Raw genomic sequence first — 144,179 nt, 5'->3', positions numbered from 1 at the left:
TAGTTTGCAGCATCTAGTGTGTTATAGAGGCCTGATCCAGAGGCCACAAAAAATTATTTTGTTCCTAGTGCCATACAGTATGGGACCTGCTTTAAAATGGTTTGTAGCACAACTTCTTTGTCATACAGGCCTCATCCACACTCAGTTCTTTTTCCTGTGACTAACACTAACTCTGGAACTCTCTGCCGCAACACATCAGACTCTCACCATCAACTGAAACCTTCAAGAAGAACCTGAAGACCCACCTGTTCAGACAAGCCTACAATCTGCAATGATTCTCGGTGTACTGAACCACCGCCCGACCTTCTCTACCCTCTCCTACTGTATCCTCACCCATCCCTGTAGACTGTGAGCCCTCGCGGGCAGGGTCCCCTCTCCTTATGTACTTGTGTGTCCCTTGTCTTGCTCATGTTTATTGTACTTGTCTATATTTCCCCTTTTCACATGTAAAGCGCCATGGAATAAATGGTGCTATATAAATGCATAATAATAATAATAATAATAATAATAATAATAACACGATACAGCATGCCATATTTCAACTTTGAATTTACTGTCGCTGAAATTCAGCTGTTTCCAGAGGTGGTGCAGAGATTAAAATCTAATTTTTGGTTGCTAATACAGTGCTCCTACCACACTATCTGAGCAATATGACTGGGAAAAAGTGAGGCTGTGGTGGAAGGGCAATTAGGCTTGTTATTCAAGGTATATGTGGGGTAGGTGGTAATGTTTGTGTAAGCATTAGTGAAGCAACGTCACGTCCTATACAAAGACAACTGACAACTTATGTTACTGGACAGGCTACATCACTACCTTTCTTTGGCAGAGGCACAGCAGTATGCCTTGTCGATGATGCCCAGAAAGAGAATGTACTCGAGTGGATGGCAAGTGCACCTTCAAATGGCCTCTCTTCGTTCACCTCAACATCACACCCAGTACAGTCCACAGAGGTGGCACCCAAATTATCCTTGCTTTCCCCCGTGTCCCAACTATCCAAACGTTCATCTGACTTTATGGAACTACAAAGGGGTGAGTCTGAAGAGCTGTTCACACATTCTATACCATGTTCATCAGACGTGTATTCAAAAGCTTGGCAGAGTCAAGAGGAGGAAATCTGCACTGATGCCCAAAATATTTTTAGCTTGGATCCAGGGCAGGAAGAAGTACGGTCCCAACAGCATCCTGTCCCTCATAATCAGACGTTAACCCCTGGGGGAGGTGATCCTGATGAGACTGATGATATCTTAGGCTCACGTGGAATGTGATATCACAGAAAATGATGATGATGAGTTGTTAGATCCCAGTTAACGTGAAGATAGAGGCACACAGCTGAGTAGGTCACCTGAGGATGAAGACGAGAAGGTTACGTTGCGCCGTCCATCGCAGACAGATAGTGATGCAGCCACGACGAGCGATGCATCCTCAGCCGCAATTGTGCCTCTGACCAGAATCGTCCGTGGGTGTGCAGCTTGCCGGGGTGGCAAGAGTTGCCTAGCCTGGGCCTTTTTTGACACTGCAAACAATGAGCCAACTCACGTAATCTGCAAACTTTGCAAAAAAAAACTGAGTTGAGGTAAAAAGTACAATAATTTGACTACTACATGTATGAACCTTCACATGTGCAATCAACATGCTTTACTGTGGGAATCCCACTGTGCAAAAATGTGGACCAGTGGACCTCAACAACCATCAGCCGATCCATCAATTGCATCTGCAGCTTCTTCCTCCTTCTCTGTTACTATGCCAACTATTGAGACGCATGTCTTTGACCGCAGAACCTCGAGTTCTTTACCCTCTCCAGCCACGCTGACTGAGAGGCTGCCTTCAGCTGTAATATAAGTGGACATGTCTGCTGATAATTGACCGATCTCAGAGAACGAGCACACCAAAAGCTTCTCAATCCACAGTAACATCTACAACTGCACCTTTTTCATGGTCCAGCAGTTTGTCTGGTTCACCGTACTGTCATGATCCATGCTGGATCATGACAGATAAAATGCTCTAGTAACCTTTTTTTTTTTTTTTTCTTGCACTGTGGTGGTTTCAGTTCTAGTTTTGCCCCCGGTGGCCATTAGGATCATTGCACTCTGGCTTCTTTAGTTTAGTGCATGTGATAATAAAGCAGGTGTGATTGCTCTGGCTCTGCTATAAAAGAGTGTCAGGTGTTGCAATCACTGTTGGTGATAGCGTCTTTTTGGGATTCCAACCACGGTGAAGGGAGCAGTTGGCTGAGGTGTGAAGCCACTGCAGAAACCTGGTGAAGTTAGCAGCTGGCTTGAAGGTTGGAGCCACTGCTGAAACTGGTGTTGAACTCTGGCTGCCAGGTGTCCGCAGCAGAGTGAGATGGTGAAGGTGGCAGTTGGCTCTGAGGTGTCGAGCCACTGCGAAAAGTTAATTCGGTGATGCTCGCTGCTGCCTGGTGCTGCAGCAGAGCAAGATAAGTCTTTTTGTGTTTCCCCTGTTTGTATTTTCCCTGGTGCGTAGTAGTACAGCGGTGGGGCCAGTGCCTGCACCACCCAGCTCCCTAGCAAGGGATAGGTGTAGGGTGTGCTAGGGTGACAGGTATCCTGATCGGCGCTCGATGCGGAATCGGTATAGGGAACGTTAGGAGTGTGAGGGACACTGACACAGGGGAGTGCAGGAGGTCTCCATGTCCCTGTCCCCTATCACAGGGCCCACCGTTGTAACTGTCTTCCCTTCCCCCATGTCTTGTCATTTTAGTTACCGGCCTGCGGGTCGTGTCACACAGGACGGGTCCACGTGACACGTACTCCACCCTCTCTCAGCACTGCAGCCAGCCCACGGTTCCACAGTTGTGGTCACGTAAAAGATTTTTCCTCCTACGCATGACAAAGCTAAGAGGTTGAACTCCATCATCTCCAATTTGTTGGCCATGGAGATGCTGGCAGGGACAGATGGTTTCCGAAAGCTGATGGCCGTCACAGTTCCCAAGTACCAATTAACCAGTCACCATTACCTTTCTAAGAACGCTGTGCCTGTGCTACACCAGCATATCGCTGACATCACCTGTTCCTTGACAAAATCTCTGTCTGCCCGGGTGCATTTCACCACAGACACTTGGATGAGTAAGCATGGCCAAGGGCACTACATCTAGCTGAGTAGGCACTGGGTGACTTTTGTGGCTGTGGGGACAGGCGCTGCTCCACAAGTTGTGAAATCCCCAAGGCTTGCAGGACAAACCTCTACATTTAACACTTCCTCCACTGCTTTTGCCTCTTCTATCTCCTCTAGGGCCTCCGCCTGTGCCCTCAACCTCTGCCTTAACGAGACACATGCTCCAACAGTGCAGCTCCGACCCTCACTACCTCCATACTGCGCAGCCAGGGCTCACCACAATCAGTCATTCTTAAAATTAATATGCCTTGGAGATCTGTCATACATATTTTGGCCAAAATATCAACTAATACCTCACATTTTTTAATGTGTTTTTTTGCACTTTTTAGTCGGGGTGCAGTTTGCGGTGTCTGTTCACATGGGATGCATCTTGATAGCGCTGGGCAGCCCGCCTGATCTAATAGAAGGGCGTAACTAATAGGCTGTTAACCTGGATGCTGTGCATTGCCATAGTGTGAACAGTGCCACATACAAGTTTTCATTGTGCATTTATATACCAAGCAGCCCCCCCTCCATGGATTGGTAGGATGTGAGCGGCTGTCTCATTGGTATTTTTGCATCTGTGTTGCCGCCATCTTAACTATATGGGTCCACTGCATCCTGATAGTGCATTTGTTTGGAGGCCTTGGCAGGTAAGCATCTCTACCTTTTTGCTGTATTTTTGAATTTTTGGAGGATTTTCAAGTCCTCTTTTTGTGCTATTGCTGAAGACCAAAATCTGAAAGGGTCCAAACCCTCCCTGATGGTACTGCATTTATAATCAGTTCTAGATACTCCTGCACCATCATCTTCATTCATTCACCACGTGTAAGACTTGGACCCTGTTGTGCTGGTGCATGAGTTGGTCTAAAAAAAAGTGTCAAAGAACTCACAAAAGTGGCCCTACACTGATCCCTCACCCACCTGATATTACTATGAAGTTCAATTAAAAGCTGTAAATGCTGTCCCAGACCTCGATACCTCATGCCAGGCTGATTGCTGAAGTGCCATGCTAAAATCTGTACTGTGGGTGAATTGAGGCCACTTTCCTGGTGTCTGTCCCTCATTTGATGTGTTTTGGCAGCATTTGGGGCCATTATAAGTTGTTGTGCATGCGTTTGTATTTGCCTCCCATTGAGATGAATGGCGTTCAGTTATGTTCGGCTAATATTCAACGAATTAATAGGTGAATATTGCAAATTCGGCAAACATAATCCGAACATTAAAATATTCGCTCTTCTCTAGTGTACATGTTTATTTCATTTTTATTTTTGAAGGAGTCATTACTAGAGGTGAGATTTTGGTATTCCATTAGGCTACAGAGAGTAATGATGATTTGGCATTTTATTTCAACCTCATCAAGACTAGTGCTGAACAGAACAACCTTTTGTTGCATTACAGCTTTTAGACTTTCTGCCAGATTTACATTCTCACAAAGAAATTTAACTCATTTTTCCTTCCCTTTAGATTTGCTGAATTTGCTCAAGTTGAATGGCTGACCCTTGTGGACTGAAAGTTTTAACTGTGGATCCAGACTGTCAATTGGAATGAAAATTTGACTTTCGCTATTCACCATTTTTTTCAATTACTGAACCTCTTCTTCTTTGCTTTTGTTACATGTTGTGACTATTATCTTATTGATATATGCATGTTCCAAGCTTTCTTTTTTTACGAGACTGAAGTAGATTGACTTGCAGTGTCACTCTGCATTCTCTAAACCAATGAACTCTGTGGCCCTGATTCATCAACATTGGCATTGCTCATGCTGGTCGTGAGAAGGAAGCATGAGTCAAGAGTCAAAGAATGCCTGATTTATCAAAAGGCTCACATCTCTTAATGAATCTGTGACATCTCTTAGAGTGGACCCTCTGGGTCGTGATACCAAACCACCCCTGAGTGAGCTGACCTAGTGAGACCACCCCCTATACATGGAGCATCAGGGGCAGGCCCAGGGGGGTTGATACCACAACACCCAGTACCAGAGGGGTGGCTCGTAGGAGATGATAGGGACTAGAGTAACACGGAGGAAACCAAGAGAATGCAGGGGACTGGGAGTCAGGACGTGAAGCAAGTAGAGATGCTGTTTCCTGGGAGGGAAGGCTGTGTAAGTGGAACTGGATCCAAGGACCCGAGGTTGAGGAGACTGACCGGATCCCAAGGACCACCAGGGACCAGAGAGAGCACTTGTCCTAAAATACAACACAGGAAAGGCAAGTGAGCTCAGTCTTACTAACGGGGGATACTAAACACACAGACAACAGTGGAAGGGATAGTGAAGCAAGCTACAGGAAGGGAAGACAAATACGTGGACATCTGCAGGCTGAGCAGAGCCAGGCAACGCTACAGGCAGGGAAGCTAGGCATACAGACAGCATGGGGGACCTGAGAAACACCAGCACCAGGGCCGGTACTAGAGGGATAATCAGGCGTCTCCACAAGGAGAAAGCCGCCTGATATACCTGGCACCAGACGCAGAGGATGACGACACTTCCGGGTCAAGACTAAAGCTGTGGCATAAGGTGAACGGCGACCGTGCGGCCGAGGCTTAATGTGCACAGGGAGCATGCGCAGTCAGCAAAAATCCCGTGAGACCATAAGCAAAGAGGAGCTGCGGTGCAGTGCCATCCCACCAGCCCATCGGGACCTAGGAGCGCGGGAAGCACGGTGCTCAGAGAGGGACCGGGCGGCCACGGCTGTAACAGAATCAGGCACATCTGAAAAGTGGCATGCATCTCTGTGGCCTCGCCACTGATTTTACACCAGTCAAGGACTGGAGTATGATTTCTAGGTTAAGGCACACCACAAGTCATCATGAAGTAGATCAGATGTAGCATCAGGCCTCCGTTGTGCCCCATGTCCATCCATTTTGGTGAAGCTGGGCGAACCTCTCATGAAAATGTCAAAAATGTTTGTGCAACCTCTAGGAGTGAAAATTTTTTTGCAGCTAAGCAAAATGGTGTATTGTATGTCAGATTTGTAGCAAATCTCATTATTGTTTTTATTGCATATAAAGGGACAGAATCATTTCGGGTGATATGGTGGTGCTTTAAATTTTCAGATGCTCATCTAATATATAAAGCTCAAAGTGTGTATGTATGTATGTATGTGTGTATGTATTTGTGCATGTGTGTATGTCCGGGATAGGCATCCGCACTGTCGCAGCTACAGCCACAAAATTTGGCACAGTCGTACGTCATAACCCCGAGAGCGTCCTAAGCTATGTTGTGAGGCAAAATTTTAACCCCGCACGTTCCAGTTCACCAAACAATTTTGCCCCTATCTAAATACTGGGGAAAAAGTGTGTGCGCGTCAAGCCCCGCCCCTCATTATGATGTTATAATGCCCCTATTTGCATACTGGGGAAACAGTGTGCGTATCAAGCCCCACCCCTCATTATGATGTCACAATGGTTGCCATGGCGACGCTGATGTCATCATAGGTTGCAAGCCCTGCCGCCGCTCATTATGATGTCATAATGGTTGACTATGGGATGGAGGATGTGTGATGGGTATATGGGCACTGGACTATGGGATGGAATCATAGAATCATAGATTCTATAGTATGATGGGTATATGGGCACGGGACTATGGGATGGCGGATATGTATATGGGCGCGGGACTATGGGATGGAGGATGTGTGATGGGTATATGGGCACAGGACTATGGGATGGAGGATATGTATGATGGGTATATGGGCATGGGACTATGAGATGAAGGATGTGTGATAGGTATATGGGCACTTGTCTATGGGATGGCGAATATGTATGATGGGTATATGGGCATGGGACTATGGGATGGAGGATGTGTGATGGGTATATAGGCATGGGACTATGGGATGGCAGATATGTATGATGGGTATATGGGCACGGGACTATGGAATGGAGGATATATATGATGGATATTTGGGCATGGGACTATGAGATGGAGGATGTGTGATGGGTATATGGGCACTGGACTATGGGATGGAGGATATGTATGATGGGTATATGGGCACGGGCCTATGGGATGGAGGATATGTATGATGGGTTTTATGGGCACGGGACTATGGGATGGAGGATAATCATTATAATTTGTTATAACTAACCACAGTTAGTTACTATGCCCGGTCAGCGCCGGGCTCTTCAGCTAGTAGGATATATAAGTTCTTGGCTATATGAAGCCTGTCACGGTCACGTGTGTCTGGACGCAGCGAGTACCGCAAGGCGAACCCATGACCCTGGATACACCGCCTCCAATAGGGTGAATTTAAATAATAAAACGTGCAGCTGGATACACCGCCTCCAACTGGCGAATTTAGGTAATACACGTTATAAATACAGTAGTCTGGAAACCCCGCCTCCAGTAAGGCGAATTTAAATAATAAAGGGGAAACCTGGGTAACAATAACAATGGTGGGCCCTGCGATAGGGAATAGGGACATGGAGACCTCCTGTACTCCCCTGAGCCAGTGTACCTGCGCTCCTAAAGTTCCCTGTGCCGGTTTCGCAGCGGGCGACACACGCGTACCTCAAACCCTGACTCGCCCTGCACCTAAACCTTCACTAGGGAATTGGTCGGTGCGGAAACTAATCCCACCACTGCACTAAACACACATAAGGGAAAATTACAATACAGGGGGAACACCACTTAGCTTTGCTCTGTTGCGTACGCTCCTAGCAACAGAGCCCACCACCTGCGTGCATCTTCTCCTCCAACCGCATCCATCACCATAACCTGATCCATCACCCTAGTGCAGCCTTGGAGCAGAGTCCACCACCAGTTGCAGCTGCCCAGTAAACAGATTCCAAAGATGAGTCCAGCTTCTGCCAAAAAGTCCAGTATGCTCGAGTCCAACTTTTCTGTCAAGAAGTCAAGCATGCTTGAGTCCAGCTTTCACCAACCAAGTCCAGCATGCTGAGTGCAACTCTCACCATAGTCACCACTCCACCAAGCCATGCAAGCACTTCCCGCCGACACCATAAAATGCGACTCCACCACGCCATGCCAGCCCTTCTTGCAGACACCAACGTTGAACTCCACCAATCCATGCCAGCACTCCTTGCAGACTCCATAGCTGACTCAACCCCTCTGACTGGGATGCCCAGGACTCTCATTCAGCTCCTTCATCACCCAGGCTTGCTTCCCAAATGACGAACTATCAATATCACCAACCATCATGATACACACCTGAAACTCTTTTATAGAGCCTCACACCTGATTTGTAATACGTGCACATTAAAACTAAAGTGTAGTACCACTCACCATCACCGGGGCAATTTAGAACAAATGACGCCACATGTAATAATTCTAATGGCCACCGGGGGCAATCAACCCACTTTGGCACCAAGCCAAAGGGAAAAAAAAGTTCACTTTGTCCATTTACTTGTCAGATCCAGCTTGGATCATGACAAAGCCATTTACTGTTTTTTGTATGTCAAAAACTATTGCTTTCATTTTCTTAGAATGCTTTTTTATCTTTAGTTTCACAGCTTTCCTCTGCAGTCACAATCTAATCAGTGATACTTGAATTAAGAAGGCTTTTTAATGGCGCACAAGTAGAGGACAATTGTAGGCCAACTGAGTAAAATGTAGGCCAAGAAGAAAAATTTTCTTGTACATGTATGTAAGTTTGCACTTGGGGCTCATTCTCTTCAGTTAGCCAGGTTGCTACACTACTTCAACTGTTGCCGATGCAGACATTTATAATATATAATAAATTTACACATCCTAATCTATTTTTTATACTGTTTTTGTGTATAAACCAGTTTTTGAACACTAATTTTTTCTTAAAACTGTAAAATTTAATGCACATTTCATTAAAAGAAAATCATTAATGTATATAAAGTTTAAGGAGAAAAATGATGATATATTTAAACTTGAAAAATTTTTTTTGCTTAATAGGATTGTATCACATAAAACAATTATTTGTAGAATACAGTTGTGCAAATGTGTTTGCAGATTCGCTATATTCCTAAAGACTTGATGTCAGATGGATACTGAATTCTTTATTTTGATTTTAATTTAATTGATCAACTGTCATTTGATGTCTAGAATTTCAATACATTTATTAAACCCTATAGCATCCTAGTTAACCCTGTAACCTCTTCACCTCTGAGCCATTTTTCATCTTCCTGACCAGGCCAAATTTTACAATTCTGACTAGAGTTGAGCGACTTTTTGTTTTTTAGGGTCGTGTTTCGTTTCGTGAAACCCGACTTTTCCAAAAGTCGGGTCGAGCAAGATCGTCCGATTATAGGGAAAAGTCGGGGTCGTCCCGAAACATGAAACCCAATGTAAGTCAATGGGGAATAAAAGTCGGCAGTGAGAGGAGGACAGGAAACACACCAACAGTGCCCATTTGAATGCCAAAAGCATCAATTCTTCTTACTTAAGCTTGTCAACCTTAATTAACTTCATAATACAAGTTACGCACTGAAAAATGGGGGTTATTTGGCTACAGACTGTGGGGGGGGCGGGCTGGCTCCAGGTTTTCATGTGCCCTGGGCGAAAGAGCGCCCCTTTAACACATACCACAACTCATCATGCTCCGATACGGCAGAGAAATAGCGGTATAGTACAATGAAAAATACCTCACTTTTTACATCTCATGACGAGGCCCATCTATTTCTCCATACAGAATCATTGGTCCCATATAATGTTTGAAACAGTATATGATGAGCTCCACATAATGCTACAGTATATGTTGGTCCCCATGGCTGAAGCTCTACTGTCTTATGGGCCCAAATAATGCTCCAAACATAATGGGCCCCATTTCTAATGCTCTAGTGTATAATGGGCCCTGTAAATGCTGCTCCAGTGTCTGATGTCCACCTTTGGAATGTTCCAGTGTATGGTGGGCCCCATCTATCATTCTCAGACGGTGTTAGGCCCAGTATGGATTGCACGTGATTGCACAAAGGTGAGAAAGGGTACCGTATCCCCAGATAACATGTATGGATAGTGTACACATTCAAAATATATGTCTATACATCAGGAGGCAGGCTCAGATGGTGTTAGGCCCAGTATGGATTGCACGTGATTGCACAAAGGTTAGAAAGGGTACCGTATCCCCGGATAACATGTATGGATAGCGTACACATTCAAAATATATGTCTCAGGAGGCAGGCTCAGACGGTGTTAGGCCCAGTATGGATTGCACGTGATTGCACAAAGGTTAGAAAGGGTACCGTATCCCCGGATAACATGTATGGATAGCGTACACATTCAAAATATATGTCTCAGGAGGCAGGCTCAGACGGTGTTAGGCCCAGTATGGATTGCACGTGATTGCACAAAGGTTAGAAAGGGTACCGTATCCCCAGATAACATGTATGGATAGCGTACACATTCAAAATATATGTCTCAGGAGGCAGGCTCAGACGGTGTTAGGCCCAGTATGGATTGCACGTGATTGCACAAAGGTTAGAAAGGGTACCGTATCCCCGGATAACATGTATGGATAGCGTACACCTTCAAAATATATGTCTCAGGAGGCAGGCTCAGACGGTTTTAGGCCCAGTATGGATTGCACGTGATTGCACAAAGGTTAGAAAGGGTACCGTATCCCCAGATAACATGTATGGATAGCGTACACATTCAAAATATATGTCTCAGGAGGCAGGCTCAGACGGTGTTAGGCCCAGAATGGATTGCACGTGATTGCACAAAGGTTAGAAAGGGTACCGTATCCCCAGATAACATGTATGGATAGCGTACACATTCAAAATATATGTCTCAGGAGGCAGGCTCAGACGGTGTTAGGCCCAGTATGGATTGCACGTGATTGCACAAAGGTTAGAAAGGGTACCGTATCCCCAGATAACATGTATGGATAGCGTACACATTCAAAATATATGTCTCAGGAGGCAGGCTCAGACGGTGTTAGGCCCAGTATGGATTGCACGTGATTGCACAAAGGTTAGAAAGGGTACCGTATCCCCGGATAACATGTATGGATAGCGTACACCTTCAAAATATATGTCTCAGGAGGCAGGCTCAGACGGTTTTAGGCCCAGTATGGATTGCACGTGATTGCACAAAGGTTAGAAAGGGTACCGTATCCCCAGATAACATGTATGGATAGCGTACACATTCAAAATATATGTCTCAGGAGGCAGGCTCAGACGGTGTTAGGCCCAGAATGGATTGCACGTGATTGCACAAAGGTTAGAAAGGGTACCGTATCCCCAGATAACATGTATGGATAGCGTACACATTCAAAATATATGTCTCAGGAGGCAGGCTCAGACGGTGTTAGGCCCAGTATGGATTGCACGTGATTGCACAAAGGTTAGAAAGGGTACCGTATCCCCAGATAACATGTATGGATAGCGTACACATTCAAAATATATGTCTCAGGAGGCAGGCTCAGACGGTGTTAGGCCCAGTATGGATTGCACGTGATTGCACAAAGGTTAGAAAGGGTACCGTATCACCAGATAACATGTATGGATAGCGTACACATTCAAAATATATGTCTCAGGAGGCAGGCTCAGACGGTGTTAGGCCCAGTATGGATTGCACGTGATTGCACAAAGGTTAGAAAGGGTCCCTTTTCCCCGGATAACATATATGGATAGCGTACACATTCAAAATATATGTCTCAGGAGGCAGGCTCAGACGGTGTTAGGCCCAGTATGGATTGCACGTGATTGCACAAAGGTTAGAAAGGGTACCGTATCCCCAGATAACATGTATGGATAGCGTACACATTCAAAATATATGTCTCAGGAGGCAGGCTCAGACGGTGTTAGGCCCAGTATGGATTGCACGTGATTGCACAAAGGTTAGAAAGGGTACCGTATCCCCAGATAACATGTATGGATAGCGTACACATTCAAAATATATGTCTCAGGAGGCAGGCTCAGACGGTGTTAGGCCCAGTATGGATTGCACGTGATTGCACAAAGGTTAGAAAGGGTACCGTATCCCCAGATAACATGTATGGATAGCGTACACATTCAAAATATATGTCTCAGGAGGCAGGCTCAGAAGGTGTTAGGCCCAGTATGGATTGCACGTGATTGCACAAAGGTTAGAAAGGGTACCGTATCCCCGGATAACATGTATGGATAGCGTACACATTCAAAATATATGTCTCAGGAGGCAGGCTCAGACGGTGTTAGGCCCAGTATGGATTGCACGTGATTGCACAAAGGTTAGAAAGGGTACCGTATCACCAGATAACATGTATGGATAGCGTACACATTCAAAATATATGTCTCAGGAGGCAGGCTCAGACGGTGTTAGGCCCAGTATGGATTGCACGTGATTGCACAAAGGTTAGAAAGGGTACCGTATCCCCGGATAACATGTATGGATAGCGTACACATTCAAAATATATGTCTCAGGAGGCAGGCTAAGACGGTGTTAGGCCCAGTATGAATTGCACGTGATTGCACAAAGGTTAGAAAGGGTACCGTATCCCCAGATAACATGTATGGATAGCGTACACATTCAAAATATATGTCTCAGGAGGCAGGCTCAGACGGTGTTAGGCCCAGTATGGATTGCACGTGATTGCACAAAGGTTAGAAAGGGTCCCTTTTCCCCGGATAACATGTATGGATAGCGTACACATTCAAAATATATGTCTATACATCAGGAGGCAGGCTCAGACGGTGTCAGGCACAGTATGGATTTGGCGGCCCAGATTACACAGCGGAGGAGCAGGGAGAGGTAAAGATTGCAAATGCTGGGGCCCTGCCCAAGCAAGGGGGGCCCACTCGTGGGCGTCGGTACTGGCACTGGGCCCCTTATAGTACAGCGGTGTGTCTGACGGCGGGTGTGCACCACCACCATCAGAGACACTTGATTGCACTATGAGGGACCCTGTGCCAGTGCCCGCGCCCAAGAGTCGGCCTACCCACCTGTCCAGGGCAACGGCACTCGCACAGTGTCGTGCGCTAGGTGGTGACCCCGGCCATGGGGGGGAGGCAGCACAGTTAGGGAGTTTTAGAAAGTGGCATATGTTGATGTTGGACATTCAGCTGATGCAAAAGGCGAAATAGGTGAAGTACCAGGAAGAGGTGGACCAAAGCAAGCCATTTTTCTGTCACCCTATGTGTCATCAGGGGAAGGTGGGACAAAATCCTTGGAAACCCATGCGTGGTTCATTTTAATGAAGGTTAGATCATCCACATTTTGGGTTGACAGACGGGTCCTTTTTTCTGTCAGGATTGATCCAGCTGCTCTGAAGACTCCGATAGCACACTTGCAGCTGGGCAAGCGAGCTCCTGTAAGGCATATTGGGCCAATTCAGGCCAGGTGTCCAGTTTAGCGGCCCAATAGTCAAAGGGGAATGACCTGTGTGGGAGAACATCGATATGGGAGGAAAAGTAGTTTGTAACCATAGTTGACAACTGCTGTCTCCTGTCACTTTCCATCGATGCAGTATTACCAGTTGTGTGAGCGGTATTTGAAAAATCAGTCCACAACATTGTCATGAAACCCCTGTCTCCAACGCCACTTCTGCTGTGTGCACCACGAACACCTCTGCCAAGCTGCCCCCGGCCCGTACGGCTCGTGTGAGAACCATCACCGCTGCTGTGTGCTGGGAATGCCTCAAGCAACCGATTTACCAGAGTTGCTTGTTTATTAGCCAATATTAGGTCAAGGTTCATTTTGGCAATGCGGGGGTCCCTTTTTAGGATCCGCAAGGCATAATCTGACATGTGGGCCAATGTTCCCGGTGTCAATGATGCACTGCGAGTGCTGGGTGGAGGAGCACTTTCTGGCAAATCCACATCCCTCCAGTCACGCACAAAGCCTGTACCAGACCTTGCCACGCCAACATTTTCACTTGCCCCACGAGATGCATCCTCCTCCCCTAAGTAATCATCCCCATCATCATCCTCCTCCTCTTCTTCCTCCACCTCGTCCAGGAGAGGTCCCTGAGCAGACAATGGCTGAATGTCATCAAGGATTCCCTCCTCCTCTTCCTCCTCATCAACATTGGCTGCAGACGCCTGCTTCTTAAGGTGCGTCAAAGTTTGCATGAGCAGACGCATAAGTGGGATGCTCATGCTTAGGATGGCGTCGTCTGCGCTTACCAGCCGTGTGCATTCCTCAAAACACTGAAGGACTTTACAAAGGTCTTTCAGCTTCGACCACTGCTCACCTGTCAACTCCATGACTGCTCTCAAAGTGCCTGGCCGTGTATCCTCCCACAAATGCATTATGGCCTGCCTCTGCTCACACAGCCGCTCCACCATGTGCAGGGTGGAGTTCCACCTTGTTGCAATGTCGATAATGAGGCGGTGGTTGGGAAGGTGGAGCAATCGCTGCAGCTTCTGCATACGAACGGAGTGTACAGGCGACCGGCGGATGTGCGCGCACAGTCTTCACAACTTCTGGAGCAGGGCTGTTAACTCCGGATAATTTTTGAGGAAGCACTGCACTACCAGGTTCAAGGTGTGAGCCAAGCAAGGTATGTGGCTGAGTTTTGAAAGGGCTATGGCTGCCACAAAATTACGGCCGTTATCACTAACTACCTTGCCTGCCTCAAGATGTACACTGCCCAGCCATGACTCAGTTTGTCGCTTCAAGTACTCGGCCAGCACCTCTGCGGTGTGTCTGTCGCCCAAACACATCATCTGCAACACAGCCTGCTGACGCTTTTCACTAGCTGCTCGATAGGGGGACACATCGTGTGCAACAGTGGCAGCTGCAGATGGAGTGCTCGTACGACTGCGCTCTGTGGACGAGCTTTCGCTTCTGGAGGAGGAGGAGGAGGAGGATCGAACGCCTACAGCCAACTGTTTCCTATACCGTGGGCTAGGCAGCACTGTCCCACCACCGCTGTCCCCTGTGGACTCTGCATCCACCACATTAACCCAGTGCGCAGTGATGGACACGTAACGGCCCTGGCCATGCCGACTGGACCATGCATCAGTTGTGAGGTGCACCTTTCCGCTCACTGACTGCTTGAGTGCATGGACAATGCGGTCTTTCACATGATGGTGGAGGGCTCGGATGGCTTTGAGAGAGAAGAAGTGGCGACTGGGTAGGTCATAGCGTGGTACTGCATAGGCCATGAGTTCGCGGAAAGCTGTGCTTTCCACCAACCGAAAGGGCATCATCTCAAACGAGATTATTTTGGCAATGTGGGCGTTCAAACCCAGTGTACGCGGATGAGAGACTGAGTACTTTCTTGACCTACTCATAGTGTCTGGGAGGGTGAGCTGGACTTGAGAGCTGCATATGGTGGAAGTAGCGGTGGACAGGGCGGACTGAGAGAGGGTTGATGATGGTCATGGAGTTGGTGTTCTTTCTGATGGCCTAGAATCAGTCTTTCGTTGATATAACAGTGGGATTCCCTGACTGCTGTGGTCTTGCAACGACACCTCAACATTTGCTGCTGTGCTAACCGGTGGGCTTACAGTGGGGGAAACAATGTAGCGTTGCTGACTACCTTCGTTGTGATCAGTTGCACATGTGGCACTTGAGGTTTGGTGTTGTGTCCACGCTTGCAAGTGCATGCTGGTTAAATGTCTAAGCATGCAACTGGTATTCAAATTTTTCAGATTTTTCCCTCGGCTAAAGGTCTTTGCGCACTTCTTACAGATAACCTTGGCCTGATCATGAGGATTTTGGTCAAAAAAGTGCCACACTGCACTCTTCCTACTTTGGCAGACATTTTGCGGCCTAGCACGCTGTGATCTTTTGACCCTCTGGACAAGCTGTCCAGCAACTCTTTTGATGTTTGGAACCTGTCTTTGGAGTGCTCCGGGCCTGCCAGATAACAGCTGTTGCGATGTCGATGTCTGCTGTGGATGCTCCTCATCTGAGCTATTGGAAGCAGCACCCTCTTCCCCCAATGGATGCCAATCTGGGTCAACAACTGGGTCATCCATCACCTCCTCTTCTATGTCATGTGCACCTTCCTCTGTGTCACCGTGTATGGTGGTATAGTGTGCGGGAAGGGGCACCTGAGTCTCATCAGGGTCAGAATCTGGCTCTGTACACTGCGAGGACAATGTAGTGCTCTGAGTGAATGTACCAGCAGAATCATCCATCAGCGGCTGTGCATCAGTGCACTCCATGTCAGATTCATCTTGGCCTGGGTAATTCACCATTTCACTTGATAATCCAGGCATGGTATGTGAAAACAGCTCCATGGAGTAATCAGTAGTATGGCCTGCGTCATCCTTCAATCTTGGTTGGGGTGAAGGACACAAGGAAAGGTGTGGTTCATGAACATGAGCCTCCAATGACGACTCAGTGCTTTTACTTTTTACAACTGAAGAAGAGGAGGCGATAGAGCTGGAGGCTGAGTCAGCAATGTAAGGCAAAACTTTTTCCTGATGCTCTGGCTTTAAAAGCGGTTTGCCAACTCCTAGAAAACTAAGCGTTCGAGGCCTTATGTAGCCAGACGATGACGCAGGGTCACCACCTCCTGCATTCGGTCCTATTTTGCTCTTGCCACTACCATCAGATCCACCACCAACACCATGATTACCAGCTGCCAACCCCCGCCCAATTACACGGCCTCTTCCACCAGCCTTCCTCATTTTTGGTAGAAATGTAGACAAAATCCAACAAACTATATAGCAATGTAAAACAAGGTACAAGGTGTCTATAGGACAGGGGAGATTTTGAATTTCTGCAGACACTTGTGGACACTGGACACTTTTGGATTGTGTGAGGCCCACTGATATCTGAGCGCTATGTGACAGGCTCGATGGCACAGCTGTGACCAAAGTGACTAGAGGATAAGGGAGATTTTGAATCTCTGCACACACTTTTGGACACTGGACACTTTTGGATTGTGTGAGGCCCACTGATATCTGAGCGCTATGTCACAGGCTCGATGGCACAGCTGTGACCAAAGTGACTAGAGGATAAGGGAGATTTTGAATCTCTGCACACACTTTTGGACACTGGACACTTTTGGATTGTGTGAGGCCCACTGATATCTGAGCGCTATGTCACAGGCTCGATGGCACAGCTGTGACCAAAGTGACTAGAGGATAAGGGAAATTTTGAATCTCTGCACACACTTTTGGACACTGGACACTTTTGGATTGTGTGAGGCCCACTGATATCTGAGCGCTATGTGACAGGCTCGATGGCACAGCTGTGACCAAAGTGACTAGAGGATAAGGGAGATTTTGAATCTCTGCACACACTTTTGGACACTGGACACTTTTGGATTGTGTGAGGCCCACTGATATCTGAGCGCTATGTGACAGGCTCGATGGCACAGCTGTGACCAAAGTGACTAGAGGATAAGGGAGATTTTGAATCTCTGCACACACTTTTGGACACTGGACACTTTTGGATTGTGTGAGGCCCACTGATATCTGAGCGCTATGTCACAGGTTCGATGGCACAGCTGTGACAAAAGTGACTAGAGGATAAGGGAGATTTTGAATCTCTGCACACACTTTTGGACACTGGACACTTTTGGATTGTGTGAGGCCCAATGAATATCTGAGCGCTATGTGACAGGCTCGATGGCACAGCTGTGACAAAAGTGACTAGAGGATAAGGGAGATTGGATTGCTTTTAAAAAAGCAGTTTGCGGAGCAGTGGGTAAACAGCAATGCAGGAATGTCAGGAAGCCTTAGAAGGCAGCCCAACAACCAACACCACTGATACACCACTATATAGCCTCCCCTTGCACTGCACACACAGTGACTGGTGTGTTGTGCAGGCCAAATTGCTAGCAGCAGAAGCAGTTTTTTTTTCTTCTCAGCAGGACAAAAAAAAAAAATTGGGATTGCTTTTAAAAAAGCAGTTTGCGGAGCAGTGGGTAAACAGCAATGCAGGAATGTCAGGAAGCCTTAGAAGGCAGCCCAACAACCAACACCACTGATACACCACTATATAGCAAACCCTTGCACTTCACACACAGTAACTGGTGTGTTGTGCAGGCCAAATCGCTAGCAGCAGAAGCAGTTTTTTTGTCTTCTTCCCTGCCTAACGCTCTCCCTACAGAATCAGCAGCAACCTCTCCCTATACTAAGATCGGCAGAAGTAAGATGGCGGTCGGCGTGCACGCCCTTTTATACCCCCTGTGATGCCCACCAAAGCAAGCCAATCACTTGCATGCCCTTCTGAAAGATGGTGGTGACCCGTGCCTATGTCATCACGTTGCCCACAGTGTCCGTGGATCCTGATTGGCTGAAAAAGAGCGCAAAACAAACTTTTGAAACGCGACTTTGGCGCGTAAGTCGCCGACCTCGTGGCCGACCTCATCCTAGGGTCGGGTTTCGTTTCATGAAACCCGACTTTGCCAAAAGTCGGCGACTTTTGAATTTTTTCGACCCGTTTCGCTCTACTCTAATTCTGACCATTGTCACATTCTGATATAATTACTTTGAAACATTTCATCATATCTCAGAGATATTTGTGGTAAATGAAGGTTGATATTTTTTACATTTATTTGTGAAAATATTGTTATTTTTTATGAAAATTTTGCAATTTTCAAAACTTCAATTTTTATGCCCCTAAACCAGGTAGCCATATTATGCAAAATAGTTAATAAATAACATTTGCCACATGTCTGCTTTCATCAACATCATTTTTTAAGCATTTTTTTTGTTTGGAAGTTAGAAAGGGTTAAAAGTTTATCAGCAATTTCTCATTTTTCCAACAAAATTTACTAAAATCAATTTTTTTAGGGACCACATCAGATTTGAAGTGACTTTGAGGGGTCTATTTGGCATAAAATACCCCAAATTGATGCCATTTTAAAAACTGAACCACTCAAAGTGCTCAAAACCACATTCAAGAAGTTCAATTTCCCCCTCTCTAAATCCAGGTGCCCGCATTAGTAACTTCCTTTTCCCCCGGACACCTGAAAGCTTCCAGTGGTCATACGAAAACCCAGGGCCTGCTGGCTATTTAACGAGGAAAACTGCCGTTTCCATGCGTCATGTAGATTTAGGCACAACTTCTCAGCTTGCGGGGGAGACACCCAGCGGCAAGGTGTACTCAGCAGTCAAACAGCTCGTCTACAAGGCAAAATCCCGGTGAGTGTAACCGCGATGGGTCCAGGGCTAAACCTTTACCCTAATAAAGAAGCGGCACAGCAACTACACTCCGGCTTTACAGACTTTTTTTTATCCCTTTCAAATTCAGTAGGACACAACCCTGGCCAATAACCTATAATCCGCTCGTGAATTCCACAAAATTTTGAAGCAAAAAATTGAAAAGGAGGTTGAACTAGGTAGGATGGCGGGCCCCTTTCAATCATTACCTTATGAAAATATCAGAATATCGCTGTTGGGCATTATTCCTAAAAAAGAACTCGGAAACTTTTGTTTGATCCATCATCTATCACACCCAAAAGGTTATTCGGTTAATGACACGATTCCTCCAGATGAAGCCTCCGTGACATATGCGGCTTTTGACAAAGCGGTAGAATTAGTCCGAACAGCTGGAGCTGGCGCCCTGTTAGCAAAGTGAGATGTAGAGTCAGTATTCCGTCTTTTACCCCTGCACCCTGAATGCTTCCACCTATTAGTTGCAAGGTGGACTAGCTCTATTATTTTGATAAGTGCTTGTCGATGGGATGTTCTATTTCGTGTCACTATTTCAAGCTTTTCAGTACTTTCTTAGACTGGGTAGACCGTTACTACTTCCTGCACGAGAAAAACACGCGTCAGGGTGTGGGGAGACAGCGTTAATGGTGTCCAGGAGAACTTTTTAGGCTCAGGTAATATGTGTCTGTCCTTTTTCAATTTCTCTGCTCACCAGGATTATTCATTCATGTGAACACATAAGGATATGGCAGTATAGCCGGTGATTTGTCTATGCCAATGGATTATTATATATGGTGACATTTTTATTAATGAATTTTGGCAAGGGAAATATCTCTGATATAGCCATGTTTTTCATTTAATATCCGGGTACAAATATATCTACCCATCCCATTTAGCATGAATTTGATAGGGCACTGTCATATAGGATAAAGTAGGAATTTATTGTTTGCACAAGACATTTTTTTATTTCTCTACAAATTACTATAATATCTCTGTGGCTTAAAATTCTTTAGAGATTTTTATAAAAAAAAATTTTTGCATATCATATGTATAAACTTATTGGTTTTGCGCTTGGCACTTTATTTAACAATCTTTTGTCATGTTTGTCATGGAGGATATTCGTAGCCCTTTTAAATTATAGGTCTGTGCAAATGATCTCTACCAAATTATTAATTAATATAGTAAGGAACATAGGAATATTGTTTGTAAATTTATGTATCCTTGTGCCACTGCTGTTTTCCCTGCTTATATCTATTACTTTTTGGTTTGAGGCAATGGGTATGTATGTGTTTGTCTATTCTTGAATAAAATTGAGTCTTTTATAAGAATTTGTCTTCACTCTTGATCTATGTGCCACTGAGGAGTGACATGATCTTTGTAAAATAATAAGTTTTTTGGGGATAATGGGCTTGGGTATTGTGCTTACTAATTTTCAAGCAGCTCCTAGAAAAAAGTGGCGCTAATCCAAAGGAATGTGGGACACATTCTTTCCGAATCGGTGCAGCCACTGAAGAAGCTAGGGCAGGAGTATCGGAGGCCGAAGTGCAGAGAATGGGTCATTGAAAATCCGCACGTTTCGCCAGATATATAAGACCTGATTTGCTCAAGTAACACATTTTGTCTCTTGCAAGCCTCTATAAACCTGAAGTTTGGGTTTTAGGACATTCATATGTCTACTGTGCGGCAAAATGGGCCGAGCTTTCGCCTGGAGGAAAAAGTCTAGGCTTCCTGGGATTACAGGTTAAATGGAGAGGGATCAGAGGGCTCCAATGGCAACAGGTGTTCTTGGAGGAGAAGACAGACATCGAACATTTCACATGTTTCTTCACAAGTACGGTTTTGCTGTGGTTGGAGATAATACCACGAGACGGTTGGCGAGGAGCAAGAGATGTAAAAGCCATAGAGCACGCAAGGAGAAAAATTAACAGTTGGATGGTGAAGTTAGTGAGGGGTAAATACGGTATTGTGGTTCGTCATCACCAGCTGGAAGGCGATAACATGGCGTTATTGAGACCAGATGGAATTCACCTCACGGATATTGGCTTAGACATATTTTTATCCGGCTTGCAGGACGGAGTCGAACAGGCCCTAATGCTGATAGATGGGGGTTAGAGTCCTGAGAGTCCTGTGTAGGTCATACACATGATCCTCTGTGGTGGAAGATGTGGAGAAGAGCAAAGGTTCGTAACTGCTCATTGGCCTGCATGCCTATCGGTCGTGGACAGGGCCTTCGGCGCCCGTTGTGACATGTATTTGCCTTTCTTTGTTTATGTAATTAATAAACTGTGACCGACTTGTTTCAACCTATCTAGGCCTGGCCGTGTTTCATTACGGGATTGAGGGAGGGGAGAAGGCATTGTTTAGGACACTCGGGTCTCCACAGTCTGGCAGGCACGGTACTAAGTAAGGAACGTGCCTCTGACTGTGGATCCCATCTGGGTAAAGCTAAAAAAAATACAGTTCAGTGCCCAATTCCCCCCTCCCCCTACCCCCCATGTGATGCACTAACTGGGATGCCAAGCTGTCCAATGGGTTTAAAGGGGTAGGGTCCCACGGCCACTCCTACAGGGGTTAAGTCCAGGTGCCTGGATAAGTAACTTCTAGGCCTGGCCATGTTTCATTACAGGATTGGGAGAGGGGAGAAGGCACTGTTTTGGACACTTGGGTCTCCACAGTCTGCTGTTTTAGCCTCTAATTTTGCCTTTGTACAAGGATAACAGAAGAAAATGGACCATAAAATTTGCTGTGCAACTTCTCCTGAGTATGACTATACCCCTTATGTGGTGATAAACTACTGTTTGGGCACATGGCAGGGCTCAGAAGGGAAGGAGCGCCATTTGACTTTTGGAGCACAAAATTGGCTGGATAAGGCTGGTTTCACATTAGCGCTTTTTAAGCGCATGCACGGCCGGGGGTAGCTCCGCCCCCGAGCCGGCTCTCTGCCCGGCGTGCCCGCCCCTTGCTTGTAGCGCCGCCTCCTAGCACACAGCGGTGCCTGCGATCGGCACACCCTATCTTTAGCATAGGGTGCGCAGATCGTGCGCAGGCCGTGCGCTAGTTGCGCTTTGACCTGCGCTGCGTACTTTTGACGGTGCGCCGTGCGCGCCAAAATCCGAAAAGTTTGATTTTGGCGCGCACGGCGCACCGTCAAAAGTGCGCAGCGCAGGTCAAAGCGCAACTAGCGCACGGCCTGCGCACCCTATGCTAAAGATAGGGTGCGCCGATCGCAGGCGCCGCTGTGCACTAGGAGGCGGCGCTACAAGCAAGGGGCGGGCACGCCGGGCAGAGAGCCGGCTCGGGGGCGGAGCTACCCCCGGCCGTGCGTGCGCTTAAAAAGCGCTAATGTGAAACCAGCCTTAGATAGCGAAAGCCATGTCGTGTTTGCAAAGCCCCTGATGTGCCTAAACAATGGAAATCCCCCACAAGTGACCCCATTTTGGAAACTACACACTTTAAGAATTTATTTAGAAGTGTTATGAGCACCTTTATTTAGAGGTATTGCAGGAACATTGCTTAGCCACATAGTGAGACTCAGGAGGGATAGAGCGCTATTTGACTCATGGAACATAGATTTTCCAGAGCCTTTGTGCTACCAGTAACGTGGAAGCCCCCTATATTTCTATTGACAAATGACAGACCTGAGTGCGGTCAGGAATAATTGTTTCCTCCATGCTGAGAATCACAGGTAGATACTTATCCATTATAGAAATGGAGTTGCCAGTAGCAGATTTTGATGATTTCCATTCCTAATTGCAATCAGCATGTCAGAGCATTCCTCAGACAACCATTAATAACCTCTCTGATTCATGTGTAAATTATATATTGTTAGGCTTCAGGTTCCTGCAGCTGCACAGTGGGAGCCCAGAGCCTTGCATCTTGCGGTCTCCCATTCTTCTCCGACCGCTCAGGAGCCTGCACAGCAATCTCGGCATCGCAGGCGCTCTGCTCAGACCAGCTCTGTAGGACTGGCTGTTGCTACCACCTCGGGGTCAGCAATAGCAGCGCAGGCTGCCCTGCAGCAAGCCACTCCAGTGACTAAGTCCTCTCATCACGCTACTGGGCATGCTCACGAGACGATCTCCCATTGGAGATCGGGAGTCACGTGCTCAGGTCCTTCTCCTGATCTGATTGGTCCATCCCAGAGATCTGGAAGGTCCCGCACGGCTATTAAAGGTCTGCATGGCCGAGCGGCCATGCGCTAGTATAGGCTTTACTTGCTAGATGTGTGAATGGTGATGGATGTATGATTCTAGTGACTGACTCATTAAGATTCCCTGTTATGAATGAGTCACCGAAGGAGGAAAAAACAAAAATACAAGCTAAGTCCAGAAAACCGGAGAGGTTGGTAGCTATCGGATTGTAGACCCCTGATCCTATCCACAACAACTAACAGTAGCCGTGAGGGGTTCCTACGATGCCCTAGACCCCTCGAACACAGCCGGAGAACTAAATAGGCCTAAAGAAAGAAAGGGGAAATCTAAACTGCCCCAGAGCTGACCCCAAAGCAATAGGCAGCCCCCAACATATAATGACGGTGAAGCAAGATGAAAACACCAACACAGATAGAAAGATAGGTTGAGCAAATGATGGGGCCCAAGCAAACTAAACAGGACAGGAAAGAAAAGCTGCTGTCTGCAATCCGTAGAAAACCCTACCAAAAAATGTCCCAACCGTCTGATAGGAAAAACAGGCCCTGAAGTCGCTAGGACTTCAAAAAGACTATATCAGCACTCAGGTAAATTTTGAAGACAGAGCAAAGAGACAAACTGATCAGAGACAAAAATAGAACTCAGCACACCCCCGACCGGGGATGGCTGAACTTCAAAAAACAAGGTAAACAAAACTAAACTAATAAGTTCAATAGCAGAGCAAAAACTTATCTTTGGGAAGCAGGAATCAGACTGGTCTCCAAGAATCCAGCAGAGAAATCACCAGCGACTCAGAAGGGCGTCGGCTGCCTTATATCCAGTCAGAATTTCCTGTTACCCAGTCATCATCTACCAGATCAGGTGTTTGGTAATCAACCTCACTACCTTCCTTCACCAGAAGAGGGAGTTCATCAGACATCGACGGTGAAGGGGAAAATGAACTCACAACAATTCCCCTCCCTTTGATATTACGCATGTGGATAGGGAACTTGAGTAGCAGTCAGCGCCAGTCAGTGGCAAGCCATAGGTCACTGTGCACACTGCACCTCTACACAGTGCTAGCGTCCGGCAGTGCATCCCCTCTTGGGCACTGTCGTACAGTGGCTGGTTCAGATGCCGCGCTGCAGTCAGCAGCACTTCGGATGTCCGCAGTTGCGACGCGGCATGCATGGTCTGGGGCCCGAGTCCTGTGACCATATACCGTGCGTGCACACCGCTAAGACCTGTGAGGTAAACAGGCTCGGCATTTGTGTTTATGCCGTTAGGCGCCTCTGTGAACATAACAGAATACGCCTAGTGCACACCGGGTGACGTTCAACCCATGTGCGATATACCGCCATATTGTGTGTCTGCCATTATATAGCAGCAGTTTAACACCTACTGCACGGTGGACCCCGGGCGGCGAACGCACTTTCTATTATTTTATATTTAGTGCATTCCGCCATCCCTAACATATATACAGTATTTATTATTATTATTGTTGCTTATATAGTGCCATGATATTCTGCAGTGCTTTACAGAAATCATCACTGTCCACATTGAGGCTCATAATCTAGATGCATATAGATATCTGTAGTCCCTAATAAATTATTTAACTTATTTTTTTTACCTTTAAACTGTGTTCCAAATTATTATGCAAAAAGAGTTTAGGAGTGATAAGGTTAGAATTTTTTTGTTTGTCATTTAAACTCATTGTGTGTCAGGGCTCTTTATATCACTGAAAGCAATTGCAGATACCTGTGCAAATTAGTTTGGCAGGTGTGTCCAAATAAAGGCAAGATTACTTAAGAAGGCTGTTCCACATTATTAAGCAGCCTACATTTTTTGCCAAAATGGGAAAGAAAAAGGATGTGTCGGCTGCTGAGAAGCAACAAATTGTGGAGTATTTAGGTCAAGGCATGACTACAATCAACATTGCCAAGACACTTCATCGTGATCATCGCACAATCAAGAAGTATGTAGCTGATTCCCAGCACACACGTGTGCGTGCTGATAAGGAAAAATTGAGGACTCTTTCCAACAGGCAATTGCGTTAGGTTAAAAGAGCAGCTGCAAAAATGCCTTGTCATAGCAGCAGACAAGTTTTTGAAGCTGCTGGTGCCTCCAACGTCCCCCAAACAACAAGATGCAGGGTCCTTCAGAGGTTTGCAGCTGTGCGTAAGCCATCCTGTCGACCACCTCTATCCACTGCACACAAGCAGAAATGGCTCCAGTGGGCCAAACGATACATGGAGACTGACTTTCAAACTGTTTTGTTCACCGATGAGTGCCGTGCAACGCTCGATGGTCCAGATGGATGGAGTGGAGGATGGCTAGTTGATGGACACCCCCATGAAAACATGGCTAAGGCGCCAACAAGGAGGAGGTGGAGTAATGTTTTGGGCTGGAATCATGGGGAGAGAGATTGTCGGCCCCTTTAGGATCCCTGAAGGGGTAAAGATGAACTCCATAATCTATGTGGAGTTTCTAAAACAGCACTACTTGCCATGGTTCAAGAGGAAGAACCGTGCTTTCCGCAGCAAGATCATTTTCATGCATGATAATGCACCGTCTCATGCTGCAAATAACACATCTGCATCTCTGGCTGCTATGGGCATAAAAGAGGACAAACTTATGGTGTGGCCACCATCTTCCCCTGACCTCAACCCCATTGAGAACCTCTGGAGCATCATCAAAAGGAGTGTTTATGATGGCGGGAGGCAGTTCACATCTAAGAAACAGCTCTGGGAGGGTATTCTGTCCACATGCAAAACAATTGAAGCACAAACCATCCAAAAACTGACAAATTCAATGGACGAGAGAGTTCAGAAGCTTCTTTCAAACAAGGGGTCCTATGTGCAAATCTAACATCACCTAGAATAAAGTTTTGACTTGAAAACTGTTTGATTTCATTTTGTAATAAGCTGATAATTAGTGTTGAGCGATAACATCCGATATAGAGCAATATCGGATCGGATTGGATCGGACCGATACCCAAAAAGTAACGGGTATCGCCGATTCCGATACCGGAAGTCCCATTCAAGTCCATGGGACAGAAATATCAGAATTAAAAAAACCCTTTCTTTTCTTGCACATCCAGTTCGGGAGGAGGGAAGAGTGTGGGCGGACACTGTGCGTGTCTGTGTGTGCGGGCAGGGTCTGTGCGGGCCTCCCGGGGGTCTGTACAGGCCTGCCGTGGGCCTGTGCCAGCTGCCGGGGGTCTGTACGGGCCTGCCGGGGGCCTGTGCCGGCTGTCGGGGGTCTGTACGGGCCTGCCGGGGGCCTGTGCCGGCTGTCGGGGGTCTGTACGGGCCTACCGGGGGCCTGTGCCTGCTGTCTGGGGTCTATACGGGCCTGCCGGGGGCCTGTGCCGGCTGTCGGGGGTCTGTACGGGTCTGCTGGGGGCCTGTGCCAGCTGCCGGGGGTCAGTATGGGCCTGCCGGGGGCCTGTGCCGGCTGTCGGGGTCTGTACGGGCCTGCCGGGGGCCTGTGCTGGCTGTCGGGGGTCTGTACGGGCCTGCCTGGGGCCTGTGACGGCTGTCGGGGGTCTGTACGGGCCTGCCGAGGGCCTGTGACGGCTGTCGGGGGTATGTACGGGCCTGCCCGGGGCCTGTGCCGGCTGCCGGGGGTCTGTACGGGCCTGCCGGTGGCCTGTGCCGGCTGCCGGGGGTCTGTGCGGGCCTGCTGGGGGTCTTGTGTGTGCAGGCATCGCCCGATGTCTGCTACAATGACAGTGATTGACACATTAGCCAATGATGGGACAGTAGTAGTCCCATCATCCGGCTAATGTGTTGAATGTAAAAAAAAAAAAAAACATGCATACTACATACATACTACATATATACAACATACATACATACTACATACTACATTCATAAACATACATACATACTACATATATACAACATTCATACAACATACATGCATACTACATACTTCATATATACTACATTCATACAACATACATACATACTACATATATACTACATTCATACAACATACATACTACATACATACTACATATATACAACATTAATATATACTACATACTGCATACATACTTAATATATACTACATTCATGCAACATACATACATACTACATATATACTACATTCATACAACATACATACATACTACATACATAATACATTTATACAACATTCATACAACATACAGACATACTACATACTTCATATATACTACATTCATACAACATACATACATACTACATATATACAACATTCATACAACATACATACTTCATATATACTACATTAATACAACATACATACATACTACATATATACAACATTCATACAACATACATACATACTACATATATACAAAATTCCTACAAAATACATACATACTACATACATACTTCATATATACTACATTCATACAACATACATACATGCATACTGCATACTACATATATACTACATTCATAAAACATACAGTACATACATACTACATACATACAACATACAAACAACATGCTACAGACATAAAACATGCATACTACATACATACCACATACAATACATTCATACATTCATACAATACATACATATAGACATACAGTACATATAACAGAGTACATACTCACCATTACTTGTCACTTTGCTCCCCGAAGCCAGTGTCATCTGTGAAAAAATATAAAAATAACAAACAACCGATATACTCCCTGATCCGCAGAAATCCACGAGTGTCCCACGCTGATCTCCCGTGAAGAACAGCAGCATCAGCTAATGTGACCGCTCTCTAGGCGGCTCCAGGAATACAATGATGGGAGGTAGGTATCCTTCCGCACTGTATTCCTCCACCACTGTAAAAAAATAGTCCCTAGTCTCACTTTTGACATTGCTGTGTGAGAAAGTTCCCACGCAGCTTTTGCCATAAAGTGAGATCAGTGAACGATAGTAACCTCTCAGTGATGCAGTGCAGCAGATCATTGTGGGACTCTCGTGGATTTCTGCAGATCAGGGAGTATATCGCTTGTTTGTTATTTTCTAATTTTTTTCATAGATGACACTGGCTTCGGGGACCAAAGTGACAAGTGATGGTGAGTATGTACTCTATGTTATATGTACTGTATGTCTATATGTATGTATTGTATGAATGTAGGGATGTATTGTATGTAGTATGTATGTAGTATGTATGTTGTATGTAAGTAGTATGTATGTAGTATGTACTATGTATGTATGTTGTATGAATGTAGTATATATGTAGTATGTATGTATTGTATGAATGCATGAATGTATTGTATGTAGTATGTATGTTGTATGTCTGTAGCATGTTGTATGTATGTAGTATGTATGTAGTATGTACTATGTATGTATGTTGTATGAATGTAGTATATATGTAGTATGTACTGTATGTATTGTATGAATGTATGAATGTATTGTATGTAGTATGCATGCAGTATGTATGTAGTATGCATGTTGTATGTCTGTAGCATGTTGTATGTATGTATGTAGTTAGTATGTAGTATGTATGTATGTTGTATGAATGTAGTATATATGTATGTAGTATGTATGTATGTATGTTGTATGAATGTAGTATATATGTAGTATGTATGTTGTATGAATGTAGTATGTATGTAGTATGTATGTATGTTGTATGAATGTAGTATATATGTAGTATGTATGTAGTATGTTGTATGAATGTAGTATATATGTAGTATGTATGTAGTATGTATGTTGTATGAATGTAGTATATATGTAGTATGTATGTAGTATGTATGTATGTTGTATGAATGTAGTATATATGAAGTATGTATGTAGTATGTAATATGTATGTATGTTGTATGAATGTTGTATATATGTAGTATGTATGTTTTTTTTTTTTTACATTCAACACATTAGCCGGATGATGGGACTACTACTGTCCCATCATTGGCTAATGTTTCAATCACTGTCATTGTAGCAGGCATAGCCCGATGGGACTTGTAGTCCCATTTTACGATGCCTGCACACACACAAGACCCCCGGCAGGCCCGCACAGACCCCCGGCAGTGGCCCCCGGCAGGCCCATACAGACCCCCGGCAGCCGGCACAGGCCCGTGCAGACCCCTGACAGCCGGCACAGGCCCCCGACAGGCCCGTACTGACCCCCGGCAGCCGGCACAGGCCCCCGCCAGGCACATATAAACCCCCCGACAGCCGGCACAGGCCCCCGGCAGGCCCGTACAGACCCCCAACAGCCGGCACAGGCCCCCGGCAGGCCCGTACAGACCCCCGGCAGCCGGCACAGGCCCCAGGCAGGCCCGTATAGACCCCCGGCAGCCAGCACAGGCCCCCAGCAGGCCCCTACAGACTCCCGGCAGCCGGCACTGGCCCCCGGCAGGCCCGTACAGACCCCCGGCAGCCGGCACAGGCACCCAGCAGGCCCGTACAGACCCCCGGCAGCCGGCACAGGCCCCCGGCAGGCCCGTACAGACCCCCCACAGTCGGCACAGACCACGCATCATGATGCGCACAGACCGCGCATCATGATGACATCATTTCAGCAGCCAATCACAGCCACAACAGTGGCTCATTGCATTATGGGGACTTCCGATTCCGGTATCCGATATTGAAAAAATATCGGTATTCGGCATCGGAATTCCGATACAGCGAATATCGGCCGATACCTGATATTTGCAGTATCGGAATGCTCAACACTACTGATAATGCTTATAATTTCACAATTGACCATTTTTTTGTTCAAAATAAAAATAAAAAGGTTGAAAACTCTGCTGTGCATAATAATTTGGAACATTCATTTTGAGTGTTTATTTTTAAAAATATACTGTTTTCACAGGCAGTTTGTTCGAAAACATTGCAATTATACTAGATTATTAGACGACTGGAAAATAACAATGACTGCAATTCATGTAGGTAATTTAGAGAAAATATGAGGAAATATTTTTTGCATAATATTTGGAACACAGTGTATTTATCCCTAAAAAAAATTATTCTCTTGTCCGTATTTCAGGACACGCTGCATGTCAAGAAATGTTCACCTAATAAATGTGCCCAATTTGGAGTTAAAATCTAAGTCATGTGAAATTGACACTGGCTAAACATACAAATTCAGATTGTATGAGGGGAAAGATAGCCAAATACATAAAACATAGCTGGGAGAAATACAATTTTGTACATTGACAATTATTACATCAGTATGCCCCTCTTCAGGTGCCTATCTGCCAAGGAAACAGATGCTTGTCAAGCAAAAGTTTAAAGCAGGTGAATAAAGGCGCTCTATAAGGTACCTAGTCCACAAGCTGTTCTATATCTGAAAATAAGGGGCTTTCTTTTCAATTCCTTAGGCTAAGGCTAGGGTAACATCAGAGTATATTCTCTTATCGGAGTGAATCAGGTCAATTATGCAAATCACAATCTGAACAAAGTCTGATTTTCTTGCATGAGGAGAAAATTAGTGGAGGGCAGGATGATTGCAGCTAGGTAAGTTTTTCTCTGAACCATTCCTTCATTTATATAGGGACAGAGTAGACTAGTCCAGCGCTGCCACCTCCTGACTTGACCTCACACCACTCAGTCTTTTCACAGGTCGTTGGGACAGTTGACACATTTACTACATAAGCTTCTTCCTGCCTACAGTCACCTTTTTAGAAGTTTTTTTATGTACTTTTTTATACATTACAATATAACTTAAATATGAATGCAAGCAATATGCTTTTAAAAGAATTGTTCGATCTTAGGCTACAAGTCTGCACTCAATCTGTAACAGAAGACTGGTGAATCTTCACATCGCGTGCACTGTGTGCTGTCAGGATTCTCTGGTGTCGGGAGCAGTGAGATGTGTGACCGCAAGTATGTGATTTGGATGCGATCTCACTAAATGCTAGTGTACCGCAATGACAAGTCTAGTCTGAATGTGGCTGGAAGCAGCATTGGACTGGAGTAGTTTGGGCCCACCAGAGAAAATCATTCTTGGGGCCACCATGCCTAAGCGGTAGAGTTGAGCGACTTTTGTTTTTTTAGGGTCGAGTTTCGTTTCATGAAACCCGACTTTTCCAAAAGTCGGGTCGAGCAAAATCGACCGACTACAGGGAAAAGTCGGGGGTCCGACTGAAACACGAAACCCAATGTAAGTCAATGGGGAATTAAAGTCGGCAGTGAGAGGAGGACAGGAAACCCACCTACAGTGCCCATTTGAATGCCAAAAGCATCAATTCTTATTGCTTAAGCTTGTCAACCTTAATTTACTTCATAATACTAGTTACACACTGAAAAATGGGGGTTATTTGGCTACAGTTGTGGGGGGTAGGGCTGGCTCCAGGTTTTCGTGGGCCCAGGGACAAAGAGCGCCCCTTTAACACATATCACAACTCATGATGCTCCGATACGGCAGAGAAATAGCTGTATAGTACAATGAAAAATACTTCACTTCTTACATCTCATGACTGATATCCATTTTAAATTCTCCAATACCTCCAAAAATGGACAGTATATAACGCCATACAGTATTATGGCCAGCGCTTAGTGCGCTATACAGAGAAATGAGGCCCATATATTTCTCCATATGGAATCATTGATCCCATATAATGTTTCAAACCGTATATGATGAGCTCCACATAATGCTATAGTATATGTTGGTCCCAATGGATGAAGCTCCACTGTCTTATGGGCCCAAATAATGCTCCATATATAATGGGCCCCATTTCTACTGCTCTAGTGTATAATGGGCCCTGTAAATGCTGCTCCAGTGTCTGATGTCCACCTTTGGAATGCTCCAGTGTATGGTGGGCCCCATATATCATTCACCAGAGTATAGTGCTCCCCAAAAATTGCTGTCCCAACATTGAAAACAATGAAATAAGTCTCCTTGCTAGGGAATCCCTGCACTACTCTGAACTCCTTGTCGTCCCCATCTTCCATCTCACTGCACTTGGCTGTTTAGGCCCTCCCACCAGCAGAGACACTTTTGTGTACTATGCGGTGCCCTGTGCCAGTGCCATTGCCCATGAGTATGCCACCCCCACCTGCCCAAGGAACCTGCACTTTCATCTGCACCTTCCTCTTTGTCACCGTGTAAGGTGGTATAGTATGCGGGAAGGGGAACCTGAGTTTCCTCTGGGTCAGATTCTGGCAGTGTAGAGTGCAAGGGGAATGTAGTGGTCTGGGTCAATGTACCAGCAGCATCATCCAGCAGTGACTGGGCCTCAGTGCACTTGTGGCATCTCCAAGAGTACGGTTGCCACTGTGGCATTACCTTCCTCCTAGGGAGTGTGTTGTCAAGCTTGGGAGCAACGAAGGATCTCTCTAGCAGTGAAACCAACACACAACACATTTCCCACTCCAGGCTAGCAGGGAGACCTCTGAACCTGGTTGCTGAGGAGCTGCTCTCTGTGGTCGGTAGGAGGTAAGTTAGGGCACTCTGTGAAGGGAAAGGGAAGTGTGTGGACGTGAGAAGGGGAGCTGGAGGATGAGCAGAGTTAAGGCTCACTCCTAGCTGGAGCGCATGGTCCCGATTCCGGTCTCCGAGTTTGTAGGGACACTGATGTTCCTGCAGCAGAAACCGGGGGAAGTAGCAGCTATAAATGCTCTGTACCCAACTAAGGCCCAGAGGCCCCAGCATCGACGTGTGGGAGCCATAAGGAAAAGGCTACAGCTGTCTGCCATACAAGTAAAGTCTGAGGAACATCTGTTAGACAGGAGGCGCTTCAGTGAACCACGGTCCTGTGAGTGCTTCCCCCACAAGCGCTAGAAAGGAGAGACGTTCAGGAAGGTACATGTTGGCGGAGTGTTGGAAGGGAGCTTTCCATTTTGGTCCCGGAGGTTGGCTGAGGTCCTGACCCGGAGGACACAGCACGGAGGCAGGCATCTGTGTAACCTGCAGACTGTGAGTAAAGCTTTGGAACTGCACGCTCTGGTGTCCTACAGTTATTCCAGCACCACTACATCTGGGTACCAGCACCTACACCGCCTGTGCCTTTCCCCCATCACTACATCTACACTTCCCTGGGACTCCAGCTCCACCTGTGGGGAGCTTCACCATCTTTGTTGCACAACACCATCAGTCCCAGAGGATCTGCATGCAGCGTCGGCCTAACATTTATGTTGCCGAACACCACAGGTGGCGTCAAACTACCTATAAAAACTCTTTACCATTATACCACGCCATTTACATGGGCGCCCAGGGCCACCATCCGGGTCACCGCTGCTGTGACACATCCCACTGACAGTGGCCCGGTACCGAGTACACTACAGCCCTGGGAGGGCGACCCATATGCCGACTGCTGATCGGGCGGCGTTATTCCCACGAACCTCCAAACAGCGTCCATGACGGCAAAGTTTTTGGTTTCCGGGGGCAGTATGATTGCAAAGCTGAACCTTAAAGGAATGTCCAAAAGGGCACCACCAGGAGTGGAGCCTGTGGCTTAATTGGACTCCACCCGGGAAACCACAACCATGCCACCTAAAGAAAAGATGCACACTTTGAAAGCTTTGTCGATTCTGTGTGTGGTGTGGTATGTATGTTTGTAGTTGTGCTAGCGATTTCTCAGCTTTATTCCGTTAACAACCGAGACTCCGGCATGCCCCCGCAGTACGCGTCAAGCTTACTAGAGGGATAAGCGAGGCTCTGGCACGTGAGATCGAGCAATAACAGATCTATCGTTCCCTTACATGTCCAGGGCTGCATGCATGCTACACTGAAAGGACCAGCTTTTGTCGCTTACAGGTGCAGATAACCTGCTGAACTCCGTAAGTGATGGGGATCTGGGATTCAGATTATTCCCCGCGAACGATGATTTCCCAGTAAGTTCAGGTCAACCGCAATTCCGGAGTTAGGCCTAACCGTCATTCCTGAAAAAATTACGTGTCCAAACCACAGGTGCTGTAGCTTGCTTAACAGCTCGGCAGTAGAGTTGAGCGAAACGGGTCGAAAAATTTCAAAAGTCGCCGACTTTTGGCAAAGTCGGGTTTTATGAAACGAAACACGACCCTAGGATGAGGTCGGCCTCAAGGTCGGCGACTTATGCACCAAAGTCGTGTTTTAAAAGTTTGTTTTGCGCTCTTTTTCAGCCAATCAGGATCCACGGACACTGTGGGCAACGTGATGACATAGGCAGGGGTCACCACCATCTTTCAGAAGGGCATGCAAGTGATTGGCTTGCTTTGGTGGGCGTCACAGGGGTTATAAAAGGGCGTGCACGCCGACCGCCATCTTACTTCTGCCGATCTTAGCATAGGGAGAGGTTGCTGATTCTGTAGGGAGAGCGTTAGGCAGGGAAGAAGAAAAAAACCTGCTTCTGCTGCTAGCGATTTTGCCTGTACGACACACCAGTCACTGTGAGTGCAGTGCAAGGGGAGGCTATATTGTGGTGGATCAGCGGAGTTGGTTGTTAGGCTGCCTTCTAAGGCTTCCTGACAGCTGCATTGCTGTTTACCCACTGCTCTGCAAACTGCTTTTTTAAAAGCAATCCCAATTTTTTTTTTGTCCTGCTGAGGTACTGAGCGTGCATTTTTTCACACCATACAGCGGTGTACGCTCCTCACACAGTACCGTGTAACGGCTGTTATCACAGCCACAGTGAAGCTATCAGTGTGTCACTGTGGAAGGATAAGTGGAGGACTTGTTCCGTTCTTACAGACCTACACTCTAGGGAGATTCCTATTCTGCCCAATTCTACATACACCTTGTAGTTTGTGATACACTAGCCAATTTCTGCCTGTGACATAGCGCTCTGATATTCAGTGGGCCTCACACAATCCAAAAGTGTCCAGTGTCCACTAGTGTGTGCAGAAATTCAAAATCTACCTTATCCTGTAGTCACTTTTTTCACACCTGTGCCATCGAGCCTGTGACATAGTGCTCTGATATTCAGTGGGCCTCACACAATCCAAAAGTGTCCAGTGCCAACTAGTGTGTGCAGAAATTCAAAATCTCCCTTATCCTGTAGTCACTTTTTTCACACCTGTGCCATCGAGCCTGTGACATAGCGCTCTGATATTCAGTGGGCCTCACACAATCCAAAAGTGTCCAGTGTCCACTAGTGTGTGCAGAAATTCAAAATCTCCGTTATCCTCTAGTGACATTTTTCACACCTGTGCCATCGAGGCTGTGACATAGCGCTCTGATATTCAGTGGGCCTCACACAATCCAAAAGTGTCCAGTGTCCACTAGTGTGTGCAGAAATTCAAAATCTCCCCTATCCTGTAGTCACTTTTTTCACACCTGTGCCATCGAGCCTGTGACATAGCGCTCTGATATTCAGTGGGCCTCACACAATCCAAAAGTGTCCAGTGTCCACTAGTGTGTGCAGAAATTCAAAATCTCCGTTATCCTCTAGTGACATTTTTCACACCTGTGCCATCGAGCCTGTGACATAGCGCTCTGATATTCAGTGGGCCTCACACAATCCAAAAGTGTCCAGTGTCCACTAGTGTGTGCAGAAATTCAAAATCTCCGTTATCCTGTAGTCACTTTTTTCACACCTGTGCCATCGAGCCTGTGACATAGTGCTCTGATATTCAGTGGGCCTCACACAATCCAAAAGTGTCCAGTGTCCACTAGTGTGTGCAGAAATTCAAACTCTCCCTTATCCTGTAGTCACTTTTTTCACACCTGTGCCATCGAGCCTGTGACATAGCGCTCTGATATTCAGTGGGCCTCACACAATCCAAAAGTGTCCAGTGTCCACTAGTGTGTGCAGAAATTCAAAATCTCCCTTATCCTGTAGTCACTTTCTTCACACCTGTGCCATCAAGCCTGTGACATAGCGCTCTGATATTCAGTGGGCCTCACACAATCCAAAAGTGTCCAGTGTCCACTAGTGTGTGCAGAAATTCAAAATCTCCCTTATCCTGTAGTCACTTTTTTCACACCTGTGCCATCGAGCCTGTGACATAGCGCTCTGATATTCAGTGGGCCTCACACAATCCAAAAGTGTCCAGTGTCCACTAGTGTGTGCAGAAATTCAAAATCTCCCTTATCCTGTAGTCACTTTTTTCACACCTGTGCCATCGAGCCTGTGACATAGCGCTCTGATATTCAGTGGGCCTCACACAATCCAAAAGTGTCCAGTGTCCACTAGTGTGTGCAGAAATTCAAAATCTCCGTTATCCTCTAGTGACATTTTTCACACCTGTGCCATCGAGGCTGTGACATAGCGCTCTGATATTCAGTGGGCCTCACACAATCCAAAAGTGTCCAGTGTCCACTAGTGTGTGCAGAAATTCAAAATCTCCCCTATCCTGTAGTCACTTTTTTCACACCTGTGCCATCGAGCCTGTGACATAGCGCTCTGATATTCAGTGGGCCTCACACAATCCAAAAGTGTCCAGTGTCCACTAGTGTGTGCAGAAATTCAAAATCTCCGTTATCCTCTAGTGACATTTTTCACACCTGTGCCATCGAGCCTGTGACATAGCGCTCTGATATTCAGTGGGCCTCACACAATCCAAAAGTGTCCAGTGTCCACTAGTGTGTGCAGAAATTCAAAATCTCCGTTATCCTGTAGTCACTTTTTTCACACCTGTGCCATCGAGCCTGTGACATAGCGCTCTGATATTCAGTGGGCCTCACACAATCCAAAAGTGTCCAGTGTCCACTAGTGTGTGCAGAAATTCAAACTCTCCCTTATCCTGTAGTCACTTTTTTCACACCTGTGCCATCGAGCCTGTGACATAGCGCTCTGATATTCAGTGGGCCTCACACAATCCAAAAGTGTCCAGTGTCCACTAGTGTGTGCAGAAATTCAAAATCTCCCTTATCCTGTAGTCACTTTCTTCACACCTGTGCCATCAAGCCTGTGACATAGCGCTCTGATATTCAGTGGGCCTCACACAATCCAAAAGTGTCCAGTGTCCACTAGTGTGTGCAGAAATTCAAAATCTCCCTTATCCTGTAGTCACTTTTTTCACACCTGTGCCATCGAGCCTGTGACATAGCGCTCTGATATTCAGTGGGCCTCACACAATCCAAAAGTGTCCAGTGTCCACTAGTGTGTGCAGAAATTCAAAATCTCCCTTATCCTGTAGTCACTTTTTTCACACCTGTGCCATCGAGCCTGTGACATAGCGCTCTGATATTCAGTGGGCCTCACACAATCCAAAAGTGTCCAGTGTCCACTAGTGTGTGCAGAAATTCAAAATCTCCCTTATCCTGTAGTCACTTTTTTCACACCTGTGCCATCGAGCCTGTGACATAGCGCTCTGATATTCAGTGGGCCTCACACAATCCAAAAGTGTCCAGTGTCCACTAGTGTGTGCAGAAATTCAAAATCTCCCTTATCCTGTAGTCACTTTTTTCACACCTGTGCCATCGAGCCTGTGACATAGCGCTCTGATATTCAGTGGGCCTCACACAATCCAAAAGTGTCCAGTGTCCACTAGTGTGTGAAGAAATTCCAAATCTCCCTTATCCTGTAGTCACTTTTTTCACACCTGTGCCATCGAGCCTGTGACATAGCGCTCTGATATTCAGTGGGCCTCACACAATCCAAAAGTGTCCAGTGTCCACTAGTGTGTGCAGAAATTCAAAATCTCCGTTATCCTCTAGTGACATTTTTCACACCTGCGACATCGAGCCAGTGACATAGCGCTGTGATATTCAGTGGGCCTCACACAATCCAAAAGTGTCCAGTGTCCACAAGTGTCTGCAGAAATTCAAAATCTCCCCTGTCCTATAGACACCTTGTACCTTGTTTTACATTACTATATAGTTTGTTGGATTTTGTCTACATTTCTACCAAAAATGAGGAAGGCTGAGGAAGAGGCCGTGGAATTGGGCGGGGGTTGGCAGCTGGTAATGATGGTGTTGGTGGTGGATCTGATGGTAGTGGCAAAAGCAAAATAGGACCGAATGCAGGAGGTGTTGAGCCTGCGTCATCGTCTGGCTCCACAAGGCCTTGAAGGCTTAGTTTTCTAGGAGTTGGCAAACCGCTTTTAAAGCCAGAGCTTCAGGAAAAAGTTTTGTCTTACATTGCTGACTCAGCCTCCAGCTCTATCGCCTCCTCTTCTGAAGTTGTAAAAAATAAAAGCACTGAGTCGTCATTGGAGGCTCATGTTCATGAACCACACCTTTTTTTGTGTCCTTCACCCCAACCAAGATTGAAGGATGACGCAGGCCATACTACTGATTACTCCATGGAGCTGTTTTCACATACCATGCCTGGATTATCAAGTGAAATGGTGAATTACCCAGGCCAAGATGAATCTGACATGGAGTGCACTGATGCACAGCCACTGATTGATGATTCTGCTGGTACATTCACTCAGAGCACTACATTGTCCTCGCAGTGTACAAAGCCAGATTCTGACCCTGATGAGACTCAGGTGCCCCTTCCCGCACACTATACCACCATACACGGTGACACAGAGGAAGGTGCACATGACACTGAAGAGGAGGTGATGGATGACCCAGTTGTTGACCCAGATTGGCATCCATTGGGGCAAGAGGGTGCTGCTTCCAATAGCTCAGATGAGGAGCATCCACAGCAGACATTGACATCGCAACAGCTGTTATCTGGCAGGCCCGGAGCACTCCAAAGACAGGTTCCAAAAATCAAAAGAGTTGCTGGACAGCTTGTCCAGAGGGTCAAAACATCACAGCGTGCTAGGCCGCAAAATGTCTGCCAAAGTAGGAAGAGTGCAGTGTGGCACTTTTTTGAACAAATTCCTCATGATCAGGCCAAGGTTATCTGTAAGAAGTGCGCAAAGACCTTTAGCCGAGGAAAAATCTGAAAAATTTGAATACCAGTTGCATGCTTAGACATTTAACCAGCATGCACTTGCAAGCGTGGACACAACACCAAACCTCAAGTGCCACATGTGCAACTGATCACAAAGAAGGTAGTCAGCAACGCTACATTGTTTCCCCCACTGTAAGCCCACCGGCTAGCACAGCAGCAAATGTTGAGGTGTCGTTGCAAGGCCACAGCAGTCAGGGAATCCCACTGTTATATCAACGAAAGACTGAATCTTGGCCATCAGAAAGAACACCAACTCCATCACCATCATCAACCCTCTCTCAGTCCGCCCTGTCCACCGCTACTTCCACCATATACAGCTCTCAAGTCCAGCTCACCCTCCCAGACACTATGAGTAGGTCAAGAAAGTACTCAGTCTCTCATCCACGTACACTGGGTTTGAACGCCCACATTACCAAACTAATCTCATTTGAGATGATGCCCTATCGGTTGGTGGAAAGCGCAGCTTTCCGCGAACTCATGGCCTATGCAGTACCACACTATGACCTACCCAGTCACCACTTCTTCTCTCGCAAAGCCATCCCAGCCCTCCACCATCATGTAAAAGACCGCATTGTCCATGCACTCAAGCAGTCAGTGAGTGGAAAGGTGCACCTCACAACTGATGCATGGTCCAGTCGGCATGGCCAGAGCCGTTACGTGTCCATCACTGCGCACGGGGTTAATGTGGTGGATGCAGGGTCCACAGGGGACAGCGGTGGTGGGACAGTGCTGCCTAGCCCACGGTATAGGAAACAGTTGGCTGTAGGCGTTCCACCCTCCTCCTCCTCCTCCAGAAGCGAAAGCTCGTCAACAGAGCGCAGTCGTACGAGCACTCCATCTGCAGCTGCCACTGTTGCACACGAGGTGTCCCCCTATCAAGCAGCTAGTGGAAAGCGTCAGCAGGCTATGTTGCAGATGATGTGTTTGGGCGACAGACACACCGCCGAGGTGCTGGCCGAGTACTTGAAGCGACAAACTGAGTCATGGCTGGGCAGTGTACATCTTGAGGCAGGCAAGGTAGTTAGTGATAACGGCCGTAATTTTGTGGCAGCCATAGCCCTTTCAAAACTCAGCCACATACCTTGCTTGGCTCATACCTTGAACCTGGTGGTGCAGTGCTTCCTCAAAAATTATCCGGAGTTAACAACCCTGCTCCAGAAGGTGCGAAGACTATGCGCGCACATCCGCCGGTCGCCTGTACACTCCGTTCGTATGCAGAAGCTGCAGCGATTGCTCCACCTTCCCAACCACCGCCTCATTATCGACATTGCAACAAGGTGGAACTCCACCCTGCACATGGTGGAGCGGCTGTGCGAGCAGAGGCAGGCCATAATGCATTTGTGGGAGGATACACGGCCAGGCACTTTGAGAGCAGACATGGAGTTGACAGGTGTGCAGTGGTCGAAGCTGAAAGACCTCTGTAAAGTCCTTCAGTGTTTTGAGGAATGCACACTGCTGGTAAGCGCAGACGACGCCATCCTAAGCATGAGCATCCCACTAATGCATCTGCTCATGCAAACTTTGACGCACCTTAAGGAGCAGGCGTCTGCAGCCAATGTTGATGAGGAGGAAGAGGAGGAGGGAATCCTTGATGACATTCAGCCATTGTCTGCTCAGGGACCTCTCCTGGACGAGGTGGAGGAAGAAGAGGAGGAGGATGATGATGGGGATGATTACTTAGGGGAGGAGGATGCATCTCGTGGGGCAAGTGAAAATGTTGGCGTGGCAAGGTCTGGTACAGGCTTTGTGCGTGACTGGAGGGATGTGGATTTGCCAGAAAGTGCTCCTCCAACCAGCACTCGCAGTGCATCATTGACACCGGGAACATTGGCCCACATGTCAGATTATGCCTTGCAGATCCTAAAAAGGGACCCCCGCATTGCCAAAATGATGAACGATGACGACTACTGGTTGGCCAGCATCCTGGATCCACGCAATAAAGGCAAATTACAAAACATCATGCCACAGGAGAACCTTGACCTAATATTGGCTAATAAACAAGCAACTCTGGTAAATCGGTTGCTTGAGGCACTCAAAGCACACAGCAGCGGTGATGGTTCTCACACGAGCCGTACGGGCCGGGGGCAGCTTGGCAGAGGTGTTCATGGTGCACACAGCAGAAGTGGCGTTGGAGACAGGGGTTTCATGACAATGTTGTGGACTGATTTTTCAAGTACCGCTCACACAACTGGTAATACTGCATCGATGGAAAGTGACAGGAGACAGCAGTTGTCAACTATGGTTACAAACTACTTTTCCTCCCATATCGATGTTCTCCCACACAGGACATTCCCCTTTGACTATTGGGCCGCTAAACTGGACACCTGGCCTGAATTGGCACAACATGCCTTACAGGAGCTCGCTTGCCCAGCTGCAAGTGTGCTATCGGAAAGAGTCTTCAGTGCAGCTGGATCAATCCTGACAGAAAAAAGGACCCGTCTGTCAACCCAAAATGTGGATGATCTAACCTTCATTAAAATGAACCATGCATGGGTTTCCAAGGATTTTGTCCCACCTTCCCCTGATGACACATAGGGTGACAGAAAAATGGCTTGCTTTGGTCCACCTCTTCCTGGGACTTGACCTATTTCGCCTTTTGCAGCAGCTGAATGTCCAACATCAACATATGCCACTTTCTAAAACTCCCTAACTGTGCTGCCTCCCCCCCCATGGCCAGGGTCACCACCTAGCGCACGACACCGTGCGAGTGCCGTTGCCCTGGACAGGTGGGTAGGCCGACTCTTGGGCGTGGGCACTGGCACAGGGTCCCTCATAGTGCAATCAAGTGTCTCTGACGGTGGTGGTTCACACCTGCCATCAGACACACCGCCGTACTATGAGGGGCCCAGTGCCAGTACCGACGCCCACGAGTGGGCCCCCCTTGCTTGGGCAGGGCCCCAGCATTTGCAATCTTTACCTCTCCCTGCTCCTCCGCTGTGTAGTCTGGGCCGTCAAATCCATACTGTGCCTGACACCGTCTGAGCCTGCCTCCTGATGTATAGACATATATTTTGAATGTGTACGCTATCCATACATGTTATCCGGGGATACGGTACCCTTTCTCACCTTTGTGCAATCACGTGCAATCCATACTGGGCCTAACACCGTCTGAGCCTGCCTCCTGATGTATAGACATATATTTTGAATGTGTACGCTATCCATACATGTTATCCGGGGATACGGTACCCTTTCTCACCTTTGTGCAATCACGTGCAAGCCATACTGGGCCTAACACCGTCTGAGCCTGCCTCCTGATGTATAGACATATATTTTGAATGTGTACGCTATCCATACATGTTATCCGGGGATAGGGTACCCTTTCTCACCTTTGTGCAATCACGTGCAAGCCATACTGTGCCTGACACCGTCTGAGCCTGCCTCCTGATGTATAGACATATATTTTGAATGTGTACGCTATCCATACATGTTATCCGGGGATACGGTACCCTTTCTCACCTTTGTGCAATCACGTGCAATCCATACTGGGCCTGACACCGTCTGAGCCTGCCTCCTGATGTATAGACATATATTTTGAATGTGTACGCTATCCATACATGTTATCCGGGGATACGGTACCCTTTTTCACCTTTGTGCAATCACGTGCAAGCCATACTGGGCCTAACACCGTCTGAGCCTGCCTCCTGATGTATAGACATATATTTTGAATGTGTACGCTATCCATACATGTTATCCGGGGATACGGTACCCTTTCTCACCTTTATGCAATCACGTGCAAGCCATACTGGGCCTAACACCATCTGAGCCTGCCTCCTGATGTATAGACATATATTTTGAATGTGTACGCTATCCATACATGTTATCCGGGGATAGGGTACCCTTTCTCACCTTTGTGCAATCACGTGCAAGCCATACTGGGCCTAACACCGTCTGAGCCTGCCTCCTGATGTATAGACATATATTTTGAATGTGTACGCTATCCATACATGTTATCCGGGGATACGGTACCCTTTCTCACCTTTGTGCAATCACGTGTAATCCATACTGGGCGTGAGAACGGCTGGCGAGCTGTTAAGTAAGCTACAGCACCTGTGGTTTGCACACGTAAGTTTTTCATTTTTTCAGGAATGACGGTTAGGCCTAATTCCGGAACTGCGGTTGACCTGCACTTACTGGGAAATCATCGTTCGCGGGTAATAATTGTAATCAGTGATCCCCATCACTAACGTTGTTCAGCGGGTTATCTGCACCTGTAAGTGACAAATGCTGGCCTTTTCAGTGTAGCGCACATGCAGCCACGGACATGTAAGGGCATGACACACCAGTTATTGGCCAATCTCATGTGCCAGAGTCTCACGTGTCCCTCTAGTAAGCCGGACTCGGACCGCGGGGCATGACGGAGTCTCGTTCGTTAACAGAATTAAGCTTGCAATGTGTGCATCTGTTCTGTAGCTGGCATGGTTGAGGTTTCCCAGGTGGAGTCGAATTTATCCGTAGGCTCCACTCCTGGTGGTGCCCTTCTGGACATTCCTTTAAGGTTCAGCTTTGCAACCATTCTGCCCACGTTAAACAAACACTTTGCCTTCATGAACGCTGTTTGGAGGGTCATGACTCGTGGGAATAACGCCGCCCAATCAGTTAACCTGCTAGAGAGATCCTTTGTTGCTCCCAAGCATGACATCACACTCCCTAGGAGGAAGGTAATGCCACTGTGGCGACCGTACTCCTGGGGGCGACACAAGTGCACTGATGCCCAGCCACTGCTCGATGAAACTGCTGGTACATTGACCCAGACCACTACATTCCCCTCGCACGCTACACGGCCTGAATCTGACCCTGATGAAACTCAGGTTACCCTTCCTAAATACAGTTCCATCTTACACGGTGACAAAGAGGAAGCTGCAGATGAAAGTGCAGGTTCGGCCCACCCGCCATCAGACACACCACCGTACTATCAGGGGCCCTGTGCCAGTGCCGCCGCCAACGAGTGGGCCCCCCCTGCTTGCTCAGGATCACAGCACTTGCAAGGTTGAAATACTGTGCAGTGAAATGGAAGATGGGGACGACGAGGAGTCCAGACTAGTACAGGGATTCCCTAGCGAGGAGACTTATTTGATTGTTTTCAATGTTGGGACAGCAATTTTTGGGGAGCACTATACTCTGGAGAATGATAGATGGGGCCCACCATACACTGGAACATTCCAAAGGTGGACATCAGACACTGGAGCAGCATTTACAGGGCCCATTATACACTAGAGCATTAGAAATGGGGCCCATTATGTTTGGAGCATTATTTGGGCCCATAAGACAGTGGAGCTTCATCCATGGGGACCAACATATACTGTAGCATTATGTGGAGCTCATCATATACTGTTTCTAGCATTATATGGGACCAATGATTCTGTATGGAGAAATAGATGGGCCTCGTCATGAGATGTAAAAAGTGAAGTATTTTTCATTGTACTATACCGCTATTTCTCTGCCGTATCGGAGCATGATGAGTTGTGGTATGTGTTAAAGGGGCGCTCTTTCGCCCAGGGCACATGAAAACCTGGAGCCAGCCCTACCCCCCCACAACTTTAGCCAAATAACCCCCATTTTTCAGTGCGTAACTTGTATTATGAAGTTAATTAAGGTTGACAAGCTTAAGTAAGAAGAATTGATGCTTTTGGCATTTAAATGAGCACTGTAGGTGTGTTTCCTGTCCTCCTCTCATTGCCGACTTTTATTCCCCATTGACTTACATTGGGTTTCTTGTTTCGGGACGACCCCGACTTTTCCCTATAATCAGCCGATCTTGCTCGACCCGACTTTTGGAAAAGTCGGGTTTCACGAAACGAAACTCGACCCTAAAAAAACAAAAGTCGCTCAACTCTACTCGGCAGCCGTTCTCAGGCCCAGTATGGATTCAACAACATTGTAGAAAGTTGATAAAGGGTACAGTTTCACCGGATAACATGTATATATGTAGCCTAGTTTACACATTAAAAATATATGTCTATAGATCAGGAGGCAGACTCAGATGTTCTCAGGCCCAATATGGATTTGACCAGATTGTACAAAGTTGAGAAAGGGTACTTTATCACTGGATAGCAGGTATATATAGCATAGTTTAAACAAGTAAAATCTCTGTGTTCTCACTATGGATTACACAGCAATCTAAAAAGAGGAAAAAAGGAAATGCATTTGAAGCGTACACAACTATATACTTTTGGTGTTATTTTTAAATCTTCATATATATTTCTGTCTCAGTAATACTGTCCAGCCTCTCCGCAATAGGAAATGAGATGCATACAATTACTGACATAAAGGCTAGTGATTGCAGAAATCTAGGAATACTATTCACGGGAAAAACTTCCGTCACAATTCTCATAGGCGATGCTGACCCTCAATTAATTTGTGTGTGAGACAGTGAAAACATTTTTTTGTGAATAAAGTCTTGCTGTATCGCACTTCCGTTAATTCCATCACTGTTACTCATCTCAATCAAATTTTTATCACAGGGAGCGATGTAAACATGGTGCTCACTGGCTATCATGATCTGTCACGTAACTTTGGAGTGCAAAAGACAGAAGCCACAGGCCGTAGGCGATTCTATTTGATTGGCATGAGAGAGCACATTTTAAAATGTGCGCCGGAATGTCACACGTTTGTGAGTAGGAAACTGCATGTCATTGTGAGTCGACGTCCATAAGAAATGGAAGCCATTGATCATCTGTAGCTAGAGCCCGGCCAGCAGGACAGGGCATAGCTACATCTTAACCATCATCTTTCAGTTCAATCAATTTGTAGTGGCACTCCCAGTGAAGGATTTGACAGCCCAGACTACACAGCGGAGGAGCAGGGAGAGGTAAACATTGCAAATGCTGGGGCCCTGCCCAAGCAAGGGGGGCACACTCGTGGGCGTCGGTACTGGCACTGGGCCCCTAATAGTACGGCGGTGTGTCAGACGGCGGGTGTGCACCACCACCGTCAGAGACACTTGATTGCACTATAAGGGACCCTGTGCCAGTGCCCGCGCCCAAGAGTCGGCCTACCCACCTGTCCAGGGCAACGGCACTCGCACGGTTTCGTGCGCTAGGTGGCGACCCCGGCCATGGGGGGGGCAGCCCAGTTAGGGCGGTTTACAAAGTGACATATGTTGATGTGGGACATTTCGCTGCTGCAAAAGGCGAAATAGGTCAAGTTCGCGGAATAGGAGTAGGACCAAAAGCAAGCCATTTTTCTGGCAACCTATGAGTCATCAAGGGAAGGTGGGAGAAAATCCTTGGAAACCCATGCATGGTTCATTTTAATGAAGGTTAGATCATCCACATTTTGGGTTGACAGACGGGTCCTTTTTTCTGTCATGATTGATCCAGCTGCACTGAAGACTCTTTCCGATAGCACACTTGCAGCTGGGCAAGCGAGCTCCTGTAAGGCATATTGTGCCAATTCAGGCCAGGTGTCCAGTTTAGCGGCCCAATAGTCAAAGGGGAATGACCTGTGCGGGAGAACATCGATATGGAAGGAAAAGTAGTTTGTAACCATAGTTGACAACTGCTGTCTCCTGTCACTTTCCATCGATGCAGTATTACCAGTTGTGTGAGCGGTACTTGAAAAATCAGTCCACAACATTGTCATGAAACCCGTCGCCAACTCCACTTCTGCTGTGTGCACCACGATCACCTCTGCCAAGCTGTCCCCGGCCCGTACGGCTCGTGTGAGAACCATCACCGTTGCTGTGTGCTGGGAATGCCTCAACCAACCGGTTTACCAGAGTTGCTTGTTTATTATCCAATATTAGGTCAAGGTTCTCCTGTGGCATGATGTTTTGTAATTTGCCTTTATAGCATGGATCCAGGATGCTGGCCAACCAGTAGTCGTCATCGTTCATCATTTTGGCAATGCGGGGGTCCCTTTTTAGGATCTGCAAGGCATAATCTGACAAGTGGGCCAATGTTCCCGGTGTCAATGATGCACTGCAAGTGCTGGTTGGAGAAGCACTTTCTGGCAAATCCACATCCCTCCAGTCACGCACAAACCCTGTACCAGACCTTGCCACGCCAACATTTTCACTTGCCCCACGAGATGCATCCTCCTCCCCTAAGTAATCATCCCCATCATCATCCTCCTCCTCCTCTTCTTCCTCCACCTCGTCCAGGAGAGGTCCCTGAGCAGACAATGGCTGAATGTCATCAAGGATTCCCTCCTCCTCTTCCTCCTCGTCAACATTGGCTGCAGACGCCTGCTCCTTAAAGTGAGTCAAAGTTTGCATGAGCAGACGCATAAGTGGGATGCTCATGCTTAGGATCGCGTCATCTGCGCTTACCAGCCGTGTGCATTCCTCAAAACACTGAAAGACTTTACAGAGGTCTTTCAGCTTCGACAACTGCACACCTGTCAACTCCATGTCTGCTCTCAAAGTGCCTGGCCGTGTATCCTCCCACAAATGCATTATGGCCTGCCTCTGTTCGCACAGCCACTCAACCATGTGCAGGGTGGAATTCCACCTTATTGCAATGTTGATAATGAGGCGGTGGTTGGGAAGGTGGAGCAATCGCTGCAGCTTCTGCATACGAATGGAGTGTACAGGCGACCGGCGGATGTGCGCGCACAGTCTTCGCACCTTCTGGAGCAGGGCTGTTAACTCCGGATAATTGTTGAGGAAGCACTGCACCACCAGGTTAAAGGTGTGAGCCAAGCAAGGTATGTGGCTGAGTTTTGAAAGGGCTAAGGCTGCCACAAAATTACGGCCGTTATCACTAACTACCTTGCCTGCCTCAAGATGTATACTGCCCAGCCATGACTCAGTTTGTCGCTGAAAGTACTCGGCCAGCACCTCCGCGGTGTGTCTGTCACCCAAACACATCATCTGCAACACAGTCTGCTGACGCTTTCCACTAGCTGCTCAATAGGGGGACACCTCGTGTGCAACAGTGGCAGCTGCAGATTGAGTGCTCGTACGACTGCGCTCTGTGGACGAGCTTTCGCTTCTGGAGGAGGAGGATGGTCGAATGCCTACAGCCAACTGTTTCTTATACCGTGGGCTAGGCTGCACAGTCCTGCCACCGCTGTCCCCTGTGGACCCTGCATCCACCACATTAACCCAGTGCGCAGTGATGGACACGTAATGGCCCTGGCCATGCTGACTGGACCATGCATCTGTTGTGAGGTGCACCTTTCCACTCACTGACTGCTTGAGTGCATGGACAATGCGGTCTTTCATATGATGGTGGAGGGCTGGGATGGCTTTGCGAGAGAAGAAGTGGCGACTGGATAGGTCATAGCGTGGTACTGCATAGGCCATGAGTTCGTGGAAAGCTGTGCTTTCCACCAACCGATAGGGCATCATCTCTAACGAGATTAGTTTGGCAATGTGGGCGTTCAAACCCAGTGTACGCGGATGAGAGACTGAGTACTTTCTTGACCTACTCATAGTGTCTGGGAGGGTGAGCTGGACTTGAGAGCTGCATATGGTGGAAGTAGCGGTGGACAGGGCGGACTGAGAGAGGGTTGATGATGGTGATGGAGTTGGTGTTCTTTCTGATGGCCTAGATTCAGTCTTTCGTTGATATAACAGTGGGATTCCCTGACTGCTTTGGCCTTGCAACGACACCTCAACATTTGCTGCTGTGCTAACCGGTGGGCTTACAGTGGGGGAAACAATGTAGCGCTGCTGACTACCTTCGTTGTGGCACTTGAGGTTTGGTGTTGTGTCCACGCTTGCAAGTGTATGCTGGTTAAATGTCTAAGCATGCAACTGGTATTCAAAGTTTTCAGATTTTTCCCTCGGCTAAAGGTCTTTGCGCACTTCTTACAGATAACCTTGGCCTGATCATGAGGATTTTGTTCAAAAAAGTGCCACACTGCACTCTTCCTACTTTGGAAGACATTTTGCGGCCTAGCACGCTGTGCTATTTTGACCGTCTGGACAAGCTGTCCAGCAACTCTTTTGATTTTTGGAACCTGTCTTTGGAGTGCTCCGGGCCTGCCAAATAACAGCTGTTGTGATGTCGATGTCTGCTGTGGATGCTCCTCCTCCTCATCTGAGCTATTGGAAGCAGCACCCTCTTCCCCCAATGGATGCCAATCTGGGTCAACAACTGGGTCATCCATCACCTCCTCTTCAATGTCATGTGGACCTTCCTCTGTGTCACCGTGTATGGTGGTATAGTATGCGGGAAGGGGCACCTGAGTCTCATCAGGGTCAGAATCTGGATCATCACACTGCGAGGACAATGTAGTGCTCTGACTGAATGTACCAGCAGAATCATCTATCAGTGGCTGTGCATCAGTGCACTCCATGTCAGTTTCATCTTGGCCTGGGTAATTCACCATTTCACTTGATAACCCAGGCATGGTATGTGAAAACAGCTCCATGGAGTAATCAGTTGTATGGCCTGCGTCATCCTTCAATCTTGGTTGGGGTGAAGGACACAAGGAAACGTGTGGTTCATGAACATGACCCTCCAATGATGACTCAGTGCTTTTATTTTTTACAACTTCAGAAGAGGAGGCGATAGAGCTAGAGGCTGAGTCAGCAATGTAAGACAAAACTTTTTCCTGAAGGTCTGGCTTTAAAAGCAGTTTGCCAACTCCTAGAAAACTAAGCCTTCGAGGCCTTGTGGAGCCAGACGATGACGCAGGCTCAACACCTCCTGCATTCGGTCCTATTTTGCTTTTGCCACTACCATCAGATCCACCACCAACACCATCATTACCAGCTTGCAACCCCCGCCCAATTCCACGGCCTCTTCCACCTGCCTTCCTCATTTTTGGTAAAAATGTACACAAAATCCCACAAACTATATAGTAATGTAAAACAAGGTACAAGGTGTATATAGGACAGGGGAGAAGTAGAATTTCTGAACACACTTGTGGACACTGTTGGATTGTGTGAGGCCCAGTGAATATCACACCGCTATGTCACAGGCTCAATATCGCAGGTGTCAAAAATGTCGCTATAGGACAGGGGAGATGTAGAATTTCTGAACACACTAGTGGACACTGTTGGATTGTGTGAGGCCCAGTGAATATCACACCGCTATGTCACAGGCTCAATATCGCAGGTGTCAAAAATGTCGCTATAGGACAGGGGAGATGTAGAATTTCTGAACACACTAGTGGACACTGTTGGATTGTGTGAGGCCCAGTGAATATCACACCGCTATGTCACAGGCTCAATGTCGTAGGTGTGAAAAATGTCACTATAGGACAGGGGAGATGTAGAATTTCTGAACACACTTGTGGACACTGTTGGATTGTGTGAGGCCCAGTGAATATCACACCGCTATGTCACAGGCTCAATGTCGCAGGTGTGAAAAATGTCACTATAGGACAGGGGATATGTAGAATTTCTGAACACACTTGTGGACACTGTTGGATTGTGTGAGGCCCAGTGAATATCACACCGCTATGTCACAGTCTCAATGTAGCAGGTGTGAAAAATGTCACTATAGGACAGGGGAGATGTAGAATTTCTGAACACACTTGTGGACACTGTTGGATTGTGTGAGGCCCAGTGAATATCACACCGCTATGTCACAGGCTCAATGTCGCAGGTGTGAAAAATGTCACTATAGGACAGGGGAGATGTAGAATTTCTGAACACACTTGTGGACACTGTTGGATTGTGTGAGGCCCAGTGAATATCACACCGCTATGTCACAGTCTCAATGTAGCAGGTGTGAAAAATGTCACTATAGGACAGGGGAGATGTAGAATTTCTGAACACACTTGTGGACACTGTTGGATTGTGTGAGGCCCAGTGAATATCACACCGCTATGTCACAGGCTCAATGTCGTAGGTGTGAAAAATGTCACTATAGGACAGGGGAGATGTAGAATTTCTGAACACACTTGTGGACACTGTTGGATTGTGTGAGGCCCAGTGAATATCACACCGCTATGTCACAGGCTCAATGTCGTAGGTGTGAAAAATGTCACTATAGGACAGGGGAGATGTAGAATTTCTGAACACACTTGTGGACACTGTTGGATTGTGTGAGGCCCAGTGAATATCACACCGCTATGTCACAGGCAGAAATTGGCTAGTGTATGACAAACTACAAGGTGTATATAGAATTGGGGAAATAGGAATCTCCCTAGAGTGTAGGTCTGTAAGAACGGAACAAGTCCTCATCTTATCCTTACAGAGTCACACACAGATAGCTTCACTGTGGCCGTGATAACAGCCGTTACACGGTACTGAGAGAGGAGCGTGCACGTACACTGTTGTCCGTTGTCCGTAAAATTGTCAAGCTCCGTGTTTTTTAAGTATACGGACTGACACACGCTGTCTCTATAGTTTTGAATGTGATCAAATAGCAAATATACTTAACTGTTTGAAAACCAGACAAAACTAGAAGGTGGAGGTCTGTAAGAACAGAACATGTCCTCGACTTATCCTTACAGAGTCACACACAGATAGCTTCACTGTGGCCGTGATAACAGCCGTTACACGGTACTGAGAGAGGAGCGTGCACGTACACCGCTGTCCGGTGTCCGTAAAATTGTCAAGCTCCGTGTTTTTTAAGTATACGGACTGACACACACTGTCTCTCTATAGTTTTGAATGTGATCAAACAGCAAATATACTTAACTGTTTGAAAAGCAGACAAAACTAGAAGGTGGAGGTCTGTAAGAACGGAGCATGTCCTCGACTTATCCTTACAGAGTCACACACAGATAGCTTCACTGTGGCCGTGATAACAGCCGTTACACGGTACTGTGTGAGGAGCGTACACCGCTGTATGGTGTGAAAAAATGCACGCTCAGTACCTCACCAGGACCAAAAAAAAAATTTGGATTGCTTTTAAAAAAGCAGTTTGCAGAGCAGTGGGAAAACAGCAATGCAGCTATCAGGAAGCCTTATAAGGCAGCCTTACAACCAACACAGCTGATTCAGCAAAATATAGCCTCCACTTGCACTGCACACACAGTGACTGGTGTGTTGTACAGGCAAAATCGCTAGCAGCAGAAGCAGTTTTTGGTGTCTTCTTCCCTGCCTAACGTTCTCCCTACAGAATCAGCAGCAGCAGCAGCTCTCCCTATTCTGAGATCAGCATGAATAACATGGCGGTCGGCGTGCACGCCCTTTTATACCCCCTGTGACGCCCCCCAAAGCAAGCCAATCACTTGCATGCCCTTCTCAAAGATGGTGGTGATCCCTGCCTATGTCATCACGTTGCCCACAGTGTCCGTGGATCCTGATTGGCTGAAAAAGGGCGGAAAACAAACTTTTGAAACGCGACTTTGGCGCTAAAGTCGCTGAGCTCGTGGCCGACCTCACCCTAGGGTCGGTTTTGTTTCATGAAACCCGACTTTACCAAAAGTCGGCGACTTTTGAAATTTTTCGACCCGTTTTGCTCAACTCTACTAAGGGGTACTAGCTGCAGAGTCTTCTCTTATCTTCCATTTTGACAAGCTGATAATCTCAGGGAATTTTTTTCCAACTATATACCCGTCCAAACAATCCCCGTGACAAACCAGCAAAACGCTCGATTGTTGGGTGCAATGATTTTTATGCTCGATTTATAAACATTCTTATTGGCAGCAGAAAGTTTTGTGTAAACAAGTCAAGCGCTGCCAAGAACAATTATATTTTCTAAGCACATAAAGATTGTATTAATTAGACGTGCCACATACACACACTAAACACATGACACATACACACTAGTCACATGCTATGCACAGGACTCATACACACCAGTACTACAGTGGCATGCAAAAGTTTAGGCACCCCTGGTCAAAATTACTGTTATTATGAACAGTTAAGCAAGTTGAAGATAAAATGATCTCTAAAAGGCCTAAAGTTAAAGATGACACATTTATTTTGTATTTTAGGCTAAAAAGTAATGCACATTGTAATTTTTTCACATTTTAAAAATTACAAAAAGAAAAATGGTCCGATGCTAAAGTTTGGGCACCTTTGGAGATTTGTGTGCTCAGATAACTTTGACCAAGGTTTCAGACCTTAATTAACCTGTAAGGGATATGGCTTGTTCACCCTCAATGTTAGGAAAGGCCAGCGGATGCAGATTCCACAGGTTTAGAAACACATAGCCTCCTCTAAACTTGTGTGAAAAAGCAGCCACCATGGGATCATTTAAGCAGCTGCCTAGCACTCTGAAAATGGTGGAGGCCCACAAAGCAGGAGAAGGCTATAAGAAGATAGCAAAGCGTTTTCAAGTTGTCCTTTCCTCAGTTCAATATGTAATTCAGAAATAGCAGTTTACAGGAACAGTGGAGGTCAAGATAAGGTCTGGAAGGCCAAGCAAAATTTCAGAGAGAGCTGCTTGTAGGATTGCTAGAAAGGCATATCAGAACCCCCACTTGACTGCAAAAGACCTTCAGAAAGATTTAGCAGATTCTGGAGTTGTGGTAATTGTTCTACTGTTCAGAGACACCTTATCAAATATGGCCTTCATGGAAGAGTCATCAGAAGAAAACCTCTCCTGCACCCTCACCATAAAATTTAGCATCAGAGGTATGCAAAAGAACATCTAAACAAGCCCAATGCATTTTAGACACAAGTCCTGTGAATCGTTGAAGTTAAAATAAAACTCTTTGGTTGCAATGATCAAAGGTATGTGCAGAGAAAAAATTGCATAGAATTTCAGGAAAAGAACATCTCTCCAACCATTAAGCATGGGGATGGATCAATCATGCTTTGGAGTTGTGTTGCAGACAATGGCACAGGGAACATTTCACAGATAGAGGGAAGAATGGAGTCAATGAAATTTCAGCAAATTCTTGATGCAAACATAACACCATGTGTAAAAAAGCTGAATTTGAAAACAGGATGGCTTCTACAAATGGATAATGATCACACACATCAAAATCCACAATAGACTACCTCAAAAGGCGATAGCTAGAGGTTTTTCAATGGCCCTCGCAGTCCGCCGATTCGATCATCATTGAAAATCTGTGGCTAGTCCTCAAAATAGCAGTGCATGCAAGACGACCCAGGAATCTCACAGAAATGGAAGAATTTTCCAAGGAAGAGTGGATGAAAATCCATCAAACAAGAATTGAAAGACTCTTGGCTGGCTACTAAAAGCATTTACAAGCTGTGATATTTTAAAAGGGAGTGCTACTAGGTACTAACTATGCAGGGTGCCCAAACTTTTGCATTGGCCTATTTTCCTATTGTAATTATTAAAATGTAAAAAATGACAGTATATAATTTTTTTGGCCTAAAATACAGAGAAAATGTGTCATCTTTAACTTTAGCCCTTTTAGAGATCATTCCATCTTCAACTTGCTTAACTGGTCACAATAACAGTAATTTTGACCAGGGTTCCCAAACTTTTAAATGCCACTGTAAGAAAATATAAAAGCTGAATTGTTTAGAATGGTAAATATGGAAAATTGGAACTGCCTTACTGCCATAGAAAATAGGTAAGTTCTAGATAATGTACATATGGAATTTAGAAAAATTGGAAATGCAATATTGCTATAGGAAAATATACACACCAGTCACATGCTAAACACATGACACATGCACACCAGTCACACGCTAGACACAGGACACACGCACACAAGTCACACGCTAGACACAGGATTAGAGATGGGCAGACCTCTGTATATTCAGGTCCGGCCTGTTAGGTGCCGGGATTCTCCCACTGCACAGGGCAGATCCCAAGCCTATTCTGCCGCTGCGGCAGCTGCTCAGCAGAAACGTTGGTCCCAGCATCTTGCCCAGGCTTGTGCTGTTTGTCTGGTTACTACTAGCTCTCCAGCCAAGTCTATGGCAACCAGCGGTCCAGAAATCACCTTACTGAGCATGTCTGTGAGGTGGCACCTTCTCATTGGTGCTCGGATGTAATCTGCTCTGGTGATGTGGCAGCTCCAGATTGGCCCAGAGGCGATGTAAGTGTGAGTGTTTGGGGTGGAGCTTTGGCTTTAAAAGGCTCTCGGCGATGCCCTTGGGCGCGCTAGTGTCATTCATGCTAGGTGTGTGTGAGTGGATACACTACCACTCTGACTGCACATGTGAGTTGGTGCTCTTTATCAGCTTTGAGACAGATAGAGTTTTTGCTTGTCGCTTGGCTTCCAGCATCTGTATCCGGTCGTGTGTGCTCTTAGCACAGCTGAGTTACAGAGCAAGTCCAACCACAGAGCCTTTTTGCTCCCCTGTGAGTCTACAGGGTTTTGTTTTATTTTATTAGCGTCAGCGCAGCATTTTGCTTTTTGACTCTGCGTCTGTTTGGCCACGTGTGTGATTGGCACGGGTCGATTAAAGAGCGAGCGCAACCCTTAGCTTCTTTGCTCTGTGAATTTAACAGAGCTGTGTGCTGTGGATTCTGTTTTACACTGGGTGGAGTTAACGCAGTCGTGTCTTCTGTATGCTGGCTGTGTTTTACGCCATTATCATGTAGCAGCAGTTTTGCATCTCTGCATGGTGGACCCCAGGTGGCGATTGCACTTCATTATACATCTTTGTTTAGTGCAATCCACCAACCATAACACATCCAAATAGTTAAAAAAAAGTTTGGGTTCGGATACCAGAACAGTACCCGGACTCCATTCACTTGAATGGAGGTCCCAAACATCCAGTGTTTGCCATGCTGTCATGTTCATGACAGCGCAACAAACACTGCTTCTGAATGGCAGTAAAATCATTACTGTCAGTCAGACAGCCGTGATTCACACGCTGTCAAATGACAGCGTGAGACCGCTGCAGTGGTCGTAGGTATAAAGTTTACCTCCGGTCACTGGCGTCGGTGTTATGGAAATTTGGTTGGGATAAATCTATCCCTGTGTGTGCTGCGGCAGTTCCCAATTAAACTGAGTATTTTGAGCACTCATAGAAATGACACTCTGTACACGCTTGGTAACAGCATAGCATTCCCTCAATACTCTGAAGGTTTATTGCACATACATGGTGTTATAATTATTTATAAAAAGGAGTGGTTAGTTAATTAACATAAGGTTGAGCTTCAATGTTATTGGCTTATTTGAGTATATGGAAGATATCTAACAAAAGGGCTTATTTAGCAATATATGATTAGCTATGCCTTTTCCTGCTATTCAGCAAAAATGGAGACATCAGTTTGAACATCTGGTGTTAGTTCCTGTTTTCAATGTATATAAAATACCAAGGAGCTAGTCTGGTTTCCACTGGCTGGCTCACAGGGGTTACTAGGTCATTCTGAGAAATTGATTATAGAGTTCATGTTAACTGTGATTATATATGAGTATAATGAGATCTATATGAAATGTATATATTTCCATCACATCGGCAAATGGAACTACTGCTCCTATCAGCCTACGCCCGCTGCTGCTAATAGCGGCGAGAGCAAGAGCAGCTGATGGGAGTATTCATCAGCCTGCACTCTAAATAGACAATTAGAAAAAAAATGGCATAGATTCCTCTGTATTTTTGGTAACCAGTCTAGCAAAACTGAGAGGTGGGGGCTGCAACTGTGAACTGTCAGCATTAGCAAGCCTGGTTACCAAGAATAGAGGGGTCCCCATGCTGTTTTTTTAAATTATTTAAATAAATAATTGTAAAAAACGACAAGATCCCTCCAATGTTGACAACCAGCCTTGCCAAAGCAGACAGCTGGGGGCTGGTGTTCTCAGGCTGGTAAGGGCCATTGATATTACCCCCTCAGCCTAAAAACAGCAAGTCACAGCCACCCAGAAAAGGTGCATCTATTGCTTTGCCCGGCACTTCCCACTATCTCTGTAGTGGTGGCAAGTGGGTTTCATATCTGTGGGGTTGATGTCACTTTTGCGGTGACTAGAGATGAGCGACTTTGCCTTTTTTAGGGTCGAATCAGGTTTCATGAAACCCGACTTTCGCAAAAGTCGGGTCGAACGAAATCGGCCGACTATAGGGAAAAGTCGGAGGCCGACTGAAACACGAAACCCAATGCAAGTCAATGGGGAAGCAAAGTCGGCAGGGAGTGGAGGACAGTAAACACATCTACAGTGCCCATTTCAATGCCAAAAACTTAAATTCTTATTACTGAAACTTGTCAACCTTAATTTACTTCATAATAATAGTTACTCATTGAAAACTGAGGGTTATTTGGTTAAAGTTGTGAGGGGGTAGGGATGGCTCCAAGTTTTCGTGTGCCCTGGCCCAAAGAGTGTCAGTGCGTCCTTTTAACACATACCACAACTCATGATGCTCCGATACGGCACAGAAATATAGGTATAGTACAATGACAAATACTTCACTGCTTACATGACATGACTGATCTATTGTAAATTGTACAATAGCTCAAAAAAAGGACAGTATATTACTCCATACAGTATTATGGCCACCTCATTGTGCGCCATACAGAATAATGAGCCCCATATATTTCTCCATACAGAATAATTGGTCATGGTCACATATAATGTTTCATACAGTATATGATGAGCTCCACATAATGCTACAGTTTATGATGGTCCCCATGGACGATGCTGCAGTGTATGATGGGCCCTAATAGTGCTCCATATATAAAGGGGTCCATTTCTAATGCTCCACTATATAATGGGCCCCGTAAATGGTGCTCCAGTGTCCCATGTCCCCAATCTGGAATGCTCCAGTATATGCAGTATATGATGGGCCTCAAGGATGATGCTCCAGTGTATGATGGGCCCAAATAATGCTCCATATATAATGGGCTCCATTTCTAATGCTCCACTGTATAATGGGCCCCGTAAATGCTGCTCCAGTGTCTGATGTCCCCAATCTGGAATGCTCCAGTTTATGATGGGCCTCATGGATGATGCTCCAGTGTATGAGGGGCCCAAATAATGCTCCATATATAATGGGCCCCATTTCTAACGCTCCAATGTATAATGGGCCCTATATATGCTGCTCCAGTGTCTGATCTGCCCATTTATAATGCTCCAGTATATGATGGGCCTTATGAATGCTCCAGTGTATGATGGGCCCTAATAATGCTCCATATATAATGGGCTCCATTTCTAATGTTCCACTATATAATGGGCCCCGTAAATGCTGCTCCAGTGTCTGATGTCCGCAATCTGGAATGCTCCAGTATATGATGGGCCTCATGGATGATGCTCCAGTGTATGATGGGCCCTATTAATGCTCCATATGTAATGGGCCCCATTTCTAATGCTCAAGTGTATAATGGGCCCGGTAAATGCTGCTCCAGTGTCTGATGTCCCCCATTTGGAATGCTGGGCCCCATTTGATAGGCCCCATTGGATGGAATGATGGGAACCATTTTTAATTATCCCAGGCATGGTATGTGAAAAGAGCTCCATAGAGTAATCTGAAGTGTGTGCTGCCATAGCCTTCACATTTGGTGTGAGTGAAGGACACAAGGAAAGGGGTTGCTCCTGACCAGAAGCCTGCACTGACGACTCAGTGCTTGCATTTTTTTAAACTTCAGAAGAGGAGGCGATAGAGCTGGAGGCTGTTTCAGCAATGTAAGTCAAAAACAGTTCCAGATGCTCCGGCTTTAAAAGCAGTCTCCCTACTCCCAGAAAAGGGAGCCTTACAGGCCTTCCAGAGCTACACCATGACGCACGCTCAACACCTCCTGCCTTAGTTGCTATTGTGTTTTTGGCACTACCAGCAGATGCACCACCATCACCATCAGTACCAGGTGGCCCCCCACGCCCACGTCCGTGTCCTCTTCCACCATACTTCCTCATGTTTTGGAAAATGGATCTAAAATACCAGCAGATATATGGTACTGTATCAGAAGCGTACAGCTCTATACAGTCTAGGGATAACAGTAAATCTCCGTATATACTTCATGAGTCATGCACATATGCTCACAGGCTCAGTATGGATTACACAATAAAATAAACAGTTGAAAAAGGGTACAGTATCACCAGATACAAGGTATATATAGTATAGTGTAAACATAAGGAATCTCTGTATATATTTCAGGAGGCAGACACAAACGCTCTCAGGCCCAGTGTGGATTACACAAGAATATGAAAAGCTGTAAATGGGTAATGTAACATAAGCGAACAGCTGTATACAGTGTTGGGGTAATCTTAAAGCTCCGAATATATTTCCGGAGTAACAGACAGATGTTTAAAGGCTCATTATGGATAACATAAAAAACTAAATAGCTAAAAAGGTTACTGTATCAGAAGCGTACAGCTGTATACAGTGTTGGCCAATTTGAAATCTCAGTATATATTTCTGGAGTCACCCTCAGACGCTCACTCAGTCTGGGTTTGACCAAAAAAAAAATGTTGTAAAAAAGGTACTGGATAACAAGATAGCAAGTATATATATTATAGAGTACAATTGAAATCTCCATATACATAGTCCCGTAGTCACTCTCAGAAGCTTACTCAGTATGGATTTGACTGTAATACTAAATGTTGAACAAAGGTACTGTATAACAAGATACAAGCTGTATCGAGTATAGGGTAAAAATTGGTATCTCCGATTCACCGTATATATAGAAGGCGTAAACAACACACGCTCACTCACTATGAATGATACCGTAATAAAAAATTTTGAACAAAGGTACTGTATCAGCACATACCCGGTGTATCCAGTCTAGGGGTAATTGTAAATTTCCGTCTATACTTCCGGAGTCAGACACAGACACTCACAGGCTCACTATGTATTACACCAGAATTTAAAAGTAGAAAAAGGGAAAGGTATTCGAAGCATACAACAGTATATAGTGTTGTGGTACTTTTAAATCTTTGTATATATTTCAATCTCAGTAAGCCAGTCCAGACTCCGCTACTGGAAATTACATGGATACAAGTATAGACGGAAAGTCGAGTGTTAGCCAAAATGTGGGAATTACTCATCGCGGGAAAACCTCCCGGTAGATGTTGCAGAGGCGATGCAGACCCTCAATTACTGTGTCTGTGGAGACAGCGAAAATGGTTCTTTGTGAAGAAAGGATTGCTTTATCGCAGTAGCGTGGATCACAGCACCGTTACTCGTCTCCATAAAATTGTGATCACAGGGAGAGATGTAGACATGGTTCTCACTGCCTAACATGATGTGTCTGGTCATTTTGGAGTGCAAAAGACAGAAGCCACAGGTCGTATGCGATTCTATTGGATTGGAATGAGAGGAGACATTGAAAAATGGTGGCAGGAATCATAACTGTGAAAGGTGATCATAAAGCACCACTGCCTCTGCTTGTAAGTTGACGTCCATTACAAATGGTGGCCATTGATCATCTGAAGGTAGAGGCCAGCAGGACAGGCCATAGCTACATCTTAACCATCATGGATCAATACACCAAATTTCTAGTGGCCGTCCCTGTGAAGGATTTAACTGGCCAGACTACACAGCGGTGGAGCAGGGAGAGATAAGTATTGCTACTTGCAAGTGCTGTGGCCATGACCAAGCAGGGGGGGCACACTTGTGGGCGATGGTACTGGCACAGAGACCGTCATAGTACGCTGGTGTGTTTGATGGCAAGTGGGTCCCCCCACCATCAGACACTGTATTGTACTATGAGGGGCCCTGTGCCAGTGCCGTCGGACATCAGTGGGCCCATTCACCTGTTCAGAGCAATGGCACTTGCCCGGGTGCGCCACGTGTTTACCCCAGCCCTTGGGGGGGTGGGCAGCACAGTTAGGGAGGTTTAAAAAATGGCATATGTTGATGTGTAGGCTGGACATTCAGCTGCTGCAAATGGCGGAATTGGGCAAGTCTGAGGAAGAGGAGGACAAAAGAGAGGCAGTTTTATGGCAACCTATGTGTCATCAGGGGAAGGTGGGACAAAATCCTTTGAAACCCATGCATGGTTCATTTTAATGAAGGTTAGATCATCAACATTTTGGGTCGACAGACGGGTCCTTTTTTCTGTCAGGATTGATCTAGCAGCACTGACGATTCTTTCAGATAACATACTAGCAGCAGGGCAAGCGAGCTCCTGTAAGGCATAGTGTGCCAATTCAGGCCAGGTGTCCAGTTCAGAGGTCCAATAGTCAGAGGGGAATGACCTTTGAGGGAGAACATCGATATGGGAGAAGTAAAGTAGTTTGTAACCATAATTGACAACTGCTGTCTCCTGTCACTTGTAATCGATGCAGTATTAGCAGTCGTGTGAGTGGTATTTGAGAAATCATTCCACAACATGGTCATTAAACCCCTGTCTCCAACGCCACTTCGGCTGTGTGCACCACGAACACCTCTTCCATGGTGCTCACAACAGCTCGTGGGAGAACCAGCACCACTGCTGTGTGCTGGGAAAGCCTCAAACAAACGGTTTACCAGAGCTACTTGTTTGTTAGCCAATATTATCTCTAGGTTCTCCTGTGGCATGATGTTGAGCAATTTGCCTTTGTAGCGTGGATCGAGGATGCTGGCCAGCCAGTAGTCGTCATCCCTCATCATTTTGGCAATGCGGGGGTCCCTTTTTAGGATCCGCAAGGCATAATCGCACATGTGGGCCAATGTTCCTGGTGTCAATAATGCACTGCCACTGCTGGGTGGAGGAGCACTTTCTAGCAAATCCACATCCCTACAGTCACGCACAAACACTGTACCTGACCTTGGAACGCCAACATTTTATCTTGCCCCCGAGAAGCATCCTCCTGCACAAAATAATCATCCCCCTCCTCCTCCTCCTCTTCTTCCTCCACCTCGTCCAGGACAGTTCCCTGACCAGACAATGGCTGAATGTCAGCAAGGCTTCCCTCCTCCTCCTCCTGATCCTCCTCTGCTGCAGACGCCAGATCCTTAATGTGCGTCAAACTTTGCATGAGCAGACGCATAAGTGGGATGCTCATGCTTATGATGGCGTCGTTTGCACTTACGAGCCATGTGCATTCCTCAAAACACTGAAGGACTTTACAGAGGTCTTTCAGCTTTGACCACTGCACACCCGACAATTCCATGTCTTTCCTCAAACTACCTGCCCGTGTGTCCACCCACAAATGCATTACAGCCTGCCTCTGTTCGCACAGGCTCTCAACCATGTGCAGGGTGGAGTTCCACCTTGTTGCAATGTCTATGATTAGGCGGTGCTTGGGGAGGTGGAGCAATCGCTGCAGCTTCTGCATATGACTGGAGTGGACGTTTGAGTGACGGAAATGCTAGCACAGTCTTCGCACCTTATGGAGCAGAGATGTTAACTCTGGATAATTATTAAGGAAGCACTGCACCACCAGGTTCAAAGTGTGAGCCAGACAAGGTATGTGTGTGAGTTTTGCATGGGCTATGGCTGCCACAAAATTACGGCCGTTATCACTGACTACCTTGCCTGCCTAAAGATGTAGACTGCCCAGCCATGACTCAGTTTGTCGCTGCAAGTAGTCGGCCAGTACCTCCGCGGTGTGTCTGTTGTCGCCCAAAGACATCATCTTTAACACAGCCTGCTGACGCTTACCTTTAGCTGTTCGATAGTGGGACACCTCGTGCGCAACACTGCCAGCTGCGGATGGAGTGCTCGTGCGACTGCGCTCTGTTGACGAGCTTTCTTTTATGGAGGAGGAGGAGGGTCGAAAGCCTACAGCCAACTGTTTCCTGTACCATGGGCTAGGCAGCACTGTTCCACTGCCGCTGTCCCCTGTGGAGCCTGCATCCACCACATTAACCCAGTGCACAGTGATGGACACGTAAAGGCCCTGGCCATGCCTACTGGACCATGCATCTGTTGTGAGGTGCACCTTTCCACTCACTGATTCCTTGAGTGCATGAACAATGCGGTCTTTCACATGCAGGTGGAGGGCTGGGATGACTTTTCGAGAAAAGAAGTGCCGACTGGGTAAGTCATAGCATGGGACTGCGTAGGCCATGAGCTCACGGAAAGCTTCGCTTTCAACCAAACGGTAGGGCATCATCTCTATTGAGATTAGTTTGGCAATGTAGGCGTTCAAACACAGTGTCGAGGATGAATACTTTCTTGTCCTACTCAAAATGTCTGGTAGGGTGAGCTGTACTGGAGAGCTGCATATGGGGGAAGTAGCGGTGGACCGGACGGAGTGAGAGGGGGTTGGTGATGGTATTGGTGGTAATGGCCTAGATTCAGTGTTGTGTTGCAAAACCATCGTGATTCCCTGAGTGCTTTGGCCTTGCGACAACACCTCAACATTTAGTGCTGGTGGTGTGCTTAACTGTGGCGGTGGTCTTACAGTGGGGGAAGTGATGGAGCGTTGCTGGCTACCTTCAGTCGGAGCAGGTGCACATGTGCTACCTGAGGTTTTGTAGTCCGTCCAAGCTTGCAAGTGCATGTTGATTAAATGTCTAAGCATGCAACTGGTATTCAAATTTCTGAGTTGTTTACCTCGGCTAAAGGTCCTTCCACACTTCTTACAGGTAACCTTTGCCTCATCAGTTGGATTTTGGACAAAGAAGTGCCACACTGCACTCTTCCTACTATGGTATACATTTTCTGGCCTTGCATGCTGTGCTAAGTTGACCGTCTGGCCAAGCTGTCCTGCAACTCTTTTAGTTTTAGGTCCACGTTTTTGGACAGCTACGGACCTGCCAGATAACCGCTGCTGCAATGTCAATGTGTTATGAATGAGTCACCGAGGAGGAAAAAACAAAAAGCAAGCTAAGCCCAGAAAACCGGAGAGGTTGGTAACTAGCGGATTGCAGACCCCTGATCCTATCCACAACTAGCAGTAGCCGTGGAGCATGCCTACGGTGGTCCTAGACGCCTCGTCACGGCCGGAGAACTAAATAAGCCTAAAGAAAGAAAGGGAAAATCTAAACTGCCCCAGAGCAGACCCCAAAGCAATAGACAGCCCCCAACATGTATTGTCGGTGAAAAAAGATGAAAACACAGACACAGGTAGAAAGATAGCTGAGCAAACGATGGGGCCCTTGCTAACTAGAAAGGACAGGAAAGAAAAGCTGCTGTCTGCAATCACGCAAAAAACCCTGCCAAAAAGAATGCCCAACACGTCTGATAGAAAAAGGCCCTGAAGTCGCTAGACTTCAAATCACTATATCAGCACTCAGGTATATTCTGAAGACAGAGCAAAAGAGATCAACTGATCAGAGACAAAATGGGGATTCAGCCCAGTCCCAGCCAGGGCTGGCTGAACACAAAAACTAAGTAAACCAGACAAAAACTCATATGAACAATAGCAGAGAAAACTTAGCTTTAGGGAGGCAGGAACCAAACTGGAAACCAGGAGCCACCGTCAGGAAAAATCACCAGCAAGAAACTAGGGAGTCGGCTGCCTTAAATACAATCAGAAGCTCCTGATGTCCAATCGCAGTCCTCTTCCTCAGGTGGCCGGTCTCTGCCATTTAGATCAGCTTCATTACCTCCCTTCACCAACAGAGGGAGTCCAGATAGAGAACTCACTACTTCTCTGTCAGCACAGCCAGCTCCATAACCCTCACCAGAAGCCAGAGGCAAACCCGAAAATGACCTCACAACACAATGCCTGCTGCGGATCCTTCTCCTTACCTGAACTACTGCCAGCGCCTTCCTCCTCCCCCAATGGATATCAATCAGGGTCAAGAACTGGGTCATCATCACCTCCTCTTCGAAGTCATCTGCACCTTCCTCTTTACCATCCTCTGTGTCACCAAGTAAGGTGGTATAGTATGCGGGAAGGGGCACCTGAGTTTCATCAGTGTCAGATTCTGGCTCAGTCGACTGCGAGGGCAATGTAGTGCTCTGGGTCAATGTACCAGCAGAACCCTCTAGCAATGGCTGTGTATCGGTGCACTCCATGTCAGATTCATCTTGGACTGGGGAATTCAGGATTTGACTGGATAACCCAGGCATGGTATGTGAAAAGAGCTCCATAGAGTAATCTGAAGGGTGGGCTGCCGCATCCTTAACTTTTGGTGGGGGTGAAGGACACAAGGAAAAGTGTTTTTCCTGACCAGAACCTGGCACTGACGACTCCGTGCATGCAGCTTTCGAACGTTCAGAAGCGGAGGCAATAGAGCTGGTGGCTGTTTCGGCAATGTACGCCAAAACCTGTTCCTGATGCTCCGGCGTTAAAAGCGGTTTTCCTACTCCAAGAAAAGGGAACCTTACTGGCCTTCTTGGGCCAGACGATGACGCAGGCTCCACCCTTCCTGCCTTAGCTGCTATTGTGCTTTTGCAAGAACCAGCAGATGCAAAACCACCATCAGTACCCGCTGCGCCCCCCTGCCCACATCCGCGGCCTCTTCCACCATACTTCCTCATGTTTGGGAAAATGTACCAAAAATACCAGCAGAGAGATGGTACTGTATGAGGAGCATCCAGCTGTGTAAGGTGTATTAACCCCTTCACTACCAAGGGTGGTTTGCACGTTAACTCCCGGGCCAATTTTTACAATTCTGACCACTTTTCATTTATGAGGTAATAACTCTGAAACGCTTCCATGGATCCCGGTGATTCTGACATTGTTTTCTCGTGACATATTGTACTTCATGTTAGTGGTAAAATTTCAGTCCCCAATTTTTTTTATTTTCCCAAGGGTAACAGGAGAAATTGGACCCCAAAAGTTGTTGTCCAATTTGTCCTGAGTACGCTGATACCTCATATGTGGGAGAAAACTACTGTATGGGCACACGTCGGGGCTCAGGAGGGAAGTAGTGACGTTTTGTAATGCAGACTTTGATGGAATGGTCTGCGGGTGTCATGTGCGTTTTGAGAGCCCCTGATGTACCTAAACTATTGAAACTCCCCACAAGTGACCCCATTTTGGAAACTAGACCCCCGTGGAACTCATCTAGATGTGTGGTGAGCACTTTGAACCCCCAAGTGCTTCACAGAAGTTTATAACGCCCGGGTGTGAAAATAAAAAAATCATTTTTTTCCACAAAAATGATATTTTTGCCCCCAATTTTTTATTTTCCTAAGGGTAACAGGAGAAATTGGACCCCAAAAGTTGTTTTGCAATTTGTCCTGAGTAGGCTGATACCCCATATGTGGGGGTAAACCACTGTTTGGGCGCATGGCAGAGCTTGGAAGGGAAGTAGCACCATTTGACTTTTTCAACGCAGAATTGGCTGGAATTGAGATCAGACGCCATGTTGCATTTGGGGAGCACCTGATGTGCCCAAACAGTGGAAACCCCTCCATTATAACTCCAACCCTAACCCCAACACACCCCTAACCCTAATCTCAGCCCTAACTCTAACCCTAACCCTAGCCCTAACCCTAACGGGAAAATGGAAATAAATATATTTTCTTTTAATTTTATTATTTTTCCCTAACTAAGGGGGTGATAACGGGGGGTTTGATTTACTATTTATGGCGGTTTTTATGTTTGGCAGCTGTCACACGCTAAAAGACGCTTTTTATTGTAAAAATAGTTTTTGCTTCACCACATATTGAGAGCTATAATTTTTTCATATTTTGACCCACTGAGTCATGTGAGGTCTTATTTTTTGCGGGACGAGTTAGCGTTTTTATTGGTACCATTTTCGGGCATGTGACTTATTTTGATCGCTTTTTATTCTGATTTTTTGTGACGCAGAATGAACAAAAACCAGCGTTTCATGAATTTCTTTTGGGGGCTGCGTTTACACCGTTCCGCCTGTGGTAAAATTGATAAAGCGCTTTTATTCTTAGGGTCAGTACAGTTACAGCGATGCCTCATTTAGGTCGTTTTTTTATGTTTTGGCGCTTTTATGCAATGAAAACAATTTTATATAAAAAATAATTATTTTTGCATCGCTTTATTCTGCGAGCCATAACTTTTTTAATTTTTTGCTGATGATGCTGTATGGCAGCTCAGTTTTTGCGGGACAAGATTACGTTTTCAGCGGTTCCATGGATATTTATATGCGTCTTTTTGATCGCACGTTATTGCACTTTTTGTTCGGCGGTATGATAATAAATCATTATTTTTTGCTTCGTTTTTTATTTTTATTTTTAAGGGGTTTGCTAAAGGGGTTAACTAGTGGGACAGTTTTATAGGGCAGGTCGTTACGGACGTGGCGATACCAAATATGTGTACTTTTATTGTTTCTTTTTTATTTCCAGAAAATGAATTTATTTGGGAATATTTTTTTTTTTAATTTATTTAGCGATTTTTTAAAATTATTTTTACACTTTTTTTTTTTTTTACTTTATTACATTGTCCCAGGGGAGACATAGCTGTCATGTGACAGATCGCTGATCTGTCACATCACAGATCACTGTGACAGATCATCGATCTGTAACAGGCACTGCACAAGACTTCCTCGTGCCTGCGCTTTGCAGGCACTGAGGAAGTCAGCTCCCTGCAGGCCCCCGAAGGTCCCCGTCACATTCTTGGATCCAGGGACCTGCAGGGATGGAGCCCCCTGCAGTAGCGCTGCACATTGCACTGCTGTGGGGGGCTCAGGGAAGCACGGAGGGAGCCCCCTCCCTGCCGATGCTTCCCTTTAACCCCCGGTACACCGCGATCGTGTTTGATCGCGGTGTGCAAGGGGTTATCATGTCGGGGCGGTCCGTGACCACCCCTGACACATTGTGCCGGGTGTCAGCTGTGATAATCAGCTGACATCCGGCTGCGATCAGTGGCACTCACCACATGGGCGCCACTGATCGCTATGACGTAATATTCCGTCCATGGGAATTATGGTAGGTCACATGGACGGAATATTACGTCCATTGTAGGTAAGGGGTTAAAAAAACTAAATCTACGTATATATTTTTTTAGTCACTGATGCTCTCCCAGTATGTATTTGACCGTAATCCAACAAGCAGATATACGGAACTGTATCAGAAGTGTACAGCTGTATACGTTTTTTGTGTAACAATCTCCATATATGTATTTACGGAGTGTCACACACAACGCTGACTCTGTATAGATGTGACTGTAATGTGAACGACAGATATTCAATACTGTTTTAGAATCGGACAGCTCTATACGGTGTCTGTATGGAAATTTGTCAGTCTCCATCTATTTTTATACGGAGTGACAAACGCTGTCTCTGTATAGTTTTGAGCGTAATCAAACAGCAGATATACGAAACTGTTTGAAAAGCGGACAGCTCGAGAAGGTGCCAGTCTGGAAAAATTGAAAATCTCCTCGGCTTGTTTTTTCAGAGTCACACACAGATAGCTTCGATTAGTCCGTGATACAAGGCTATAAGACACCCATCTTTTACTAATCCTATAGTTATATGGTATAACTATAAACACTCAGCAAGAATAAAGATCTTTAGTTGAACTAATGGCACAGATTCCTTTAATTAATCTAATTTAAACCAAACTCACATCATCGCCCATTCCATTGAAGCCACTGTCTCCTGTAATAAAACAAAAATAAAAAACAACAATATTCCTCATCTGTCCATCATTCTGGACCATGCCGTAATCCATGTCTGGGGGATAAACAGTTTTCAACCTGGACGGTGCAAAGATGTGACCATCCAGGCTGAGAACCACTGATGAATGAGCTGCTGTAAGTGCAGAATCAGTGAGCAGTGGTGATGTAATCAAGCTTGCCACAGGTCACTGAGGCTGTGTTGTCAGCTGGGCTGAACTGTGGTGACCTCAGTGAGATCACAGCTAGCACAGTGAGAAAGTCTCATCGTGCAGCGCTGAGCTCAGAGATCACCACAGTTCATTTTGAGAAATTTCTCCAGGTGAACTGCGGTGGCTTTTTCCCACCCCCTCTTCTCCACACAGCCCCTCATTATCCCCCTTCTCCACGCAGCCCCTCATCATCCCCCCATTTTCCACACAGCCCCTCATCATCATGTTCCCTATGCAGCCCTACTCAAGTTACATCAACCCTTTCCAAAATACATCCTCATAGTGCTCACACTGAATCCTAGGTCCTCATTCCCATCTGTACATGCATCCATTGTGCAGCCCCTTAGTCCTCTCCTCACACTGCTCCATGGTGCAGCCTGCCATTTCCCTCCTCTCCAGCAGCCTTAGCAGCACATCGCTGCGTCTTGCTATCGAGTCTCCACTGGACAGAAGGAGGCCCCGCCCCTTCCGGTGACATCATTCCCTCCAAAAATCAACTTAATTCTAGTCAGTGTGTGCAGTATCACAGTCTGTGATTGAGCCAGTTTTACTGTGAGTGCGCTATTCCATACTCTGTGCTAGCCGCTGCCTGCAATGCTCAGCCATAAGTGATGTGAAGTGAGTGCTTCTCATCACCTGCTGCTGCCGGCTTTTATTGCTCTCATGGAGCACTCTGCAGCTGAGAGAGCGGTGAGTGCAATGAGATCAACAGAAGACGGACGCTGCAGGTGATGAGGAAGCACTCACTTCACATCACTTGTGGCTGAGCAGTGCAGGTGGCCCGCCGGCATCGGGATAGAATAAGGCACTCACCGCTCGGTGCACTCGATCGGAATACAGGGCAGTGCAGGCAAATGAATGAGGCAGGAGTTGTGGTGCTGGCCAGGGAGCGGGCCCATTGGAGTATTCTCCGGTTTCCCTGGTGGGCCAGTCCAACCTTGGATGGAAGTATGAAAATTGCAGTCACATGACCGGCCAATCCCAGCGCCGGCTACAGAGAATCCTCACAGAGCACAGTGAGGATTCACAAATCTGCAGTCACATACTGACTACAGACTTGTACCCTAAGGCTGGACAACCCCTTTAAAGTCCAGCGCTGACTGATAAAATGCTATGCTTAAAATTTATCTTTGCTACGATGAATTACAGCTCTGTAACTTAAAAATAACATTGTATTTATGAAGTTATTTAAAAAGGATGTCTATTTTATATCAGTGATTCCTATTTCTACATAGCAAAGCCTCAAGGGGTTACAGCAGATTGCAGCTATTAATTTTTTACACTCTTTTTATTTTTTTTATTTCCTGAATCATTGCTGGTAATAGAAAAATGTGAATATGATATTAAACATGCAGAGTGCATATTCTCCTTGCCTAATCTAAACTTCTAAGGATTAAACTCTATAGTGGAACAATGAAGGACTATTTTGGATGCTGGGTGAGCTCTGGTTCTGTGGGAGCCATTCTGAAGAGGGACAGAGTGTACCGCAGGAGATTCTCCTTCTCTGAAGGATTATTTGTCTCTTTTTAATTTGCGCCTTCTTCTTGCCTTCGTCTCTCCTGCAGCAGCAGTTGAAGGTGTAGCAATAGTGGTGCGCAAGAGGGTGGGAAATACTGCTCTGCCTGTCACTGAAAAATTCATGTGAGCATTCATTCATAGCTCAGTACATTAAATGTTTGTTCCAGCACATTGCTGTTTTATGGCTGTGCTCTGCACCGCAATTAATATGCTTGATGCAAATTGAAAACCAAGGCTCAATCCATCCTTCACTTTCACAGCGTATGTGATGCTGTTATTACTGCCGAGCTACAGGGGTACGAGGGGCATTCTTTCAAACTTCAATGCTCGTTAGCTTAAATTTGCATGTGCAAATGAGCTCGGTGTTTTGACGGGAATCAGCAATCTTCTTACCAGTAGTCGTTAAACACCGAGGGTGTTACGTTATATTTCTGCACCTACCTATCTATGGAAAAACCAATATGAGAACACACGTTAAAGAAACCCATATGAGCAAAATGGTGAGGCTTCCAAGAGGGAGGACATATTATGAGTAAGGCAAGTAAATATTTGGGGCCAAAATCAGTTCTCTACCCCAGATTTATTGTCAATTAACTCTTGACTAGTGTTGAGCGATACCGTTCGATACCCAAAAATATCGTATCGGATGGTATCGCCCGATACAAAAAAAATATCGGGTATCGCCGATCCCGATACCGGAAGTCCCATTCAAGTCAATGGGACTTCCGGTATCGGAATTTAAAAAAGCCCTTTATTTCCTTGTTGGCTAATTCTACATAATTGAAAACAAATAAGAATCATGTAGAATGTATTGTGGGAGGTGGAGGAGACATTAAAGGCATAGTGGTTTATTCAAATCACATGGCATAGCATTAATTCCAATTTTTTTTTTTCAAGACGTTCGGAGTTAAAAAGATATTGACTATGTTAACTTTTTTATATTTAGTCAGATATGTATGTTTCACAACTTCCATGCTCTTCACCTTCTTTTGTACTTCTCCCACACTTTCTCCTTCATGATCCGCAGCAGTAGCATTTTTTTCCATCAACTTTTTCTTCACCTTATTCATCTTCTTCTTCACCTTCTTCCCATTCATTTTTTTTTCCATTCTTCATATTCTTCTTATTCAACTATTATTAATTTTCATATGCTATTTCTTCATCTTCTTCCTATTCTTCTTTTTCTTCATTTTCTTATGGTGACAGGCATTCCTGTAGTACATATCTATAAAAGTTATAAGATTACACCTTACGTTCTGCCTGTCACAAAAGATTTACAACAGGATTTGTCCGCGTTCAGTTTGGCCTGCAGCAGCAGGCATTTTCCAGGGGCACCACGAGGAGGAACGGACTCACCCCCATTTACTGCTTAGTCTTCTTCTGCTTATAATTTTGATTTCTTCTATGCTGATTTTTAGTCTTATGCTTAATGTTCTTCTGCTTTCTGTTCTTCTGCTTTTGCTTCTTCTGCTTCTTGTTCTTCTGTCTATTGTTCTGTATCTTGGTGGTTGTCTTCATGTTCTTTGTCCTCTTTGTCATATTATTTAGGGTCATATTTCTGGTCTTCTTTGGTGTGGTCTTCAGGGTCGTCGTCATGGAGATCAATAAGGATTACTAAAGACAATTTCAAAAAGCTTGATCTTGGAAATGTAGCAGAAGGTACAAGAAGGCTGAGAAACTGGCGAGAACCAGCTGACAGTACTGAAACCCGTAGTGGCAGCAGAAGGAACAATAGCCAATGGCACTACTGAGGAACAGCTGACGGTGCTGGACCCCGGTTACTATGCAGGAGGTACCTGTGCTAGAAACCACTACCAAGGACCAGCTGACGTTGCTGGACCTCGGATACTGAGATGGAGGCACCTAGGCCAAAGGCTCAGGCGAGAACCAGCAGACAGTGCTGGAACCCGGATGGGTAGCAGAAGGAACAAGAGCCAATGGCACTACCGAGGACCAACTGACGGTGCTGGACCATGGTTACTAAGCAGAAGGTACCTGTGCTAAAAAGCACTACCAAGGACCAGCTGACGGTGCTGGACCTCAGATACCGAGATGGAGACAGCTAGGCCAAAGGCTCTGGTGAGAACCAGCAGACAGTGCTGGAACCCGGATGGGTAGCAGAAGGAACAAGAGCCAATGGCACTACCGAGGACCAACTGACGGTGATAGACCACGTTTACTAAGCAGAAGGTACCTGTGCTAAAAAGCACTACCAAGGACCAGCTGACGATGCTGGACTTCGGATACCGAGATGGAGGCACCTAGGCCAAAGGCTCTGGCAAGAACCAGCTGACAGTGCTGGAACCCGGGTGGGTAGCAGAAGGTACCCATCCAAAGCAAAGTAGCCAGGCCGCAAGCCGGCCGCAGTTACTGAAACCCACAGTCTTACAGGGGGTCCATGTCCCATTGGCAGTACGGATCCAGCCTTCAGTGCCAGTTCCCGCAGCCCACATAGGAGTCACCTAAACTGCAGGCACCGTAGAGTCGGCTAACCCGGCCGCAAGACGACAGGACAACGGATTGGTGGCATAGTGACCATGACACTACCCGGAAACAGCTGGCGTGCTGAAACCAGGCTGGGCAACAGGGAGTACCCATGCCCCGTGCAAAAGACACTGCCGAGAACCAGCTGACGGTGCTGGAACCCAGATGGGTAGCAAAAGCTACAAGAGCCAATGGCACTACCGAGGAACTGCTGACGTTGCTGGACCATGGTTACTAGGCAGGAGGTACCTGTGCTAGAAAGCACCTCCAAGGACCAGCTGACGGTGCTGGACCTTCGGATACCGAGATGGAGGCACCTAGGCCAAAGGCTCTGGCGAGAACCAGCTGACAGTGCTGGCACCCGGGTGGGTAGCAGAAGGTACCCATCCAAAGCAAAGTAGCCAGGCCGCAAGCCGGCCGCAGTTACTGAAACCCACAGTCCTACAGGGGGTCCATGTCCCATTGGCACTACGGATCCAGCCTTCAGTGCCAGTTCCCGCAGCCCACATAGGAGTCACCTAAACTGCAGGCACCGTAGAGTAGGCTAACCCGGCCGCAAGACGACAGGACAACGGATTGGTGGCATAGTGACCTTGACACTACCCGGAAACAGCTGGCGTGCTGGAACTAGGCTGGGCAACAGGGAGCACCCGTGCCAAAGACACTGCCGAGCACCAACTGGCGTTGATGGAACCCAGGGACAATCATGGTGCAGGCCGAGGCCTACTTGGTGGCAGTTTTAGATTGTTTGTAGGCTACAACAGACTGTCAACGTGCTCCAATTAGGCATCTGTCTCCACGATTTCACGTGACCACCAACACTGCCAGTTTATGCATACAGTAGCCGTCTGCCCAATCCACACGTGTTCCTGGGGTTCTGTAATGTCAGCAGATCCCCTGATGTGTGTCTGCCAATGTCTCCTGCTCTGTCCACATTCCCACCACTTGCAGTGGGATGGTGGACAGCGCAGGAGACAGGGGCGGACACACATTGGGGGATCTGCTGACATTACAGAACCCCAGTAACACGTGTGGACAGCAACTGTGAGCAGGAACTGGCGGTCAGGGGAAATACTAGAGACAGAGGCCAAATCAGAGAATGTTTAAATCTGAAGTAGTTACAATTTGGAGGCAGCAGCACTTTGCCCTCCACACAGCAGGGGATCAGCTGACGTTACCGACCCCCACTTTCACATGAACGAGTGTTTTTTTCTGTGTGGACAGCACTTCCGAACAACAACTGATGATGTTGGAGCCCAGGGATAGTCATTTTGTAGGCTGAGGCCTACTTGGAGGCAGTTTAAGATAAGACGTTGTTTGAATTTGGAGGCAGCAGGAGAGTTTGCTGACGTTACTGACTCCCACTTTCTCATGAACAAGCGTGTTTTTCTGTGTGGACAAGACTTCCGAGCACCAACTAGCGTTGTTGAAGCCCAGGGACAATCAGGGTGCAGGCCGAGGCCTACTTGGTGTTAGGCATCGGATTTCCGGTGCTGCACAGCGGGAATCCCGAGCCTTGCCTCCGACGGTCTCCCATTTCTCCCCAGCCGCAGAGGAGCTTGCTCAGCAAACTCGTCGGTCCCGGCACTCTGTCCAGACCAACTCCGTGGGTTTGCTTGCTGCTGCCACCCCTGGTTCAGCTTTGGCAATGCATGCTGCTCAGCAGCAAGATCCTCCAGGGACCAAGTCCTCATGTCGGGCCACTGAGCATGCCTGTGGAGTGATCTCCCATTGGAGATCAAAGGTCATGTGCTCAGGTCCTGCTCGTCTTCGGATTGGCCCATCCGAGAAGCAAGGAGGATCACGGACGCCTGCGGCTATAAAAGGTTTGCATGGCCGCTCGGCCATGCGCTAAGATAGACTCAAATAGTTTGGTGTGTATGATGATGGATGCATGTATCTGGTGTCTGACTCATTATGAAACCCCTACCCTTTGATACGTCTGTTGTTAGGGTTTAGAGACTGAGTCAGCGCCTGCTAGTGGCTAGCCTGTAGGCCACAGTGCATACCGGCAGTCTGCACACTTGCTCACGCCATTTATTTGATCCCTGTTGGTATCGCAGTCGCGGTGCCGGGCGCTAGCGGTCTAGAGGGACTTCAGTCCTGCTGTCTAAGGGCTGAGTTCTGTGACGTTACGCTAGCGCTTACTCTGCCGAGCTCTGTGAGCGAAAACAGGCTACGGCATCTATTATTTGCGGTAGTGCGGCTCTAAGTCATGAGTTCGCCTCGGTACACCTTGGGTGAGGTTAACCCCGTGTGTGCCGTTATTTCACCGCCATATCGCGTCCGCCATCACCGAGCAGCAGTTAACACCTCTGCACGGTGGACCCCGGGCTGCGAACGCACCTAAACACCATCTTATTATTTGGTGTGTTCCGCCAGCCCTTAACATTATCTTAGCGCCAGGGTCTGGCCGATAATGGCGGATGAACAACGACTGCATAGGTACATCCAGCAGCTGGAGGGTAGGTTGGGAGCGCTAGAGCGTTCCACCTCAGCTGCGGATGTTACCTCGGTCGCCGTTCAGGCAGCTACAGAGGCTGTCGCTCGTGTCTCCACGGCCAGTCCTGCCCCAACCTTGTCCCGCCTCCCGCTGCCCGAGAAGTTCTCAGGGGATAGTGCTTCGTGTAGGGGTTTCGTGAGTCAGTGCTCCATTCACCTAGAGCTGCTGGCTACACGATTTCCCTCTGAGCGGGCCAAGGTGGGATTTATCATCTCCCTTCTGTCGGGCAGGGCCTTGGAATGGGCCACTACACTGTGGGAGCGTGGGGATCCCCTGGTACAGAGTGCCACCCACTTCTTGGTTGCTCTGAAACAGGTGTTCCTGGGACCTCAGGTCACACATGATACGGCACTCCAGTTGCTGGCGCTAACCCAGGGTTCGTCTTTGGTCAGCCAGTATGCTATCCTCTTCAGAACTCTGGTCTCTGAGCTGGAGTGGCCAGATAAGGTGCTCATACCCATATTCTGGAGAGGCCTGGCTGATCATGTCAAGGACGCCCTGGCCACCAGGGAGGTGCCCACCACCCTAGAGGAGCTCATTACAGTCTCCACCCGGATTGACGTTCGCTTCACGGAGCGAGGGTTGGAGCGCTCCAGGTCCCGCCAACGCTATAAGTTGGCACCAAATTTTGCCAGACCGCTGGAACCCCTCGGCCCACCGCCTGAGCCTCCAGAGGCCATGGAGGTGTCCCGCACAGGGTCCAGGGCCCGGTCCGTGTGGGTACCCCCAGTCTGCTTCCGTTGTCGGCAGACTGGGCACCACGCTAACCAGTGCCCACAGCGGCCGGGAAACGCCCCCGTCTAGTGGTTATCGGAGGGGGCCTACTAGACACAGCTAACTTCTCCTCCAAGCTCCTGTTTAAAGGGGCGTTAGAGTTTGAGTCTTCCACTCTGATGGTGGAGGTTTGCGTGGACTCTGGGGCGGAGGGCAACTTTATGTCATCTGCCTTCGCTCAACAACACGCAGTCCCTCTGGTCTTGCTACCTCAGCCAGTCACCATTAGGGTGGTGAATGGGGCGACACTCCCATCCCGAATCACCCACCAAATGGCTCCACTGAGACTCTCACTGTCTCCGTCTCATCAGGAGATGCTGTCTCTCCTTGTGATGCCAGAAGGTATCGACAAGGTCCTCCTAGGGGTTCCCTGGTTACGGGCCCACTCTCCCCACATAGACTGGTCCTCGGGGAAAATCCTCGCTTGAAGTAAGTCCTGCGAGGGTAGGTGTCTGAGGGACTGCATTCAGGTCGCTACTTCTGAGGTTCCTGCAGATCTCTCCTCGCTTCCCAAGCCATATCGGCAGTATGCAGACGTTTTCTCCAAGAAGGCGGCGGAGATCCTTCCGCCGCACCGCCCTTATGACTGTCCTATTGACCTCTTGCCCGGCGCTGAGCCCCCCCGGGGTCGAGTATACCCCCTATCTCTCCCAGAGACAGAGGCCATGTCGCAGTATATCAGGGAGAATCTGGCAAGGGGATTCATTAGGAAGTCGGTGTCCCCGGCGGGAGCGGGATTCTTCTTTGTCCAAAAGAAGAATGGGGAATTACGTCCGTGCATCGATTACAGGGGACTTAATGCCATAACCGTTAAGAACAAGTATCCTCTGCCCCTGATATCGGAACTATTTGATAGGCTACGGGAGCGAGAGTGTTTACTAAGCTTGATCTGCGGGGAGCCTATAACCTGATTCGCATCCGTGATGGGGACGAATGGAAGACGGCATTTAACACCAGAGATGGGCACTATGAATATCTGGTGATGCCCTTCGGGCTATGTAACGCGCCAGCCGTCTTCCAAGATTTTGTGAACGATATCTTCCAGGATATGCTTGCCACCTCGGTAGTAGTCTATCTGGATGATATTCTTATTTTTTCTCCAGATATTGACTCCCACCGGAGAGATGTTCGCAAAGTTTTCGATCTCCTGTGGGCCAACTCCCTCTATGCCAAATTGGAGAAATGTGTGTTTGAGCAGGAGTCCTTGCCTTTCCTGGGTTACATCATCTCAGCCCAGGGTTTGGCCATGGATCCTGCCAAGCTACAGGCGGTGATGGATTGGCAGGAACCCCATTCTCTCAAAGCGGTGCAGCGCTTTATGGGGTTCATAAATTACTATCGCCAATTCATTCCCCATTTCTCAACTTTGGTTGCACCCGTGGTAGCCCTCACCAAGAAGGGTGCGAACCCCAAACTGTGGTCGGAGACTGTCTCCAAGGCTTTCGCCTCCATTAAGTCCCATTTTGCTAGCGCTCCCATTCTACATCGTCCTGATGTAGATAAGCCATTCATTCTAGAAGTGGATGCCTCCTCCGTCGGTGCTGGGGCGGTCCTTTTCCAGAAGGACTCGCAAGGTCGGAAGCACCCATGCTTCTTCTTCTCCAAGACCTTCACACCGGCGGAGAGGAATTATTCCATCGGGGACAGGGAGTTGCTAGCAATGAAGCTGGCCTTCTCAGAATGGAGACATCTCCTGGAGGGGGCTCGCCATCCTTTCCAGGTGTTCACCGATCACAAAAATTTGGTCTATTTGCAGATGGCTCAGCGGCTGAATTCTCGTCAGGCCAGATGGTCCTTGTTCTTCTCCCGGTTCCATTTCACACTACATTTTCTCTCCGGGGAGAAGAACGTCCGAGCCGATGCTCTTTCTCGCTCTGTGGTGTCATCAGAGGAGGAGGAGGAGCCTCGACTGATAGTCCCATCGGAGAGCCTGAGGACCGTGGCTCCGGTTGCTCTTGAGTCTATACCTCCGGGCAAGACTTTTGTCGCTGTCCATCTGCGACCGGAGGTCCTCTCGTGGGCTCATTCGTCGTCGAGTGGGAGGTCATTTCGGGATCAAACGGACCACTGAACTACTGGCGAGGACGTACTGGTGGCCGCATATGACCCGTGACGTCAAGGACTATATTCAGGCATGCGTCTCTTGCGCCCAGAATCGGCCCTCTCGGCAGCGGCCCGCTGGGTTACTCTATCCTCTGCCGGTTGCGGACAGGCCCTGGGAGATGGTTGGTATGGACTTTGTGGTGGGTCTGCCCAAGTCCAGTGGCAGCACCGTCATCTGGGTGATCACCGATCATTTCTCCAAGATGGTGCACCTAGTACCACTCTCTCGGCTACCGTCGGCACGAGGCCTAGCAGCATTGTTCATTAAACATGTTTTCCGCCTTCACGGCATGCCGGATTAGATTGTCAGTGACCGGGGTCCCCAGTTTGCTTCTCGGTTCTGGAGAGAGCTCTGTTCTCTGCTCAGCATTGAGCTAAATCTCTCTTCGGCCTATCATCCCGAGACGAATGGTTTGGTGGAGAAAGCCAACCAGACCCTGGTGACATATCTGCGACATTTTGTCTCGGCTAGGCAGGATGATTGGGCATCATTACTGCCGTGGGCGGAGTTCGCCTTGAACAACGCGGTAGCCGATTCCACCGGTCAGACCCCATTTCTATTAAATTACGGTCAGCATCCGCGCGTCCCCGTGCCCATGCTCGTGTCATCCACCGACTCTAGGGTGGCAGACTGGGCGGTGGAAGCACGTGACATTTGGGACCGCACGCAGGATGCTATCCGGGTCTCCAAGGAGAGAATGAGGTCCTCCGCTGATACCCGCCGGCGCCCTGCTCTGACCTTTGCCCCTGGCGACTTAGTGTGGCTCTCTGCCCGTAACATCAGGCTGCGGGTGGAATCCGCTAAGTTCGCACCACGCTACATCGGTCCTTTCAAGGTCCTCGAGCAGATTAATCCTGTGGTCTACCGTCTAGCCCTTCCACCACACTTGGCTATCTCGGACACGTTTCATGTGTCTCTCCTCAAGCCAGTTCACATGTCCCGGTTTTCTGAGCCAGCTGCCAGAACATCAGATCTGTTGTCTGACGAGTTTGAGGTCAATGCCATCGTGGGATGCAAGGTGATGCGGGGCAAAAAGTTTTACTTGGTGGATTGGAAGGGTCATGGTCCAGAGGCCCGGACCTGGGAGCAGGTGGAGAATATCCACGCTCCTCTTCTCATTGCAGAGTTTGAGTGGAGCGAGGCGGGGGCCCTAGGAGGGGGCGTAATGTTAGGCGTCAGATTTCCGGCGCTGCACAGCGGGAATCCCGAGCCTTGCCTCCGACGGTCTCCCATTCCTCCCCAGCGGAGCTTGCTCAGCAAACTCGTCGGTCCCGGCGCTCTGTCCAGACCAACTCCGTGGGTTTGCTTGCTGCTGTCACCCCTGGTTCAGCTTTGGCAATGCATGCTGCTCAGCAGCAAGATCCTCCAGGGACTAAGTCCTCATGTCGGGCCACTGAGCATGCCTGTGGAGTGATCTCCCATTGGAGATCAAAGGTCATGTGCTCAGGTCCTGCTCGTGTTCGGATTGGCCCATCCGAGAAGCAAGGAGGATCACGGACGCCTGCGGTTATAAAAGGTTTGCATGGCCGCTCGGCCATGCGCTAAGATAGACTCAAATAGTTTGGTGTGTATGATGATGGATGCATGTATCTGGTGTCTGACTCATTATGAAACCCCTACCCTTTGATACGTCTGTTGTTAGGGTTTAGAGACTGAGTCAGCGCCTGCTAGTGGCTAGCCTGTAGGCCACAGTGCATACCGGCCGTCTGCACACTTGCTCACGCCATTTATTTGATCCCTGTTGGTATCGCAGTTGCGGTGCCGGGCGCTAGCGGTCTAGAGGGACTTCAGTCCTGCTGTCTAAGGGCTGAGTTCTGTGACGTTACACTAGCGCTTACTCTGCCGAGCTCTGTGAGCGAAAACAGGCTACGGCATCTATTATTTGCGGTAGTGCGGCTCTTAGTCATAAGAGTTTGCCTTGGGTGAGGTTAACCCCGTGTGTGCCGTTATTTTACCGCCATATCGCGTCCGCCATTAGCGAGCAGCAGTTAGCACCTCTGCACGGTGGACCCCGGGCTGCGAACGCACCTAAACACCATCTTATTATTTGGTGTGTTCCGCCAGCCCTTAACATTTGGTGGCAGTTTTACATTGTTTGTAGGCTACAACAGACTGTCAACGTTCTCCAATTAGGCATCTGTCTCCACTCTGTTTCCAGGATTTCACGTGACCACCAACACCGCCTGTTTATGTGTACAGCAGCCGTCTGCCCAATCCACACGTGTTCCTGGGTTACTGGGGTTCTGTAATGTCAGCAGATCCCCTGATGTGTGTCTGCCACTGTCTCCTGCTCTGTCCACATTTCCACCGCTTGCAGTGGGAAGGTGGACAGCGCAGGAGACAGTGGCGGACACACATTGGGGGATCTGCTCACGTAACAGAACACCAGGAACACAGGAACAAGTGTGGAATGCGCGGACGGCAACTGTGAGCAGGAACTGGCGGTGCTGGAGGTCAGGGGAAATACTAGAGACAGAGTGGAGACAGAGGCAAAATCAGAGAATGTTTAAATCTGAAGTAGTTACAATTTGGAGGCAGCAGCAGTTTGCCCTCCACACAGCAGGGGATCAGCTGACGTTACCGAACCCCACTTTCACATGAGCAAGTGTTTTGTCTGTGCAGACAGCACTTCTGAGCAACAACTGGCGGTGTCGGAGCCCAGGGAAAATCAGGTAGCAGGCCGAGGCCTACTTGGAGCCAGGTGTAAGTCTGAGGTTGTTTGACTGTGGAGGGAGCAGGACACTTTGCCATACACACAGCAGGGGATCAGCTGACGTTACCAAACCCCACTTACACATGAGCGAGTGTTTTGTCTGTGCGGACAGCACTTCTGAGCAACAACGGGTGTTGCTGTAGCCCAAGAAATAAAGTTCAGGTCATAGAAACATGAACACAACAGGAGACCTGGATCCTGTTGCCAGCCAATTATTTATTCTGGAAGAGGACTGGCAAATTCAGGTGAGATCCAGGCCTTGTTCATTTTCAGAAAAGTAAGCCGGTCAACATTATCGTCGGATAGTCGCGTGCGACGGTCTGTTACCACACCACCTGCAGCACTAAAGATACGTTCCGATAATACACTGGCAGCAGGGCAAGCCAGCACCTCCAGTGCATACTGCCTAAGCTCTGGCCATGTATCCAGCTTAGAGACCCAATACTTGAACGGGGAAAAGCCGTCTGGGAGTACACTAACAGGGCAAGACAAGTAGTCTGTCACCATCTGACGGAAACGTTGAATCCTGCTGACTGGAGCCGTCTGTGATGGTGTAGCCGTTTGTGGCGGTCCCACAAAACTTTTCCATATTTGCGCCATACTGGCCTTGCCTTGTCCTGCGGCACTGCCTCTGGTACCTCTTTGTGCAGAGCTTCCTCCACTGCCTCTACCCACATGGCTGCTTTGAAAAGCACTACCAGCAACACTTGCGGGGGGAATGGAGAACATGATGGCCTGCACAAGTGTTTCTTGGTACTCCCGCATTTTTCGCTCCTGGTTCAACTGTGGTATGAGGCTTTGTAAGTTGTCCCGGTAGCGAGGATCAAGGAGGGTGTACACCCAATAATCAGCCGTGTGGAGAATGTTGGCGATGCGGCGGTCATTTAACAAGCACTGCAGCATGAAATCAACCATGTGCTGCAGACTGCCAACTGGACCGGAAACGCTGTCCCCAGCTTGAGGCAGCATCTCTGCCTGCTCAGCATCACCCCACCCTCGCTGTACACACTGACTACTAGAGCCTTGTGTACCTCCCTCCTCTGGAGAGATGTATTCCTCCTCCTCCATTGACTCCTCGTCATCCTCCTCACTAAGTGTCCCATGCCTGGGCCTTTGTGTGGAGGCATGTTGCGCAGACTTGCCAGAAGCAGATGGCATTTCTGACTCCTCATCCTCGACCTCTTCAAAAACCTCCTCACTTAGTGCTTGTAAGGTTTTTTGAAGCAGACAGATAAGGGGGACAGTTATGCTGACTAGTGCATCATCTGCAAGGCCATCCGCGTGGAGTCATCGAAGGCACGCAAGACTTGGCAGATGTCCCTCATAGTGGCCCACTCAGTGGTGGTGAAGTGTGTCCAGCGCACAGTGCGACTTGTTTGCGCCTGATGCAGCTGGTACTCCACTACTGCTGCCTGCTGCTCACACAACCGCTCCAACATATGTAACGTTGAATTCCACCTGGTGGGGAGGTCACATATGATGCGATGTTCTGGCAGGCGGAATCGGCATTGCAGAGATGCAATGCGCGATCTTGCCATGCTGGAACGCCGCAAGTGAGCACACTCTAGGCGAACCTTGTGCAGCAGTGCATCAAGATCCGGATAGTCCCTCAGAAAGCTCTGCACGACCAAATTGAGCACGTGTGCCAGACATGGTATGTGAGTGAGGTTGCCTAGGCCCAGAGCTGCCACTAGATTTTGGCCATTGTCACTCACTACCAAACCTGGCTGGAGATTCGCTGGCACAAACCACACGTCGCTCTCCTGCTTGATGGCATTCCAGAGCTCTTGTGCTGTGTGGCTCCAATTCCCCAAAGAAATTAATTTAAGGATGGCCTGTTGACGTTTGGCCACACCTGTGCTCATATCTGGCCTAACAGGCTCATGCAGTGCTGATTCCGAGGAACTAGAGTAGGAGGAGGACTCAATATGTACAGACTGGATTCCTGCAATCCTTGGAGTTGGCAGAATACGTACAGAGCCACTCTCCAGATCTGTACCCGGCTCCACAACATTGTCCCAATGGGCAGTGAGGGAAAGGTATCGTCCCTGTCCATGGCTACTGGTCCACGCATCGGTGGTCAGGTGGACCTTGCTACTGACGGCGTTTAGTAGCGCATTTTTAATTTTTACCTCCACATGCTTTTGCAGGGCAGGGACGGCTTGCCTGCTGAAATAAAAGCTGCTGGGCACATTGTATTGTGGAACTGCCAATGACATCAAGTTCCGGAAGGTGTCAGTCTCCACCAGCCTGAATGACAGCATCTCAAGTGCCAGTAGTTTGGCAATGCCGGCATTCAGAGCCAGTGCTCGGGGATGGTTTGCCGAGTATGGCCGCTTTTTCTCCCATGCCTGTGCTACCGATTGCTGGTGAGTGGCCTGGGAGTGTGCTGATGACTGAGAACGTGGTTCAGTGGGTGGAATTTCACTGGGTCTCTGGACAACAGTGGCAGTGGTTCTTCCATGGCGCTCCAGTGAGGAAGCCGAACCAGCTGTGTGTGAGCTGGTGGAAGAGGCCCCAACACGAGCTGAAGAGGTGGTAGGTGCTGCTGAGGGTTGGCCTACATCTTCAGTGTGTCTGTGTAACTCCACCTCGTGATTGGTACGCACATGTTTCCACATATTTGTGGTGTTGAGGTTGCTCACATTTTTCCCTCGTTTAACTTTCTGATGACACAGCTTGCATTTGACAAAGCAATGTCATCTGCAACTGTGTCAAAAAAAGACCACGCACTGCAAGTCCTGGGAGCGCCCGTTTTCTGTTTTGGAAGAGGATTGCTCCTCACGGGTGCCAAAGTGGAGGCTACAGGCAACCAAGTCTGCCCCCGCCCTCTCCCTCCTCTTTTGTCCGTTCGGGGAATCTCTTCCTCAGAGCTGATCCCACCACCTTCCTGTTGCTGACGCCACGATGGGTCAAGGACCTCATCATCTCCACTCCCCTCTTCAAGCACCGGCTGGTCCTGGGTTGTCTCGCCAGCACCGTATGCACCAGAAATTGGCAACTGAGTCTCATCATCATCAGATGAGCACTGAGGTGTGCTGACAATAGGCACTGGCCCACCCGCCTCTTCAGATTCAGAGGGACAAAGCAGTTGCGCATCACTGCATACTCCCTCTTCTTCACGCTCTAGAATGCTGCTTGGCTGGCCACCTCTTTCCAAGCCAACAGATTCTGAGAACAGAAGTAAAGATTGAGATGGCTCCTGTCCAGGGCTCTCAGACTGCCTGGGCAAATTGGCAGGTGGTGAAGAGACAGATGGTTGCTCTTCAGTGCTCTGGCCCTGGGAGGATGCGGAAGTCATTGAAGTGGATGCGTTAGCTGTCATCCATCCGACAACGGCTTCAATTTGTTCGTCACGCAGCAGTGGTGTACGGCGAGGTCCTACAAAGCTGCGCATGAAGGACTGTTGCCTGGTAAAAGTGGGGGATGCCGGGTCACTGGTGGCCGCAGCAGACACCGAATCCCCACGTCCTCTCCCTGCTGAATCCCCCCGTCCTCTCCCTGCTGAAACTCCACGGCCACGACCACGTGCCTTACTCCCTGCCTTCTTCATCTTGGTAGACTGATAAAGATAGGCAGAAAAGTAAAAAAGGGGTGGCTTAGTGTTCTTATTCCTGAACACCTGCTAACCAGTATAAGAAACACTAGTTTGGCTAAGAGTGTGTGTACTACACTTTAATATGATCTAATGTGGCCAACACAACTGTAAAGTGGAGTGTTTGGTGAACTTTATTTCCTTTTTTTTTGGGGGGGGGGAGAAAAGGATGTGACCAAAGTTTGAAAGATATAGTATCATAAACTTTTTGGAGCGATTACAATGCAGGAAACTAACTTACAATGCAATTGATGAGGCTCCAAAAATAGGGTGATACTAGTCTGGCTGGCCCTGAAGGGCACAAGCCAGCAAAAAGGCTTCTCTATATAATCCTATATAGTGTTTGCAACCAACCAATGACAATGGATGCGGATGGAAGCACACTAATATAGGAACAAAAATCTGGCTAAATTTGCTGCAAAAAAAGGACTATGTATGAGGCAGTGACGCACGCTGAGCGGACTACAACGAGCGGTGGCTGTAGAACATACTGCAACGTGAGCTGCACTCAAACACAGAGAGACCTATCCGACAGCCAAAAACAGTGCAGAGAAATGGGCTATGACACTGAAAGGCTGCTGAAAGGCTCCGCTGTCCACTCCTTTAGTGTTTGCAACCAACGTATATGGATACGTATGGAAGCACACTATACAGGAGAAAAAAAAAGCAGCAATAAAAGAAAAATGTGTATGAGGCAGAGACACACATGCTGGGTGGCCTACAAGCAGACGTGCCTGCAGGACACACTACACAGCGTGGGTCTGCACTCACACAGCCCTTGCAGACAGCTATTAAAACAGCGCTGCTGGGCTACAAAAATGCTACAGTGGTGGATTATGTAGCCTGTGTAGAGCAATAGATATGTTTGATGATCGCTATTTCTAACTGTCCCTCACAGTCTTCAACAGCAGCCTGTCCCTAACTGAATTCACAGCAGAGTGAACCCGAAATGGCGGCTGCTGCGGTTTTTATAGTGCATCATGACATCATTTCAGCAGCCAATCACAGCCATGCCAGTAGTTAACATGCCTACATGCCTAACAGGATGTGCCCACACTTCTGAGGATCCCCATTGGCTGAATCAAATCGAGCGGGCTCCTAGCATTATGGGAACTTCCGATTCCGGTATTCGATATGAAAAAAGTGTCGGAACTAAGTATTGGAATTCCGATACAGCGAATATCGGCCGATACCCGATACTTGCGGTATCGGAATGCTCAACACTACTCTTGACATAAAAATAACTGTTATAAATAACATATTTATAACATCAACATTTATCCCAAGCATATAAGTATATATTATATAGTAAACTGATGTGCAGTGATGCAGAGTATGCCAAACCTTTAACAACACCTTTGGGGTGATAATTTATTATAAGCGATTACCCTTTAACCCCTTTCTGATATTGGGCGTACATTTACGCCGATGTTGGACTCCCTCCCTTTGATATGGGTTCCGGTGGTGAGCCCACATCTTTCTCAGCACATATCAGCTGTTTTGAGCAGCTGACATGTGCCCGGAATAGCCACGGGTGGAATCGCAATCCACCCGTGGATATTAATCTGTTATATGCCAATGTCAAACAGGACGGAAATCCTTCCCTTGATCGCGGGTCACTGCCAGATTGGTATAAGCGCCGCCCGGTGGTCAGCACTTATAGCAAGTGAGTAATTTTGATACATAGAGGTGATCTGATCATCCCCTGTATGTAGCAGAGCTGATCAGGTTATGGCAGCTTCTAGTCTCCCATGTAGACTATTGAAGCATGCCAAAAGTAAAAAAAAATGTTTTTAAAAATATTTTAAAAATTATAAACGTTCAAATCACCCCCCTTTGGCCCCATTCAAAATAAAACAATAAAAAAAAGCGAGAAAAAAAATCAAAACGCTAGAACTATGTTTTTTGTGGTCGCTGCAATAGTGCATTAAAATGCAATAACGAGTAATCAAAAGATCAGATCTGCAATAAAATAGTATTATTAAAAAAGTCAGCTTGGCAGGCAAAAAAAAACGCCCTACGGGTATCGGAAAATGGCAAAAATTTTTTAGTTTTTTAATGAAGCTTGGAATTTGTTTCAAAACTTAGATAAAAAGAACCTAGATATGTTTGGTAATGACCTGGAGAATCGTAATGGTTGGTCAGTTCAAGCATTTAGTGAACATAATGAGAAAAAAACTCAAAAAACAAGTGTGGGATTGCACTATTTTGCAATTTCACTGCAGTTTGTTTTTTTCTTTCCTGTTTTCCAGTACACAATATGCTAAAACCAATAGTGCTGCTCAAAAGTACAACCCGTAAATAGCAAGCCTTTGCATGGCCATATGCACCAAAAAATAAAAAAGTTATGGCTCTGGGAAGAAGGGGAGCAAAAAACGAAAACTCAAAAAAGAAAAAAGTTCCAGTCATGAAGGGGTTAAAGGGGTTGTCCGGCTTTAGGCTACAAGTTGGCATTCACTCTATACTGCATACTACTGAATCCTCAGAATGGGAGCACTGTGCACTGTCAGGATTCTCCAGTGCTGGCAATGAGAGCAGGGACTGTGTGACAGCAAGTATGTGATTTGCATACCCTCAGTCACATGCAGATTAGATGTGCAGAGCCTTGCTCAATGTAAGTGTATTGAGCAAGGCCAAACACATCTAGTCAGAATATGGCCGGAGGCATGCAAATCGCATATTTGCAGTTAAATGATCTCCCGCTCTCAGCATGCAATATATAAACTTGCTGTATTTACATACTGCATCTCTGTAGTGCTGATCGTCATTTTGTTGTAGTAGGTATACAGTATTATGTGGTGGCTTTTCAAATGAAAGGCTGTTTATTAGTGATAGGCGAGCACTAAAATGCTCGGGTGCCCATTGCTCAAGCACAATGTAAGTCTATGGGAAACTGGAGCGTTTTTACTGCAACCCCCCCCCTCCGGTGGAATTTAGAGGAACTATAAATTGTGTAAATCGATAGGAACAGTGCTCAAAGACCCGTGGAAGCATTTCTGACTCCCAGGTCACTGCTGTGGACAATATTGTCAGAGTCTTACGCCACTTTTACAGACTCACAATAAAACATACAAAAACAAAACCAAAATGGATTTTCCTGGTAAATATGTTAAGGAACATCCCTTCCATAGTAATGACTTGTATATAAGGCAAAATAAATAACCAAAAACAAAAATGCTCATCCACACCTTCGGTTATGTTCACACGAAGCGTTTTTGAAGCGTTTTTCAACTTTAGCATTGCTTTCAATCAAGACAAATGCACTCACTGGGAAATGTCATTTTCACATTTTACAGCCTTATCTGTCCATGTGGAGTGTGACACATCATCAGACACATCCTGTTTCATTTATGAAGGAGGGACTCTGAAAGTTACAAAGCCTATTTTTATAGGGTCATCAGGCAGCCTTTACTATTCATCCATCAGCTGGCTATGCTTTGTTGTTCCCATTATTGAACATTGGGTCTCCTATACTGTTGTTGCCTATGCAGTGAGTGTCAGGGCTTCCAAAAATTTGGATGCTCCCCAATAACTCTTTGAAGAGACGTACAGGAGGACCACCTGAAAGCAATGTTCCTATTATTAGGAAGTTGGTCCTCCCATACTGTTTGCCTATGCAGTGAATGCAACACCTGCCCCAAATTTGGACGCACCCCAATAACCCTTGGAAGAGACGTACAGGCCACCTGAAAGCAATTTTCCCATTATTAGGAAGTTGGCACCTGTTGAACTGCAATGTAAACAATCGTCGTCTGTATTTGCTCCATTGTTTTATCAGCCTGCTGTTGGTAATATGATGTCACAATAAAGGATATTTTTTGCATGGGAAGGATTGTGCCTATCCACTTTCTTCTCTATGGATGCACAGATTTTTTTCCTTGGAAGTGGCACCCATATTCCCTAATGTGTGTGCAGCTTCATTAACCCGAGGTCATACAGCTGTGCCTTTGTCCTGCTTTTCTTCTATGGTATGTGGTTCCCATTATTAGGAAGTTGGTCCTCCCATTCTGTTTGGCTATGCAGTGAATGCAACACCTGCCCCAAATTTGGACGCACCCCAATAAACCTTTGAAGAGATGTACAGGAGGGCCACCTGAAAGGAATTTTCCCATTATTAGGAAGTTGTTACTCCCATACTGTTTGCCTATCCAGTGAATTGCAGTGTTGAGGATGAAGAACCAGCAGAGGAGAATTGCAGTGTTGGGGCTGAATATCCTGCAGTGGAGAGTTGCAATATTAAAGCTGAAGAACCTGCAGTCAATTGCAGTGTTGAGACTGTAGACCTGGCAGTGGAGAATTGCAATATTGAAGCTGAAGAACATGCAGTCAATTGCAGTGTTGAGGCTGAAGACCCGGCAGTGGAGAATTGCAATATTGAAGCTGAAGAACATGCAGTCAATTGCAGTGTTGAGGCTGATGACCCGGCTGTGGAGAATTTCAATATTGAAGCTGAAGAACCTGCAGTTAATTGCAGTGTTGAGGCTGAAGACCCAATGTCACGTGCCCCGTCCTGAGTGACACGGCCAGCAGGCCGGTAACTAATACAACAGGATGCGGCACATGTAGTAATCCTAAGTTGCGCTGCCCGCAGGCCGGTAACTAATACAATAAGACAAGGGAATAGGGAAAACCTGGGTAACAATAGCAATGGTGGCCCTGCGATAGGGAACAGGGAAGTGGAGACCTCCTGCACTCCCCTGAGTCAGTCTCTCTACACTCCTAACGTTCCCTAGGCCGGTTCCGCACCGGGTGCCGATCAGGAACCTAAAACCCTGACTCGCCCTGCACCTAAACCCTCACTAGGGAATTGGTCGGTGCGGAAACTAATCCCACCACTGCACTAAACACACATAAGGAAAAGTGACAAAACAGGGGAACACCACTTAGCTTTGCTCTGCTGCTCATGCTCCCAGCAAAAGAGCCCACCACCTGCGTGCATCTTTTCCTCCACCATATCCAACATCTGGGTACAATGTCCAGCAACGGAGTCCAGCACCTGAGTGCAGCTGTCCAGCCATGGAGTCCAGCATCTGAGTGCAGCTTCCAGCAAAAGAGTCCAGCAACTGAGTGCAGCTCTACACCATAGCTGGCACTCCACCAAGCCTTGCAAGAAATCTTCACTTTCACCAATAGCTGCCACTCCACCATGCTTTACACGAACTCCTCGCTGACACCATAGCTGCCACTCCAAGACTCTGACTGAGTTGTCCTGGACTCTTCTCAGCACCATAGTGCAGCCTTGGAGAAAACAGAGTCCACCACCTGCGTGCAGCTGTCCAGAAACAGAGTCCAGCAAATGAGTCCAGCTTTTCTGCCAACGAGTCCAACATTTTCAGTCCAGCTTTCAGCAACCGAGTCCAGCATCCTGAGTGCAGCTCTACACCATAGCTGCCACTCCACCAAGCAATGCCAGCCCTCCTTGCAGACACCGTAGCGGACACTCCACCAATCCATGCCAGTCCTCCTTGCAGACACCATAACTGCTACTCCAGCACTCTGACTGGGCTGCCCGTGACTCTCCTTCAACTCCATTCTTTACCCAGGTTTGCTTGCAAATGAGGACCTATCACCAACAGTGATTAACACACCTGATACTCTTTTATAGAGCAATCACACCTGTTACATAATCACGTGCACAAACTAAGGTAATCACAGTGCAATGACCCTAATGGCCACCGGGGGGAAAACTACAACTGAAATCACCACAGTGCAATGACCCTAATGGCCACTAGGGGCAAAACCACCTTTGGCACAAAGCCAAAGGAAAAAAAAAGGTTACTTTGTGCATTTAATCTGTCAGATCCAACCTGGATCATGACACCCGGCAGTGGAGAATTGCAATATTGAAGCTGTAGAACCTGCAGTCAATTGCAGTGTTGAGGCTAAAGAACCGGCAGTGGAGAATTGCATTGTTGAAAGTGAACAACGTTCAGTGGAAAACTGCATTTTTGAGGCTGACGAATCTTTAATGGAGAATTGCAATGTTGATGCTTTCCTGACGGTGTTTGAAAGGGTCGCCGAGAGGGAGAAACTCCTGCCAGAGCAGTGGGCACAGGTAGTGGCGCCATACTTGATGGGGAAATCACAGAAAGCATACTATGATTTAGCTTTGCAGGACACTAAAGAGTATGGCAAGCTAGAAACATAGATTCATGCACATTTGGGGGTAACAATGACTCCAAGGGCCTAGTTAGTTCACAATTGGGCATATCACCGGGACAATCCACAGAGCTACCAAATGTTTGACCTGTTGCACCAGGTTCAGAAATGGCTGCAGCTAGAGTCCTCTACGCCTGTGCAGATGGTAGAACAGGTGGTGACGGACCGGTTTGTGCACTCCCTGCTGAGGCCTGTACAGACTTGGGTTGCCCAGGGTAATCCCCGGAATGCTGATAAACTGGTCAGACTGGTCAAGATATACCAAGAGATTGAAGGTTCCGTGGGAAAACAGCCCACTCCATACTGGGGGTCAGGTATTCCATACTGTTTGCTTATGCAGTGCATGCTTGAGCTGGCCCAAATTTGAACGCACTTCAATACCCCTTGGAAGAGACATGGAGGAGTGCCTCATAAAACAATTTTCCCATTATTAGGAAGTGGGTCTCCCATACTGTTTGCCTATGCAGTGAATGCAAGGGCTGCCAAAAATTTGGGCACACTCCAATACCCCTTTGACAAGACGTGGAAGAGGACCTCATAAGAAATGTTCCCATTACAAAGGAGCGGGTCTCCTCCACTTGTAATGCTCATGCACTAAGTGTATGGGCTGACAAACATTTATCCCTGGGGTGTATACATGAACATACTGTATGTTAGGATTGTCGGAACGCCCAAAATAAGAAATAACAATAATATGGTGCGTTCGCAACCTGGGGTCCACTGTGCGGTGATGGAGAAACCGCAGCTAGTACAATGGCGGAGCAAGGCTGTGAGAAAACACATTATGCACACTGAGTTAAATATCACACAGTGTGCACAGAGCGGAGAGCACCAAGCTCTGTTACGCCACAGAGCGGTACTAAAAAGCAATGCACAACGGACTATACCCTGTTAGACTGCACAGGTGTATAGAAAACGAAATACTAATTGGGGTTCCTATAACTTAACCTCCAAGGTAGACTAAGATGGTGGTTGAACCTGCTCTGTCACACGGCGTGCTTTATCCCGGTGCAGATGCTAAGTTGAAGCAGGAGTTCCCACCCTACACTGCCTATCTAGAAAAACACTTGCAGTACTATTAGCGGCACACGTGCACACAGAATGGTATGGTAGCCACAAACACACATGACCCTAGCGCACAGGTGTGCACCATTGAGATGTTTTTATACCTTGCTCAAGTCCAGACAGACAAGACCTTAACTGTGGACCAATCTGAAGCTGCCACATCACCAGAGCACCTGACATCCGAGCACCAATGGGAAGGCACCATATCATGGACATGCTCAGTAGGGTGAAATCTGGACTTAGGCTTCAGCGCACAGCGCTGCATGTGTAAACTAGTAGTCACCATAGGCTTAGCTGGAGGGCCAGCAGTAACTACGCATGCACCATGAACCTGGGCAAGGTGCTTGGACCGAAGTCTGTGCTGAGCAGTCATCCCAGCAGCTGAGCCTGAATGGGAGACCACAGCACCAGTTATGGCTTGAGATCCATCCTGTGCAGCGGGAGAATCCTGTTGCCTAAAACTTTATAACCATTTTTTTGGGTGCGGGCATCATAAATATCCTTTAACTAAATGATGTGGGTATTGCATCATGGACTGTGGTGACCCTGGTGATCTAGTGGTGTAGGAGGAGGAGGAGGTGTAGGAGGAAGACAACAGCAAACAGCTGAAATCAGTAACCGTATACCCATATGTGGGTATAAAGAGGTGCATGGGAATAGACCTCCCAAAAAAAGACACTGGATTTCAGTTTATGTTACGCTGTTATCATTCGGTGGTGTAGAGAAGTCAGGCCCAATCCAGCCCTTCTTCATTTTTATAAGAGTCAGCCTGTCAGCATTTTCAGTTCATGCCATGTGTCCAGCATGGATAGCCAATAATTATAAGGCACGGAGGAATCACAGATTCACGGAGGATGTTGGTACGGTCAGCAAAGTATCTTCCTAAACTTTGCACTCCTTTTAGGAGTACCCTGCACCTCAGGGCCTGTGCGATGGGAGAGTCTGAGAAAATTCTCTCAGAATGTTGCAAGTGTTCCCCTGCATCTACTGCATTGGAGTTGTGTCTCTCTAACCTGTACTACTTAGTTTTCCAACGAACTGTGACCTCTGCCGCCGGTGTTTGAAGATGGGAATTTTTTTAATAATTCTGCATCAAGGGCCCTCTGGTACTGCATCATTTTGGTAGACCTGTCTGCCTCTGAAATATGAGACAGAAAGTTCTCCTTGTAGCATGGGTCTAGAAGTGTCACCAACCAGTAATGACTGTCACCCAAAATTTTGAGAATGCGAGGGTCACGGGAAAGTCAGCGTAACATAAACTCAGCCATGTATGCCAGACTGCTAAAACTTCCATGTTCTCACCAAGAGGACAACTGACCATGCTCTCTTTCTCCTCCTCCTTCTCCCTGTCCTCAGGCCATCCATGCTGAACAAACAGTATGACAGTTGTGCGTGTAGTACCGTGTACAGCACATGAAAGTAGCTCCTGTTCTACCTCCTCCTCCTCTTCCTCATTGTCACTCAATCCATGTTGGGATAAGATGAGGCTGGGCTGTGTGTAATTACCCTGCTTGGTTCCGTGCTCCATATCATCGTGCTCTGACTGCACTGCATCCTCAGATTGTGAGCAGAGAGTGTTTCGGAACACAGAGAACCTGGAAGTTGATGCAAATTATGGCGTCATCGCCACTCACCATCTTGGTGGAGTCCTCAAAGTTTTGAAGGATGGTACATATGTCTGACATTGATGTCCTCCTTAGGTCTCATGTGTGGAGTCTGAACTGAATACCGCCTTGCTGATGCTGGTTGTCAACAACTACCCTCGTCTGATCACAAATCCTTTCCAACAAAAATAAAGACACTACAATTATTTAAAGAAAAAAAATCAGAACACCAGAATTGCCATTTTTCTGATTCCACACTACTACCCCACAAAAAAAATTGAAGTAAAAAGCAGTCAAAATATTATATGCATCCCAAAATGGCATCAATAAAAACATGGCACAAAAAACAAGTCTTCTCAAAACTCCATTGATGGAAAAATTAAAAAAAATTACCTGCCTCAGAAATTAGTAATGCAATATTTTTTAACCCCTTAATGACGAGATAATATTGACCTTAACCCTTTAATGACCGAAGCGTTTTTTGATTTTTTGTTTTCGTTTTCCGCTCCCCTTTCTTCCAGGGCCATATCTTTTTTATCTTTCCATCAATATGGTGATGTGAGGGCTTATTTTTTGCGGGATGAGTTGTACTTTTGAATGTTACCATTGGTTTTACCTTGTAGTGTACTGGAAAACGGGAACAAAATTCCAAGTGCGGTGAAATAGCAAAAAAAAAGTGCAATCCCACACTCGTTTTTTGTTTGGCTTTTTTGGTAGGTTCACTAAATGCTAAAACTGACCTGCCAATATGATTCTCCAGGTCTTTTCGAGTTCATAGACACCAAACATGTCTGGGTTCTCTTTTATCTAAGTGGTGAAAAAAAAATTCCAAAATCTGCTTAAAAAAAAAATTGCGCCATTTTCTGAGACCCATAGTGTCTCCATTTTTCATGATCTGGAGTTGGGTGAGGGCTTATTTTTTTGTGTGCTGAGCTGACGCTTTTAATGATACCACTTTTGTGCAGATACATTCTTTTGATCGCCCGTTATTGCATTTTAATGCAATGTCACGGCGACCCAAAAAATGTAATTCTGGCGTTTTGATTTTTTTTTCTCACTACACCGTTTAGCGATCAGGTTAATCCTTTTTTTAAGTTGATAGATCGGGTGATTTTGAACGCGGCAATACCAAATAAGTGTAGGTTTGACTTTTTTTATTGTTTTATTTTGATTGGGGCAAAAGGGTGGTGATTTAAACTTTATTTTTTTTATTTTTTTATATTTTTAAACACTTTTTTTCACTTTTTCCATGCTTCAAAGAAGCTGCCATAGCACAATCGTCTCTGCTACATAGATCACCTCTATGTAGTAGAATTACAGCATTGCTATGAGCACCGACAACAGGGTGGTGCTCATAGCAATCTGCCATCAACAACCATAGAAGTCTCGAGACCTCTGATTGTTATGGTAACGCGTCGCTGACCCCCAATTACGTGATGGGGTTCAGCTATGTGCTCATTTCTGGCTGCACGCCGAAAGCTCTAGTTAAATGCCCCCTGTCATTGATTGACAGCGGGATTTAATAACTTAATAGGCGTGGACAGATCGAGATTCCACTCGCGCCTATTGTGGGCACATGTCAGCTGTTTAAAACAGCTGACATGTCGCAGCTTTGAGGTGGGCTCACCGCCGGAGCCCACCAGCAGGGGATACTGGCCGCTGACGCACTATCCCGTCAGCGGTAAGGAAGGGATTATTGACCAAGCCAAATTTTACAATTTTGACCAGTGTTATAACACTAGAATGCTTCAACAGATCCCACAGATTCTGAGACTATGATTTCCTGTCTTATTGTACTTCATGATAATGGTAAAATTTGTTTGATGTGATTTGCATTTATTTGTGAAAAAAAATGAAATTAGGCAAAAATTTTACAATTTTAAAATTTTAATTCTTAGGCTGGTTTCACATTTGCGTTTTTTAGCGCTGGAAAAAAACGCACACCTGCGCATGCGTTTTTTCCCCTATATTTAACATGGGTGCGCATACCTGCGCACTGGTCAGCGCATGTATGCGATTTTCATGCGCTGCGTTTTTTTGGGGTGTGCGTTGGGATTTTCCAGACGCAGCATGTTGCATTTTTTGGCCCTGCAAAAAAGCGCATGCGCACATATGCGCACGTTTTGCGCTAAAAATGGCCATTATAGCCTATGGATGCGCATATGTGCGCACTGGCATGCTCATGTATGCGTTTTTTTGCATATGCGTTTTTTTTTTAAACCATGGAATTTAGGGGTTTGGGTTAGAGTTAGGGTTAGTTAAGGGGGTTTAGGGTTAGGGTTATGGTCAGGGTCAGGGTTAGGGTTAGGGTTAGGGTCAGGGTTAGGGTTAAGTATGGTTTTGTTAAGGATTAGGGTCATGGTTAGGGTCAGGATTAGGGTTAAGTATGGTTTTGTTAAGGGTTAGGGTCAGGGTTAGGGTTAGGGTTAGGGTTAGGGTCAGGGTTAGGGTTAGGGTTAGGGTCAGGGTTAGGGTCAGGATTAGGGTTAAGTATGGTTTTGTTAAGGATTAGGGTCAGGGTTAGGGTCAGGATTAGGGTTAAGTATGGTTTTGTTAAGGGTTAGGGTCAGGGTTAGGGTTAGGGTTAGGGTTAGGGTCAGGGTTAGGGTTAGGGTTAGGGTTAGGGTCAGGGTTAGGGTCAGGATTAGGGTTAAGTATGGTTTTGTTAAGGATTAGGGTCAGGGTTAGGGTCAGGATTAGGGTTAAGTATGGTTTTGTTAAGGGTTAGGGTCAGGGTTAGGGTTAGGGTTAGGGTTAGGGTCAGGGTTAGGGTCAGGATTAGGGTTAAGTATGGTTTGGTTAAGGGTTAGGGTCAGGGTTAGGGTTAGGGTTAGGGTTAGGGTCAGGGTTAGGGTTAAGTATGGTTTTGTTAAGGGTTAGGGTCAGGGTTAGGGTTAGGGTTAGGGTCAGGGTTAGGGTTAGGGTTAGGGTTAGGGTCAGGGTTAGGGTTAGGGTCAGGGTTAGGGTTAGGGTTAGGGTTAGTTAGGGTTTAGGGTTTGGGTTAGGGTTAAGTATGATTTGGTTAAGGGTTAGGGTCAGGGTTAGGGTTAGGGTTAGGGTCAGGGTTAGGGTTAGGGTTAGGGTCAGGTTTAGGGTTAGTAAAGTCATGGTTTGGGTAGTGTGAGGGGCCACCTAAAAATGTTGGAAAAAAACGCAAACGCGGTAAAAACGCGCTAAAAACGCATACAAACGCGCAAAAACGCTGCGTTTTTTTCCTGCATGAGCACAAAAATGCTTGAAAAAAATGCAGCGTTTGTATGCATTTGTATGCGTTTTTTTAATGCGTTTTTTTGCGGGAAAAACGCGCTGCAAAAAAAAGCAAGTGTGAAACTAGCCTTATGCACGTAAAACAGAGAGTCATGCAACACAAAATAGTTCATAAATAACATTTCCCACATGACTACTTTACATCAGTACAACTTTGGAAACATGATTGTTTTTTGTTAGGAAGTTTTAAAAGTTAACCAGCGATTTCTCCTTTTTCCAACAACATTTACAAAACCATTTTTTTGGGACCACATAACATTTGAAGTGACTTTGAAGAGTCTATATGACAGAAAGCACCCAAAAGTGACACCATTCTAAAAACTGCACCCCTTAAGGTGCTCAAAATCACATTCAATAAGTTTATTAACCCTTCAAATGCTTCACAGGAACTGAAGCAATGTGGAAGGAAAAATTAACATTTATTTCTTTTCACAAAAAATTAATTTAGACCCAAACGTTTTTATTTTCACAAGTCTAAAAAGAGAAGATGGACCCCAACATTTGTTGTGCAATTTTTCCTGATAACACCGATACCTTATTTGTGGGGAAAATCTACTGTTTGGATGCACAGCAGGGCTTGGAAGGTAAGGAGCACTATTTGACTTTTTTAATGCAAAATTTGCTGTATCAATTAGCGAATGCTATGTTGCGTTTGGAGAGTCCAAGTTGTGCCTAAACAGTGGAAACCCCCACACGTGACACCATTTTGGAAACTGCACCCCTCAGGGATTTTATCCAGGGGTATAGTGAGCATTTTGACCCCTTAGGTCTGATGCAAAATTTGCTAACATTAGGTCATCATATTGAATATGTCATCATTAGCGTTGAGTGTTTGCTACTCCAGTTTGCATCAGCTGCTCGGGTATGCACCGAATATCGCAGGTGCTAGAGGGACATGCTCGAGTCTCTGCCCGTATGTTTCATGGTTGTTAGACACCCAAAACAAAACATGCAGGGATCCACGATACTTTGTGCATACTCGAATACCCGATGCAAACTCGAGTAGCGAGTACCTGCGCTCAATACTAGACTTCATGTCATCATTTTTTTACTTTTGAAAAACTCCAATTCTAACTCCAACCCTAACACAACCCTAACCTCAACACTAACCTCAACCTTAACCTCAACCCTGACCCAAACCCTAAGCCCAAATACAAAGAATGGAAAATATATATATATTTTATAGTTTTTTTCAAACTAAGGGGGTGAGAAAAGGGAGTTTGATTTACTATTTTTTATTTTGATCACTGTGATAGTGTCTATCACAGTGATCAAAAGGAACCAATAGGAACAATTTCCTATTGTTGCCAAGTACCAGCTGGTAGATCTCGGCGGGTGTACTGCACATGCGCCCATCATTTTTTTTCCAAAAAAATGATGCTGTGCTGGGTCGATGGAGCAGGAGGGACTGAGGGATGGCAGAGGTACCGAGGTGGGTCTCGGGGGCATCATTTCTCTCTCCTCTGATATGTATATGATCATGTGATTTGACACCGGAAAATCCAGCCCTGATCAAACTCTCCGGGGTCTCGGCTACCCTTGGTAGCCATGACCCTAGAGATTTTCTGACTCTGCGGGGTACTACAGCCTTATTCCTGATTGCCATTAAATGGCGATGAGGGAATAAGTATCCTTTGCAGCCGTCATTTTAATGCTTATAGGCAGTCGCTAGATAAGGGGTTATTTTTTTAATTACTTAAAATAATGATAATAATTGGATAATTTAGTTATATTCATAAGGGAACTGACCTGGAAAATACAGTTGCAATGTCATTTTTACCTATATAATAAACTACTTTAAAACAAAACGCCCCAAAAAAAGGCAGAGTTGCTTTGCTTTTTTTTTTTCAAATTCATCGTAATTTTTTTTTCTTGTTTTCAAGTATCCAATATTGTGCCGACATCGCATTTAATCTGAATTATCAAGACATATTATTTAAGTAGGTCCAGGGACATGACATGAGCTAAAGCTCATGTGAGAGTGACTGCAGACCCTTATTGTTCACTGTCTGCCATTTGTTGACTGGCTATTGTATCTGTCCAAGTATTGCAGTCATAGTATTTTTCTACTATCTTTGGGAAACAAAGGCACAATGTTTGAATGTTTGTTAATATGTTGCTGACCCATAGGTGCTTTACAAAATGAAGGACAATCTATGCATGTTGTTTGAACATTCCCGCAGTGAGGGATAGCCTCCTACCACCTTCACCCAAGCCTGTGGTAGAATGACTGGATGAGAAATTGCGATCTATGGAAAGATGGATCTGCCTGTGTTCAGGGAGACTACATTACAGAACACATAGCATCATAGCTCCAACTGAAGAAATACAGAGATGAATCATTGACCATCACTGAGCCCTCAAAGACATATAGAGAATCCAAGTTGGGCCAATCAGGTCACCTGGCCTCGTACATCAATGGGCAGTCCGCTTCTGCCCACAGGGAGAGAGCAGGCGTTCAGTAGTATGAGTTGTTAGGGCTGGCGGAATGCACCAAATAATAAAGAAGACAGTAAGGTGCGTTCGCAGCCCAGGGTCCACCGTGCAGAGGTGGTAAACTGCTGCTTGGCAATGGCGGATGCTATATGGCGGTATAAAAGACCACACACAGGTTAATAGTCACCCGATGTGTACTGGAGAGGACTCTGTTACGTCACAGAGCCGTACTACCGCGGAACATAAATGCTGTTAGAACTCACAGAACTCGGCAAAGGAGCACACAGAATGCGGTCACAGAACTCTGCCCCAAGGACACGGGGTCAGAGACCCTCTAGACCTTCTGAGTATGCAGCGTCGCACCTGCAGATGCTACTATAGACACTGACTATGGAGGAGTGTCGAGCAAGTGCACCGTGGCGAGTAGAGCCACCGGTGGACACTGATGCCAGTCTCTTACTCTGCCTCTACCTACACCTATGCCTGGGTGCTTAAAAGGCTAGGCTGCACAACACATGTGTTGAAAGAGTAGGGGTTTCTTAATGAGTCATTCACCAGAGACATTCATACATGCATACAACACTCACTCCACATGGTCTAATCTTTTTCTATATTAGCGCACGGCAGTGCAGTGGTGCGATCCTTTTATAAACTCAGCCTTCCAGGACCTTCCTGATGGCCCAATCTGAGCTGCAACAGGATCTGAGCATGTGACCTCCAATGAGAGGTCATCCCACGGGCATGCTCAGTAGGAGAAAAGCAGGACTTAGTCCCGGGAGCGTCTGCTCGCCGCTGACTCATGCATGGTACAATAACTGAGCCTAGAGTAGCAACCAGACACCTAACATTATCCCGGGCAAGACGCCTCTGCTGAGCAGAAACCTCTACGGCCGTAGATGAATGGAAGACCGCAGAGGACATGGCTTGAGATTCCCCCTGTGCAGTGGAAGAACCTCGGCGCCTAACATGAGCCCTGGTCCATGCAGTCTTTTTGAAGACAGTGGGGCCAGCGGAAGGGAGCACCCACTGATCCCCGTGACTCCATATGTATGATAAAATTAATAGTGTTATTCAAAATTACAGTTCATAATGCAAAACATAAGCCGCTATATTGATAGGAATAATAAAAATATATGATTCTTGGAACAACGGAAACAAAAAACAAGTCTTAAAACCTAAAATTCTCTTATTGGCAGTATTTAACATGAAAATAGTGAGTTGATTTATAAAAATGATGTTGCCAAGCATATAATTTTCCCATCTTTTCTATGGTCACTAAAAGAAATGTAACATAGGAGATCTGTGCTTTAAAAGAAATAAGATTACGGTAATTTTTTTAGATAATTTCATGAAAAAAGAAATAGTTATCAATAAATCTTACCCATTTAGTAGAACTCTGCCAGTCATTTTAACAGCAGTTTCTGTCTGATCAACTCAACAATGTGTTTTTTTCCTACACTACATTTCATCTAAGTACTAGAAGCTGATTAAGTGTACTTCAGCCAACATATATGTTAACAGAAATTAAGTCTATTCAAGTCTGATTCTGAGTAATTTCAGAGAAATTCTTAATGCATTCCCTTCTTGTAATTGCTCAAATTCATGGAGGCTTTGTATCAGCACAAATGTATGGGGTGTTTAAGGATTTTTTTATATTTTAATTACTTATTGTTTTTTGTATTTTTACACAGTCAGAATGAAACAGCTTTGGCCATAGTGATTTTAGCTTTCAGATTATAACTAAGAAACCAAATAGTTTTATCATATTTATTTTTTCTCTGGTAAGATTTTTGTTTTCAGCTGAGCAAACATTGCAAAATTTTATAGTCCGTAATGGCAACAGAATTTTGACTTAAAGTGGTATTTTGTGATGAGCGAACATGCTCGCCACTACTCGGTACTCGCCCGAGTATTGCTATACTCGCGTTACTCGGCGAGCACCGAGCATTTCTGGGATTATTCGGCGGGAGCTCGGGTCTCTACCCTGCAAGTTTGGCGCTCTTTAGAGTGCCAATCAACTTGTAGGGTTGTCTGCCATGCACTGTAATGTCGCAGCCATCTTTGCTGTGGTAGTGTAGGGAAGGTGGATTGACGGGCGGACCTGTTTGCAGTGGAGAGGCAGAGGTGTAGTGTATTGTGGGTGGACTGTTGGAGTGAAAGATGGGAAACAGCTGGAGAGAAAGAGAAAGAGTGTAGTATTGTAGTTTGACCATTAGAGAGCAGTGGAGAGTGTAGGGATGGGACTGAATAACTGCCATTGGTTGAAGAAACTGTCAAGTCATGGTGGGCGGGGTTACCAAAACAGGATGGATAAAAGGCTGAGGGAAGGTTCTGGAAGAGTCAGTCAGTGAGGGGAGCGCAAGAGATATCAGGCTCTGCTGAGGAGAGAGGACGGAGAAGAGGCTCCGTAGGGGACTGACAGCTGAGACGGTCACAGGGGGTGGCCCAAACGACAGAAGCCACAGATGGAGACGGCCTGGGGGTACCAAACGGACGACGTGCTCAGATTGGTGAAGCACTGTGGTAGATAGGCCTAGGGCAGCCATGGCGAAAAGAACCACGGGGGACGCCAAGACTACAGGAAAAGAGAGTGAAGGTACCCAGGCCTGTGTTCGAAAAAAAGTGTGAAGCTGCTGTGGTGTATTGCTGTGGTCGTCAGGAGGACGGCCAATAAAAGCGGACCTGTTGAACACAAATTCTGTCTCCGTCTCGTATCTGTCTGCGGCAAGGAGCGAGTCGCCCCCCCTGTCGGTTACACTACCTACAGTATTACAGTGATTGGCTGGTCGCACCGCATCATCAGGTCTTTAAGAGACTTGCCGCCACCCTTCTTGTCACAGTCACGTCCGGAATCAGACAGTGTAGGGAGAGCTGCTGCTGAAATAGGGACAGATTTGTGCTTTTATTAGTTAGTGTGGGTATACCATCGTTGAATCCTCATATCCAGCTAAATCATCAATCCTTCTAAGGACTAATTACAGGGTAAGTAGGTAGGCTGGGAGTGTATGTGCATATATACACATCAGTGCAAGGCATGCAGGCACTGTATGTGGGTATATATATATATCATTGCATGCATCAAAAAGGACCATTCCATTACTGTCTGCTGCTGCTGCCTATTACATATATACCTAGCTCCAGGTATCAGTGGCTAGGAATATTTTGTGTTTGCACCTTAATCATGATTATTTTATTCGAAAGCAATCAAGAGCGCCCTTTTCTTTCCCCATTTGCTTGTTGACACTGCAGACTACAGCCAGATCTTTTTAATACTTCAGCGTGAAAATCCAGCAATTTTAAATGGCTTTGCCAATCCCAGGCATCGCCATCTGAGTGCGCAAAACATTCTGGCATTTTTTGTCGTTCTGTAGTATTTTTTGGAGTGTCTTATAAAAATTTTTGACACCATTTTGCTGACAAAAAATTTTTTAGTTGCCAAAAAAATATTTACCTGGCAAAAAATATTTAGCTGCTCAAAAAATATTTAGCTGCCAAAAAAATATTTATCTGGCAAAAAAATATTTTGCTGCAGTTCATCTATTTAACACCGTGTTTTGTCCACCATCCTCATCATGTTTCATTGGGCTAAATATTTTACAATTTCAGTACTCCAAAGAATTTTTTTTGTAGTATCATAGCCTGCTTATTGACAAAATTTCGGTGGCAAAAAAAATTCAGCTGGCCAAAAAATATTTTGCTACAGTTCATCTATTTAACACTGTTTTGTCCACCACCCTCATCATGTTTCATTGGGCTAAATGTTTTACAATTTCAGTACGCCAAGGAATTTTTTTGTAGTGTCATAGCTTACTTATTGACAAAATTTTGGTGGCAAAAAATAACACAGGCCACCTATTTAACAATGTGCAATCTCAGTCAGATGCCTGATCAGAGGCGTAGCTAGGGTTTTGGTTCGGGGGGGCGAAACTTCTGAGTGGGCCCCTAACTAGGTAACTTTGATTACAACTCGGTGACGCACCCTAATAGTGGATGTAGGAGATGACTGCGCTGTTGCTGAAAATAATCTCTATATAAAGACCAATATTGATATTACCACCATATGGTCAGTGGTAAATACCAGTCGTACAGAACATATAAGTGATTACTGCACAGTTATAGTTTGTGTCTTACCGCTGATGATCTTTGTGATGGAATCGCTCACTTTTCACGTCTTTTCCACCTGGCCCAGACCGACATGACAACTCCTACAGCCGCGACTCTGCTACAGAGAATACGACAACGACATGTTTCACTTCTCATATGCCAGCTCCATTACCATCTATCTCCAACCTGCACAAACCCCTCATCCTGCTGATACCCCAATGCTGAGCCGCTGCTGCCGTATGTGTCCCTATTACTGCACCTGATACCCCAATACTGAGCCACTGCTGCCGTATGTGTCCCTATTACTGCACCAGATACCCCAATACTGAGCCGCTGCTGCCGTATATGTCCCTATTACTTCACCTGATACCCCAATGCTGAGCCGCTGCTGCCATATGTGTACCTATTACTGCACCTGATACCCCAATACTGAGCCAATGCTGCCATATGTGTCCCTATTACTGCACCTGACACCGCAATGCTGATCCTCTGCTGCCATATGTGTCCCTATTACTGCACCTGACACCCCAATGCTGAGCCACTGTTGCCGTATGTGTCCCTATTACTGCACCTGATACCCCAAGGCTGAGCCTCTGCTGCCATATGTGTCCCTATTACTGCACCTGATACCCCATTGCTGAGCCTCTGCTGCCGTATGTGTCCCTATTATGGCACCTGATACCCGAATGCTGAGCCGCTGCTGCCATATAGGTCCCTATTACTGTACCTGATACCCCAATGCTGAGCCGCTGCTGCAGCATGTGCCCCTATTACTGCACCTGATACCCCCTATACTCACATGGCTCTGCTATGCACCCCCTATACACACATGGCTCTGCTCCGTACACCTTGTACACACGCGGCTCTGCTCCGTACACGCTGTACACACGCGGCTCTGCTCCATACACCTTGTACACACCTGGCTCCGCTCCGTACACCCCATACACACATGGCTCCGCTCCGTACACTATCTACACACATGGTTCCGCTCCGTGCACCTTGTACACAAGCAGCTCTGCTCCGTGCACCTTGTACACATGCGTCTCTGCTCCGTGCACCTTGTACACACCCGCTCTGCTCCGTACACCCCGTACACACACGGCTCTGCTTCATACACCCCGTACACACACGGCTCCGCTCCGTACACCTTGTTCACACATGGCTCCACTCCGTACACCTTGTACACACGTGGCTCTGCTCCGTGCACCTTGTACACATGCAGCTCTGCTCCATACACCTCGTACACACACGGCTCAGCTCTGTACACCCCATACACACACGACTCCGCTACGTACACCTTGTACACAAATGGCTCCGCTGCGTACACCTTGTACACAAACAGGTCCGCTCACCCCATACACACACCACTCCACTCCTCCATACACCTCATACATGCATATCTCTGCTCCGTACACCTTCTACACACACGGCTCCACTCTGTACACCTCATACACACACAGCTCTGCTACATTCACCCTGTAAACCCCTCCTGACCCCCCACAGAAACTTCACCTCATCCAGCCAGCACCATGACAACCAGCACAGCAGAGTCCTGTAGCCACTTGAAGCCCCTGATCATGTTACCCCTGACTCCGTCCCTCCTGTGACCTCGTCACAGGTCCTGTGCGCACAGAATATCCCAGGACAACATTGCTGGCTGAGAGGTGGGGGGTCCACTGCTGGCGCCGGGGCCCCCACGCCTTCTCAGGGACCCATAGCGGCCGGGCAGCAGAGTAAGGAGATCGATTCTCCCTGCTCTGCTGCAGAATAGCGGTGTAGTGTAGTGTAACTCCGGTGGGCCCCCTCAGAGCGCGGGGCCCAGGGCCACCACCCCCCTGGCCCCCCAGTAGCTAAGCTACTGCACTTGATCTATCTGTGGGCTACAAGTTGTGGCATTTCTGGCCTCCATTCTACTGTATTTGCTGTTTCTGACCCTAGGTTTATACACTGTTTTGGGGTAAATAACTAAATCCTGGCCACATATTGAACAGTGTGGTATCTCTGTCAGATACCTGATCTATATGTGGGCTACAACTTGTGGCATTTCAGGCCTCCATTCTACTGTATTTGCTGTTGTTACCCTAGGTTTATACACTATTTTGGGGTAAAAAATACAGGCCACATTAGTATCTGTGGGCTACAAATTGCGGCATTTCAGGCCTACAGTCTTCTCTTTGGCTGTGTCTTATCGTAATTCTATACAATATTTTTCTGTAAAAAAAACAAAAATACAGGCCACATATTGAACAGTATTGTATCTTCGTCAGACGCCTGATCTATCTTTGGGCTACAACTTGTGGCATTTCAGGCCTCCATTCTACTGTATTTGCTGTCTGTGAGCCTAGGTTTATACACTATGTTGGGGTAAAAAATAAATAAATCCTGGCCACATATTTAACAGTGTGGTATCTCCATCAGACGCCTGATCTATCTGTGAGCCACAACTTGTGGCATTTCAGGCCTCCATTCTTCTTTTTTGACTGTGTCTTACCGTAATTCTATACAATACTTTTCTGTAAAAAACAAACATACAGGACACATATTGAACAGTGTGGTATCTCCGTCAGATGCCTGATTTATCTGTGGGCTACAACTTGTGGCATTTCAGGCCTCCATTTTACTGTTTTTGCTGTACCTTACCCTAGTTATTGACACCAGTTTGATAACCAAAAATACATTTTTACATACAGTCCAGATATTTTAAAGTGAGGTTTTCCCGCACACATATGGCAAGTTCGCTGCCAATTCAGCCATTTTTAGTGAATGTGGAAAATATTCTAGTCCATTGAAAATAGGCAAGGCACACGGCAAGGGACGGGGAAGAGGACGTGATGGTGATGGTGCATGCAGACCCCAAGGCCGTGGGCAAGCTGAAATTGTGCCACAACAAACACCCACATCTTTTCAGCCGCCATTCATGACCCAATTACTAGTGGCCTGCAGCAGGACATCACTATTGAAACAAGAGCAGTGTGAAATGGTTGTTGGTTGGTTAGCAGATAATGCTTTCGGTCAGTTTGCCACCACCAACACTACCACCCTGTCTTGCACACGGTCAAGTCTGAGTAGCTGTGAGTCTGGACCGGATATTCCTCACCTTGATTCTCCTTCCTCCCACCATGCCAAGTGCCCGGAGACAACAGATCCCACACTTGGACACTCTGAGGAGCTGTTCACTTTTCAATTTATAGATTCTGTTCTCTCGCCCGGTCCACTTGAAGTGAGGCAAGATGAGATCGCATGTAGTGATGCCCAAATATTTGAGCAGCCACAGTCACACAAAGGCGATGGTGGGAACATATCACAAGAGGTGGACGATGATGAGACACAATTGCCAGCATGTCGGGAGGAAGACCAGGGTGCGGAAGTGGAATCCGAGGAGGTGGATGATATAGTAACTGATCCAACCTGCCAGGAGGACATGCAGAGCGAGGACAGCAGCACACAGGGGGAGGGAGACACCCCAGCATGCAGGAAGAACGGGCAACCGTTCCTCGTAACACCAGCATGATGGAATTTTTCAGTACGACTGTAAGGTCTTCCCAAGTCTAGTTATTTTTTAAAGACTCTGCAGATAACCACAAACAGTCCATTTTCACCACCTGCCATGCCCGCATAAGCAGGGGCAGCAAAACTAACAGCCTGACCACCATCAGCATGATCAGGCACATGGCAGCAATGTACCCGACTTTGTGGGGCAAACCCCAGGGTCCAGGAACAGTGTCTGTGGATGAAAGCACTACTTCTTCCACTGTTGTGCGTGCAAGCCAATCCACTGTCAACGGTGCATGCGAAGATGCCTCCTACCCTGCACCTGTAGTTGCCCACACTCAACTACCACCATCATCAAGTACACCCACGTCCTTGTCCCAGCACAGCCTTCAGTTGTCCCTACCCCAGTCATTGGAACGCAAGTGGAAATATCCAGCCAACGTCCCACAGGCCACATTACTAAATTTGCACATTTCTCGTCTGCTTGAGGTTAAAGCCTTTTAGGCTTGTGGAGACAGAAGCTTTCCGCAACCTGATGGCGGCAGCTGTCCCAAGGTACTCGGTCCCCAGCCGCCACTATTTTTCTCAGTGTGCCATCCCAGCATTACACAATCATGTGTCCCTCAACATTACCCATGCCCTGAACAATGCTGTTACGTGAAAAGTACACCTAATTACGGACACGTGGACAAGTGCTTGTGGACAGGGATGCTACTTATCACAGAGGGCACACTGGGTTAACATAGTAGAAGCTGGGACTCAGACAGACCTTAGAATGGAACACGTCCTCCCGACGCCGAGGATTGCGGGCTCTACGTCAATCAGGGTTGCCCCAACAGTCTACAGCTCCTGCACCTCATCTTTCTCCTCTTCAGCCTCCATCTCTGAACTGAGCACATCATTCACAAGCTGGAAGCATGCAGCACTGTCTCAGCCAAGCGTCAACAGGCCAACAGGCTGTACTGAAGCTAAAATGCCTAGGTGATATGATAAACCGCACAATGCTGAAGAGTTGTGGACAGCTCTGAAAGAGCAGGCAGATGTGTAGCTGACATCGATGAACCTACAGCCAGGCCTGGTCGTGTGTGACAATGGCCGGAACCTGGTCACGACTCGAGGTGAGCTCACACACGTACCATACCTGGCCCATGTGCTTAACCTCATTGTTCAACGTTTTCTCAACAGCTACCCGGAGCTGCCTGATCTGCTTCTGAAAGTACGCCACCTGTGTGCCCATTTTCGAAAGTCAGCTCCAGCTTCAGCCACTCTTGCAATGTTTCAGCAGCATTTTCAGCTTCCGGCTCACCGACTGGTGTGTGATGTCCCCACGCGTGGAAAACTCTACACTGCATATGTTGGAAAGGATTTGTGAGCAGAAGAGGGCAGTTTGTTGACTACCATCATCAGCAAGGCAGTCATTATTCAGGTCAGACTCCACACATAAGACTTTAGGATAAGACATGGATGTCAGACTTATGGACCATCCTCCAAAACTTTGAGGAATCCACCAAGATGGTGAGCGGCGATGACATCATAATTAATGTCACCATCCTGCTTCTCTGCAATCTGAAAAACTTCTGCTCACAATTAAAGAGGATGCATTGCAGGTGGAGCACGAGGAAATGGAGCAAGGAAGCAAACAGGGGGATTACACACAACCCTGTCTCATGTCATCTCAATGTGGATAGGTTGACAATGAGGAAGAGGAGGAACAGGTGCTACTTTCATGTGCTATAGATGGTACTACAAGCATAACTGTCATACCGTGTGTTTAGCGTGGATGGCCTGAGGACGAGGAGGAGGACACCATGGTCAGTCATCATGTTGGTGAGGACACAGAAGACTTGCCTGTTACCAGTCTGACATGCACGGCTGACTTTATTTTACGCTGCCTTTCCTGTGACCCCCGCATTATGAAAATTCATGGTGACACTCATTATTGGTTGTTGACACTTCTAGACCCACGCTACAAGGAGAACTTTCAATCTCGTCTTCCAGAGGCAGACAGGTCTATTAAAATGGTGCAGCACCAGAAGGCCCTTGTGTTACAGAACCCCCCAGCACACCGAATAGGAGATGTATGCCCTTAATGCAGCAACCGACCGGCTGTGACACCCTGGGAAGAGGTAAACAAGATATTTCACTTCTGATCTCCCCCCACCTTTGTAAATCAAACGGCTATTGTAATGTATGTCTGGCGTCTTAATTGGAGCTTATTATCTACTGCCACGACATACATTGATTATCCTGCCCTCTGTATGTGTATATATATTCTGAGACCGATGAGTAAAAGGTTGTCATACTGGAAATACATGGAGTAGCAGTGATATTTTATATGTTCCCATGTTACAAAGCCTTTCGAACCAGTGTCCTTCATTCAGAAGCGAGGAAAAGCAGAGTGGACCTCCTGAAACACGGGGTGGTAATGTATGAGGTATTACAGCCCAGAAGACTCCCCGTTACACCTTGTTACGGAATTATTAAAAAAATTTCCATCTGAAAATGCTGGTGGCAGATGTCACACTTTGTTGGACAACCAAGGAGTACAGACAAGAGAGACACAACTCCAATCCAGCAGAGGCAGAGGAACACTGGTAAAGTTCTTGGGACGGTTTTCTCAGACCCTCCCATCGCCCTGGCCCTGAGGTGCGGGGTAATGTCACAAGGAATGGAATGTTATTATAAGCTTATGTACTGAATGCAAGGCCTGCCCTGCACCAAAATTACATGCACCGCAATAACCCTTGGAACAGACGTAGAGGTGGGCCTCATGAAAACAATGTTCCGATTATTAGGAAGTGGGTCGTCTCCCATAGTGTTTGCCTATGCATTGAATGCAAGGCCTGCCAAAAATTAGGAGACACGAGTCCAGCTTGGATACAGAGTAATTAAAAGGCACAGAGGAATCACGGAGGACGTTGGTACGGTCAGCAAGGTACTCTCTCAAAATCTTCCATAACATTCCATCCCTTGTGGCCATCCAGTACCTGGGTTCAAAGGCTTATTTGGGTGTGTAAATTTGTGGCAAGGCGGGCCTTGCATTCAATGCATGCGCTAACAGTATGGAAGAACCAAATGAATAATGTGAACTTAGTTTTCCTGTGGCCATCCAGTACCTGGGTTGAAAGGTTTATTGGAGTGCGTGTAACTTTGTGGCAAGTCGGCCTTGCATTCAATGCATAAGCTAACAGTATGGAAGGACCAAATGAATAATGTGAACTTGGAATTTCAAAGGCTTATTGGGGTGCATGTAACTTTTCTGCAAGGCAGTCCTTGCATTAAATGCATAGGCTAACACTATGGCAGTACCAAAAGAATAATTTGAACTTGGTTTCCTTGTGGCCTTCCAATACGTGGGTTCAAAGGCTCAATGGGGTGCATGTAACTTTGCTGCAGGGCATGCCTTGCATTTAATGCTTGGGTTCACAGTATGGAAGACCCAAATGAATAATGGGAACTTGCTGTTAGGCGTCGGGTTCCTGCCTCTGCACAGGAGGAACCCTGACCCTTGCCTTCTGCGGTCTCCCATTCAGTCCCAGCCACAGTGGAGCCTGCTCAGCAAAGCCAGCCATCCCGGCTTCTTGCTCAAGCTAGTGCTGTTGGGCTGGTTGCTGCTGCCTTCCCTGGTTCAGCTATAGCAGCCTGCACTAGTCAGAAGTGAGCAGCTCCAGAGTCTAAGTCCCTTTTGCTGTCCACTGAGCATGCCTGTGGGACGACCTCTCACTGGAGGTCGGAGGTCATGTGCTCAGTTCCTCAAGCAGCTCAGATTGGACCATCAGGAAGGTCCCAGAAGGACGCTGCTATAAAAGGGTCGCATGGCCCGCTCAGCCATGTGCTAGTAGAGACTCATTGTGTTATTGGTATGTGTGATGATGGATGCATGAATATGGTGAATGACTCATTAAATTACCCACTCCTTTTATACGCTTGTGTTAGGGTATATGAGTCAGCGCCAATGGGTGGCTATGTTTCCGCCACTGTGCTCCTAGCAATATCACACTACCGTTCGGTGGTGTCATCCTGCATAGGGCACTACTTTATCACGCCAAGTCAGCACCTGCCAGTGCAGTGCCATGCGCAAGTTGTGCGCTGTTTAGCCCAACCTTGGGCGATTAGAGGCGCATGCCAGTGAGGCGCCGTGCACACTGGCACGTCTTTCTTTCGCCGAGCGCTGCTGGTCTAGAAGGACCCTTTCCCTTGTCTCTGGGGCAGGGTCTTGTGACCATATAACAGCGCTCCCCCCAGCCGAGTCCTGTGAGGTTAACAGGCTCTGGCTTTACTTCCAGCGACTCTGTGAAGTTACAAAGTTCGCTCCTATATGCACCGGGTAAGTGGTTACCCGCCGGTGTTCAGATAGAACTCCGCCATTACCTAGCAGCAGTATAACATCTCTGCATGGTGGACCCCGGGTTGCGATTGCACTCTCTTATATTTTATCTTTAGTGCGATCCGCAACACTTGCTAACTTTGTGGCAAGGCGGGCCTTGCATTCAATGCATAGGCTAACAGTATGGAAGAACCAAATGAATAATGTGAAGTGGATTTTCCTGAGCCTATCCAGTACGTGGATTCAAAGGCCTATTAGGGTGCGTGCAACTTTGTTGCAGGGCAGGCCTTGTATTCAATGCATAGGCTAACAGTATGGCAGTACCAAAAGAATAATGTGAACTTGGTTTTCCTGTGGCCATCCAGTACGTGGGTTCAAAGGCTTTTTTGGGTGCATGTAACTTTGTGGCTGGGTGGGCCTTGCATTCAATGCATAGGTTAACAGTATGGCAGTGCCAAATGGAAAATAATGGGAACTTTAGTTTCATGTGGCCATCCAGGACGTCTGTTCCAAAGGTTATTGTGGTGTGTGTAAGTTTGGGGCAAGGCAGCCCTTGCATTCAATGCATAGGCAATCTCTATGGGACACCCACTTTCTTATAATGGGAACATTTTTTCAGGAGGCTCTCCTGTATGTCTTGTGAAAGGGGTATTGGAGTGCGTCCTAATTTTTGGCTGCCCAGTCACTCAATGCATAGGCAATAACAGTATAGGAGACCCACTGTTTATTAATGGCCCTTTAAGAATAGTAATGCTGACTGATGCCCCTATAAAAATAGTCTTTGTGACTTTATGAGTCACTCCTTCATAAATGAAACAAAATGTGTCTAATGTTGTGTCACACACCACTTGGTCAGCTAAGGTTGTTAAATGCTACAATGCCATTTCCCAGTAAATGCATTTGTATTGGTTGAAAGCAATGGTAATATTGAAAAATGCATCAAAAACGCTACATGTGAACATAGCCAAAGTGGTTGGGGAACATTTTTTTAGGGGATGTTTCTTTTGTCTTACATACAAACTATTACCCTGGAAAGGATGTCCCTTAACATATTTCCATGTAAAATCAATTTTCGCTTCGTTTTTGTATGTTTTACTGTGTGCCTTTAAAAGTGGTGTCACACTCTGACAACATTGGTCACAGCAGTGACCTAAGAGTCAGAAATGCTTCCAGTGGCCTTCCCCATGTTGTTCCAATGTTGTTTGTGCACTGTTCCCATACATTTCTGATGTTTTGATACCCTAGTAAGCCCTCCGGGGGGGGTTGTGACAAAAAGGCTCGGCTTTCCCGTAAACTATCATTGGGCTCATTGCTCGGGTCGAGTACCCAAGTATTCCAATTTGATCAACCCAAGCAATGAGCACCCGAGCATTTTAGTGCTCGCTCATCACTAGTGGTATTCTCATTGCTGAAACTTAGCTTCTATCTTCTGGATAGGTGATAACTTCCATATTGCAAGGGGTCAATTTTTTAGGACTCACACCTATGCCAAGAACTGGGGCTCTGTAGATCAGAGGAGGCCACTAGTGGCAAAGTATGCGCTCCAATTGTGCGGAAGAAACAGACTTTTTATTGGTGGTAGGGAGAACCTTGTGAGAGAATGTGTGAGGACATTATGAGAGTAGGTGAGAAATGCGTGAGAAGACGGTATGAGGGTGGGTGGATGAAATTTGAGGATGGGTAGGGAAAGTGTGTCAGATGAAAGTATGCGGAGGAATGTGTGAGGAGACAGTGTAGGGAGGTGGTGGGAACGTGTGAGAATACAGTATGGTTTGGGGAATGTGTGAGGAGGCAGAATGGACAGAGGGGAAATATGTGAGGTTACAGCATGCAAGATGTCATGAATTCTTAAAGGAATTGTGGCATCTCTGGGTCTGCTGAAATTTAAATGTTGTTTTTTTTCCTTTGATCCAGCAAGAGTTAATGTCAGTCCCCTCCAGTTTCTTTTAGTCTGCTTTGCTGATGTTGGTTGGTAGCCACTCTCTCCTCACTTAAAGTAGTCACATCACCCATCAGCTGATCGTTGGTTATAGAGTTTTCTTCTATGCAGACCAGCTAGGTGTGTTGCTCGCCTGTGACTGTGGTATTGCCGCTGTTGGAGTTCTGTTATCCTGGTGCCGTTTACTCTGCTTCTGTGGAGCAGATTTTTCATGCATGTTCTAACAAATAAAGGTAACTATGAAGAAAGTGTTAAATGCAGCAGAAAGAACTGATACTGACATTAGGTAGTCACAGTCAAACGTTAGGAACCAGGATTCTCCCACTGCACGGGATGGCTCTCAGGTCTTGTCTGGTGCTGTTGTCTCCCATTCAGGCTCGACCACTGGGATGACTGCTTAGCACAAACTTTGGTCTCAGTGCCTTGCCCAGGCACATGCTGCATGCGTAGTTACTGCTGGCCCTTCAGCTAAGCCTGTGGTGACTGCTAGTTTACATGTGCCAGGCTGTGCTCTGGAGCTTAAGTCCAGATTTCACCCTACGTCCAGATTTCTCCCTACTGAGTATGTCCATGATATGGTGCCTTCCCATTGGTGCTCGAACGTCAGATGTTCTGGTGATGTGGCAGCTTAGGATTGGCCCACAGGCAAGTTCCTGTCTGTCTGGACTTGAGCAAGGTATAAAAAGTTCTCAATGGTGTACGCCTGTGCGCTAGTATCATGTGTGTTTAGTGTGTTGGTAGCTACTATGCCATCCTGTGTGTACGTGTGCCACTAATAGCACTGCGAGTATTGGTCTAGACAGGCAGTGTAGGGTGCGAACTCCCACTTGAACTTCGCATCTGCATCGGGCATCCTCAGGTGTGCATGCTAAAGCACACCATGTGTCAGAGCAGGGTCAACCATCAGCTTAGTCTTCCTTGGGGGGTTAAGTTATAGGGACCCCAATTAGTATTTTGTTTTCTATACACCTGTGCAGTCTAACAGATTATAGTCCTTTTTGCTTTGCTTTTTAGTATCGCTCTGTAGTGTAACAGAGCTTGTTACTATGTACTCTGTGCACACTGAGTGACGTTTAACTCAGTGTGCTTAAAATTTTTTCTCCCAGCCTTGCTCCGCCATTGTGCTAGCTGCAGTTTCTCCATCACCACACGGTGAACCCCGGGTTGCAAAAGCACCTTATTATCATTATTTCTTATTTGGTGTATTCCGCCAACCCTAACAGTGAATGATAAAAATAACATTCTCTGCTGCAGCCTAATGGCTTTAAAGTCAAGCTAGGGTAACATTAATTTTCTCTTTAAAGGCCACTGTAAGTTGACAAATAGCAATTCTCCCTGGAGTAATGAATTATACACAACTTCCCCAGGTATGGAGTGAAATCATTTCTGCAAAACTTAATCACTGGGTTTCTTACAAAACTCTAAAATATGGGTTCTTATGTTTTAATCAATAATGGGAGCTTGGCAAATACTGTAGTGCCACAAGATCTCACCTGAAATATTATTTTGTTTCATTGTGTAGCATTCATTCTAAAAGCTGTGCAGTACGCTTGCATACAGTGCCTTGAGAAGTATTCATACCCAGTAAACTTTTCCATATTTTTTCAAATTACATCCACAAATGAAAATGTTGTTTACTTGGATTTTATTTGATATACAAACACAAAACAGCAAGTATTTGTTAAGTGTAAAGGAAATGATACATGGTTTTATACATGTTTTAAACGTATAAATCTGAAACTTGTAACATGCATTTGTGTTAAGCCCTCCTGAGGCTTTGTAGGACTACCCGTTGCTGCAGTTACTGCTGCAAGTATTTGGGGGTCTGTCTCTACCTGCACATATAGAGGCTGAAATTTTTATTCATTCTTGGGATGGTAGTCACTACTCACGGACAGGCCGTGAGGCAGAAAAGTCAGATGTTTCTGGGTCAATACCAAGAGAGTACGTAGATAACCAAGGGAAACAACAAAGGTGTAAGTCAGGTCATAGTCCAGGGTCAATAACAAGAGATAGTTGATCTAAAGGTGAAGGGCAAGACAAACAGGTAGTCAGAACATGGTCCAAAGGGTCAGGTAGCAGAAGATCAGAACTCAGAGCAAAAGAATCAAGCTAACACTCACCAAAAAGCACAAACTAGGTCTGACAGGGATCAGGGGCAGACAGATCAGTTAAGTTGCTATGCAATTACCAGAACACTGAACACCTGCAGAAAGTTCCGCATGCCCCAGTCACAGATTGGATAGCAGAGTAGTCAATCAAGGCACCGACAGCCCAGCAAGCCCATCACAGTATTGGACGACCAAGCTGTCAATCAAGACACAGATATCTCAGCAAGACAGTTTCCATAGAACAGCATAGCAATCATTCACTGAGTGGAGCAATCGTGACAATTCTTCTTTGCAAACTAACTCTAGCTTCGTGAAATTGGATGGAGACATCTGTAAACAGCAATTATGAAGTCTTGCCACAGATTCTCAATGGGAATTAGGTCTTGACTGTAACTGGTCCATTCAAACACATGAATATGCTTTGATCTAAACCATTACATTGTAGCTTTGTTTAGGGTCATTGTCCTACTAATAAATTACCCAGTCACAAATTGTTTACAGCATTTAACAATTTTTCCCCCAGGACTGCCCTATTATTAGCAATCAGCACTGACCTGGTTACCTGTCCATGCTGAAGAAAAGCATTGATACAACATGATGCTGCCACCACCATGTTTGTCAGTGGGGATGTTGTTTTCAGCGCAATGTGCAATATTAATTTTCTGCCCATATAGCATTTTTCATTTAACCCAAAAGTATCACTTTGGTTTCATCTGACCACACCAAATTATTCTGCATGCTAGTTATGTCCCCTAGATGGCTTTATGCAAACTGTAAAAATGACTTTGTATGGCATGCTTTCAAAAATGTCTTTCTTCTTGCCATTCTTCCATACAAGCTAGATTTGTGGAGTATATTACTAATGGCTGTCCTGGGAACAGATTCTCCCACCTGACCTGTGGATCTCTGCATCTCTTCCAGGATGATCTTGTGACTCTTGGCAACTTGTCTTACACTGTTCTATAGCTAAATTGGTTAAGAGACGAAAACAGTTGAACTCAACTAATTTTGAGGTGCTGAAAATGAACATAAAGCTTAAATTTGCTGATTGGCTCTAATTTTCAAGAACCAGAGGATGTTGCAATTACTTGTGACACCTTTCATGCAGACTTGTAGAAAATGTGTGTCTTTATTAGTTCATCATCATTATTGTAATATTAGTAGCTAGTCTATTACATCATCTATTTAGTCTATTAAACCTTCACTATTCTATCATCTTAGGGTGACCAATCAAAAAAGTCAACTCGGCTCTGATGACATAATCCGATGTCATAATCCAGAGGCAAAGCGCTACCTTCACTTCCAGATGGTTATGCAGTCCACAAGAAAGAAACCTATGACAACATGAAACAGCTGTTGAGGTGCCTGAGCTATGACCCACATTTGTGGCCCCTGTGTAGTGACATAAAGGTGGTTGCCCTGTTACTTGGTCTTCAGGGTGGATATAATAATAATAATAAATTTTATTTTTATAGCGCCGACATATTCCGCAGCACTTTACATTTCAGAGGGGATTTGTACAGACAATAGACATTACAGCATAACAATAATCACATACAGTAGATTATAACAAATACCAAGAGGAAAGAGGGCCCTGCTCGCAAGCTTACAGTCTATGAGGAAAGAGGTAGACACGAAAGGTGGGTGGTAACAATTGCCCTGATTGTATGGACCAGCCATAATGTTAAGTGTGTAACAGTACAGACACAGAGGGCTAATGGATGCATAAAGCATGTGGGAACATGATGTGGGAAATCTGGTTATGGTAAAACTTTTGGCTGTGCAACACAGGGATAGATTAGGTTAATGTGTTGAGGCGATAGGCCAGTCTGAATAAATGCATTTTCAGGGCACGCTTAAAATTTTGGGGATTGGGGACTAATCGTATTGACCTGGGAAGTACATTCCAAAGAATTGGCGCGGCGCGTGTAAAGTCTTGGATACGGGAGTGGGAGGTTCTGACTATTGAGGATGCTAACCTCAGGTCATCAGCAGAACGGAGGGCGCGGGTAGGGTGGTATACTGAAACAAGGGAGGAGATGTAGGGTGGTGCTGAGCCATGGAGGGCTTTGTGGGTGAGGGTAATAAGTTTATACTGAATTCTGGAGTGGATGGGTAGCCAGTGTAATGACTGGCACAAGGTAGAGGCATCGGTGTAACGATTGGTGAGGAATATGATCCTGGCTGCAGCATTCAAGACAGATTGGAGAGGGGAGAGTTTGGTAAGAGGGAGACCGATTAGAAGAGAGTTACAATAGTCCAGACGAGAATGAATAAGAGAAACAGTAAGAGTTTTTGCAGAGTCAAAAGTAAGAAAAGGTCGAATTCTAGAAATGTTTTTGAGGTGCAGATGACAAGAGCGAGCCACTGATCGAATGTGGGGGGCAAAGGAAAGCTTGGAATCAAGTATGACCCCAAGACAGTGGGCCTGTTGCTGGGGAGTAATAGTGGAACCACACACAGAAATGGCAATGTCATGTATAGGTACATTAGTAGAGGGAGGAAACACCAGGAGTTCAGTCTTTGACAGGTTCAGTTTCAGATATAGTGAGGACATGATGTTAGACACAGCGTTTAGACAATCACCGGTGTTTTCTAGAAAGGCTGGCGTGATGTCAGGAGAAGAAGCGTATAATTGGGTGTCATCAGCATAGAGATGGTACTGGAAACCAAATCTACTGATTGTTTGACCAATAGGGGCAGTGTACAAGGAGAAGAGGAGGGGGCCTAGAACCGATCCTTGGGGGACCCCAACAGTAAGGGGAAGGTGAGAGGAGGAGGAACCGGCAAAAGATACAGTAAAGGAGCGGTCGGAGAGATAGGAGGAGAACCAGGAGAGAACGGTGTCCTTGAGGCCAATGGAACGGAGCATAGTGAGGAGGAGCTGATGATCCACAGTGTCGAATGCTGCAGAGAGATCCAAGAGAATTAGCATGGAGTAATGACCATTTGATTTAGCTGTTAGCAGATCATTAGAGACTTTGGTGAGGGCAGTTTCAGTGGAGTGTAAAGAGCGGAAACCGGATTGGAGAGGGTCGAGAACAGAGTTTTCTGAGAGATAGCGGATAAGACGGGAGTGGACCAGACGTTCCAGGAGTTTAGAGATGAAGGGAAGATTAGAGACAGGTCTATAGTTAGCGGCACAGTTTTGATCGAGGGTTTGTTTTTTAAGTAGTGGATGTATGATGGCATGCTTAAATGAGGAGGGAAAAATACCAGAAGAGAGAGAGAGGGTAAATATTTTAGTTAGGTGAGGGGTGACAGCAGGGGACAGGGACTGGAGGAGATGTGACGGAAATGGGTCACTGGTGCAAGTAGTTGGGCGAGAAGATGCAAGGAGCCTGTGTAACAGTCAACGTGTGACTGGACACAGCGCCTCCAGCAGGGCGAGTTTATGACACACGTGACCCTGGATACAGCGGCTCCAGCGGGGCGAGTTTAAATAATACCGGGACGTGCAGCCGGATACACCGCCTCCAGCTGACGAATTTAAAAAGTACACGTAAAACTGGATACCCCGCCTCCAGCTGGCGAATTTAAATAATAAGGGGAAACACAGGAACAATTACAGTGGTGGGCCCTGTAATAGGAAATAGGGATGTGGAGACCTCCTGAGCTCCCCTGAGGCAGCGTCCCTGCACTCCTTACGTTCCCTATACAGGCTCCGCACCTGTCGCCGCACGCGAACCTTATGCCCTGACTCGCCCTGAACCTAGTCCCTCGCTAGGGCATTGGCCGGTGTGGAAACCAATCCCACCACTGCACTAGATCACACATAAGGAAAGTCACAAACAGGGGAAATAGAAAACTTAGCTCTCTCTGTGCAAATGCTCCAGCACAGAGTCCAGCAACCGATTGCAGCCTTCCTCCTGAATAGCTGCCACCAAGTTCAGTCAGCGCTGCAAAGAACTCCCTTCTGTGACTCCTTTCACACCAGGACTCAGATTGAGCTGAGCAATCTCTCCAGCTCCTTCCACCACCAAGGTTGGTTGCAAATGAACAACTATCACCAACAATGATTGCATACCCTGAGACTCAATTATAGAGCCTAACACCTGATTTATAATTACAAATTAAGCCTAACACTAAGGCGCGATACCACTCCCCACCACCTGGCAACTTAGAATGAAAGACACCACGTGTGATAATTCTAATGGCCACCGGGGGCAATCACGTCACACTTGACAAAGTAAAAAAAATTCACTTTGTCCAATTTAAAACTGTCAGATCATGACAGTCTGCTTACTTCTTCTTCTGTGACTGGTTCAAAATCAGAGAGTGAGCTAGATGCAGTGGGGGAGGGAGGACAGTGCATGGTATGAGGTGATTGGGAGATAATTTCCTGTCGAATCTGGTCAATTTTTTCTTTGAAGTAATTGGCCAGATCGTCAGCTCGGAGCTCTGTGGTTGGGGCCTGTACTCTTGGATTGAGTAGAGAATGAAAAGTGTCAAAGAGACGTTTCGGGTTATTGGACAGTGAGGTGATGAGGGTGTTGAAATAGATTTGTTTTGAGAGGTGAAGGGCAGTGTTGTATGTTCTAAGCATAAACTTATAATGGATGAAATCTTCGTGTAGATTGGATTTTCTCCACAGTCGTTCGGCGCACCTGGAGCACCGCTGCAGGAAACGTGTTTGCACCGTGTGCCAGGGCTGTCGCCGTCTGCGTTGTGGTGTTCTATTTATAGGGGGTGCAAATTCAACCAGGGCACTTTGAAATGCTTCATTGTAATGCTTCAATGCAGAATCAGGACATGAGAGGGAGGAGATAGGGGCCAATGAAGACTGCAAGTTCTGCATAAGTTTCTGGGTGTTAATGGCCTGTATGTTTCTATAAGTCTGGACAGTGGGGGTGACCTGAGCAGCCTGGCAGTTCTTGATAGAGAATGAAAGAAGATTGTGGTCAGAGAGCGGGAGAGGGGAGTTTGCAAAATCATCCACTGCACAAAGCCGAGAGAAGACCAAGTCAAGGGAGTTTCCGTCTTCATGCATTGGAGAATTAGTAAGCTGCGAAAGGCCAAATGAGGAGGTTAGAGATAAAAGGTGAGTAGCAGATGGGGATAGGGGAAGAGCAATGGGGATGTTGAAATCTCCCATGATGAGGGTAGGGATGTCACAGGAGAGAAAATGTGGAAGCCAAGTGGCAAAATGATCCAGGAACTGATGGGAGGGGCCGGGAGGACGATACACCACCGCCACTCGCATGGAGAAGGGGGTGTAGAGTCTGACGGCATGGACCTCAAAAGAAGGGAAGACTAGTGAGGATACTTGAGGGATAACCTGAAAGGTACATTTTGGTGATAGGAGCAGACCAGCGCCTCCACCTGCTCTACTGTCTGATCTTGGGGTATGAGAGAAGTGTAGCCCCCCGTATGAAAGAGCAGCAGCAGCGGTAGTGTCTGACTGCTGGATCCAGGTTTCAGTAAGAGCCAGGAGGTTAAGAGAATTAGAAAGGAAAAAGTCATGGATGAAGGAGAGTTTGTTACACACTGAGCGCGAATTCCAAAGTGCACAATTAAGAGAGACAGATGGCATGCAGGGAATATTAATAAGATTAGAGGGGTTTCTAAGTGTAGCAGACGCGGGGTTTGACTTTCTATAACATGGGGGACCAGGGTTGGGAGCAATGTCTCCTGCAACTAGGAGAAGGAGAATAGAAAGAGTGAGCAGATGGTTAAGTGATTTGTGAGAGCGTCTCTGATGTTGAATGGTGGGACTGACTGGATCTGTGCAATTTAACAATGTGAAAAGAGCGTGAGTGCTATACATAGGAGAGGAAAGGAGCGAGGAGCCGATATGGATGGAGTGTAGAGAGTTCATGCCAGGGCAGTGGATGTGTGTGAATGCAGCGGCCAGGATAAAAATTACACAAATGCATATGGTATATATTTGTTGTACTCCTAATGTACAGGGAGTAGATGTATATAAATGTCTTACCTGTCTCCTCCCCTGTCTAACTGCCATGTTATAACTGCCAGTAGTACTTTGATACATGTACTTCGATTACATGTGCATAAATGCCACCCTTGCAATATGTGCATGTACATGGATATGTGGTGCCCTGGGTCTGTGTCACCACAAAATGGTCATATATGTACTATTTTATATGTGCACTAGATGGAGGCCCGATGCTATCGCATCGGGAGGGCACAGTGCTCTGCACGTGGGATTTCCGTTACAAACAGGGATTTCCTGTTCCCTCTGGTCTGGATGATTCTATGTCACTAGCCATTCAAGTTGATCGACGTTTACGTGAACATAAAACTACAAGGGAGGCGCTGCCACCTTTTGAACAAACGTCTGAACCTATGCAATGTGATGGGGCTTTGTCTAGGGCGCAACGTCAGGAGTTTAGAAGGCGTAATAAGCTGTGTTTTTTCTGTGGCGACGCCTCTCATATTATTTCAGTCTGCCCAAAACGAGAGAAACGTTTTGCACACACATTTGCTGTGGGCAGTATAGAACCTAAGTTTCTTTTGGCAATTACTCTGATCTGCTCCTTATCCACGTTTTCCACGAAGGCTTTTGTGGATTCAGGAGCAGCGTTGAATCTGATGGATTTGGACTTTGCTAAACGTTGTGGTTTTTCCATGACGCCTCTGCGGATGCCTATTCCTTTGAGGGGTATTGATGCTACTCCTTTGGCGGAGAATAAACCTCAGTTTTGGACCCAGGTGACAATGCGAGTTGCCCCTGACCACTAAGAGAATTGTAAATTTTTGGTGCTGCATAATTTGCATGATACTATTGTTCTGGGTTTTCCTTGGTTGCAAACTCATAATCCTGTTTTGGATTGGAAACCTGGGTCTGTGGTGAGTTGGGGTTGTCAGTGTGTTCTTAGGGACGCTCCTGTTTTCTCCACCTCTCCTCAGTCTCATGATATTCCTGATTATCTAGCCAATTTTTCTGATGTATTTAGTGAGAGCAAGTCAGCATCTTTGCCTCCTCAAAGGAATTATGACTGTGCAATTAAATTGATGCCTGGGTGTAAATTTCCCAAGGATCGGCTTTTCAACTTATCAGTACCCGAACATGATGCTATGCAATCCTATATTAAGGAATCATTGGAGAAGGGTCATATTAGACCATCCTCGTCACCTTTAGGTGCTGGTTTTATTTTTGTGGCCAAGAAAGATGGTTCATTAAGACCGTGTATTGACTATCATTCCCTTAGCAAGATGACGGTTAAATATCAGTACCCGTTACCTCTGATGTCTGATTTATTCTCCAGAGTTAAGAGTGCCTGCTGGTTTACTAAGCTTGACCTCAGGGGGGCATATAATCTTATTCGCATCAAGCACGGGGATGAATGGAAGATGGTGTTTAATACTTCAGAGGGACATTTTGAGTACCTGGTGATGCCTTTTGGGCTCACTAATGCCCCTTCTGTCTTCCATTCCATTTTGAATGATATTTTCCGTAACTTTGTGGATACATTTTTGATCATCTATCTGGATGATATTTTGATCTTTTCTAGTGATTGGGATTCTCATGTGGAACACGTCTGGACTGTGTTCCGGATTTTGAGGGAGAATTCCCTGTTTGTTAAGGGATCGAAATGCCTCTTTGGTGTACAGAGGACTTCATTTTTGGGATTTATCTTATCTCCATCGACTATTGAAATGGACCCGGCCAAGGTACAGGCCATTTATGATTGGGTTCAGCCTACTTCTTTGAAGGCCCTCCAGAAGTTTTTGGGTTTTGCTAATTTCTTTCGTAAATTTATAGGTAATTTTTCTGGTATTGTCAAACCACTGACTGATCTGACCAAGAAGGGCACTGATGTGCTGAATTGGTCTCCTGAAGCTATCTCAGCATTTCAGGAGCTTAAGCAGAGATTTACTTCAGCTCCAGTTTTACGGCAACCTGATGTCTCACTTCCATTTCAGGTGGAGGTAGATGCTTCTGAGATTGGTGCAGGAGCTGTTTTGTCCCAAAAAGACCCTGTGACTTCTAAGATGAATCCCTGTGCCTTCTTTTCTCGAAAGTTCACCCCATCTGAATGCAACTATGATGTGGGGAATCGGGAATTGTTGGCCATGAAGTGGGCATTTGAGGAGTGGAGACATTGGTTGGAGGGAGCTAGACATCAAGTTGTGGTCCTCACCGATCACAAGAATTTGTTTTATCTGGAGTCGGCCAAATGCTTGAATCCTAGACAGGCTAGATGAGCCTTGTTTTTCACGCGTTTTAATTTTGTGGTCTCTTTTCTTCCGGGCACTAAGAATGTTAAGGCAGATGCCCTTTCTAGGAGTTACTTTGCCGATTCTTTTAGTGTGACCGAGCCTACTACCATCCTAGGTGAGGGGGTAGTTCTTTCTGCCATTTCGCCCGATTTGAGACGTGCCCTGGAGGAATTTCAGGAGGATAAACCTGAGCGTTGCCCTATGGGAAAATTGTATGTTCCTGACCAGTGGAGAAAGAGAGTGATGTCTGAAATTCATTGCTCCGCATTTGTTGGTCATCCAGGTATTTTTGGTACCAGAGATTTGGTGAGTCGGTCCTTTTGGTGGCCTGCCTTATCTCGTGACATCAGGAATTTTGTGCAGTCCTGTGGGACTTGTTCTCGGTCTAAACCCTGTTCTCATTCTAGTGGGTGGCTGATGCCCTTGCCTGTGCCCAAGAGGCCATGGACCCATATCTCAATGGATTTTATTTCTGATCTTCCTGTTTTTCAGAGAATGACTGTTATCTGGTGATTTGTGATAGATTTTCGAAGATGGTCCATCTTGTACCACTCCCAAAGTTGCCATCTTCCACTGAGTTGGTGCCCTTGTTTTTACAACAGGTGGTTCGGTTACATGGGATTCCTGAGAACATTGTGTCCGACAGAGGAGTCCAGTTTGTTTCCAGATTCTGGAAAGCCTTTTGTTCCAATCTGGGAATTTAGTTATCCTTCTCCTCCGCGTTTCATCCCCAGACCAATGGACAGACTTAGAGAACAAACCAGACCTTGGAGTCTTATTTGAGATGTTTTATATCTGCGGATCAGGATGATTGGGTCTCATTTTTGCCCTTGGCCGAATTCGCACTGAACAATAGAGCTAGTTCTGCCACTTTGATGTCACCCTTTTTCTGTAATTTTGGGTGTCATCCTCGAATCTCTTCTGGCCAAGTGGAATCTTCATCCTGCCCAGGTGTGGACACTCTGGTTAAGAGATTGCAGCAGATATGGGACCAAGTGGTGGATAAGTTGTCACTCTCTCAGGAAAAGGCCCAGCGATTTTCCAACTGGCATAGGACCATTGGTCCCCTGTTTAAAGTGGGTGATATGGTTTGGTTGTCGTCTAAGAATATTCCTATGAAGGTTGCATCTCCAAAATTTAAGCCAAGATTTATTGGTCCTTATAAGATTTTGGAAATTCTTAATCCTGTCTCGTTTCGATTGGCTCTTCCAGTTACGTTCAAGATCCATAACGTATTTCACAAATCTCTGTTGAAGAGGTTTGTTGAGCCAGTGGTTCCTATGGCAGCACCTCCTGACCCTGTGTTGGTTGAAGGCAATATGGAATATGATGTAGAGAAAATATTGGATTCTCGTTTGGTTAGACGGAGACTCCAGTATTTGGTCAAATGGAAGGGTTATGGTCAGGAGGATAATTCTTGGGTCTCTGCCTCCGATGTTCATGCCAATAGATTGGTTCGTGCTTTTCACCGGGCCCATCCTGATCGGCCTGGTGGTGTGGATGAGGGTTCAGTGACCCCTCCTCAAGGGGGGGTACTGTTGTGAGTTCATTCTCTGGTTCACCACTTGTGAGTTCTCCTTCCAGACTCCCTCTGGTGGTAACAGGAGGTAGTGAGGCTGATTTGATAGGTGGAGAGCTGCCACCTGAGAATGAGGATGACGATTGGACCTCAGGAGTCTGAGATTGGATTTAAGACAGCCGACGCCCTATTCAGTTGCTGGTGATTCCTTCTGGCTTGTCAGCTCTTGGTTTTCAGCTCTGTTACAGTCATCTAAAGCTAAGTTTTTCTGCTAATGTTCACACTTGATTTTGTTGGTCTATTCAGTTTTTTGTGTGGTCAAGCCAGCCCCGGCTGGGGGCTGTGCTGAATTTCCACTCTTATTTATCAGTATTTTGCCAATTTGCTTTTTGTCCCTTACTAGTTTGGTCTCTTTTTGCTCTGTCTCAGAATATTTCATAGTGCTGATATAGTGGGAGAAGTCTATTGACTTCAGGGTTAATTTTGCTATCAGAAGTGTTGGAAATTATTTTTGTAGGGTTTTTTGCAGGTTGCAGACAGTGTCTTTCCTTTCCTTTCCTTTCTAGTTAGTTTGGGCCCCAACGTTTGCTCAGCCTATTTTCCTGCCTGTGTTTGTGCCTTCATCTTGTTTCACAATCAGTACATGTGTGGGGGCTATCTATTCCTTTGGGGTCTGCTCTGGGGCAGGTAGTTTTCCCCTTTTCATTCTTCAGACTTATTTAGTCCTCCGGCTGTGACGAAGAGTCTAGGAACATCGTAGGTACGCTCCACAGCTGCTGCTAGTAGGATCAGGGAACTGCAATGTGCATAGTTACCAACCTCTTTGGTTTTCTGTGACTTAGCTTGTTTTGCTTTTTTCTCCTCGGTGACCCATTCATAACAACTCACCTTCCTACGGCCCCCGATCTCCTCTCCACGCTCCCAGCATCTTCCGATCCAGTAATGCTTAGCTCGAAGGACCGGAGATGACGTCACTCTCGAGATAGTGCGACGTCATCAGCGGTCTTTCACGCAAAGCATTACTGGGACTGGAAGATGCCGGGCGCGTGGTGAGAGGAGGGAAAGAGTCTTGGGGCCGTCGGAAGGTGAGTATATCACTATTTTTTATTTTAATTATATTTTTTTACAGGTTTATGGTACCCAGGGCCTGGAGGAGAGTCTCCTCTCCTCCGGACCCTGGGTACCATCCACACACTGGTCGCGGCCGGCTGGGTGTGACCAATCAGCGATGCGGGATTTCCGTTACAGGCAGACAGACAGAATTAGACGATTATATAGTAGATTGCAAATGATGGGAGTTATGCTTTCTCTGCTGGGGATAGCTGCACACACAGTTTACCCTGCTCCCTTACTCTGTCTGAAGCTTAGAGCTTTCCACAGATACCCTAACTGGGAAGAGCTTAGTTAGTCTGTGAGAAGAGAGTTGGAAAGAAAATGGAGAATGTTCTTGGAGAAGTGACATATGCTCTCTCCCAGAACAGTGCTGAGAAGGATCAGGGTATCACCTGCTGGGCCATCCAGACTTCCATAGTCAGGATGTAAGCTGAGATGCTGTGTGGTTTTCATAGTCAGCAGTGAGGTATTTTTCCCAGGAACTCCATAGCAACAGAGAATCAGTGAGGAATTGTGCAAGAGCAAACACTTGCCTCACATAGGATTCAAGCTGCAAGTTGCTGGGGGAGAAAGCGCCCTGAGTACTTGGCTGCACTGGAAGCTTCAGACTCCAGGAAATCTTTGTCCCAGGAGGGATTAGAGCAGCAGGGAATTTATATTGAATCACAGCAGAGAGAGATAACTCCCATTGTGCCTGAGATTGTATACCTGGTGAGAGTTGTAATCCATTCTCTGAAACTGCATCTGGACTTCAGTAAATGGTAAAGTGACTTTCCCTGTCTCCTGCCTTCATAGAATCATAGAATCATAGAATCGTAGAGTTGGAAGGGACCTCCTGGGCCATCTGGTCCAACCCCCTGCTCAAAGCAGGATTCGCTAAATCATCCCAGTTAGATGTCTGTCCAGCCTCTGTTTGAAGACTTCCATTGAAGGAGAACTCACCACTTCTCGTGGCAGCCTGTTCCACTCCTTATTACTCTGTACCATCTACTTCTATCACTATCCCTGGGGGCCAGTCCTAGCTGGAGGGTGTTAAACACCTGAACTTCCATCATCACCTACCCCGCAGGGATCATCTGCAATGCCGGCCAACTTACAGCCAAACACTCCAACTGGCGTCACAAACTCTTTTTCTAATATTTTTTTTATTTTTATTCCCTGTTTCACTGTCCCTGGAGCACAGGCAACTGGCACGGCCACCATCCCTCAGAATCTAACGCTGCCCGGCCACCTTGAGTACCCCTCTCTGGGCGATACAAATTCACAAAGTTCTGCTGCTTTCTGTGTGAGTTGGTTAGTTGTGCAAGAGAATATCACTACAATAAAAGAGACTCGCCTCTCCGACGATCACTTCAGCCAGGGAGTAAAAATGTGCTACATCCAACACTTATTGACTCATATAAGATTTTGCTACCATTATTGCATATCTGGTTGGATCTAATGAAGAACTTTGTAAAGGCAATTGAAAACAATGCAAAAGTATTCAAGTATCTCAGTGATAAATTTCCAAGGCTGAGTGAAGCAAAAGTAAATGAAAAAGTCTTCATTGGACCTCAGATTAGCAAGCTCCTTCAAGATGAAGAGATTTTCTGCTTATTGCAGGGCAAAGAAAAGACTGCATGCATAGCATTCATTTTAGTGGCAACTAATTTTTTGGGTAACTCATTAGCCGATAACTATGAAGAGTTGGTGGAAAATCTCCTCAAAACATATAAGGATCTTAGCTATAAAATGTCCTTAAAGATTCATTTCTTACATTTGCATCTAGACTTTTTTCCACGAGTGAGAGATTTTACCAAGATATTGTATTTTTGGAGAAAAGATATCAAGGAAAATGGAATCCATCAATGCTTCCAGATTACTGTTAGACAACTGTATGAGATGATCCAATGCAGGAGTACAAGAAACAAGCAAAAAAGAATTGTCAATGAATGAAGACTAGTGATGAGCGAGCATGCTTGGTAATGCTCGGAGCTCGGGTCCCCACTCTGCATGTTTGGCACTCTTTACAGCACCAATCACCATGCAGGGATTTGTCTGTCACACACTGTAATGCTGCAGCCATGTTGGTTGTGGCATTACAGTCATTGGCTTGCTGCAGAGCATCATCAGATCTATATCAGACCTGGTGCCGCCTTGCTCGTCATAGTCAGTTTCAGAATCACCAGTTTGGCGAGAGTTGCTGCAGAGATAGGGACTGAATAGGTAGGGTATCATTTAGTGTGGGTATATCATTGTTGAATCCACCAATCCAGCTAAACCAACAGTCCTTCTATGGATTAATTACGGAGTATATAGATATCAGTGATAGGTAGACAAACAGTGTATGTGGCTATATACATATATATATATATATATATATATGTGCTAGGCATGCAGGCATTGTATGTGGCATACTTCATTGCATACAACAAGAGGATCCATTCCATTACTGTCTGCTGCTGCCTATTACAGATATTGACTGTATATACGTAGCCCCAGGTATCAGTGGCCAGGAATAATATTTTATGCATCTTAATCCTGATTATTTTATTTAAAAGCAATCCAGAGAACACATATTTTTTTCTCCTTTTGCTTGTTGGCACTGCACAATCCAGCCAGATACTTTCCATAGTACAGCACTAAAATACAGCTATTTTAAAAAGGGATTTGGCCGTCACAGCGAACACATCTAAGTGCGCAGAAAATTCTGTCATTTTTGTGGTATTGTAAAATTTTGTTGGAGTGTCTTATACAAGTTCTTGACACCAGTTTACTTAAAAGAAATAATGTACCTACAGGGCATATACTTTACAATATGTTTTGTTGTGAGTTCATTTTCCCCTTCACTACTGAGGCCCGAGGAACTCCCTCTTCTGGTAAAGAAAGGTAGTGAGCCTGATTATCAAACACCTGAGTCTGATGATGATGACTGGCTGAGTGGAGTTACTGACTGGATATAAGGCTGCCGACGCCCTTCTGCCCTGCGGGTGATTTCTCTGTGGGATCCTTGGAGACCAGTCTGAATTCCTGCTCTTCTAAAGCTAAGTTTTCTGCTCGGCTTTTTGCATTTGTGCTTTGACTTTGTTTTGCTTTGTTTTTCTGGATTTCTGCCATTCCCTGCTGGGGTGTGCTGAATTCCTTTAGCTCTGTCTTCTGAAAATACCTGAGTGCTGATTTAGTTTTTGAAGCCTAGCTGCTTCAGGGTCTTTTTCATATCAGCTTGTTGGCTTATGTCTTTGATAGGGTTTTGGCAGATTGCAGACAGCAACCTTCCTTTCCTGTTCTGTTTAGTTAGCTTGGGCCCCATCGTTTGCTCAGCCTATCTTTCTATCTGTGTGAGTGTTTTTTCATCTTGCTTCACTGTCATTATATGTTGGGGGCTGCCTTTTACTTTGGGGTCTGCTCTGGGGCAGTTTAGATTTCCTTTTCTGTCTTTAGGCTATTTAGCTCTCCGGCTGTGATTGAGGGGTCTAGGGCATCGCAGGAACCCCCCACGGCTACTGCTAGTTGTGTTGATAGGTTCAGGGGTCTGCAATCTGATAGTTGCCAACTTCTCTGGTTTTCTGGACGTAGCTTCTATTTTTGTGTCTGCTTCCTACGGTGACTCAATCATAACAGAATCACCCGCCATACCGCAGATCCTAGGGTACTCAATAGCAGGAAAGAATTGTAAAAAAAAAAAAAAAGTGTATATTTTTTCCTCTATATCTCTGAGGCCGTAGGGGGAATTTTTTTTTCTCTCAATGGAGATAAAGCAATTTTCTGATCGTGTGGAGCAGCTCGCTGCGGAAGTGCGGGGAATTTCCGCCTACCTTGCTCATTCACATGCTGCTGAACCAAAGATTCCTACACCTGATGTATTTTTTGGGGATTGGTCTAAATTTTTGAATTTCAAAAATAATTGTAAATTATTTTTTGCCTTGAAGCCTAACTCGTCAGGGAGCTCAGCGCAGCAGGTTAAAATTGTCATCTCTTTGCTGCGTGGCGATCCCCAGGATTGGGCGTTTTCTTTGAAACCAGATGATCCTATTCTGACTAATGTGAACGCATTTTTTCAGGCCTTGGGGTTGTTGTATGACGAACCTAATGCCATTGATCAGGCTGAAAAGACGCTGCTGGCATTGAACCAGGGTCGTGATTCTGCAGAATTGTACTGTCAAAAATTCCGAAAGTGGGCAGTACATACTTCCTGGAATGATAATGCCTTGGCTGCTCTCTTTCGGAAGGGGTTGTCAGAAGCCGTAAAAGATACTATGGTGGGATTTCCTGTTCCCTCTGGTCTTGACGATTCTATGTCATTAGCCATTCAGGTTGATCGGCGTTTGCGCGAACGCAAAGCTGCACGAGAGGTGTTGCCACCTGTTGAACAAATGTCTGAACCTATGCAATGTGATAGAGTTTTTTCCAGAGAGCAGCGTCAGGAGTTCAGAAGGCGTAATAAGTTGTGTTTTTTCTGTGGAGATGCCTCGCATATTATTTCTGTCTGTCCTAAACGAGAGAAACGCTTTGCACACATGTTTTCTGTTGGTGGTGTTCAACCTAAGTTTCTTCTGGCTATTACTCTGATCTGCTCCCTGTCCACATTTTCCGCCAAGGCTTTTGTGGATTCGGGAGCAGCCCTAAACCTAATGGACTTGGATTTTGCTAAACGTTGTGGATTTCCGATGACACCCCTGCAGACGCCTATCCCTTTGAGGGGGATTGATGCTACTCCTTTGGCTAAAAATAAACCTCAGTTTTGGACCCAGGTGGTAATGCGGGTCACCCCAGACCATCAAGAAAATTGCAGATTTTTGGTGTTGCATAATCTGCATGATACTATTGTTCTGGGGTTTCCCTGGTTACAAATTCATAATCCAGTTTTGGATTGGAAATCTGTGTCTGTGGTGAGTTGGGGTTGTCGGTGTGCCTTTAGTGAGGCTCCGGTGTTTTCCACCTCTCCTCAGTCGCATGATGTTCCTGATTATTTGGTGGACTTTTATGATGTATTTAGTGAGAATGAGTCTGCGTCTCTGCCTCCTCATAGGAATTATGACTGTGCAATTGAACTGAGCCCGGGATGTAAATTTCCCAAGGGTCGGCTCTTCAATTTATCTGTACCCGAGCATGAGGCTATGCTATCCTATATTAAGGAGGCGTTGGAGAAGGGTCATATTAGACCATCCTCGTCACCCTTAGGTGCCTTTTTTTTTTGTAGCCAAAAAGGATGGATCATTAAGACCTTGTATTGATTATCGTGCCCTCAACAAAATTACTGTTAAATATCAGTATCCATTACCCCTGATTTCTGATCTATTCTCCAGAGTTAAAGGTGCTTGCTGGTTTACCAAGCTTGACCTCAGGGGGGCGTATAATCTTATTCGCATTAAGCATGGGGATGAATGGAAGACGGCGTTTAATACTCCGGAGGGACATTTTGAGTACCTGGTGATGCCTTTTGGGCTCACAAATGCCCCTTCTGTCTTCCAGTGCTTCATGAACGATATTTTCCGAGATTTTGCCGATAAACTTTTGATTATCTATCTGGATGATATTTTGATCTTCTCCAAGGATTGGGATTCTCATGTGGAACATATTCGGACTGTGTTCCGGATCTTGAGGGAGAATTCCCTGTATGTCAAAGGATCTAAATGCCTTTTTGGAGTACAGAGGATTTCTTTTTTGGGATTTATTTTGTCCCCGTCAACTATTGAAATGGACCCGGCCAAGGTACAGGCCATTTACGATTGGGTTCAGCCCACTTCTTTGAAGGCCCTCCAGAAGTTTTTGGGTTTTGCTAATTTTTATCGGAAATTTATAGCAAAATTTTCTAGTATTGCCAAGCCATTGACTGATTTGACTAAGAAGGGTGCTGATGTGTTAAATTGGTCTCCGAAGGCTGTTTCTACCTTTCAGGAGCTGAAGCGAGGATTCACCTCCGCCCCGGTTTTGCAGCAACCTGATGTCTCACTCCCGTTCCAGGTAGAAGTGGATGTTTCTGAGATTGGTGCAGGAGCTGTTTTGTCCCAAAAGGATCCTGTAACATCTAAAATGAATCCCTGTGCTTTCTTTTCCCAAAAGTTCTCTCCATCTGAACGTAACTATGATGTGGGGAATCGGGAACTGTTGGCCATGAAATGGGCATTTGAGGAGTGGAGACATTGGTTGGAGGGAGCTAAGCATCAAGTCGTGGTCCTCACTGACCACAAGAATTTGATTTACCTAGAGTCGGCTAAGCGCTTGAACCCTAGACAGGCTAGGTGGGCCTTGTTTTTTACACATTTTGATTTTGTGGTTTCTTTTCTTCCTGGAACTAAGAATGTCAAGGCAGACACCCTCTCTAGGAGCTTCTTTGCTGATTCTCCTGTGGTGACCAAGCCTGCTACCATCTTAGGCGAAGGGGTAGTTCTTTCTGCCATCTCGCCCGATTTGAGACGTTCTCTGGAAGAGTTCCAGGAGGACAAACCTGAGCATTGTCCCAGTGGAAAGTTGTATGTTCCTGACCAGTGGAAGAAGAGAGTGATGTCTGAAGTTCATTGCTCTGCTTTGGCTGGTCATCCAGGTATTTTTGGTACTAGAGATCTGGTGAGTCGGTCTTTTTGGTGGCCCTCCTTGTCTCGTGATGTCAGGAATTTTGTGCAGTCCTGTGGGACGTGCTCCCGGTCTAAATCGTGTTCTCGCTCTAGTGGGTTGTTGATGCCTTTGCCTGTCCCCAAGAGGCCATGGACCCATATTTCAATGGATTTCATCTCTGATATGCCTGTCTCTCAAAGGATGACTGTTATTTGGGTGATTTGTGATAGGTTCTCTAAGATGGTTCATCTTGTACCACTCCCTAAGTTGCCGTCTTCCTCTGAGTTGGTGCCCCTGTTTTTACAACAGGTGGTTCGCTTGCACGGGATTCCTGAGAACATTGTATCTGACAGAGGAGTCCAGTTTGTGTCTAGATTTTGGAGAACTTTCTGTTCAAAGCTGGGAATTCAGTTGTCCTTCTCCTCTGCTTTTCACCCTCAGACCAATGGGTAGACAGAGAGAACAAACCAGACCTTGGAGTCATATTTGAGATGTTTTATTTCTGCTGATCAGGATGATTGGGTTTCATTTTTGCCCTTGGCCAAATTTGCTTTAAATAATAGAGCTAGTTCTGCCACTTTGATGTCACCTTTTTTTTGTAACTTTGGGTTTCATCCTCGATTTTCTTCAGGGCAGGTGGAGCCCTCTGCCTGCCCAGGTGTTGACACTGTGGTGGAGAGAATGCACCAGATCTGGGACCAAGTGGTGGATAAGTTATCTCTCTCCCAGGAAAAGGCCCAGTGGTTTTCCAACCAACATAGGACCATTGGTCCCCAGTTTAAGGTTGGTGATATGGTGTGGTTATCATCAAAAAATATTGCTATGAAGGTGGCTTCTCCTAAGTTTAAGGCTAGATTTATTGGACCTTACAAGATTTTGGAGATTATTAATCCGGTCTCTTTTCGTTTGGCTCTTCCTGAAACATTTAAAATCCATAATGTGTTCTATAAATCTTTGTTGAAGAGGTTTGTTGAACCTGTTGTTCCGGGGGTGGCACCTCCAGACCCTGTATTGGTTGAAGGTAACATGGAATATGAGGTAGAGAAAGTACTGGATTCCCGTCTGGCTAGACGGAGACTCCAGTATTTGGTTAAGTGGAAGGGTTATGGTCAGGAGGATAATTCCTGGGTCTCTGCCTCTGATATTCATGCCAAAAGATTGGTGCGTGCTTTTCATCGGGCTCACCCTGATCGCCCAGGTGGCGTGGTTGAGGGTTCGGTGACCCCTCCTCAAGGGGGAGGTACTGTTGTGAGTTCATTTTCCCCTTCACTACTGAGGCCTGAGGAACTCCCTCTTCTGGTAAAGAAAGGTAGTGAGCCTGATTATCAAACACCTGAGTCTGATGATGATGACTGGCTGAGTGGAGTTACTGACTGGATATAAGGCTGCCGACGCCCTTCTGCCCTGCGGGTGATTTCTCTGTGGGATCCTTGGAGACCAGTCTGAATTCCTGCTCTTCTAAAGCTAAGTTTTCTGCTCGGCTTTTTGCATTTGTGCTTTGACTTTGTTTTGCTTTGTTTTTCTGGATTTCTGCCATTCCCTGCTGGGGTGTGCTGAATTCCTTTAGCTCTGTCTTCTGAAAATACCTGAGTGCTGATTTAGTTTTTGAAGCGTAGCTGCTTCAGGGTCTTTTTCATATCAGCTTGTTGGCTTATGTCTTTGATAGGGTTTTGGCAGATTGCAGACAGCAACCTTCCTTTCCTGTTCTGTTTCGTTAGCTTGGGCCCCATCGTTTGCTCAGCCTATCTTTCTATCTGTGTGAGTGTTTTTTCATCTTGCTTCACTGTCATTATATGTTGGGGGCTGCCTTTTACTTTGGGGTCTGCTCTGGGGCAGTTTAGATTTCCTTTTCTGTCTTTAGGCTATTTAGCTCTCCGGCTGTGATTGAGGGGTCTAGGGCATCGTAGGAACCCCCCACGGCTACTGCTAGTTGTGTTGATAGGTTCAGGGGTCTGCAATCTGATAGTTGCCAACTTCTCTGGTTTTCTGGACGTAGCTTCTATTTTTGTGTCTGCCTCCTACGGTGACTCAATCATAACAGTGTTTTGTCTGCCACACGGATCGCCAATCATTGTGCTCAAAATTGGACCATTTCTAGGCTCTATTGAATTTTTTTGTTGTGTGTTAGTCTAGTTATTGACAACATTTTTCTGCCTAAAAAAAAAAACAGGCCAGACATTTTTGAGTATCTGCGTCACAGGGATCACATATTATTGCACTCAAAATTGTGCCATTTCAGCCCTCCGTTTAATTTTTTTTTGCTGTGTCTTAGCCTACTTATTGACACAATTTTGCTGTAAAAAAAAAAGTACTGTCCAGATAATTTAAAGTGGGGTAACTCTGTCACACTCCTCACTTATCTGTGGTCTAGAAATTGTGGCATTTGAGAGCTCCATTGAACTGTTTTCGCTGTCTTTGGCTAGTTATTGACCCTATTTTGCTGTTTTAAAAAAAAAATACAGGCCAAATATTTTAAAGTGGGGTATTAACGTCACATGCCACAAATAGCTGTGGGCTGAAAATTGGGGAATTTTTTGTGCTGCATTGAACTTTTTTGCTGCGTCTTAGCCTACTTATTTACACTAATTTGCTGTTTAAAAAAATACAGGCTAGATAATTTAAAGTGTTTTATCTCTGTCACATGCCCCACCTCTCTGTGGGCTAAAAATTGATGCATTTCAGGCCTACAATGAACTTTTTTTGCTGTGTCAGCCTAGTTATTGACACAATTTTGCTGTTTTAAAAAAAAAATACAGGCCAGATAGTTTAAAGTGGGGTATTTCTGTCACACGCCTCACCTATCTGTGACATGATCGCAGTGTTCCGGGGGCATAGGAATGCATCGAACAGGGAGGGGGCTCCCTGCGTGCTTCCCTGAGGCCCTCAGAACAACGCGATGTGATTGCGTTGTTCTTCTTACGGCCTCCTCCCTGTAGGTCACCGGATCCAAGATTGCTACGGGGTCCTTCTGGGTCCTGCAAGGAGTTGGATTCTCAGTACCAGCTGAGAGCAGGCGCTGAGAAGCTTGCTGATCTGACACAGTGCAGTGCAAAGGGTCAGATCAGCGATCTGACTTTAAAAAGTGATGTCCCACCCTGAGACAATGTAATGAAGTAGAAAAAAAATAACATGTGTAAAAATAATTTTTAAAAACTTCCTAAATAAAAAAAAATATTCCCCAATAAATTCATTCCTTTATGTATGTATATACATATTTAGTATTGCCGTGTCCGTAACAATCCGCCCTATAAAACTGTCTCACTAGTTAACCCCTTTAGTGAACCCCTCAAAAAAAACAAGGAAAAAAACAATGCTTTATCATCATACCGCCAAACAAAAAGTGCAATAACACGCAATGAAAAAGACGGATATAAAGAAACATGGTACCACTGAAAACATCATCTTGTCCCGCAAAAAATGAGCCACGATACAGCATCATCAGTGAAAAATGAAAAAGTTATATCTCACAGAAAAAAGCGATGTAAAAATAATTATTTTTTATATAAAATTGTTTTTATTGTATAAAAGCACCAAAACATAAAAAAGATATAAATGAGATATCACTGTAATTGTGCTGACCCAAAGAATAAAACCGCTTCATCAATTTTACCACACGCGGAATGGTGTAAACGACCCCCCTCCAAAAGAAATTCATGAATTGCTGTTTTTTTGTTCATTCTGTGTCCCAAAAATCGGAATAAAAAGTGATCAACAACTGTCAAGTGCCCGAAAATGGTACAAATAAAAATGTCAACTCATCCCGCAAAAAAATAAGACCTCACATGACTCTGTGGGTCAAAATATGGAAAAATTATAGCTCTCAAAATGTGATGATGCTAAAACTATTTTTTGCAATAAAAAGCGTCTTTTAGCGTGTGACAGCTGCAAAACATAAAAACACTCTATAAATAGTAATTCAAACCCCCCCTTTATCACCCCCTTAGTTAGGGAAAAATAAAAAAAAAATATTTATTTCCATTTTCCCACTAGAGTTAGGGTTAGGGTTAGGGGTGTGTTGAGGGTAGGGTTGTAGTTCAAATTGGGGGGTTTCCACTGTTTAAGCGCATTAGGGGCTCTCCAAACGCAACATGGCATCTGATCTCAATTCCAGCCAATTCTGCATTGAAAAAGTCAAACGGTGCTCCTTTTCTTACAAGCTCTGCCATGTGCCCAAACAGTGGTTTACCATCACAATACGCCAAAGGTCTCCACGTAGGTTATTGGAGGATTTTTAAGTCCTCTTTCTGTGCCATGCTGTATTAGTGTTAGTATTTAGTGTTAGGTACCCGTAAACGTGGAGACCTTTGGCGTAGGTTACGGGCTCACGTATTTTGGCCAAAATATCAGCTAATACTCCACATTTTTTGTAAATGTGTTTTTTGCACTTTTTATTCAGGGTGCAGTTGGGCCCATTTGGTCTTGTAAACTGCGGTGTCTGTTCCGATGTCTTGCATTTTGATAGTGCTGGGCCAGCCCGCCTGAGCTAATAGAAGGGTGTCACTACTAGGCTGGCCTGGATGCTGTGTGGGCCATGGTGTGAACAGCGCCGCATACAAGTTTTTTGTGCATCAATATACCAGGCAACCGCCCCCTCCATGTATTGGTAGGCTGCGAGCGGTTGTTTCATTGGTAATTTTGCACCTGTGTTATCTTAATTATATGGGTCCACTGCATCCTGATAGTGCATTTGTCTGGAGGCCTGTACGGGTAAACTTTGTTGCTTCATTGCTGTTTCTGTTATTGGAGGATTTTTAAGTCCTCTTTCTGTGCTGTGCTGTATTAGTGTGTGCAGATCAGGGGTTCTCCAAACGTGTCATGGCATCCGATCTGAATTCCAGCCAATTTGACGTTAAAAAAGTCAAATGGCGCTCCTTTCCTTCCATGCTCTGCCATGCACCGAAACAGTGGTTCCCCCCACATATAGGGTATCAGCGTACAAAGGACAAATTGCACAATAACTTTTGTGGTCCAATTTCTCCTGTTACCCTTTGTAAAATAAAAAAATTGGACCTGAAGTAATTTTTTTGTGAAAAAAGTTAAATATTCATTTTTTTTAAACATTCAAAAAAGTCCTGTGAAGCACCTGAAGGGTTAATAAACTTCTTGAATGTGGATTTGAGGGGTGCAGTTTTTATAATGGGTATTTCCTATGATATAGACCCCTCAAAGTAACTACAAATGTGATGTGGTCTTTAAAAAAAATGGTGTTGTAAAAATGAGAAATCGCTAGTCAACGTTTAACCATTATAACCTCCTAACAAAAAAAAATTTGTATCTAAAATTGTGCTGATGTAAAGTAAACATGTGGGAATGTTACTTATTAAGTATTTTGTGTGCCATATCTCTGTGATTTAAAGGGAATCTGTCACCCTTTTTATCCCCTATTAGATGCCGGCATAGACATCGGGGGCTTATCTACAGCATTCTGTAATGCTGTAGATAAGCCCCCGATGTAACCTGAAAGAGAAGAAAAACACGTTATATTATACTTACCGAAGTGGGCGGTCCGGTCCGATGGGTGTAGCGGTCCGGTCCGGCGCCTCCCTTCTTCATGCGATGACGTCTGTTGTGAGTTCATTTTTCCCTTCACCATTGAGGTCTGATGAACTCCCTCCTCTAGTGAAGGAAGGTAGTGAGACTGATTACCAAACACCTGGGCAGCTAGATGATGACTGGGTGGCTGGAATTGAGGACTGGATATAAGGCTGCCGACGCCCTTCTTCCTGGCTGGTGATTTTCCTGCTGGATTCTTGCAGTTTTGTTTTTGTTTTGCCTTGTTTTTTGGGAGTTCTGCCATCCCCGGCCGGGGGTGAGCTGAATTCCATTTTTGTCTCTGATCTGTTGATCTTTTGCTCTGTCTTCAGAATATACCTGAGTACTGATATAGTCTTTTGAAGCCTAGCGACTTCAGGGCCTGTTTTTCCTATCAGTCGGTTGGCTCATTTTGATAGGGTTTTTGCGGATGGCAGACAGCAGCTTTCCTATCCTGTCCTATGTAGTTAGCTTGGGCCCCATCATTTGCTCAACCTATCTTTCTATCTGTGTTAGTGTTTTCATCTTGCTTCACCGTCATTATATGTTGGGGGCTGCCTATTGCTTTGGGGTCTGCTCTGGGGCAGTTTAGTTTTTCCCCTTTCTGTCTTTAGGCTATGTAGTTCTCCAGCTGTGATCGAGGGGTCTAGGGCACCGTAGGAACCCCCCACGGCTACTGCTAGTTGTTGTGGATAGGTTCAGGGGTCTGCAATCCGATAGCTGCCAACCTCTCTGGTTTTTCTGGACTTAGCTGGTATTTTGTTTTTTCCTCCTTCGGTGACTCATCATAACAGATGTCCTCTTCTCCCGCCTTGAAATGGCTCCGGCGCAGGTGCATTGCTCTGCCCTATTGAGGGCAGAGCAGAATTCTGCAGTGCGCAGGCACCAGACCTCTCCTGATGCCTGCGCACTGCAGGACTCTGCTCTGCCCTCAACAAGGCAGAGCAGTGCGCCTGCGCCGGAGCCATTACAGGATGTTAGAAGAGGACGTCATCGCATGAAGAAGGGAGGCGCCGGACGGGACAGCGACACCCATCGGACCGGACCGCCCACCTCGTTGAGTATAATATAACGTGTTTTTCTTCTCTTTCAGGTTACATCAGAGGCTTATCTACAGCATTACAGAATGCTGTAGATAAGCCCCCGATGTCTATGCCAGCAGCTGCAAAGCCAAAAAAAGGGTGACAGATTCCCTTTAAGGGCATGAAAAGTCAAGGTTGGAAAATTGCGAAATGTTCAAAATTTTTGCAAAATTTCCATTTTTTTCACCAATAAACGCAAGATATATCAAAGAAATTTTACCAGTAACATGAAGTACAATATGTCATGGAAAAACATTGTCAGAATCACCAGGATCCAGGGAAGCATTCCAGAGTTATATCCTTTTAGGCGCTCGCTCAAAACACATTTGTTCAGAGCGGCCTATCACATTCAGTAATCAAAGTCATTTTATGCTTGTGTGTGTATTGCCCATTCACTATCTCCATCTATCCCCCACCCCCTGAAGATGGCTGGACCATCATTGTAAATACATCATTGTAAATACAAACCTGTGCTTTGTATCGCCCCCACCTCATTGTAGATTGTAAGCTCCCACGAGCAGGGTCGTCTTATTTCGCTTTAATTATTGTATTGTTAACGTTATTAGTTATGACTGTTGTGTTTGAAACTGTTCAACTGTAAAGCACTGCGGAATATGTTGGCGCTATATAAATAAAGATTATTATTATTATTATGAGTCCACCAAGATGGTGGACAGCGCTGACGCCATAATTAGTGTCACCATCCCGCTTCTCTGCATTCTGAAATGCTCTCTGCTCACAATCAAAGAAGATGCATTGCAGGCAGAGCACGATGAGATGTAGCAAGGAACCATACAGGGTGATTACAAACAGCCCAGCATCATTTCATCCCAACGTGGATTGGTTGACAATGAGAAAGAGAAGGAGGAGGAAGAAGAACAGGAGCTACTTTCATGAACTCTAGACGGTAGTACAAGCACAACTGACATACCGTCTTTTCAGCATGGATGGCCTGAGGACAGGGAGGAGGAGGAGGAGAGCATGGTCAGTCGTCCTTTTGGTGAGGACACAGACAACTTGTTTTTTAGCAGTCTGGCATGCATGGTTGACTTTATTTTGCGCTGCCTTTCCCATGATCCTTGTATTCTCAAAATTTTGGGTGACAGTAATTAGTGGTTGGTAACACTTCTATACCCATGCTACAAGGATAATTTTCAATCTCTTCTTCCAGAGGCAGGCAGGTGTACTAAAATGGTGCAGTACTAGAAGGCCCTTGTTGCAGAATTTTTTTAAAAATTCACATCTGGAAACGCTGGCAGCAGAGGTCACAGTTCGTTGGCCAACCAAGGAGTACAGGCGAGAGACAACTCTAATCCAGCAGAGGCATGGAAACACTCGCAAAGTTCTGGGAGAGATTTCTCAGACCCTCCCATCGCACTGGCCCTGAGGCGCAAGGTACTCTCACAAGTTTTGGAAGATACTGAGGGAGTACCTTGCTGACCGTACCAACATCCTCCGTGATTCCTCTGTGCCTTATAATTATTGGGTATCCAAGCTGGACACGTGGCATGAACTGGCTCTCTATGCCTTGGAGATCTTGGCCTACCCCACCGCTAGCGTTTTGTCAGAGCGTGGTTTTAGTACCGCTGGTGAAATTATAACTATTAATTGCATTGACCTGTCAGCTGAAAATGCTGACAGGCTGACTCTTATAAAAATTAACAAGGGCTGGATTGGGCAATACTTCTCTTCACCACCGAATGATAGCAGCGAAACATAACTTCAAATCCAGTGTCATTTTTTGAGAGGTATATTCCCATACACCTCTTCACACCCACACATGGGTATACAGTCATGGCCAAAAGTTTAGAGAATGACACAAATATTATATTTTCACATGATCTGCTGCCCTCTGGTTTTTATGTGTGTTTGTCAGATGTTTTTATCACATACAGAAATATAATTGCAATCATATTATGAGTAACAAAAGGTTATATTGACAGTTAGAATGAGTTAATGCAGCAAGTCAATATTTGCAGTGTTGACCCTTCTTCTTCAGGACCTCAGCAATTCTCCCTGGCATGCTCTCAATCAACTTCTGGATCAAATCCTGACTGATAGCAGTCCATTCTTGCAAAATCAATGCTTTTATTTTGTCTGAATTTGAAGGTTTTTGTTTGTCCACCTGTCTCTTGATGATTGACCACAAGTTCTCAATGGGATTAAGATCTGGGGAGTTTCCAGGCTATGGTCCCAAAATCTCTATGTTTTGTTCCCTGAGCCATTTAGTTATCACCTTTGCTTTATGGCAAGGTGCTCCATCATGTTGAAAAAGGCATTGTTGATCGCCAAACTGCTCTTGGACGGTTGGGAGAAGTTGCTCTTGGAGGACATTCTGGTACCATTCTTTATTCATGGCTGTGTTTTTAGGCAAGACTGAGAGAGAGCCCATTCCCTTGGCTGAGAAGCCACCCCACAAATGAATGGTTTCAGGATGCTTGACAGTTGGCATGAGACAAGACTGGTGGTAGCGCTCACCTGGTCTTCTCCGAATAAGCCGTTTTCCAGATGTCCCAAACAATCGAAAAGGGGATTCATCAGAGAAAATGACTTTACCCCAGTCCTCAGCAGTCCACTCCCTGTACCTCTTGCAGAATATCAGTCTGTCCATGATGTTTTTTCTGGAGAGAAGTGGCTTCTTTGCTGCCCTCCTTGAGACCAGGCCTTGCTCCAAGAGTCTCCGCCTCACAGTGCGTGCAGATGCACTCACACCTGCCTGCTGCCATTCCTGAGCAATCTCTGCACTGCTGGTAGCCCGATCCCGCAGCTGAAACACTTTTAATAGACGGTCCTGGCGCTTGCTGGTCTTTCTTGGGCGCCCTGGAGCCTTTTTGGCAACAAGGGAACCTCTCTCCTTGAAGTTCTTGATGATGCGATAGATTGTTGACTGAGGTGCAATCTTTCTAGCTGCGATACTCTTCCCTGTTAGGCCATTTTTGTGCAGTGCAATGATGACTGCACGTGTTTCTTTAGAGATAACCATGGTTAACAGAAGAGAAACAATGATGCCAAGCACCAGCCTCCTTTTAAAGTGTCCAGTGGTGTAATTCTTACTTAATCATAACAGATTGATCTCCAGCACTGTCCTCATCAACACCCACACCTGTGTTAATGGAGCAATCACTGAAACGATGTTAGCTGGTCCTTTTAAGGCAGGGCTGCAATGATGTTGAAATGTGTTTTGGGGGATAAAATTAATTTTCTAGGCAAATATTGACTTTGCAAGTAATTGCTGTTAAGCTGATCACTCTTTATAACATTCTGGAGTATATGCAAATTGCCATTAGAAAAAATGAAGCAGTAGACTTTGTAAAAATTAATATTTGTGTCATTCTCAAAACTCTTGGCCATGACTGTACATAGCCAAAATCAGGATATTTGCTGTTATACTCCTCCTTCTCCTCATCCTCCATTACCATATCACCATGGTGACCGTGGGCCGTGATGCAAAAGCCACGTTATTGTTTTCAAGGTTGTTTATGATGCCCTTAAAAAAAAAGTTTACACAATATGTTGATGTTTACCCCCCATGGGAAATGTTTGTCAGTCCATACACTTAGTGTATAGGCCTTATAAGTATAGGGGACCCCCTCCTTTAAATTGGGAAAAGATTTTTAGGAAGCCATCCTCAAGTCTCTTCTAAAAGGTATTGGGTTGCATCCAAATTTGGAGCAGGCATTGTATTCACTTCATGGGCAAACGTTATGGGAGTAGCAAATTAATAATAATGGGAAAATTGGTTTCATGTGACCATCTAGAACGTTGGTTCAAATTGTTATTGGGGTGTGTCCAAATTTGGGGCAGGCCTTGCATTCAATGCATAGGCAAAGACAGTATAGGATACCCACTGTTTAATAATGGGAACAACAAAGCATAACCGACTCTCTAAGAATATGTTAGGGACGGCGGAACGCACTAAATATAAATAATAGGAAGTGCGTTCGCCACTCGGGGTCCACCGTGCAGTAGGTGTAACAACCGCTGCTGAGTAATGGCAGACTCGCTATATGGCGGTATACTGTGCTCGGGTTAAACATCACCCGAGGTGCGCAGAGCGGACTCTGTTAAACTCACAGAGGCGCTTTAGTATAAAAAAAGCATAAACGCCGAGTCTGTTAGCTTCACAGGTCTCAGCTGGTGTGCACACACGGTATATGGTCACAGGACACGGCCCAAGGCAGAGGTTGGTGTCCATCTTGACCTACCGTGCATGCGGCGTCGCTACCGCGGATGCCGGTAAGTGCTGCTAATTGCAGCGCGGCGGTAACTACTGCCGCTGTACGACAGTGCCATGAGGCATAACACTGTCGGACGCTAGTGTAGCGGTGCGGTATGCACTGTGGCGTATGGCTTGCCACTGACTGGCGCTGACTATAACTCTAATTCCCTATCCACATACGTAATATCAGAGGGATGGGGTTTCAAATGAGTCAGTCACCAGAATCAAACATCCATCACCATTCACACATAGCAAGTATAGTCTATACTAGCGCATAGCCCAGCGGGCCTTTTATAGCCATGCGCTTCCGGGACCTTCCAGACCTCTGAGATGGGCCAATTAGATCAGGAGAAGGACCTGAGCATGTGACCCCCGATCTCCTCTGGGAGATCGTCTCGTGGGCATGCCAAGTAGTGCGGCGAGAGGACTTAGCCTCTGGAGTGGTTTCCTGGTCCAGAGGTGGCAGCAACATCCAGACCCAGAGAGCTGGTCTGAGCAGGGCACCTGGATCGCCGAGATTGCTGTGCAGGTCCCTGAGCGGTCGGAAAGGAATGGGAGACCGCTGGATGTATGGCTCTGGATTCCTGCTGTGCAGCTGCAGGAAGCCGGTACCTAACAGAATAGTGAGGACCAACTGCTGTCCCTTTAATAATATTAAGGTCCACCTAATGGCCCTCCTTCATAAATGAAATAGGATGTGCCACATGACCAGCTAAGGTTATAAAATGTTAAAATGACATTTCTGAGTGAATGGATGAAAGCAATGCTAAAGTTGAAAAATGCATCAAAACGATATCCCAAGTGGTGTCGGAACATTTTTGTTTTGGGTTATTTATTTTGCTTTACATACAAATCAATACCCTGGAAAGAATGTTCCTTAACATATTTCCCAGGAAAATCAATTTTGGTTTTGTTTTTGTATGTTTTATTGTGCGCCCGGAAAAGTGTCGTAAGACTCTGATAACATTGTTCACAGCAGTGTCCTGGGAGTCAGAAATGCTTCCAGGGGTCTTCCCCATGATGTTTCCATGTCATTTCAGCACTGTTCGTATTCATTTCAGATGTTTTTAGACCCTAAAAAGAAGTTGCTGCAAAAATGCTCGGGTTTCCCATAGACTTACATTGGGCTCGTTGCTCGCTTCGAGCACCCGAGCATTCCAATTTGCTCGACCCAAGAAACGAGCAACCCGAGCATGTTAGTGCTAGTCTATCACTAATAATCGCGTGTCATCGGTGAGTTGACATGACAACCAGAGGTCTCCTAGAGACCTCTATGGTTGTCAGTGCCGGATGGTCGGCGCTCATAGCAAGTGAGGTATTCTGCTATATAGAAGCAATCTGATCATCACCTGTATGTAGCAGTGCCGAACGGGTTATGGCAGCTTCTAGTCTCGAATAGATACTATTGAAGCATGCCAAAAGTAAAAAAAAAATGTTTCTAAAAATGTAAAAAAAATAATATTTCAACTCACCCCCCCTTTCGCCCCATTCAAAATAAAACAAAAAAAAAAAATCAAACATACATATATTTGATATTGCCGCGTTCAAAATCGCCCGATCTATCAATAAATTAATAAAGGGGATGGGGGGGACTACAATACACAGAGA

The sequence above is a fragment of the Dendrobates tinctorius genome, unplaced genomic scaffold (assembly GCF_039654945.1).
Source record: "Dendrobates tinctorius isolate UK_male_01 unplaced genomic scaffold, ASM3965494v1 ptg000057l, whole genome shotgun sequence".
NCBI lineage: Eukaryota > Metazoa > Chordata > Amphibia > Anura > Dendrobatidae > Dendrobates > Dendrobates tinctorius.
Note: the sequence above shows the minus strand (reverse complement) of the source record.